Here is a 144,179-nt window from a genome sequence, read left to right as displayed (position 1 = left end):
AAAAGCAAAATTGAGCAAACATGATGCCATATGTGGCCTGATGTTTGTTGCCAAGAGTATTTTCCTTATACCTGGATCATTTGACTTCCAAAAGTCACCTTCAGTCAACTTTAGGGCCCAGTTTTGCTTTTTCTTACCAGGCTGCTTAAATACATGTCAAGTATTCTAAAATACACAGATAATTGTTTTTATTTTTGTAGAAAAGACGTTAAAGGTGGAATTTAAACTTTAAGTTCACTTAATGAAACTTAAATTATTTAATGATCAGCTTTTCATGTGTTAAAGTTAATACTCAGATTTTGGGTGGGCAGACTTATTGAGTTACACTGAGCCAAAAGTTGTAAAACTGCACTGCAGGTTTCCTGCCCTTTTGCTCTGTAAGCAGTAGCTCCAAATGTCACTCCATAACAGTTCTTCCCAACTCTGGGCAAGATTTACCACTCAATAGAAGATAAAGTAATACTAGGGAAGATAATTTTGAGTCAGGTAATCAAAATCTAATGAGTTGATAGAGAAAACTTGAACAAATTCTAGATACTGGAAAACAGTAACTTGAAAGTGGCTTTTATGTTTTCCAAGCTTAACCATTGTAAAATTTAAAAAACAATTTTTAAAATTTCTTGGGGATTTGAAAAGTTGAAGTTTAGATTACCATGGTTACAGGACAGGGTAGGTAGTAATTAGTGTATACCAAAGAAGATAGCATTTTTCCATCTTTCAGTTTGATTTCTATATGTACAAATTACTGTCTTTCCAAATAGTTTTTTTAGTGGTTTTCTTTTTCTGTTTTTTATTTATTGCTACATGAATAGACTTGTATAATAACTTCTGAAAGTGACCAGTTTCCAATTAAACCGGAAGAGGTGACTCATTAAAAAGAAGCTTTAGCGAAGTCAGCTAAAAAAAAACTAGGGGAGCGGAGTGGGTGTGGTCAATTGATAAAGAGCTGACAGCTGATTGGCACTATTTTTTAGAAAGTGAAATTTTCATTTATAAAAAGAAGTGGCCAGAAAATTTGCCCCCTCAATAACTTCAGTTACATTGGCATGGAATTTGTGAAAATTGGTATAGAACTTCAAATGGACCAGCTTTTTCCCCTCTGAAGAGATTAATCTTTTTTGCTTAAGGATACATTTTTTTCATTTTAAGTCTCAACTTCTTTAAGTGTTTCTTTAATGGTACAGGTGCACATAATTCAATCCTTTGTAGACCCTGAAATCATAGGGTAGATTTTGAAATTTTGTAGCACTCCAGAAATAATTGGTTAAATGATCAGTTACTAAGTAAAATGATCTAAGATAAAATTGGTTTTATACATCAAGAAAGCGTTAATAATGAATTGTGACTATTGTAGTTGTGGTATTTCAAAACTTCTGTATTATAAAGCTAAGTATGCTTAACTTCATATTAGCTTTTGAAGGCCTGATTCAAATCTTGATCTGAATAAATATAGTCTTATTTTCTACATGGCAATAGGAAGTTGTGCCATGATTCACTGAAAATCTTCCCAATAATTCAGGAAGTTCTTTTTTAAGAAAATAGACTAACTTGTGTAATATTGGAAGTTATTGGATAAGCTGCCAATGAAACCACTAATTTTGGTGAGCAATAAGGAAGAAGTTAAAATACTTAAAAATCCGTGAAATACCTTTCAGCCTGTGGATCATTTTCAGTTGCCTAATGTCTTTTATATTGCTCCTTAAGCATTATGTTGCTCATTATGTGAAAGGGAATTTTGGTTTTATCTTGACTAGGAACAAAAAAGTGCTTTTAAATTTAATGGCAATGAAAGGAAGAAATGTTTCAGAAATACATTAATAGTGATATATCATCCATTAACGGGGGGGAAATTTGGGGTTTCTGATATTTATCTTCTCTTTTTGCATTATAAGTTTAAATCTAGACTACTGAGAGGTAAGGTCCAGTCATCTTGAAGTTTAAAGAGGTAGAGCGATCGAATGCCTAACCACTCCACCTCACACACAATAGATTATATAATTTTAAGTGGCTTGTACAAGTTTTGAAGTAATATTTACCCTGAAAATGTCCTTCTTGTAGCGGAGCGTGCTTTGGACACCATGAATTTTGATGTTATAAAGGGCAAGCCAGTACGCATCATGTGGTCTCAGCGTGATCCATCACTTCGCAAAAGTGGAGTGGGCAACATATTCATTAAAAATTTGGACAAATCCATTGATAATAAAGCACTGTATGATACGTTTTCTGCTTTTGGTAACATCCTTTCATGTAAGGTAAGCGAAAAGGTGACAGTAAACATATTTATAGTATCTTAGCTATTTGCAGTTTATTTCTTAAAATAGCGATATTGTCTGTTAATAGATATCTTTATGTCCCAAATACCCAGGTTAGGTGGCTGACAAGTTACAGTTGACCCTTGAATAATGCACGTTTGAACTTCATGGGTCCACTTAAAAACAGATTTTTTTTCAATAAGTACCTGTAGTGCTTTTTATCTGTGGCTGGGCGTCCATGGATACAGAGAACTGGTTGTATGCATTTTATGTAGGGACTTAGAGCATCTGTGGATTTTGGTATCCACAGGGGGTCCTGGAGCCAATTCTCCCATGGATACTGAGGGACAACTTAAGGTTTTGGGGAGTCAAAAGTTATACTTAGATTTTTTACTGTGCTGGAGTGGGGGGAGGTCTGCACCCCTAATCCTTGTGTTAGCTGTGTTTCGAACACTGGAAAAATGCTAAATTAATAGTATGCAATGAAAAATCGGTATACATTTTTTCCTAGGTGGTTTGTGATGAAAATGGTTCCAAGGGTTATGGATTTGTACATTTTGAGACACAGGAAGCAGCTGAAAGAGCTATTGAAAAAATGAATGGGATGCTTCTAAATGATCGCAAAGTGTAAGTATAAATATTTAGTTAATCATAGTTCAAGTCTGTTTTTAATAATTCAAATGCGTTCATTTTAGAAGTTAATATATTTCCTCTTAAAAAGATACAGTTAGAGTGAAAATAAACCACATTTCGGTAGATTTTATAATTGTGTTTTCTCTACATTTAATGTAACATACAAATAACTGAATTAATAAAATGGTCAACATTCAAACCAAAAAGGAAAGGGCAGAAAATGAATATACTAGGATATAGAACTTTTTCAAAGTAAGTGCACAGTTGAAAAACTAGGAGTCAAGACAGAAACTTAATCGTAAGTCCTGAGGTAGTAAGTAGTCCATTTTACATTTGAGGAAATGGGCTAAAATAATTTTCATGTATTTACATGGTAGTATGATAGGTTAGGATACAAACCCAGTGGTCTAAATTCAGAGACCAGGGTGGCTCTTACTAGTTATACTGCTGCAGTTTATTGATGAAGTTTAAAGTTAGGGGGTTTTTTTTAACCTTTTGACCCCAAGACTTCTATAAGACTTTCTGCTTCAGGTTGTAAGAATACAGACTTTATGAGCCCAACGAAATGACATATCTTAATTTTTTTTATCCTCAGTGCCAGTGGATTTTGGTTAATTATCTGGGCAGTTTCAGCTGTGAGGTCATATTGTAAATGATCTGTGAGTTCATGTTACTGTGTAATGATGGCATGCAAATTGGGTTTGGTTGTTATAAGTCAATTGCATCACTCTTAAGGTGTGGTTCTCATAAATCAGTGCATCAGGTGGTGTGATCCGGTCTGTACATGAAGGAGTCCTTACGCACATGGTGTTACCTGTTTGAATTCTGTGTCAATTGCATGATTAAGTAAAGACTTTGTAATATATAAAGAAACCCATGTAAGTCTTAGGAAAACCAGCAACTCCTCAACATGAATAATGTTTACAAAGGCTAATTCTTAGAAAGAGTACACCTTTAAATGAGAAATAATTCTGCATTATTAGTATTCACAGATGAAAACAACTTAGAGTTTGCCTGTCAACAACGCTTTAGAGAGGAAAAAAGTATGCCTACCACTGGTGGGGTCTCTAGATTAAATAAAGACTTGATTTATTGCTGTTCTGAGAATAAAATGATAAACAATTTGTGTGCATAAACTTAGGGTCGTTTATATACCCTTTGAACTACCATGATTTTTCTGCGACTGCCCTAAGAACAAGTAATAGTCTCATAAAGTTCCAGCATTATTTACAGAGGCAGAAAGTTATGTCCACAAAGGAATATTATGCTTCCATTGGAACATTTATAAAATTAATAGCTTGGAGAAGCACCACCATATGGATGGGGGGTGTACAAGTAAACAAAATCATAGGTATCTCCTTTAACGTTCTTGAACACAGAAACAAGACACACGAAAAGTCAGTTGTGATTTGAATGGGATTATAGGAGATGGTTTTCTGTTTTGATGTATATTAAATATTTTTTAGTGATCCATGTACTACATTTGTATTAAGGGAAAACTAAAATTTTTAAATGCATTCTGTTGATATTGTTGCAAAGAATATTATGCCCGGCTATTGTGTGTTAAGAGTACAGAATTCAGAAGTTTACATTTTAATTTAGGAGATGGCAAACAAAGTTTAAGGACCACTTGAAAAAGCAGTGATGAAAGCTTTTAGGTCTTTTCATTGGCATGGTGCATGTTTACTCCCACTCATTTGTACTGATAGGTGTGATCTCATTAACCCTGGGTTAGCTGGACAGAAGAGAGACAAGTGTGTATTAAGACACAAAATTGTGATTGTAATTGCAATGTTTGTTCTTATTTTATGCTTTTATTTCTTCAGTTGAGGCCCTGTTCTGTTTTATAGTGTTCTCCATTGGGGGCGCTGAAATTATCAGTAACATTTACAAATCAACCATCAGGCTTAATTAATTTGAATTTCATAAAATAGAACCTAATTTTATAGTCCTTTCATACTTCATTAGATTTGTTGGACGATTTAAGTCTCGTAAAGAACGAGAAGCAGAACTCGGAGCTAGGGCAAAAGAATTCACCAACGTTTACATCAAGAATTTTGGAGAAGACATGGATGATGAGCGCCTTAAGGATCTCTTTGGCAAGTTTGGTAATGTGTCTGAATTAAATTTTTACACTCAAAGTTTTGAATATAATTGCTCAACATTAGTTTTGGCTAATTTTTTATACTACAAAAGTAAATGAAATGAAATTTAACATGGTACTTAAAAATATTTGTAGTTATTTGGATCAAGCTACTGATAGTCTATTATATTTCAAAGTAGTATACAAATAGAATTTTATCCGGTTATAAGAACAATAGCATTGTATTAGCACAGCAAGGTGTGACTGTAATTGGAAAAGATTTTTAAAAGGTTTTTGCACTGTTGAGAAATTGGTGGATTTATGCATTTATAGATCCTATCTCAGAGCATGCATGTGACACAGCCATCTTAGGTTGGAGTGCAGTTTTTATAGGACGGGAAGGCTGGCTAACTTTAGGCTATTTGGCTAGTCTCAGTAGCATCATATTTGAGCAATTTTAAACAATGACATTTACAGACAAAGCCAAAGATCCAGATTTTCCAAGGGTATCTCCTTGGGATGGCCTTCTGAATCCATGGGATCTTAAAATACTCTTTCCTTGTATTTCAAATTAACTTCATTAAACTCCAAATTAATGAAGTGTAACCAGCCTTACTTTAGATAGTTGTGTTAAGTGATCAGATGAACCTTAAATTGTACATTTTTGTAAATGATTTGCTTGCCTCTTACCCTTTGCTTTGCTTTGGTTGACCTTAAATACTTTAAGATGGCTTTTTAAAAGCATTTCAAATAATAAAGAATTAGGAAATCTAATCCTTTTCTATTGCCAAGCTAGCACGCTACATTGAACCCTCTATTCCTTTGAGCAAAAACATTGTCATTATTGCATAAAGATGAATTGTGTAAGACAAAAATATCATGTCTTGCATCTTATTCTACATTTTCTTTGGTGACCAGCTTTTGTATATTTCATCTGTCTTGTTTTTTAATTAGAAGCTATTTCTAAAGTTGGATATTGTTAACTGCTATCCCAAATGAATAATGCTATGTCAGTTTGAACACCAATATGTAAATATGCCAATTATTTGTGGTTTACATTACAGACATTGGAAATAGAGCCTTAGGACTGAGATACATTCAGAAGTAACAGTCTACCTATGCCCATACATTTTGAGTGATTTCTGTAATTTTGCCCCACCTACCTGAGGTAACACCTACCTCACTTAAGTCTCTTTCACTTAAGAGGGTAGAGAGGGGACTTGTGTCTTCAGAAACATGCCATCTCCTCCAGGTGATGTCAAACCCTGTATGGCCTGTTGAAATAATAGACTTAAGAAATTCTTATTTCTTAATTCTGATGTCAAGGAAACCAATTATTGGGTTTTTTTTAAAAAACCTTTTTTTTTCCTAATGTTAAAAATAAAACTTCATTTTTCACAGTTGTCTAAAACATACTTCTATAAATGAAAGTAGGAATGTTTCAGGGAACAGAGTATTTATTTAGCTTAGTAGAAATAAAGGGTCTTTGAAGAGAATATTTAGTGTCTATGGCCAGGTGGATGGGGTTGTTAGAGCATGAATAAATTTCTGAAGGCTTGGAATTTTTTTAACCATTTTTTTCATGGCTTTGTTTTTATATATTGAAGTTTGAAATGTATAAACTAAATGTTGTATAGAATATCTTGAGTCATTAAAAAATTTTGTTTTTAGGACCTGCCTTAAGTGTGAAAGTAATGACTGATGAAAGTGGAAAATCCAAAGGTTTTGGATTTGTAAGCTTCGAAAGGCATGAAGATGCACAGAAAGTAAGAATTAAATATACTAAAGGCAGTGTGGGTTTTCTGTATTTTATAGTAAAGGGGGATATAAAGTTGGGTTGCTCTTGTGTTGAAATTTACATGCACACCAAAGGCTATTTTGTATGTTCATCTTTACATGTATTGTTTTGAATTAGTTGCATTTTATGTATTAGTTTTGACAGTATAAATTGGAAACCTGTGTTTTCCCAAAACCTCAGTTTTATTTTTGTAGTGGGTCTATCTTTAGCTTTCATAATCTAACAAGTTTTCTTTATTGTTAAAGAAATGAACTTTGCAAGTTAGTAATTAAATTTTTTGTGATTTCTCTAAGGCTGTGGATGAGATGAATGGAAAGGAGCTCAATGGAAAACAAATTTACGTTGGTCGAGCTCAGAAAAAAGTGGAACGGCAGACGGAACTTAAGCGCAAATTTGAACAGATGAAGCAAGATAGGATCACCAGATACCAGGTTCATTTTTAATTGAACAAGCAAAATATGACAGGAATGAGGAAATCTATGTTACTTTCATTTCAGTTACTGCCAGGTAACTGGAAGGTTTGAGAGGGGGAAAAGAGAAGAAACATGAGATAAAACAATAGGAAGTGTGATTAAGTACCACCATGGTTTTCTGTTTTCTTTTTCTACAGTTGTGTTTTCTTTTTTTTTTTTCTTAGGGTGTTAACCTTTATGTGAAAAATCTTGATGATGGTATTGATGATGAACGTCTCCGGAAAGAGTTTTCTCCATTTGGTACAATCACTAGTGCAAAGGTAAAGCATATGATGAATTTTTTAAAAAGATTTTGGGAAAATCCATACACATGGATATATGTATATAAATTTTACATTTTGTAAACGAATAGCCAAATAGGATCCCCCTACCCCAAACAAACTTGATTTTTCTGGAAATTGAGTTTTTCATACATTGCTTCAGAAACAATCAAATTTGAAGTGGATGTTGTAGCCCCATAGTTTATTTTCGCAGATGGCAAATTCTGAAATCTTTATGAGGAAGGCTGTAGTTGATGACTGTAGTTACTGATTGGTCCTCAGTGATACGCACTGTTCTATACTCTGCTACGCTAGTTATTTAACTGGTTAAAGAAGGCAGTTTATTAGGGAACTATACTTGTTAACTATCAGGCTAATCTATTCACTTATTCAGTTCATTCTGGGGAGTCAAACTTCAAGTCCCCTAGCAGTAAAGATAGAGATCATATTTTTTTTTACTTGAAATCAGAAATTAAGAAATACAACAGTAGGACTCTATTCTAAATTATGGAATTTTGATTTAAGAAACTGCTCTAGGTGTTTTTTTATGGTGTCCATGGTACACTAATTCCTTTGCACATAAAGTTTTGTGCACATGTATTTTGGAGGGGTGGGAAGAGTGTCTAAAACTTTAGGCAGGTCCTCAAAAGTATAGCAACAATTAAAACTCAGTGCTCTGGAATGACCTCATGACTTACCTTTCTACTCAACTTTTCCTGGCAACCCCATTGGTTATCAAAGTAAGGAAATGTTAGGGGCATGATAGATGAATACAAATAAAAATGCAGGTGATGTGGTTGCCTTGTGTTTCAGCCTGTGCTTTTGTAAGTACCTGGAGTGTGATAGAATATATTCCTGATTGTCTTTATCCTTAGTATGTTCCCTAAAAGCTGTTTAAATTGAATATTTTGCATTAGTTTATTTTGAATGCATGATGCATGCATTTTTTACAAAGGAGAGTATTAAGTCTTTTTTTAAGTCCTTTGTGGATTGGAATGTGCCTGTTGGCAAGGAGGTGAAAAGTTTGGCAAGAATTTATTTTGGAGAAAGAGGTCATTATGTTGATTTAATAATGATTGCTGGAAAACAAATTTATCAAGGTAGAAGGATAAAAAGTGCGGCGACCCTTCCATCTTCTGTTTTCAGCTTCCAAAAAGGAGTTTGAGTGGCCATCCCAGATAATTTTTCACACTTGTCCAGTTTATATATATAGTTTTTAGAAAACAGGATCATACTATACATATTTTGCAATTTGCTGTTTTATTTAGTAGTAGATCTAAATGTATATTTCAATCATTTTTCTCAATTATTTGCTGAATATTCATGGTGTGGATGCACCATTATTTATTTTACTGTAACTATTGATAATCATTTAGGTTGCTTTGCATATTTCCACTGTTAGACCTACCAGTCTAATAAACATTTTTATCCATGCATATCTTGGCACACGTGCCAGTATTTCTGAAGTTCTAGAGTTGAAATTACTGATTAGTGGGTATATGTGTTTAAAATTGGTACAACTGAATTGTCCAAAAGGGCTGAACAAACTTCTACATCTTGTTAATTTAGTAGAAAGTGGTATGCATCTTTTCAAATGGTGACGTGTTTTTCATGTGTTTATTAGTTTTGCCTTTTCTTTGCATATTTTTATATTACATTGTTTTGGTTTTTTTAATGGAGAATTTTATGCCAGCCCTTTTTTTATATATTGCAAATAATTTTCTCCCAGTTTCTCACTTAGGACTTTGGGATCTTGTGTCATCTTAGATTTTCCCTGTATTTTTGCATTTTATGTTCAGATTGAAACTCTTATCTGGCAATTTAATTTTTTAATGTGATACAAGAGATTTAACTTCTTTTCAGTTGTGCCAATGTACCACATACTAAATAAATAGTTAAAAGTCCATTTTTTCCCCCACTATTTAAAAATGTTTAACATACTAAATTCCCATAATTGCATGGGTATGTTTCTGGAGTGTGTTTCTTTTTTTTTTCCATTTAGATTTAATTGACATATGACATTTAATTTCAGGTATACAACATAATTCAATATTTGTATACATTGCAAAGTGATCACCACAATCCATCATCATAATTACAAAATTTTTTTTCTTATAATGAAAACTTTTAAGATCTGCTGTCTTAGCAACCTTCAAATATACAATACAGTATTACTAACTGTAGTCCCCATGCTATACATTACATTCCCAGAATTTATTTTGTAGCTAGGAGTTTTTATGTTTTTAACCCCTTTTCACCCATTTCCCTTCCCACCCTCACCCTCCTGGCACCCACAAGGCTGTTCTCTGTATCCATGAATTTAGGGGTTTTTTGTTGGTTTTGTTTTACTTTTTATTTTTTGGGTTTTTTTTTTTTTTTGGATTCCACATATAAGTGAGATCATTGGACTCTGTCGTATTTGTTCCACGAGCATACTGTTTCTAAAGTTGGATAGCATGCTTATATATATTACAGGACTTGTGAGGAGTTCTTTGCATAACCTTATTGCTCGTTTACATTTAAAAGATCTTTGCAGTCAATGAAGCTTCCTCCTGAATATTGTTATATCCCAATATTTATGGCTCTTGTCTTGAACGTGAAATTTTTATTTTAAAATAATTGGTATTAGAAGATTGAACTGCTCCCTCCCAAACAGTAGTAAAGCATCTCATTAGCTTGAATTTCTAGAAGAGTCAAATTATAATTGTGGACATTTCCGGTGGTGCCAAAGAGTCAAATATAGTACGCCTTGAATCTATTTAAATATTTATACCTTAATATTAAAAACCTTACATCTAAATAACTAAAGTTGCTGTTTTACCTTTACCCCTTCACTTCTTTGGCTTGGCTAGGATAATGTATATGTGTGGTTTGCCCTTAATATGTAGGTATAAGGAAAAATTATTGGGGGATATGGTGAAAGCATTAAGTCTTTAGTTATTTGAGTCAGTAGCTATAATTGACTAAATAGTAATGCTCTCCTTTTTGTGCCTCGTTCTACCATTGCATTAACCTTGTTTAATATTTTTTCTTTTAATAGGTTATGATGGAGGGTGGTCGCAGCAAAGGGTTTGGTTTTGTATGTTTCTCCTCCCCAGAAGAAGCCACTAAAGCAGTTACAGAAATGAATGGTAGAATCGTGGCCACCAAGCCATTGTATGTAGCTTTAGCTCAGCGCAAAGAAGAGCGCCAGGCTCACCTCACTAACCAGTATATGCAGAGAATGGCGAGTGTCAGAGCTGTGCCCAACCCTGTAATCAACCCCTACCAGCCAGCACCTCCTTCAGGTTACTTCATGGCAGCTATTCCACAGGTAGGTTTTAGAAAAACAGCATGAAGGTTTTCATATTTGGTCATTTTTAGTGTTTTGTGCTGAAAATAATAATAAAAGCCTTAAGATGAAAATATTAAGAGACATGTGAATTCTGATTGAATTTGGAAAAAATGCTTAAAGTGTGACGACTTGCTAAATGTTTTGAGAATGTCTAACTAGTTACATTATTTGCTTTTTTCTTGCACTGATGCATTTGCTTGCTTTCTGCAGACTCAGAACCGTGCTGCATACTATCCTCCTAGCCAAATTGCTCAACTAAGACCAAGTCCTCGCTGGACTGCTCAGGGTGCCAGACCTCATCGTAAGCCTTTCATTTTTCTCTTAATTAAGGTGGTGAATTATTTGGAAAAGAAATACAGGAGTTAAATTAGCTGTATATGTCAATGATATATTAACTTGATTTTCATAATTTATGGGTATCTGTTCATTTTGCAAATCCTAGCTTTTTTTTTTAAAGAATTATAAAATGCTTCATAATTCATATCTTAATGACAGTGATTTCTGTGCTGGTTTGATTTTCCTTTATAAGTTTGGGAATGGATCTAACTCTTAATTTTATATTTGGTTAGACAGTAGTTTTAAAAGATGTTGTTCCATGTATGAGGACCAGCGTCCTGGCATTGTCAGCCTTGTCCTGTAGAATAGTGCTATATTGCAGGAGCACTTGGAACGAGGTTCATATATCATGTTCAGATATTAATAAGTCCTTGTTCTTATATGAATGAATGTTTTTATTTAACTGATGATCTGATCTGATAAATCTGTAGAAATGGCAGGTATGAGACTAAGCTTTAAAAAATGGTATTTATATTTGGTCACTTAGCCTTTTGTGCAAACCTCAGCTCTAAAAAAGCACTTTCAGTGAGTCTTTTCAAGTTAATGTGTTTTCATATCTTTAAATGTAGCATTCCAAAATATGCCCGGTGCTATCCGCCCCGCCGCTCCTAGACCGCCATTTAGTACTATGAGACCAGCTTCTTCACAGGTTCCACGAGTCATGTCAACACAGCGTGTTGGTGAGTCTTAACCCTGCCTGTAAAAATTGACCTCCAATTTGAAGTAGCAACATAAAACTAAAAAATATATTTTTAATTTTTTTTAGCTAACACATCAACACAGACAATGGGTCCACGTCCTGCAGCTGCTGCTGCTGCAGCTACTCCTGCTGTCCGCACCGTTCCACAGTATAAATACGCTGCGGGAGTTCGCAATCCTCAGCAACATCTAAATGCACAGCCACAAGTTACCATGCAGCAGGTATGGTGTGAATGATTTCTTTATAAAGATGCCAGCCCTTGGTTGCAGTCAGAGAAATTGAAGACAGCTTTATGATATAGGAGAGCTTAAAATACCTAGGACATCTTGTTAATTGATGGTCCCAGTAGTTGATAGTATGTAAAAATGTCTTATTTGCCTTACACTATCGGAATTAGGCAAACATTCAGCATCCTGAATTTACTTGTGTGGCTTAATAGTTTTGTTTGTCATAGCTATAAGGAAGAAAAGGTAAAGTTTAGTTTGGTTTCTGAGGTTTGGCTTACCCTTTTTTTTGACCCTGAGATCAAAAACTGTCATTGATCATAATAGAAATATAGTTAAGAAGAATATTCCAGGTTAAAAACTGAAATATCCTATGTGGTTATAATTGAGCAGATAAGTATTAATAGCTCCCTTAGGCTATTCTGATTCACTCAGCTTCTCCTATGTATGTTTAGATTGCAGTCTTGATCACTTCAGTGATTTTTCCAGAGATGAGTGTCATTTGTACTTGCCATTAGTTCTGTATTTGAACTTAGGAAATTTCCTATTTTATATCTAGCCTGCCGTTCATGTACAAGGTCAGGAACCTTTGACTGCTTCCATGTTGGCATCTGCCCCTCCTCAAGAGCAAAAGCAAATGTTGGGTAAGTAGCTTTGTCCCACCCAGTTAGTTACAGAGAGACTAGAAAATAGGAAGGCACCTCCTTTTCACCTGATAATAACAACAGGGTGGCAGGATTGATCTGAATTGGCATGAATGATTATGATAGCACAGTTTGTCTGCCTAACTAATTAAAAGCCCAGAAATCTATTAACACGTTGCTTTTGATGAATTACGGTAATAGGGCATTACTTGCCATGTGCCGTACCACATGTTTGGAAGAGGGACTTTGAACCAGATATGCGGAAACAAATTTGACTTTGCCTGAGCACAGATCTAACTTAATATTGTAACATAGCTTAATCTCATTTTTTGGCAAACTCATACTGCCAGTAATTAATTGCCTTGTGGTAGATGTTAATTTCTTTTATTTTAACAATTTTTCCATGAAAATGTATTAAAATGTTGGACTATGGGTTAGCATATATTTGCTATATATATAAGGTTCATAAAACCCCCCTTTTTATGTGGTAAATGCCTTTAAAATTCTTTCAATTGAAAGAGTCTTTGAATGTTTTTGTTTCCAGGTGAACGGCTATTTCCTCTAATTCAAGCCATGCACCCTACTCTTGCTGGTAAAATCACTGGCATGTTGTTGGAGATCGATAATTCAGAACTTCTTCATATGCTTGAGTCTCCAGAGTCTCTCCGTTCTAAAGTAATTTAAATTTATCATTTATCTAACTGCCTCTTAGACCATGTATTTCAGGGCTTTTTGTAAGAACTTAATTTCATAGAACATTTAAAAGTGCTGTATACAAGCCACACACAGTTCTAAGAGCGTTGTAAGTGTTAATTGTAAATTCTCATAATAACAACCTGTGGTGCTATTATTTGCATTTTATAAACAGGGAAACAAACATAGAGAGCTTGGATAATTTGCCCAATGCTCACACAGCTAGTAAATGGCAGAGCTTGGTTTCAAATGGTCAGTTTAACTCTAGAGTCCATGTTCTTTTTAACTGTGCTGCTGCTTTTTTGGAGAAAGATACTTGCTGATACTTCTCAACTTTGGGGGATTTCTGGTGGAAAGAGAGTAAGTGCAAGAGTTCATAATTCTAGAACAGTGGTGGAATGGAACCCAAAAAGATATGTATGGATACAGCTAGAATGTTTTCTTAATAGTTGTTTCTACTTTCATCTTTGATGGACATTTATGTATAGTCAGTTTGAGATTCTTCTAGTTACTCCTTTTCAGAGCCAGTTTGTTCTTTTTTTAGGTTGATGAAGCTGTAGCTGTGCTACAAGCCCACCAAGCTAAAGAGGCTGCCCAGAAAGCAGTTAACAGTGCCACTGGTGTTCCAACTGTTTAAAGTGAGCTTTACTCCGTCTTTGTTTTAACCTTGTTTCCTTAATCTTTTATAACAGTTTGAGCATATTTTGAAACATAGCAAGAAATTTTTTTTTACCATTAACTCAAATGTATTGCTAATTTTCCAAAGAGATGTAGGAATATTAAAATTAAAGAAATTTTACCTGTTACCCTGATAATAAACTTGGGTTTTTAAAATCAAAGCATGTTCAAACATTTTGTATAGTAATTTTTACCAATTGCCTGTAATGAATTGGCCCTGTTGTGTGATTACTCTAGAGGTCTCAATAGCTAATACCTTTTCTTGGGTGGCAGCAATGACAGTTGCCCTTGGGCCTCTACTGTTGCCCTGCTTTACTCCCAAGAAACAGCATAGCCTGGACCAGAGATTGGCAAAGCTTTTTGTAAAGGACCAGATAGGAAATATTTTTGGCTTTGTTGTAGGACTTGTCTTTGTTGCAGTTGCTGTACTCCCACTGTTAAGACTGTGAAAGCAGCCATAGACAATATGCAAACAAATGGGTGTGGCTGTGTTCCAATAAAACTTTACAGAAACAGGCTGCAGACTGAATTTGGCCCAAGGCTTTTAATTTGCTACTGATGAGTACTAGTATTGGTCTTTTTAATTTCCTTGTTTTGTTGGTTTGGGTTTTATTGAAGTATTTGATACATAACTGGCGAATTTAATGCTAGTTAATTTCATACATTGTTATATTGTGATATGATTGCCACGGTAGCAATAAATAGCACCTCTATCACTTTACAGTGGTTGGATAATTAAGATCTAGTCTCATAGCAAATTTGATGATTGTAATAATCTGTTTTTCCCCCTACACTTACAGATTGATCAGGGACCACGAAAAGAAACTCGTGCTTCACCGAAGAAAAATATCTAAACATCGAAAAATTTAAATATTATGGAAAAAAAACATTGCAAAATATAAAATAAATAAAAAAAGGAAAGGAAACTTTGAAGCTTATGTACTGAGCAAATGCCAGGTCTAGCAAACATAATGCTAGTCCTAGATTACTTATTGATTTAAAAACAACAAAAAACACAAAAAAATAGTAAAATATAAAAACAAACTAATATTTTATAGACCATGAGAAAAAGAATTTTCATGTACAAAAATTTAAAGCATTCCTTTCTTTAATTTTGTAATTCTTTACCGTGGAATAGCTCAGAATGTCACTTCTGTTTCAAATAACAGAATTGATAACTGAGCAAGGAAACGTAATTTGGATTATAAAATTCTTGCTTTAATAAAAATTAAACAGTGCACGGTGATGTTATGCTATTTTATTTCTCTTGGCTTGTGTAAATAGGTGATAAGCTGGAATTGGCATAAAAACCTTTCATGACAAAGGTACTGTTAATTAAGTTTCAATAGTGTTTTGGTTTTATGGAAAAGAGGAGAAACAAGATTGTTCCTCTAATTAACGCATTTTATGAATTTAGGCATTCAAGAGAATTCAACAAGGAATATCTGTATTTGTTAAATGATCTTAACATTTTTTGAGATGATGCCAATTTGTGACTTAAGGTTTCTAGGCTGGGACGTAATTAGCTTAAGTCCTCATTTATATGTATAAGACAGTAACAACAGTTAGACTCTATTACCATGTTTCCCCGAAAATAAGACCTCGCCAGACAGTAAGCGCTAATGCGTCTTTTGGAGCAAAAATTAATATAAGACCGGGTCTTACATAATATAAGATACATAATTATTATATAAGTTATATAATTATACATATATATGTGATTATTATATGATATATATTATGTAATTATGTAAGACTGGGTCTTTTAGTAAAATTAGTGAAATGGAAGATGTCTTTAGTACAATTTTTATATTGATATCAAAAAGTTAGGATTCATTTTTAGCCTTTTTTTGAATAATTTGATAGTTGATGATTATGACTTCATCTCAGTATGATATCTTAACATCCAACGTACTTGTGAAAAAGGAAGATAAGGGATCCTATCTCTAGAGAACATATTTTAGAAGATGAGGCTGAACATCTGCATAAAACAAATCCCTGGCAATTTGAATGCACTTTTGAGAATGGTCTGGTTTTAATCTCTGTTCCATTCTCTACATACTACTACTGCCAGTTACTACTACTGCCAGAGTTAGCTTTCAAAGGTGCACATCTGATTATCTCATCACTATGCTAGAATTATGTCAACACCAGCTCTGTTGCCTTTGGGAACAAATAAATAAATCCAAATAAAACCATGCCTGTGACAATGTAAGCCCTCCCTGCATAATGAAGCCTTATAATGCGCTACCTGGAATGCCTTCACTTTGGCTTCCTCTTTTGAAATTAAGATGTACACATAAACCTTATCCTCCTACATGGATAAATCTGTACCCAGTAGGCATTCTAATGATCATTTTGTATTTTGCCTGACTATAGAACTACCGTTTAAGGGGCTGACAGTTCATTGAGATGGAAACAATCTGTCACCATGCAAGTTTTTCAATACTTGAGGGTGCCAAAAAAAATGTATACACATGACTATGAATATCTTTTGTTATCGGTATATATTACAATTTCTATACAGTTTTTTTCTTTCTTAAAATGTGTACACATTCTTTTGGCCCCTTTTGTATATACCATATTTTTTTCAAATTTGAATACGAAGTGGTTCAGGCTTTGAGGTTTTAAAGGAGCAGACTAGTTTGAGACACCTTAGAAGTGTATCTATAATTTACCACAGTTTCAAACTTCTAAAATCTAAAGTTGCAGATAAGAGTACACAGACAGTAGCTTTATACATTGGGTAGTTGGAATTTGGTGTTTCTTGTGTGATACGAAGATAAATCATCTCCATCTGTTCTTTAAATAGCTTCATTTTCTTAGATGTAGCAAACTTTTGTGACTGAGAGGAGCCAACAAAACTAAAGTTTTGTAATCTCAATTTAGGAAAAAGTCGATCATCATTGGAAGATTCTGTATTTGCAAATTCACCTCAAATTTTTGTCTACTCCTATTGGAAGTTTTGAGACTAAATTGATAGGTGACATTCTTCTGTGGGTGCTAGATGTATAAATGGCTAATGGGAAACTGCTTTTTTAGCCTAGAATCTTTTCTCCATTTCAACATTTATACTGAGACTTGCATGGATGGAATCAGCTAAAGTATCTTGTTTACAGTATGCTCTTTGATTATACAAGTCATGAGCTGCTTAACAATGGGGATACGTTCCGAGAAATACATCCTTAGGCAATTAATTTTGTTCTTGTGCGAACACAGTGCACTTATAACACAAACCTAGATGATAACTTTTATACGACTGGCAGCACGGTAGATTTACACCAGTATCACAAACACGAGTAATGCGTTGATTTGTGATGTTATGATGTCTATGATGTCACTAGGTGACAGGAATTTTTCTGCATTATAATCTTTTAGGACCACCATTGTGTATGCAGTCTGTCTGATTGAAATGTTACGCAGTGCATGAGTACTTGCTCTCATCAAACTACAGTCATACATGACTTAACGGACGGGGATACATACTGACATTCTTTAAGCACTTTCGTCACTCTAAACATAGGGTGCACTTAACACAAATCTAGGTGGTGTAGCCTACTACAGACCTAGGCTGTATGGTATAGGCTGTTGCTCCTAGGCTATTGTAACACAGGGTAAGTATCTAAACAGAGAAAGGTACAGTAAAAGTAATATAAAAGATTTAAATAATGGAACACCTGTATATGGCACTAACCATGAATGGACCTTGGCAGGACTGGAAGTTGGTGTGACTGAGCCAGTGAGTGGTGAGTGAATGAAGGCCTAAGACAGTGCACTATTGTAGACTAAACACTACATTTAGACTACACTAAATTTATAAGCTACATTTTCAATAACAGCTTACTGCAACTTTTAAACATTTTAATTTTTTCACTTTAAAAATCTTTTGTAATAACAGCGTGAAGTTACACGTACAGCTGTACAAAAACATCCTTATTCTATATGCTTTTTTTCTACTTAAATTTTTTATTTTTATTTTAAACTTAAAAATGAAGACAAACATATTAGCCCAAACCTACACAGTGTCAGGTCATCAATAACACTTGTCTCCACCTTCACATTTTGTCCCACTGGAAGGTATTCAGGGCTAATAGGTAATAATAGCACTCAGGGAGTTGTGGGATAAAAATGCCTTCTGTAACACTTCCTGAAGGACCGGCTTCAAGCTCTTCCGGAGGCCATGTTATTCTTCAGAAGTGTGTCCATGGTGGTTTGCTTGGTTGGTTTCTTTAGGTTTTCTTGTAAGCAGATAATGCGTCATGTACATTTCTCTGAATAAAAACCTTACGGTGTTGGGGTCCATGTTTTCAAATTTTTTAAGGACCTTGTTGAGGCTATGCAAAAGCATCTACTAACCTGAATTTTCTTGGGGGTTCTTGTTCTGCAGTTTTCCTTTTCCCTCTTCTTCAGCTATTCATTCTTATTCCAGTTCTAATAACTCACTCGTCAGTTACTCAGGAACCACCTTTAGGACACTGTCACCCTCATCCACACCCAGGTTAAAGTGTTTGCCATCTCAATCACAAGCTTCATTTTTGCAACTTCCTTACCTCATCCTTGACAAGTCCTTTGAAGTTAGGGATGAACCTCTTGAGTGTCTTCCAGATGCCATTTTAACACTCCTTGGTGACATCACACTGAATCCAAGCAAGGTTCTTGATAGAATCATAGATGTAATTCCAGAATTTCATCAGTGTCTTCAGTGTCTTCCTCAGTTGCAGCAATAGCTTGAGCAAAACTTGAGCAAAGGTCCTCAGGTGGTAGGCCTTAGAAGCTGCTGTAATTCCCTGATCCAAAGAGGTGGTGTTTGGAGGGGATAAACACCATGTTGACATTGGGATGAAGACCAATAAGGATTTCTGGAAGCATTATCAACAATAAAATCTTGAAAGGTAAGTTATTCTCCAAACTCCATTTTGCTGGCGTAGCAATTCAGGAGGGCATCTTGGAAGAGGAACTGTGTCATCCATATCTTACTGCTTCTGTAGTACACTGGTAGCATGTGCTTATTGATACGCTTCAAGGCCCTGGGTTTCTCACCTTGCCAGATCACGAAGGATTTCAGTTTGTAGTCTGAAACATTGCCCCTATTAGCCTGTCCTTAAAAGCCTTGAAACCTTACGTTAACTTGGCCTTATGGATGAAAGCCCTTTCAGGCATCTATTTCCAGAATAGGGATTTTTCATCCATATTGACTATTTGCTCTGGCAAGTAATTTTTCTCCACAGTCAGCTTATCTAGGCTAGAGTTTCCAAAAATTTTTCAAACTGCCTTCATGAGCCCTGGCAGATTCACCACTCACTTTCACATTATGTAATGAATAACGATTCTTGAATAGTTTAAACCACCCAGAGCTAGCAGTAAATTCAGCATCATAGTTGGGTCCAGCCTTCCCACACTACAAATTTTTTGTTTTGGCCATGATCATGGTTCTGCGAGAGATATGCTTCTGTCTGGTTGTCAATTCAGGTCCACTTCTGATGAAGGCCCTTCTTCAATTTTTCTTAGTGTCATTGCCTTTCGTGAATCAGATCTTTGTATAGTTTCCATCACCTTGTTCTTATTCTTCAAGATGGTAACTATGGTGGAATGGGACATGCCTGACAGGCAAGCAGTAACCATCACTGATTTTTCCACCTTTGTAGTCTGTAATCGCTTGTTTCCAGGTCAATCACTCATGTGGTCTCTTACTGGTAATATTAGTGAATTTTGTATATTCAGGGGCCATGATGAACCAAGCAACAAGAGACTGTCTCATTTTCTCTTGTGCTTGATTTAATCAAAAGACGTGGTAACCTATGAGGCTGCTGCTATCATAACACAGCATACTGTTTTACAGCAAACTTACAAGTAGAAACTGAGTACACTCTAAAATAATCATAAAGAGCATATAAAGTAAATACATAAACCAGTAACACAGTCGTTTATCATCAAGTATTAGGAACTGTATAATTGTATGTGCTATGCTTTTATATGATTGGCAGGGCAGTAGGTTTGTTTACACCAGCATCACCACAAACGTGAGTAATGTGTTGCACTAAGACGATGGCTACGACTCACCAGGCAATAGGAATTTTCAGCTCCATCATAATCTTACGGGACCACCATCATCTATGAGGTCTGTCATTGACCAAAAACATCATTATGTGCTACATGACTGTATTAGGTCATGAGTAATATTTTCGAGGATACTTGGACATTTTCTTATCCTTTGGATGTAAAACCATGGCCTCAGATTATTCGTTTGCATTGAGTAAATGACTGCAGAGGACCTGGAGTACATTCTCCCTATTCATTAGTCCCTGCTTACCTGCAGGCGACGTGTTTCAAGGTCCCCAGTGGATACCTGAAGCCGCAAGATAATACCAAACTTTCATATTTTCTCTTAAAGGAAGCACTTTATGGCTTTTCTTTGGCATACCCAAATTGCCAGCATCCCTACTCTTGTGCTTTGGGGCCATTGTTAAGTAAAATCACATAACTTGAACATAAGGACTGCGATACCATGACAGTCCTAACTGAGATGGCTATTAAGTGCTTCACAGGCGGTAGCATATACAGCGTGGATACACTGGACGAAGGGATGATGCACATCCTGCACTAGATAGGAGATTTCATCACACTACTCAGAACGGCACACAATTCAAAATTTTGTGAATTATCTCTCTCTGGAATTTCCCATTTAATATTCTCAGACTGTGGTTCACCGCAGGTAGAAACCATAGAAAGCAAAACTGCAGGTTTCAAGTTGGAAGCAAAATGGGTGGAATTGGTCAATATACTGGCCAATATCATCAAGCCATGATAGAGTGATACACATTGCTCTGCTAGGAAAGCAAACCATCATGAGGACATCCTGGAGTCCCCCAGTGAGGGTACGCCCGCCTGTGGACAGTGGCAAAGCTCCATTATGAATTTCTATCTTCCTTTTCCTAGACTTCAGAGTGACTCACTCTCTCTTGTAAATAGAGCCTATCTTCAGTTCGACAATCGAATTGGTTAGATATAAGAGTTCTTAGTTACCACTTTGATACTTCTCAGATGCTGCTGTGTCTTGTCAATCATCTAGTTGCAAGTGCTAGGTGTGTACATGGCAGAATTAGGTAACCCAATTTCGAATTTTAGATGTTATCTAATTCAGCTTTTTATGTGTCCATCACAATCATGGCAAATTTGGGTGTGTGTGGGGAGGAGATTGTCTTACCAATAAAGGTAGAAAAGCATGCAATTTACTTATTGACATGGTTACTAATAATATCTCCAGAAAACTTGAAATGACATGGGATATTCATTAGCCTAAACTGACGTTCTGTAGAGAAAAAGGTCTTCACATTGGAAGTGAAGAGTATTTTTTTTGGAAAGATCCCACAAAATACATAATACCCACTGATAAGGTATATATGAGCAGATGGATTTCTGATTGGTGATGGGATTTTGTTTCTATGTATCATCCCTCGTCCCAAGTAAAATAGTGTAGTACTTGGAATATTTTGCACTCATTTTAAAATTGCCAAGTATATGTGCCAGCCTGACATCCAAAATCACTTTATCCCCGAATGTTAATATTTCCCAAACTATTGAAATCAGTCTAAGACGTTTTGACCATTTTTCTAAGTAACAGCATAAAAAGTTGTAATGTAAAATGAGTCTGATGCTAAACTGTGTGCTACACCCATCTTGTCTACTTTTAAACTTAATTGTTGAATAGATTTAATTTTTTAAATAATCACTTATAAATGTTGGTGACTATTATTCACAATACCAATTGTGATGCACTGATAACTGGCGGCACTGTAATTATTATGGCCAACAATGAAAATTTGGAATGAAGTGCCTGAGGAGTGGAGCTCATGGTCACTAGGAAGAAATAGCAGTTGTAAGCACCTGCATAGAGAGCAGTAATTCTTAAGACAGGGGCCTGTGTTGTTGGAAAATCATAGGATCTTTTTTTAACAGTGAAAGAAATGACTGCTTTTGAATCAATAATTGTAAATGCCAAATTGACCATGTGCTACATGTTTACTTATCAAGTGAACCCTTTATGTGCACTATCTCATTTAATTCTTACAACCACCCTACGACGTTGGTCCTGTAATATATTCTCATTTTACAGATAAAGAAACTAAAGCTTCAACAAGTGTAGTGACTTGCCCAAAATCACACAGTAAGTGGTGGTGAAGCTAGGATTTGAATCCAGACTTACAGACTTTACAATTCAGGTTCTTAAGCTTTGTGTAAACTGCCTGTTATCTACTGTAGAAGTAAAGTTCCATAAAATTTCACGTACTTGGGGTAACTTCAGCCCAGGGGGTGGGAGGTGGAATGGACTCAGCACACAATAGCAAGCCAAAACATAAAAAGTACTTTTCTGTTGTAATGTTTTTGGGCAGTCAAAAAACTACGGGAAAGTGAAAATCATTCTTTAGAAGAAAAAGGAGATCTTTAACTAGGTTGACCTCCTTCTGATTTAGAATACTTTCCTTCCTTCTGAAATGCCTAGACTGCCTAGAAATATCAAACATTTCCTTTAGCAACACTGTGATCATTTTTCTGAACTTGTTCTTATTCCCATTCTAGGTGCTCTTGGAGTTGTAAATGAACTTACCAAAACCTTTCAATTATCATAAGAGTTTTTATAAAAACTTGTGGAATTAAACTTCTGACACTGATTGCTCTTCTGTGCCAATTAGAAAGGTTTATATGCTGTATACATTACCTTTTCTCAATAGTTATTAAGAAATATGTTAGATAAAATGCCAATTGCTGTTGCTAAAGAAGAAATTTCCAATAAATTAGGTATGTTTTATTTAAGTAACATATACTGCAAGTGAGAGGCAAAGCCAAATTGAGAACAGGCTCTCTGACTCCAGAGTCTGGGCTATTTTTATTTTGTTTTAGTTTAGCTTTTATTTCTCTTGCTAATCTTTTTCCTGAAAAAATTCAACAGACAAGAATTCCTTTTTTTTCTTTACCAATTCTTCTTTACCAATTATATTAACGGATAATAATTAAAAGGCAGCACTTTTTTCTGTCATTTAAATTTAGCTTTCATTGGTCCCAGATAGAGATGACTGGACGTGACATCATATTCACGGTGGTGTAAGTTATTCCTTTTTCTCTCCCCTTTAATAACAAGTAACTTGACATTCCATAGAGGCACCAAAGAAAGTGTCTTTGCATGTTACACCAACAGACACACCAGTCCACCTATGCACCCCCAACTAAACAAAGAGATCCTCAGCAAGGGCTACAGATCCAAGGGATTTGGAGAACCTGTACCATAGTCATTCACCATGATGGGGGGAGAAAGAGCCTGGAGAGTGCAAAACTGGAGGCAGATACCCATGAGGGAGAGAATTTATGGCAGTGTCCAACCTACAGAGGGAAGATTTCAGCATGCCATCAGAGTAGGATAAAGATGAGTTTGGATGCAGAGGAGAGAGAGGAATTCACCAAGGTGGGCCCTCTCTCTAGGGTAACACTGCAAGGGACTGGGCTTCTGACTCTGGCAGTGGCAACCTCTATGGCAGAGGGAGGTGGGAAGTGGTGACCTCTCCCAAGGAGGAAGTGGAAAAGCAAAAGTGGTGAGAGGAATGCAGGGTTACCACAATAGTGTAGGTTTCACAACAAACCATTTCTCTCCTGAAGCACCCAGATTTCTGACGTGGGACCTCCATGACTGGAAGGAGCAAAGAGAAAGGAAAGCAAGCAGATAAGAATATCAAAGGTCAATTAAAGAAATGCATTTCCTCATGTCTGCTTCAGGACTTGAGCAAGAAGTTCACTCACAAACCTCTGGGGGTTACCACTCGAGGATCCCCTCACCAACATGTGGGGCACCCCCAATGCCCCAAGTGCCAAACCTACACCTCCCTCTACTTGTCTGCCAGCTCCTTGTGTGCACTCCTGAGTGCATCCCATGAGCCCAGCTCCAGTAGACATAGTGGATGTTCAGATAATAGGCCAAGCTCTAGGGCAAGTGAGTAACCACAAACTTAGAGCTATAGTTGCCACAGTCTTGGAATACAAAAGAAAGTTTTTTTTTTATAGCCAGTCTGTTGAATTGTAAGAATCAAAGAGGACAGAAAAACCTTAGTAAGAAAGTGTCTTCTACTTCAAAATTGCGAAAAACAGAAATGCATACCTACAAAACACTGAATAATCAAGGAAATACGGTATCAAAAAAGAAAATAATTCTACAGCAACTGAACGCAAAGGCACAGAATACTGTGATCTAACTGATGAAGAAGTCAAAATAGCTTTTATGAAAAAATTTAATGAGCTTCAAGAAAACTCAGAAAGACAACTCAATGAACATGGGCATAAAATTAATGAATAAAAGCAGTCTTTACCAGAGATTATAAAAAGAACCAAACAGAAATTCTGGAGCTGATGAATTAAATGAGATAAAGAAGGCCATAGAGAACATTGGTAACAAGGTGCACCACATGGAAGAAAGAATAAGTGATTTAAAGAATATGAATACAGAAATTAAATTATTTTTTGGAGAACCAAGGTCTAAAGTAAGTGAAGAAACCCTATGAAAACTATCTGATTTAATCAGAAAGACAAATATAAGAATAATTAGTGTACCGGGAGAAGAGGGTAGGGAGATTATTTAAAGAAATAATAGCTGAGAACTTCCCCAAACTGGGGAAGGACTTGAACATACACATCCATGAAGTTAATAGAACACCCTATTATTTCAGTGCAAAAAGACCTTCTCTAAGAAATATAACGAAACTGTCAAAAATCAAAGATGAAGAATCTTAAAGGCAGCCAACAAGGACAAAAAAAATAACCTACAAAGGAATTCCCATTAGTCTAGCAGTCTGTTTTTCAGCAGACACTCTGCAGAGTAGAGAGAGTAGGAGATAACAGAATGACATATTCAAAGTTCCCAAAGATAAAAGGATAACAGTCAAGAATACTTTATCAGGCAAAGTTATCCTTCAGATATAAGAATAAAAAGCTTTCCGAGACAAAAGCTGGGGGAGTTCACCACCACCAGACCTGCCTTGCAAAAAATGCTGAAAGAAGTTCTTTAAGCTGAATGAAAATGTTAATCAAGACGTGAAAACTTATGAAAGTATAAAATACTCTGGTAAAGGTAAGAAAACAAAGTCAAAAGAAAACTGTAACTCTATATTAGAATGGTGGGTTAACCAGTTAACTACTATAAATGTTAAAGGAAGAGTATTAAAAAAAAATACTGTAGCTATGTATTTAACAAACACACAGCACAAAAAGTGGTAAATTGTGACATCAAAAATACAGAAAGGGAGGAATAAAAGGGTGAAGACTTTATAGGTGAGTGAAGATAAGTTGCTACCAGCATAAAATGGACTGTTTTATCTATGAGATGCTTTAGTTAAGCCTCACGGTAACCACAAAGCAAAAATCTTTGCTTTTATTTTATTTTATTGCATGAAATAAAATAAAGGGGGAGGGGTGGGGAGACAGAACATAGCACCATGAAAAACCATCAATTTACAAAGGTAGGAAGAAACAGAGGAAAAGAGAAATCATGGAGATACAAAACAATGAGAAGTCAAACAACGAGATGGCAGTAGTTAAGTCCTAACATATCAATAATCTCTATCTATGAATTAAATTATCATCGAAAGGCACAAGTGGCTGATGGATTTAAAAAAAAACAAGACCCAAATATATGCTGTTCGAAGGAGACCTATCTCAATTCTGAAGATACACATAGGCTCAAACTGAAGGTTTCCATGCAAGTGGAAGCCAAAACAAAGCAGGGTAAACATACTTATATCAGATAAAATAGACTTTAAGGCAAAAAAAGATAATGAGACAAAGAAGGTTATTATATAATGATAAAGGGTTTGCTCCATCAAGAAGATATAACAATCATAAATATATATGTACCCAACATTGGAGCCCTAAATATATTAAGCAAATACTAACAAATCTGAAGGAGAAATAGACAACAACACAATAATTGTAAGGGACTTCAATACCTGATTGTCAGCAAATGATAGATCATTCAAAAAAAAAATCAACAAAGAAATGTTGGAATTGAACTATACTTTAGACCAAATGGACTTAATAGACATAAGAACATTCCATCCCAAAGTAGCAGAATACACTTTCTTCTCAAGAGTACACAGAATCTTCTTCAGAATGGATATATGATAGGACACAAAACAAAGCTTAGCAATTTTAAAATAATGAAATCACATTAACTATCTTTTGTGACCAAATGGAATGAAACTAGAAGTCAGAAAGAGAAAAGCTGGAAAATAAACAAATATGTGTAAACTAAATAACACACAATGGGTCAAAGAAATATCAAAAGGGAAATAAAAAATTATCTCAAAACAAATGAAATTGGAAACCAACATATCAATTTCTATGGGATTATGCAACTGTTCTCAGAGAAAAGTTTAAAGTAGTAAATACATATATTGAGAAATGAGAAGATCTCCAATAAACAACCTAACTTTATACCTCAAGGAATTAGAAAAAGAACAAGTTAAGCCCAAAGTTAGAAGGAAGGAAATATCAGAGCAAAAATAAATAAAATAGAGACCACAGAAACAATGGAAAAGATCAACAAAACTGAGCTAGTTTTTCAAAAAAGATAAATAAAATTGACAACCATTAATTAGACTAAGAATAAAGAGATAAGACTCAAATAAATAAAATTAAAAATGAAAGAGGAGATAGTACAACTGAAACTACAGAAATACATAGCATCATAAGAGACTACTATGAACAATTATATACCAACAAATTAGATAATCTAGAAGAAATGGATAAATTCCTAAAACACACAATTTACCAAAACTAAATCAAGAAGAACAGAAAATCTTAACAACCAATAATGAGTAAAGAGATTGAATGCATAATAAAACTTCCAAATATAGGAAACCTCGGGACCAGAAATCTTACCTGGTGATTCTATCAAACGTTTAAAGAAGAATTAATGCCAAGTTTTTCAAACTCTTCCAAAACATTGAAGAGGACAGAACATTTCCAAACTCATTCTATGAAGCCACCATTACCCTGATACCAAAACCAGATATGGGCAATATAAGAAAACTATAGCTCCATATCCCTGTTAAGTGTAGATGCAAAAATTCTCAGGAAAATAATAGCAAACCAAACTCCAGAACACATTAAAAGGATTACACAACACGAGCAAGTGGGATTTATCACTGGGATGCAAGAATGGTTCAACATATCCAAATCAATAAATACAATACATCACATTAATAGAATAAAAGATAAAAATCACGTGGTCATCATAATAGATTCAGGAAAGTATTTGACAAAATATGATAAAACCTTCAACAGATTGAGTTTGTCGTGTCCAGCGCAACACAGGCAGTGAGCAAACGAGAAGGGGCGGCGAAGGGCTAAGAAAGAAACAGAAATCAAGAAAGTTATGAAACAGGGGGCCACGGATCTCACAGCCTCAAAGCACTGAGAGCCCCGAATCGGGGCCGCCTTGTGGTTTTTATTGATGCACACACAAGAAAGTAACATTGTTTTCTCCACAGTCTGTGAATTTCACACATTATACTAGGAAACTGATTCGAACTAATTACCATTGCCTCCAGCAGCGGAACCGTCAGTTTCAGGATGTACCCCGCCCAAGGGACAAAACCTTTATGCTGAAACTTACTGATATGAATAGATGGAGAACTGTTATCACATCATTGAATCTCTTCCCAAGCAGGTTGTGGGAAGGATGCAGCTACAAAGGCAGAAGCTCTCCTTAGCTGGAGGATGGTGGGGGTCTATGCCCACCTCTACCAACCCCGTGGGTTCTCTGTTGGTCCCCACGTGGCTGCGCCTGGCTTGGGTTGTTCCCCCTGTGGGGAATCTTACCCATCATTGGCTGACCAGCCATCCCCTGGGCCTAACAGGGAGACATAAGGTGTAAGCCAAGGTGAAGCAAAGTCCCTGAAAGGATTAGTCTCACAGATGCTCCTTTCTTTAGGGGTAGGTACAAGGGGACAGACCGGTAGGCTGCTGTGTGGCAACAAGTATTGAAAGTATACCGCAACATAATAAAGGCCTATATGACAAGGCCACAGCTAACCTCATACTCAGTGGTGAAAAATTGAAAGCTTTTTCTTTAAGATAAGAAACAATAAAGCTGTAGATATAAAATTAACCAACAGAAATTAGTTGTATTTCTATAGACTAATAATGAAACATCTAAAAACAAATAAAACTTCACATTCACAATAGAAACAAAAACAATAAAATACCTGGTACTAAATTTAATCAAGGAAGTGAAAGACTTTACAACAGAAACTAAAAGACTTTTTTTTTTCCAATAAAGATTTATTGGGGTGTGGACAGGACTCACTGGGGAACAGTGTGTGTATTTCCAGGACTCTTAGGTGTTATTGGGAACAGTGTATTTTTCCCAGAACCCATCAGCTCCAAGTCAAGTTGTCCTTTTAGTCTTAGTTGTGGAGGGTGTAGCTCAGCTCCAAGTCCAGTTACCCTTGTTCAATCTTAGCTGCAGGGGCACAGCCCACCATCCCTTGCAGGGAGTCAAATCGACAACCTTGTGGTTGAGAGCATGCGCTCCAACCAACTGAGCTATCCAGCTGCCCGGGAGCTCAGTGGCAGCTCATTGTCTTCATTTTGGTTGTGGAGGGCGCAGCTCGCTGGCCCATGTGGGAATTGAACTGGCAACCCTGTTGCCCAGATCTCGCGCTCTAACCAACTGAGCCACCCATCTGCCCAACTATAAGACTTTTTTTCAAAGAAATCAAAAACACAAATAGAAAGACATCTTGTGTTCATGGATTGGAAGAATTAATTATTAAAATGTTAATACTACCCAAAGCCATCCATAGATTCAACTTAATCCCTATCAAAACTCCATTGGCATTCTTCATAGAAATAGAAAAAAAAATTCTAAACTGTGTATGGAACCACAAAAGACTGAAGAGCCAAAGTAATCTTGAGAAACAAAAATAAATCGGAGGTGTCACACTTCCTGATTTCAAACTACAACTGACTCTAAACAACACAGGGATTAGGGGTATTATTATTTAAATAATAAAAATTCCATGTGTAACTTAAGTCTACCCTCTGCATATGCAAATTCTCAACTGTGAATCAAAAATACAGTTGACTTTTAAAATCCAGGAATATAAGTGGACCCTTGTAATTCAAACCCACATTGTTCAAGGGTCAACTGTATACTACAAAGCTATAGTATGGTCTAAAACAGCATGGTCTTAGCATAAAATAGGACACAGAGATCAATAGAACAGGATAGAGAGCCCAGAATTAAATCCCCACAATCAACTAATATTTAACAAGAGAGCCCCAAAACACCCAATGGAGAAAGACTAATCTCTTCACAAATGATGCTGGGAAAACTGGATAAATACATGTAGAAAAATGAAATTGGGCCTCTATCTTACATCATACACAAAAATTAATTCAAAATTGTTCAGAGACGTAGATATTAAGACCTATTACCATAAAACTCCTAGAAGAAAACATAGGGAAGACCTCCTTAACAATGGTCTTGGCAATGATGTTTGGATGTGACATTAAAACACAAACAACAAAAGCTGAAATCAACAAATAGAACTACATCAAACTTAAAACCTTCTATATAGAAAACAATCAACAAAAAGAAAGGGTAACATGTATTTAATAAGGGGTTAATATCAAAATATATAAGAAACTCACATAACTCAATAAAAAAGCAATCCAATAAAAAATGGGCAGAGGAGCAAAATAGTCATTTCTCCAAAGAGGACATCTAAATAGCCAACAAGTATATGAACAGATGCTCACCATCACTATTCATCAGAGAAATGCAAATCAAACCACAATGAGATATCACTATGCTCTTTTAGAATGTCTATTATTAAATAGACAAGAGGTAACAAGTGTCGGTGAGGATGTGGAGAAAAGGAACCCTTGTAAAACTGTTGGTGGGAAGGAAATTGGTTAAGCAAACTATGGGAAACAATATGGAGGTTCCTCAAAAATTAAAAATATATTTACCATATGATCCAGCAATTCTATTTCTGGGTATATACACAAAGGAAATGAAAACAAGATATTTAAATATATATGCACTCCCATGTTTATTGCAGCATTATTCATAATAACAAAGATATGGAAGCAACGTAAGTGCCCACCAACAGATAAATGGATAAATGTGATTATATACACACAATGGAATATTACTTAGCCATGAGAAAGAAGAACATTCTGCCATTTTGTGATAACATGGATAGACCTTGAGGACATTATGCTAAGTGAGATAAGTTAGAGAAAGATAAACACTGGGTGTTAGCATTTATATGTGTAATTTACAAAAGCCAAACTTGTGGGGTTCAGGTTTAAGATGATGTAGGAAGATCCTGAACTCCCTCCTTCCATGGGCACACCTATCTACATCTACATATGGAACCATTTCCTCTGAAAAAAACAAAAACTAGCTGAGTGACTCCTATACATTTGGCAAATGAAAACCAAAACAAAACAAAACAAAAAACCACCCCATTTCAAAGCAGGTAGCAGGCTGAGACACAATTTCACTACACGAGGTCTGACAATTAAGTTTGCGAGCTCATCCTAGATAAAGCGCTACATACCTCATTGCTGAATATCACTATGGTCACCTCGAAGTACTCCCCTTGGGAACTATGCACTGACTTCAGTGCCTATCCACCCTTCAAAGCAATTTTGGAACTGTTTTTCTGAAATGGCCATCAGAGCTGTCGTTGTATTTCCCTTGATGTCCTGAATGTCATCAAAATGTCTTCCTTTCAATATTTCCTTTATTTTGGGTAAAGAAAGAAGTCATTGGGGACCAGATCAGGTGAGTAGGGAGGGTGTTCCAATACAGTTATTTGGTTAAAAATTCCCTCACAGAGTAGTGCCGTGTGAGCTGGTGCATTGTCGTGATGCAAGAGCCATGAATTGTTGGAGAAAAGTTCAGGTCGTCTAACTTTTTCACGCAGCCTTTTCAGCACTTCCAAATAGTAAACTTGGTTAACTGTTTGTCCAGTTGGTACAAATTCATAATGAATAATCCCTCTGATACAAAAAAAAGTTAGCAACATTGCTTCAACAAGTTTGCAAACTTAATTGTCAGATTCGTAAACCCCACCCCTGATGCTGAATCAGGAGGCAATTCAAAATTCAGAACTCCCTAAGGAGTGAACAGTTTGAACCTCACATCAGGCACCTTCACCTGAGAAATGAACACCCCCCCCACCATCTAGCTTTGACAACCAATGTGGCTTGCATCCACAATAACCACAAGGATATAGTGAACTGAAAATGATTCCTAAAGGTTTCATGTGTTTGGACTCACCCAAACCCAGGGACCAGCACAGAGGCACCTGAACTGAGAGGCACCTAGACTTCCTGTGAAAAAAGGCTTATTTGCATAACTTAAAGCATTAGCCTATGGGGCAGGCATTTAATACACATCTAGGGGCCTGCTGGGGTACTCTTCAGAGACAGAGGCTGGTGGGCACCATCTTTGCACTCTTCCTGCTTCACTCCAGCTTGTTGGTATCTCTGGGAAAGAAGCTTATACTCTCCTCTAATGCTTCAATTTTTGTGGCTTCCACCAGGGGACACCTCCAGAATGTCTGGCTGTGGTGGCCAGTGGGTTTATGCTCAGGAGTTCCACAGGACTGTAAACAGTAGAGAGAGTGTTCTTTTTTTTTTTTTTTTTTTTTTTTTAAAGTTTTTATTGAGGGATATTGGGGAACATACACCTGGAGAACAAGTGTGTTTCTCCAGGGCTCATCAGCTCCAAGTCGTTGTCCTTCAATGTAGTTGTGGAGGGCGCAGCTCACTGGCCATGTGGGAATCAAACCGGCAACCCTGTGTTCAGAGCTCGTGTTCTAACCAACTGAGCCATCCGGCGCCCGAGAGTGTTCTTAAAAGCCTACCATCCCCTGGGCACAACGAGAGAGGCAACAGACCAAGGCATCCAGCCTTACTGTGAAAGAGGCCCATTAGCTTATCTTCGTAGCTGCAGCCTGAGGAACAGGCTTCTAATTAAACACACATGTAAGGGTCCGCTGTAATTCTCTCCAGGCCCCGAAAGGCAGGCACTGTCTTTGCACTCTACCTCTGCTGCTCTCTAGAGTGCCAGTATTTCCAGAGAGGAGCTTGTACATGTGTCTGGTGCCCTGGTTTTGTGACTGCCACCCAGGGGATGCCACTTGATCACCGAGATCTGGTGGCCAGTGAGGCTTACATTCCCAGTCCCATGGGACTGGAATAAATGACAAGACATTTCTTAGCCAGCTACCACCCTGGGGCACTGTGCAGACAGCAGAATAAAATACACCCCTATGCTTTCTGTGAAGAAGGCCTGTTTGCTTGTTCTGGAGCTTCACCCTGAGAGGCAGGCTGCTGATTTGGCACACAGCTAGAAGCCTCCTGAAGTGCACTGCAGGGACGGAGGCCGGTGGTGGTGATCTTTCCACTTTCCCTCCTCCACTTTCCCTCCATCTTGCTCCAAGTGCTGGTATCTTCCAAAAAGGAGGTTGTACGCTTGTCTGGCATCTCAATTTTGTGACTGATGCCCAGAGGACACCTCTAGATCATGTGGCTCTTTCTTATATGGTTCTTGCTATTTGGGTCCTCTGTTAGTACTCAGTAATGCAATGCAACACTTAATATTGTTAAACCCTGTTCTGATTGCTGGAGTCAGGGTGTGGAGGGGCATCAAACAACAAAACCTTAGAGTGAACCCAATTATGACATTTTAATCGAGATATAATTGACATATAACATTATATTAGTTTTAGGTGTATAACATAATGATTCAATATTTATATATATTGTGAAATGATCACCACAATAAGTCTAGTTAACCCATCACCACACAGCATTACAATTTTTTTTATTGTGATTAGAACTTTTAAGATCTACTCTCTTAGCAACTTTCAAATGTATAATGCAGTATTATTCACTATAGTCATGGTGCGGTATATTATATCCCTGGGACTTATGTGTAACTGGAAGTTTGTACCTTTTGACCACCTTCACCCATGGCATGTTTTTTTTTTTAAAGTGTCTTTATTGTTTTGTCCTTTCACTTACTTAAAAAATCATAGTTCCTCTTAAATACCAATTCAGCATAAAGCAGAAAGTGAAAGCCCTTCATTACTAGATGTGGGAGGGATTGGGGATGGGGAATTTTGGATTATGTAAAACTCAGAAATGTCTATTGCACCCTAAAAGAATAATGTTTACATTTCCAAACAAGAGATTTTTGACATGGCCAAATCAAAACAATCATATCCATATCCCCGCCTCCAAATCAAAATATGCTCAGCACGGATAGCTCGATCAAAATGTCCTGCTGTACTGTTAAGCATGCTATTTTTTACATCAAGTTTAACTTTTTACTTTGAAACAATCACAAAGTTATAGAAAAGGTGGAAATACAGTACAAAGAATTTTTTTTCTAAACTGAGAGTAAGTTGCCAACCAGATGCCCCTCAATCTGAATATTTTAGTGTCTATTTTCTATAAAAGACATCTCCTATAAGACCATGACATCACCATCCAAGTCACTGATACATTACTACCGTCTAATCCTCAGACCCCATTTACATTTTTCCGATTGTTTCAAATAATATCCTTTATAGCTAACGACTGTAGTTTAAAAGCATGTTAGTTGTCATGCCTGTTTATCTCCTTCAATTTGGAGCAATTCTTCAGTCTATTCTTGACTTTCATGACCTGGGCACTTGTGAACATTACAGACCAGTTATTCTGTAGAATATTCCTCAGTTTGGATTTGTCTAATGATTCCTTATAAGATTGAGATTGTATGTTTTTGGTGAAAATGTCGTAGAGTTGACGCATCTTTTCTTCTCACCATCCTGTTAGGCAGCCCATGGCTCTCGATTTATCCCATTACTGATGATGTTCATTTTGAACACTTGATTAAGTTGGTATCTGGCACCACAAAGCTGCTATTTTTCCTTTGTAATTGATAAATATTTTGTAGGGAGTTACTATGAAACTATGTAAATACTCATTATCTCAACAAACATTCCATTTACTCATTGATTTTAAAATATCTGTATGGATTCATTGCTTCCTACTTTATTCACTGTTACTATCATTAATTAATTTTAGTGCTCAAATTGTCTATGATGTGACTAGTGGCAGTTCCTTCAAGCTGGAGTCTTTGTCCTTTTCACAAGTTCCCATTATTTTTTGAGCATTTTCTTGCTTTGGGGCACAGGTTGTTCCAGGTTTTCTTTCTGTTTTTTTTTTGTTTGTTTGTTTTTTTAAAATTGGGGGATATTGGGGAACAGTGTGTTTCTCCAGGGCCCATCAGCTCCAACTTATTGTCCTTCTATCTAGTTGTGGAGGGCGCAGCTCAGATGCAAGTCCAGTCGCTGTTTTCAATCTTAGTTGCAGGGGGCGCAGCCCACCATCCCATGCGGGAATTGAACCAGCAACCTTGTTGTTAAGGGCTCACGTTCTAACCAACTGAGCCATCCGGCCGCTCCTCTGGAAGCTCATTTTCTTCAATCTAGTTGTGGAGGGCACACCTCACTGGCCCATGTGGAAATCGAATCGGCAACTCTGTTGTTCAGAGCTTGCACTCTAACCAACTGAGCCATCTGGCCGCCCATCCAAGTTTTCTTATATTTTTCCTGCTCCGGCCCTACAATCATCCAGTTCTCCAAGGAGCCCTGGTTTCTTTTAGTGAAAAATAGCATTTAGAAGCCTAGATCTGAGTGACAGGTGTAGTCGTATATCTTTAGAAGGTTGATGTCCTTAAGCTCTATCAGTGAAAAGTGCTAGGGAATATACTCAAGACCTACTGAATCAGAGTTTGCATATTTAACAGAATCCCCAGGTGGCTCATACGCACATTAAAGTTTGAGAAGCACTGCCCACCTAGAGTAAATGACCTTAGTGTCTAAGCCAGTTGTTAGGGGACCAGCCATTACAACTGCATCTCAGCCATTAGAAAGGACACAAAAACACTCACCTCCCTGTTGAGTCAACTTCCTTTAATCCCAGAAGACTCTCACAACAATTCTGAGAACATCTCATTTCTTAGAACTTCGTCACATGGCTGCATGCAAGGGAGACAAGGAAATCTAGTCTCATTTGGGCCCTTTGCCACCTGGAATAAAATGGGTGTTCTGTTTCTAAGGACGAAAGGGAATGGTAGATATTGGTTAGGGTTCATGAGTCTCTGCCCCCCCTGCTCCTCTATGTCCTCTCAACATTCTGGGAAGTTGTTGGCACAAGCAGCCAGCACTGGGCACAGCTACCAATCACCCAAAGGTGGACAGCAGGGAGGTCACCGTGGTTAACTCAGAGTTGAAGCATAAAGGTAAAATCTTCCTTCCATATATACTCTTGTTACTATCATGCCTGCCCACCCTACCTTCTGCCTGGCCCCAGTCTGGAGCTAGGGCCAAAATTCAGGAGCGACAAGATAGAATAAAGGTGTGGAAGGCGCAGTAGCTCAGCTGGCAGACTCTCGACTCTAGAAAGGGCAGACTCTAGAAACAGACTTCCCAGATTCAAACCCAGCACTATCACTTACCAGGTTTGGGCTTTCAGGACATTATGGCCACTTTAATTAACTTTCAGTAAATTAGCCCATTGATTAAAGGGCTCATTAGGCCTCCATGCCTTTATGTTAAAATGGGGATGAGTATAGAGCTACCTCACAGGTTGTTGTGAAGATGTAATGGAAACAACCCATGAAAAGCTCTTGGAGCACCTGGCCCATAGTAAGCTCTCCATAAACAGTAGTTCTTATTACTGAGCAGAACTACGAGGAGCAAAGACCCAAATTTCCTGGACACGGCTGCCAATCCTGACAGAGGGCTTGGGCCCAGAGATCTGTTTCACAAGAAGTACAGAAACCACCAATTTGGAAATGCTTCAGTTTACTTAATCCTTTCAGGCCAACATTCCCACCAGTTTAGAGACATTGCAACTAGCTCCACTATTATTTAACACCCTTGTGACAAATACTTAGGATTTGTCTGTTTATTATTTTGTGGCACAGTATCTTTTCTTTCCTTGAGTTGGTTTCCCTTCCTAACTACTTGAACTGTTTCCAACACATTTTAAAACAATATTTCAAAAAAGAAAAACAAACCGAAAAACCCAATGTGCTAGATATAGTGTTTGACTTTGACACATCCTCTCCACGATAAAGCCTGCAGCCACCACTGTCCCTTTATAAGTACTTAGCAAACCCTGGCAAGGCCACATCCGTCACTAGATACACAAAAAGCGACACTATCATTTTCTTAGACAAACATCCTGGGCAATTTGGCTTCTTTTACTTTGTCATTAATACAACCGGTTTTGCTGAGTACCTTAGGGGACCTTGAAAGACCAGTTCTTGTTATTTTTAACCTCCTCACTGGCTTATCATTTTGGTTTATAATTCTAACATACTTGCCAATGGTTCCCAGGTACCACTGAAGGAAATGTCTAAGATAAACAAAGAGCATTTTTTCTTCTTAAGATCCATGTCTCCCTGACATGATGGGAAAGATTTAAAGAATGCCAAGGAGCATGTGAGTGTGTGTGTTTTTGTGGGTGTTTATGCAAAAGTAGGACTAGATGTTCCCCGGCTGCCGCAACATTGCTTTAGCTCCTTCTGCCACATCCCAGTTTGGCTGGAACTGTTGGAACTAATCTGTCTGCCCTTTTAACCTCTGATTTAAGCTGGGGCCAAAATGACACCTGGTAGGCCACCTCAGAGACCAGAGAAGTGCATGAGAAGAGTAACAGTGCCCCCTACAGGTGTGTGCCTATGACAGTGAACTTGACAATCTGAGGGGCCGCCTGAGCAGCAGGATCATGTTTCTTGGTATCTGCCCTGATGGCATATGCAAATTGATGATTAGTGGCAAACATAAGCATGCTGCTTATTGCCATCATCTCACGAAGGTCAGAGACTGGACCCTTTGTGTTATCTCTGCAGTGGGCTGTGGGAGCTACAGCTGGGTCTGGTCTGTTCAGCTGATTTTTCCATTTTTCTCTTCCTGGCAATAGTACCCCCTTTCCTTCAGGAAATTTCTCCCCCATTCCAGGTGAATCTAGTAGGTTTGATAAGCTACAGTGCTTGATCCTGCCTATAGGGGTGAAATTATGATCTAACCAGACCAACCTTAGTCCTGTACCCCTTTGGACATTGTTGAGTAAGCTAGAAAGCAGGAGCTCATCCTTGATACCAACCTCTCACTCACCTGCCATATCTGGCTGTCAAGTCCTGCCACTCAGTCTCCTAGATTTCTTTCCTGTCCATTCCTCCTACCAACCTAATCCCAGCTGTTATCATCTCTCTCCTGAACAACTGTACAGCCTCCGACTGGATGTTCCCACATTCATCTGGGCCACCTCCATCCGGTCTATTGCAGCTGGAGTTATTCTTTCAAAGGACAAATATGATTGTGACACCCCACCCATTCCCTATTTCTATCCTGGCTTCTCATGGCCTTAGGATAAAGACAAAAGTCCCTAATGTGGTCCACCAGGCACTTCATGGACTGCTCCCTCCCCATTTCTCCTGTCTCACTTGCACTCCTCTCTGCAGGATATTTCCATTCTGGCTACTTCCGGCTTCTTACAGCCCCAGACCACAGTGTTAATATGCTGCTCTGTACATATTGCTCTTTTCACCCTAACTGCCCTTGCCTTAACTCTTCGCCTAGGTTACTCATCGTTTTGATTTTAGCTCAAAATCATTTATTTACGGAAGCTTTCCCTGACCTCCAAGGTCAAATCCTCTTGTACACTCTCATATCACCATCTATCTCTTTCTCAGTGCACTTGTCACAGTGTAATTTTGCACTTGTTGGCCAATTGATTTATGTTTGTCTCCCGCACAGATTACTGGCTTCATGAAGCTAAATATGGTGTCATTTTAGTTGCAATATTTGTTGAATGACTGACAATGAATTAATTGGTCCAAGTGGTGGGCACCAAGCATAGGTTGGGCCAACTGGAGCCTTTCCCCAGAATTTCCCAAATCAAAGGTGGAAGAATACTGCCCTCTTTTTCTTTGGGCTTATGAGCTACCGGGAGGCAGGTTCTGGGTCATAGATGACAATCTCCCCTGCCTTATAGTGCTTACCTGTCTGCAAAATGAAACCTGGCAAGTGGAGAGGAAGGAGGGTCGTGCTGGAGTGGCATCCCTTGTTCCATTCCCAGGCCCCTGAGCTCAGGAGCCTCAGTTCTCCAAACCCCAAGTCATTCCCAGCTGTGAGAGCCAATAAATCCCCCCAGTTTATGTAAGCTGGTCTGAGTTGGGGTTTTGTCACCTGCAACAGAAAGACCCTTGGCTAAGTCAAGTTAACCCCAGGAGTGAGTCAAAAGATCTAGGAGTCTCGGAGAGACATTGAGTTAGGACTTTAAAAAACAATCAGCCTAAAGGCAAGTTAAGGTTGTATTTGACACGGCAAATTTTGCCTACTACAATTAGACCACACATGTGCCCATTGCCATCTGCTATAGGAAAGGTGGCCCGAACCTGCTATCAAGGACTTGGGGTGTGGTTCCAGTATTTCACTCAAAGGCTGAGTCCATCTCTGCAACAAAAAGCAGCATCCAATCTAACCAGCCACTCATTCCTACAACAAACATATATTATGCAGCTACTATGTGCACCACAGATACCACAGGGAACCCAGAGTGAATACGATCCAGTCCCTCGAGAGGTTTACAGTGGTTTATTAGAGGGTGTGGCATAGGCATAAATAACAAGATAGAAAGTGCTCAGAACTACTCTCAGTTAGCTAACTGCTGAAAGGGGTGGGGCAGCATGCTATTAAGAGCCAGAAAGACCTGGCTGTGAATTTTGGCTCTTCTACTCACTGACACTGAGACTTACTTAGTTTCCTCTGCTGTTAACGGGGATAATAATACCCTTGCAGGTTATTAGAAGGATTAAAACAGATAAAATACATAAAGTGCCAAGCAGAAAGGCTTTCAGTAAACTGGAGTTAATGTTATTATGTGTCCAGATGGTACTTTGAGAGCAACCTGGAAAGAGCCACTGCCCCAATTGTACCCCCCACCCCCAATCAGCCAGAGCACTTGAAATCCCAAGCATTAGGGATTTGGGTTTGGGGGCTATGGTTTAATGGCTAGAAAGTCCCTGTGAAAATGCAGATGTGTTACTTGAAAGTCCTACCACAGTGAGTCATTAGAAGACATAAATACTTATCATGGATGAATTAAATTGATCATCAAAGAGCAGAACAGGACTTGGAGAATAAGGTACATGGTAATGTGACCTGGTTACAATGCCAGGCACTGGGACATAGGCTTTTCATGCCCTATCGACCTCAAGAAGATTGACTAAGCTCTTGGTGGCTCCGTTTCCTCATCTGAGGACCCTAATAATTACAGAATGTTTCTCATAGGATTGTTTTGATAAGTAATTAAAATAATGCAGGAAAATCACATGTCATAGTGCCTGGGAAAGCCAGAATTGGAGCCCAAGCCTATCAGAGTATTTAGGAAGCACTAGGAGTCACAGTCCATCTAATAAGGAGGGAAATAGCAAAAGAAGATGAGGGAGCCCTCAGATTCACCTGCCACCCAGAGCAGTTAAGGTAACAGAGCGGCTGTGGTAACATGACCACAGTGTACTGTTTCACCAACTGATTTTATTACCTTCAGATGTATACCCAGAAGTGGGATAACTACTGGGTCATAAGGTAGTTCTCTTTTTAATTTTTTGAGGAACCTCCATACAGTTTTCCATAATAGCTACACCAATTTACATTCCCATCAACAGTGTGTTAGGATTCCCTTTTCTCTACATCCTCGCCAACATTTGTTACCACCGACTGAAAATGGTCAATGAAAGGATGAGAAACGAATGATGCAGCAGGATCCTTTTATGGTGGCAACACACAAAAGAAAAAGATGTGACCAGATCTCTTACCTTGAGAAAGGCTGTTCCTGAACTTCCACCTGTTCTGCAAATGTCACCTTTTAAAGTGTATTCTCCCATCTTGTACTTTCCAAGGCCTAAGATGTGTTCTGTATCTAATATTCTAAGACAGGTAAACTGACACTAAATTGATGCAGACAGGAAAGAATTGAGGTATTTGGTTAACAGATCAATTGAGATATTTGGTTAACTGACTTCATGGATACAGAGAACAGATTGGTGGTTGCCAGAGGTGTGGGGGTGGAGGGTGGGAGAAATGGTGAAGGGGATAAAAAGTACAAACTTCCAGCTATAAAATAAATAAGTCATGGGGATGTAAGGTACAGCATGGTGACAACAGTCAATAACACTGTACTGTATATTTGAAATTTGCTAAGAGTGTGGATCTTAAAAATTCTCATAAGAAAATTTTTTTTGTAACTATGTATGATAGATATTAACTAGACTTATTGTGGTGATCATTTCACAATATGTACAAATATCAAATCATTATGTTGTATGCCTAAAACTAATCTGACAATTATATCTTAATAAAAATACATATGTTATCTTAAAAAAAAAAGGTCTCTCAGCCTGAGATTTGGAGAGAACAGTGGGGTTGGTGGAGGTTCCGACACTGGAGAACCTGCCAGTTGCCTCTTGATCACTTGGGGAGCTTTAGACACAAGCCCAGTTCTCAAGATCTGTCCTTTGGAGAACCTAATTCCATAGGTCTGGGATAGGAAGTAAGAGAGAGGGGGCAGCAGAGACTTCTTTTTTTTTTCTTTTTGTTAAAGGCTTGGTCAAGATATAATTCACATGTACAAGCCAATGGTTTTTAGTATATTCACAGAGCTATGCAACCATCCCCATGATTGATTTTAGAACATTTTTCATCACCTTGAAAGAAACACTGTGCCCATTAGCTGTTCCTCTCCAATCCCTCCATCACCCCAGCCTCGGGCAACCACTAACATACTTTCTGTCTGTGTAGATTTACCTATTCTGGACAGTTCATATAAATAGAATCATATAGCTTGTGGTCTTTTATGATTGGATTCTTTTACTTAATATAGTGTTTTCAGGGTTCATCTATGTGGTAGTATGTATCAATATTCTATTTTTTATATAGCCAGATAATATTCCATTGTATGGATATACCATATTTTATTTATCAATCCATCATTTGTTGGAAGTTTGGGTTGTTTTCAGTGTTAGGCTATTATGAATATGCTGCTATGAACATTCAGGTACAAATGTTTGTGTGGACAAGACTTATTTTTTAAGTGCTTTCTTATGTCAGTGGTTCTCAAACAGGGTGACTTTGTCCGCTTGCTTCTGACATCAAGTGGACAGACGCCAGGGAGGCTGCTAAACATCCTACGATGGGCAGGGCAGCGACACAACAAAGAATTCTACCATTGAAAATGTCAGTAGTGCACAGGCTGAGAATCCTCTGCCCGAGGTGACTCAGATGTACAGCGAGGAGGCTTGGGAAGCACCGAGGACCCTCATTCTCCCTTCTTGCAATTGAACCACATCTGGACAATTTCAAACGTGTAAAACCCAGCCTTTTCTTCAAAAACTTCTTCAAAGAAAGAGGACCAACATTCCTTTAGAATGGTCCGAGGTTTATTGTTCATATGAGAGGTTCTTAACCTAGGATCTGGGGCTTTGGGGGAATTTAGGAGCCTCCCGAAGCTGTCTGTAAAATTGTGTGTGCATGCCAATTTTTCCAGAGAGAGAGTCTCGGTTCTAAATGGGCCTATGAGCCAGATCCTTTATGTCAATTTTCTCCTGTTCCCTTTTCATAGGCAGGAAATTCTGTTCTCTAAAGTCAGGTCATCAAGACTGAGAGATGAAAGGGAGCCCCTGTGCAGGTCAAAGTGGAGGTTAAGCCGTTTGTCCAAATTGTGGCAGAGACAAGCCTAGACCTTTCCTCTGCGATTCACAGGGAAGGAGCCTTTAATAAAATATCCTAGCTAAGTGGTGAAGAGCCTGGGCCTTGGAGCCAGGTGGCCTGGCCTGGAATTACTGCCCTGCCAACCTCTGGTTGTGTGATCTTAGGAAAGGCACTTAACCTTTTTGTGCTACAACTTCCTTACCTGAAAAATGGGGGTCGTAATAGTAACCAACTCATTGGTGAGAATTAAGTGGATAAAGTGCTTAGAATGATGTCTAGCATGTTGTAAACACTTAGTGTTCATTAGTTACATAGCACTGCTCTATTTTTTTTTTAACATAGGAATACTCAATGTTAAAAATGTAAAACAATCAGCTCTGAAACCATTATAAATGTAATATAATCTCCCTTTGACATGTCAGTGTGAATTTTGTTGCTGACTTTGAAGGCACCTTTTTTTTTTTTTAATGCTTTTTCTTTTCTTTTTTTTTTTTTTAATTTTTTCATTGGGGAGTATTGGGGAACAGTGTGTTTCTCCAGGGCTCATCAGCTCCAACTTGTTGTCCTTCAATCTAGTTGTGGAGAGCACAGCTCAGCTCCAAGTCCAGTAGCAGTTTTCAATCTTTAGTTGCAGGGGGCGCAGCCCACCATCACATGCGGGAATTGAACCAGCAAACCGCACTGTCCACAGCTCGCGCTCTAACCAACTGAGCCATATGACCGCCCCTGAAGGCACTTTTTAAAATATGTCTATAATCTGTTGGATAGTGGTAAGTGCCATGAAGAAAAATGAAGCAAGCCAAGGGAGACAGAAAGTGAAGGGGTTGGAGGAGGGCATGAAGTGTTTTGCATAGGATGGTCAGGGAAGACATCTCTGAGAAGGTGACATAGCAGAAGAAAGCAAGGGATGAGCCATGTGGCCATCTGGGAAAAGAGAACTTCTGGCAGAAGGAACAGCAAGTACAAAGGCCCTAGCACGGGGGTTACTTGGCTCAGCCATGAATCCAGAGTGAGCTAGGGGGAGAGCAGTAGGAGATGAGTCAGAAAAGTAGGAGCAGTGGGAGGGAGTTAGTACCCTAAGGGAGAAAGGAAGCTGCCAGAAGGTTGGAACAGGAATGATAGGATGTGGCTTAGAGGAGAGGATGGGGGTAGAAGCAGTGAAAGATAATGTTGGCTAGACCAGGACGGAAGTAGGAGAAGGTGAGAAGGGATAGCATTCTGAATATATTTTAAAGAAAGAGCCACAGGCTTTGCCAATGGATCAGAAATGGGATGCGAGAGAAAGAGGGAATCAAGGCTATCTCCAAAGTAAACACCAGCTCCTTTTACAACTTAGTTCAAGTTCTGTAAATGTCAAACTCTTTATACATTTCATATATTCAATTTTAAGCATCTCAAATGCTAGACTAACAAGTATAACCTTCCCCAATGCTCAAACAACCTAGAAAATCTAATAAATTTTGACAGTGATTTGCCAGTTATCTTAAACATTATAGTATTGTTAATAAACTTGAATTAATTCTATTATACTTCTCAACTTAAAAAAAATCACAAGGCTAATATGTGGGATACCCTACAATGTCAAGTCCTCTTAAACATAACAGTATTGTAGGTATCAATTGATAAATATTACATAGGCCATTTCTAAATTTAACACAAAAACAGTAATAAGGTCTGACAACTAAGTTTGCGAACTTTCTACTGTCCGCTTACACAGCGGAAAGTTTGTGAACTTAATTGTCTCACCTTTCATTTGTCAATTCCTTGGCTTTTTAGCAGCAGTGTACAATGCAACAAAATACAAAATGCATGTTTGGTGAACATTCGTTCATATCTACAAGATGGCAGCTAAAGATTAGGTTTCAATACTGACATTTAACTATCCTACAAGCAATTAGCATTACATCATAATATGCCATGAAAGCTTTTTTTACACTGAAAAAAATCGAAATAAAAACCGTTATTTGTAAACTTTTATACAAAATATAACTTTTCAAGTGGAAGTAAAAAAAAAATTTTCTACTTACTATTCAATACACATAAGATTTCATTTTTTGTTATACTGAGGGGAAAAAGCACTTTTGTGTTGGGAAAATAAAACTTCAAAAAATAAGAATCAACCATTATCTTATCATCAACTACTGATAATATCATGAAGACAAATTAAACTGAGTTAGGAGATATGAGAGTAGGAGAATAAAAGGCTGGGAAGGAAAGGGAGGATTGTTATTTTAGCTGAGATAGGCAGGTAGTCCAAGGAAGAGACATTTGTGTAGGGACCTGAATGAAGAGAAGGATGGATCAAGTGTCTGGGGATGAGAGAACAGTAAACACACAAACAAACAAATCAAACTACAACAACAACAAAAAACAAGGTCCTGAAGCAGAAGACTGCTGGTCCAGGAATAGGAGGGCTAGAATGCAGAGTGGAGTGAAAGGGGCCAAGGGGAGAAGCGCATTGTACCACTCAGCACATCTGTTTGTGGACTGTGGTCTCCCACCAGACTATGAGTCTCAAGTCTTTGTATCACTAGGTACTATGTCAGGCCACGGAATATGCTCAAAAATATTTATTAAATAAAGGGAAGTGAATTATTAACTATGTATAGCTCGTCCATCAGCAAATTAGAGTATCAGTATTGTCGTTCCATGCAAAACCCAACTGGGAGATGTGACATTTACGGAGCTCTCCTGAGGCTTTGTTTTATAGAAAATACAGTCTGCAGCCCATAAGAAGGAATGTCAGATGGACCACCAATTGGTAAGAACAATGAAAGTCTTTCCTTGGTTCTTACAAGAGCATACTATTCCCTAGAGTGCCATTATTATATACAACTGCTTATATGCAGTCAAGGGTTACCAAAATTAGTGCTTTGCTAGTGTTTCCTAGGGACTGATTTAACATTCAACCAAGGAGCCAGGCTGTCAAACCCTGCTCTGGGGTGTTGCCATCTTCCACTGTGCATGTGCACAGCATTGCCAGAATTCCTGCCAATTTTAGGTGGAAGCTTTGTTATTATTGCATCATCACTGTTGTTTAGAGCGGTTCATGGCTTTCTCTTGCAGTTTTGCTTGCATTTTAATGATAATTTTCTGTTTCTCCTTACCCTTAGCAATCTGGTTTGTTTTGTAAGCCCTGCAGGCTGTGATAGAGAGTGTTTCATCAACATTTTCCCATTGCTTAGGTTTTAAGTTGGTGTGTATTGATTTTTGTGGATTATTGTCATGTTAGTCTGTTCAGCTTCCCTTCCGCTTGCATGTGGTAAGAATACTCCACTTTTACTTTGGGGACCCCTGCCAATTCCTTGTGGCTCTAGTGGGGCGGTGTAACTTGGAGCCTTGCCTCCCTTGCCTCCCTCCTTGCCCCCGTGCAAAGGGTGCTCAGCTCACCAGGCTAGCCAAGAAGAGCACTTTGTGGTGAGCCCTGGGTTCAGGGGTGGGTCCTGACCCATCCCAGCCCATCAGAGTCTCTTCACTATGAGTTAGCAATTCACTGCTCCTTTGGAGGGAGCAGCAGACTACCCTCTTCCTCTAGGACAGTGGTTCTTAAAACTAACACTTTCTTTTTATAAACAATTACTTTTTTATCCCTTTAATATACCAAAAGAGAATTCATAGATAACACGTATGTCATTAAAAAAATCAATATGCTCTCCTAACTCCTAACAAAAGAAATATAAAAATATCTTATAAAAATAATTTAATAAAATAGTTTATAATAAATTAATAATGCATCAATATGTAAATGCATGGGCATGACTACACTTGAAGATATAGTAAGATAATCAGATGTTTGCCCCAGACATGTAGAATAACCATGACTGTGACAATGACAGACGGAGATGTATGCAGGTGAGCTGCATGGTATCTCCAATACCATTAATGACACTATCACTAGTGACGTGTTATCTAATGTCACTAATAGTGAAGAGTCCTTGGTAAAATCTGAAACAAAACAAAGTACAATTTTCTCTCACTTTACACATGGTAGTTAGTATTCATGAATAATTCAGTGTATAGTAAAATTGAGCAACATATCTAAGGTCCTACTGAGGTGCTCTCTGGGGACAAAGGCAGTGAATGCCATCTTTCATTCTCCCTATGCCTTGCTTCAGGTTGTCATAATCTCCTGGAAAGAAGCTTGTACAGTTGTCTGGCCCCCCAATTTTTGTGGCTGCTACCCAGAGGACACCTCTATATCACCTGACTCTGGTGGCCTGTGGGGCTTATGCTTGTGGGCCCCACAGGACTGTAACCAATGGAGAAAGTTCTTCACTGGCCACCACCCGCATGAAGAGTAGAGCAGCAGAGAGGCGACATACTGAGGAGCCCAGCTGTTCTGTGAAAGCGACCTATTAGCTTATCTTCATAGCTACAGTCTGAGGGGAAGGCTTCTAATTAAACACACATCTAAGGCCATCTGTAATGTTCTCCAGAGACCTCAGAGGGTGGATGCTATCTTTGTATTCTCCCTCTGCTATTCTCCAGAGCACTGGTATCTCCTGGAGGGGAGCTTGTACACATGTCTGGTGCCAGTTTTACATCTGGTGTCCTGGTTTTTGTGATTGCCACCCAGGGGACATTCCTTGATCACCTGTTTGGTGGCCAACTAATGGGGCTTGTGTTCACAAGTTCAATGGGATAATAGCAAAGAAAGAAACAGTTCTTACCTGTCTATCACCCCAGGGCTCAGCACAGAGGAAGCAGACAAACACACCCATCTCCTAGTTTTCCTCTAAAAGAGATTATATTTGCGTACTTTAAAAGCTGCTGCCTAGGGGTCTGGTTTCTAATCAGTCTGAATCTAGGTGCTGACTAAGATCTTCCCCTTTGGGACACTGACAGGTCTTGGTACACCATCAACCTGGAAACCACTAAAAATAGACTGCTTGGATAATCATAAAGGTTTGACAAACAAAAGCTAGGGCAGGGTTGAACAATAAGACTCATCTTCAACATAAGACCACTCCTTCAAGATTGGGAGAGGTGGCTGTTTTATCAAACACAGAGAAACCAAAGAAGAAGAGTCAAGGAAAATGAAGAAAAAGAGGACTATGTTCCAAATGAAAGAACAAGATATAAACCTCAGAAAAAGCTCTTAATAAATTGGAGATAAGTGATTTATCTGATCAGGAGTTCAAAATAATGGTCATAAAGATGCTCCCCAAATTCAGGAAAAGAATGGATGAATAAAGTGAGAATTTCAACAAAGAAAGAAAATACATAAGAAAGTACTAAACAGAAGTCACAGAGCTGTAGAACACAGTAATTGGACTGAAAAACACACTACAGGGGTTAAAGAGCAGACCAGATGAAGCAGAAGGATCAATGAACTTGAAGAAAGGCAGTGGTTCTCACCCAATCAAATGCTCATCAGTCTCAGCAATATGTTTTTGAATATGTCTCCTTGGGCAAGGCCAACAAAAGAAAAACAAACAAATGGGACTAGATCAAACTAAAAGCTTCAGCACAGTAAAGGAAACCATCAACAAAACAAAAAGACAACACACTAAATGGGAAAAGATATATATAAATGATATATCTGATAAAAGATTAAAATCCAAAATACATAAGGAACTAATACAACTAACATTAAAAAACAAACAATCCAATTTAAAAATGAGCATTTTCTGAATAGACATTTCTCCAAAGAAGACATAGAGATGGCCAACAGGAGTATGAAAAGATGCTCAACATCACTAATCATCAGGGAAATGCAAATCAAAACCTCAATGAGCAATTACCTCACACCTGTCAGAATGGCAATTATCAAAACGGCAAAAAATAACAAGTGTTGGTGAGGATGTGAAGGGAACCCTTGTGCACTATTGGTGGGAATGTAAATTGGTACAGCCACTATGGAAAACAGAATGGAGGTTCCTCAAAAATTTAAAATAGAACTACCATATGATCCATCAATTCTACTTCTAGGTATTTATCAAAAAAAACCACCAAAACCCAAAACACACTTACTCAAAAAGATATATATACTTACCCCTATGTTAATTTCCACATTATTTATAATTGCCAAGACATAAAAGTAACCTAAGTATCCACTGATAGGTGAATGGATAAAGAAGATAAAGCAGTGGAATATTATTCTGCCATAAAAAGAAGAAAATCTTGCCATTTGTGGCAACATGGATAGAACTTGAGGTCTTAGGCTAAGTAAAATAAGCCAGACAGAGAAAAATAAATACCATATGATTCACTTATATGTGGAATCTTAATTTTTAAAAAAGGAAAAGAAAAAAAGTCTGAGTTCATAGATACAGAGAAAAGAATGATGGTTGTCGGGGGTGGGGGGTATGGACAAAATAGGTGAAGGGGGTCAAAGGGTACAACCTTCCAGCTATAAAATAAATAAGTTAAGGGTGTATAATGTACAGCATGGTGACTATAGTTAATAATACTGTATTGTATACTGGAAAGTTGCTAAGGGAGTAGATCTTAAAAGTTCTCATCACAAGAAATAAAATTTTAACTATGTGTATTGATGGATGTTAACTAGATTTATTGTGATCATTTCACAATGTACTATATATATATATTCATTATGTTGTATACTTGAAACTAATGTTATATGTCAATTATATATTTTTAAAAAGTTCACAAATGAGTTTATGTTTATATATAAAATACGGTTGGTCTAGGCTCAATTATAAATAAGCTTTCCATCTACATGAATGTCCAGTGAGACATTAGAAACTTGTGTGGAACATGAGACAATTCTTCTTTTATAGGACTATCACATTCTTTGCTGGATATAGCACTCAATTTAAGCAGTAGCTCCCCACCATCATTGTGAGAACCCAAACCATCCCACAAATTTTCAAGATGCTCTCTAGGGGGCGCTGCTGCCTCCCTCCCCACGTTGAGAAGCACCGTCTGGGATCATGAGGTCTACACTCCGGCTGCTTGCAGTCATCTCTTCCAGCTTCCTGGAAGCAGTTATCTGTAGAAGACACGAATGAAGCCAATTTGGAGAGAAGGTAGAACTGAGAGACAGCCAGACAGAAAGAGTCCAGAAATATTTGAGCTCCAGGATCCATGTACAGTTCTGATAATAAAGTTCACGAACTTGTTGCAACGATGTTGCTAACCTTTTTGGATATCAGAGGGATTATTTACTATGAATTTGTACCAACTGGACAAACAGTTAACCAAGTTTACTATTTGGAAGTGCTGAAAAGGCTGCGTGACAAAGTTAGACGACCTGAACTTTTCGCCAACAATTCATGGCTCTTGCATCACGACAAAGCACCAGCTCACACAGCACTGTCTGTGAGGGAGTTTTTAGTAAGTAAACAAATAACTGTATAGAAACACCCTCCTTAACTCACCTGATCTGGCCCCCAATGACTTCTTTCTTTACCCGAAGATAAAGGAAATATTTAAAGGAAGACATTTTGATGACATTCAGGACATCAAGGGAAATACAACGACACCTCTGATGGCCATTCCAGAAAAACAGTTCCAGAATTGCTTTGAAGGGTGGCATTGGTGCATAGCTTCCCAAGGGGACTACTTCAAAGGTGATGGTAGTAATATTCAGCAATGAGGTATGTAGCACTTTTCCTACGATTAGTTCGCGAACTTAATTGTCATAACTTTGTATGCCTGAAGTCAGATACTTCCCAGTTTACATGGGTACTAAATTTCCTTTTTGTTTGAGTTACATTGAGTTTGATCTCTGACACGTGCAGCCAAAATTCAGCCTAATACGTGATTCGAAAGACAGTTGTAGATATAATTTTTAAAATTGTTCAATGATATTTCATCATTACTACTGACTTACTTTTTTCCTCTGCGAAGTAGGAGGAGAAAGGGAACGTGAACTCCGGGGTGTTATATCCCAGTAAGTCAGGCCTAGTAAAGTCTATGAGCAAATGATCCTACTTTTTATTTTTCTCATGGTACTAATCTATACCCACACACACAAATGCATACATGTGAGTCCTGGTAGGCATATTCTATGGCTATTTTCTGGGCATAGCTGATGGATCAAATTCTCTTTCCCAGAAATTTCAACCCAGGGTCTAGTGGACTGAATCATTCTCTCTAGGGCTGGAACTGTTATAGATAATATGAAAAGTAGGGTTGGGGAAGGGGAGAGCTATAAGGTGCTATATTCTGTCAGTTGATTTATGGAAACTGATTACCAGATGTGCAGAAAGAAGAAAAGAGAAACCGAGTTTCAGAAATATTCCAATCCCAAGATCCATCCCTTCCCAAGATCCAACTATATCCTGCCCTTGTGTTTTTCAAGAACCTGTGTCTTTAAGTAAATTTTTGCTTTTTGTTTATATCTCCAGTGTGTTTCTCTACTTGCCTCTAAAGAATTCTAAGCTAACACCTTATTTCTACAGGTATTCTTAGTTCTCTTCTCACATCAAATCAGATCACCAGGAATTCACACAGCATGGCCAGGGTAAGGGAGGTGGGTCATCTTCTGCAGAAGCACCTCCAGGGGACGGGGTGTGGGTGTGGGGAGGTAGAGTGTTGTGCTTGGCTTTAATCAGAGGTCAACACAAGAAACGACCATAGGCTTTCATATTCAACTTCAGGCTCAGACCCTCGTCAGCAGTGTCTTTCGGGGTATAAGTTACTAAACTCCTCTCCTCTTTAAACTTGGGACAGTAATAATAACCCACCGCCTAAGGCAGTGAGAGAGCTTTGGAGGCAGAACTTTGACATTTAAATCTTGGCTCTGATATATTTGGCTATGTAACCTTGAGCAAACCCTTTCTGTGCCTCAGTTTCTTATCTCTAAAATGGGCATATTTTTAAAACAACTTAGAAAGTAGGATGACATGGTCAAATGCTGTATGAAAATAACAATGATTATGAGTTCCAGCTATAAAAGCTTGACATATTAGTTGACTTTTCAGAGCTTATTTTTCCTCATTAGCAAAATGGGGCTCCCGTGGCCCTGCCTTGCCTCCCGTTCCTCCACTCCAGTTCAGTGGCTTTATTTCTGTTTCTCCAGGAGAACTTGAGGCTTTCTCAAACTTGCTGATTTTCTGCCTTAAACCCTCCGCTTTCTTCATCTGGCTAATCCCAACTCACTCTTCAGGACTCTCAGTTAAATGTTCCTGGTCCAGATAAGCCTTCCCTGCCCCCCAGACTCAGGATGGCTCCCTTCTCACTTCCAAGCCCTCACAGGCTCCGTGCTCTGCTCTCTAAGCTTGTCCTTTACAGAATGGATCATATTTGAAATGTATTCTAGTTGCTTTCTTTCTTGCTGAATGTCCGGCTTCCCCATGAGAATGCATGAGCATAGGGCAGCTGGCACATCCTCCACGGTACCCACAACCCAGGCACAGAGCCAGTCACACAGCAGATACCCACTAAACACACTCTCCCCTCTTGACTGAATACCAGCCCCCCCTTGCTTGACCAGCTCACTGCTGGAGCCACTAACTCAACCTTATTCCTACACTCCCCTCTGAGAGATGCAGAAAAGCTGGTTGTCCTCAAGTTCATGTTTATTTAACTGAAATCAAAGTCTGATAGCTGAATAGTAAGACAGGCTCAGCAGGCAGGACGAACCCAGGCATGTTATTTACAGTGCGTCCTGGCACGGCTGGTAATACTCTTCCTTTATTCCCAGCCATGGAGCCATGGCTCTCGTTTCTGTTGAAGAAACAAAATCTTCTTTATTTAAACCCTTCAACAATAGGGTTTCAAGGGGCAGGGAGAACCCCACTCTGTTTCAGAGCTGTGGGGCATCACTGTAATTCACACAGTATCCTCACAACTAAGGAAGAGGAAGAGGAGCCAAAAAGAATCAAAATCAGAAACAAAACAATTTTTCTGAAAAGGTATTCCTCAGAAGCCCTGTGCACTCAGAAGAGGGCTGGTTAAGTCGTTTCCAGTTGTACTGTCAAAAAAAGAGCTACTTCTCTTTTTAAACTTTCAAAGATATCACTTACTTAGTGACAATCACATGTTCCTAGTTTACACAGATTTATTTTCAAAAGTAAAAAAACTTTTGAAAAAATAAGGTCAACTGTGCTATGACACTATTGTTGAGACAGAAATTTCTAGTGCTGAACAAATTCATACCTAGAAATGTACTCTAGTCTATGAATAGCTGAAGTGGATGTTGTAAGGGGACTTCAACATGTGGTAAGAGAGTTTAGATGACAAATGATGGCAGTTAAGAGCTTGAGTACTGCAAACACCTGGTACAACTGCCATCTCCCCAGCCCTGCCCATGACAGGCATTGCTAAGTGATCATAGCAGTTTAGCAGGACAGTTGAGAATGCTGCCTCTAGAATCACACTGTCTGGGTTCGAATCCTGGCTCTGCCATTTAACAGCTGCATGACCTTGGGCACTTTACTCAACCATGCTGTGCTTCAGTTAGCTCCTTGATAAAGGAGCAGAGGAGTGCTATCTTATGTTACGACATTGACCAAGCGATCAAATAATTTCATATATATAAAGCACTTAGGAGCATGTTTAGCCCAAAGTAAGTACCTAAAAAATGTTAAGCTGTTAAGCAAGAATGGGCACAAATGTAGTGCCCATCAATAAGTGAATACATAAATTGTGGTATATACACACAATAGAATACTACTCAGCAATGAAAAGGAAAAAACTATTAACATACACAGAAACCTGGATATCTCACAATAAATATGTGGAGTGAAAAAAATAGACCAAAAAAATATATAGGACATGATTCCCTTTACAGAGAACTCTTGAAACTGCAAACTGATCTACAGTGACGGAAAACACGTCAGCAGTTGCTTGGGAACGGGGAGGCAGAGAGGCGGGAAGGATGGATTACAAAGGGGCACGAAGAAACTTTTGTGGATGATGGATATACTTACTATCTTTATTGTGGTGATGGTTTCATGAGGGTACACATATGTCAAAACTTATCAAACTATATAGTTTAAATACATGTGATTTGTTAGATGTCAATTATATCTCAATAAAACTGTTTAACAAAAAAGAAATATTAGCCATTGCCATTACCCCATCTTTGGTTAACCCAGTGCCCCAGGTGGTCATTACTGGGTCAGAGTCAACACTCAGTTCTAGTCTTAATTGGTTTTCCCTGGTTTAGATGAACCTTTTGATTCTCTCACTTACGAGAACTTGTGATTCTGTAACTCACTAGTCCTCACTAGTCCTGATTAGACCTTATAGACCTTAGACAAATCACTGAAACTCTTTGAGCCTCAACGTTTTTTCATCAGTAACATAGAAATTATAATACCTACCTACTTTTCTGGATTGTTGTGAAGGTCGAATGTGGAAATGCTCATCAAAGTGCTCCAAAACAATGTATGGTGTTGGGCAAACATAAGGGGATGACACGTGCTACATGAGTTCGAATATTCTTTGCCAGGACTTGATCTGCTAGCAGAAATTGATACTAAGTACTTCTTAAAGCAGCCCCTTTACAAATATTATTTGGATTTATGATTTTCGTGTGAATACCTTTGTTAGCTCATTTTTATGGTTAATCATCCGGGTCTGTGGAGAGGGCAGACTCAGAGATGTCAGAGTCTGAGGGCGTCAGCCAGGCCACTTGGAAAGGACTGGCCAGTGTTAGAGGGGATTGCTGTATACAGAAACTGCCCAGGTGGAGAGTTTGCCACCTATGGAAGCTTCTTCCTTCTGGCCAGAAGCCCCTACCCTTCAATGAGTTGAAGCCAGGTGCTGGGTGGTGTAGCTGAGCCTGGCTTGATCTCTTGTATAAAAACAATTGTTTATTATCACTCTAGAGAGCCTGCAGGGGTGTTTGCAGGAAACAACATATGTTAAAATGCCTCATTTTGGGGGTGGGAGGAGTTTATACACCCAGAGTAAAAAAGACTAGAAAGATACAAACTAAAATTGTTCCAAATGTGTGCCAAGAGGTACAAACCAAAGCACTAACAGTGGTTACTTTTAGACTTGGGGTTGGGAAGCTTTTCACTTTGTTCTCTTGGCTTATTTCTATTTTCTAAAATAAGTGGATATTGCTTTTACAATAAGAAAACAAAAACAAAATAACAAAAACCCTCAAACCAAAGTATTTCTGGCTTGGAATTGCTACCTTTGTTCAAAAAAGCAAGAAACATTCTTGTTACTTCTAACTAATAAAGATAACCATCACCTGTAAACAAACAGAAAAATAAATAAAATGCCTCAAGCTTATCTATGACCTGCCAGCTCAGGCATCAGTCTGAGATCTGTGCCATGGGGTAGTTTCATGAAGGTCCTGCTATGCCCCTTGACACCCAACTGAAAAAGACAGTGATGTCCCCCAAGGCTCCTTATGTCCCTTATTGCTAGATTTTGCTCTGTAATCCATACATGAATCTAAATTCTTAAATCTAAATTCTTAAATTTTCTGCTTGTACCACTCAGTTTGAAACCAGTTGTATTGTACCATGAATCTCCCCAAGTCTATCAGCCAGTGGGTCCAGAACAGGTCCCACCAAGAGTGATGAAATAGCTGTCACTGGTTCATGGCCCTCCCTGCTCAACTGAGATCTGTACCCACTGCAAAGAACCTCTTAAAAATGTGGTGATCCCCTGCGGCTTCTCATGTGTGCTCACACAAAGTCTCCTCTGGCCATGCCCCACTGTCTCTCTCATGGCTTCTGCAGTGTCCTTGTATCCTACACTGCACTGCAGAGCCCAAATGGTCAAATTTCAAATCCCGGCTGTGGGATTTACTGTCTGTGTAACCTTGGGCGAGATACTTAACTTCTCTGTGTCTCAGTTTCTTTATTAGTAAAACGGGCACAACAGTATCTATTTCATAGGGTTGTGTGAGGGATTAAGTACTCTGAATAGCACCCAGCACATAGGAAGTACATGTTTATTATTGGCCAATGTTTCTGCTCAGCATTTTGGGCATCCACTCACTATTCTTCTGTACGTTTCTAGCAGCACGAGAGACAAATATTCATTGTATATATGGATGAAAAAGACTGAATAAAACCCAGGCAACGTTTCACAGACTTCAATTTTATCCCAGCAAGCTGCTTGGATGAAGTTCTTAATGCAGCTTCCCTGGGAGGCATTTTTCCAAGACTAGACCTCATCCTTTACAGAGGCAGTTGGAGCCAAATCTCAATCTTCAGAATTCTAGGAGCTGTGAGGGGCTCTGACCATAATGGGCTTTATTCACTCTCCAGTGCTTTCACATCTGGGAGTTTTAAAAGCCCGATGCCCAGGCTGTACCCCAAGCCAGTTAAATTGGGATCCCTGAAGCTGGGACCCAGGCATCAGTATTGCTTTAAAAGCTTCCCCGGTGATTCCAATGTGCAATCAAGGCTGACAAGTGCTGCCTAGGTCTAAACCAAATGTCACCATAGTAACGGATCATAGGTGGTGGGTAGTGTATGGTCATATTTAAAGACATAGCAGATGGTAATAAACTGACAAGATTGGGGGCACAAAAGGCTCAGGAACAGAACCTTTAAGATATCAAAGCTCCACGGTATATTCTTTCACCTTTTTGAAAGATGCTTAGTTTGGGGGACCCCAGGTAGTACAGTTTGTGTTCCTGTAGTGCACAGGGTTTTAGGGGAACAGTTCCTTCCTGTTTCATAAAATCTCCCCGTGCTCTCAATTAGAACTCCCTGCATGAGTCCAAAGGCAGGGCTGGGCAGAGGCAAGTCAATGCCGCACACTTCTGAAGTAGCCCTGCTCTGGAGCCATTCGGTGTCTCATTGAGGAGGACTGAGATATAAAGGGGAAATAACCAACCCTGCAGTACGAGGTGAGATGGGAAGCCATACCCTGAAGTGTAGAGAAGGGGGCTGTGGAGAGTATCTGAAGAGGTGGGAAGCAGCCCAGAGGAGGCCACTGCGGAGGGAGGTGAGGTGTGTGTCCTTGGGAAAGATCCTTGACCTCACTGTGCTTCTTTCTCCAGATGTCAAAAGGGGATAATAGTACTTACGTCAGGGTCACTTTGAAGATGTAACGAGTTAGTACAGTGTATTAAAGTGGTGCTTGGCACTGAGTAAACCCGCATAAGGTTAGCTGTGCTTATTAGCATTATTCTGAGTATAATCACTGTGTTTCCCCCAAAATAAGACCTAGCCGGACCATCAGCTCTAATGCATCTTTTGGAGCAAAAATTAATATAAGACCTGGTCTTATTTTACTATAAGCCCAGGTCTTACAATATAATATAATAATATAAGATTATTAAAGGTCTCATTTTCAGGGAAACATGGTAGTTCACGAAATATTCTAAATCTTTTGTTGTCATTTCAATAATCTTCACAGCAACTTGACCAGGAGGAAATTCCATCGCAAGAAACCACTTTCTTTGCTCGTGCATAAGAAATAACTTCTCATCCGTGAAAGTTTTATCATGAGATTGTAGCAATTTTGTCATAAGTTCAGGCTCCACTTCTAATTCTAGTTCTTTTGCTGTTTCAGTCACATCTCCACTTGCTTCCTCCACTGAAGTCTTGAATTCCTCAAAGTCATCCATGAGGGTTCTTCAACTTCTTCCAAACTCCTGTTAATATTTTGACCTCTTCCCATGAATCACAAATATTCTTAATGGCATCTAGAATGGTGAATCCTTTCCAGAGGTTTTCAATTTACTTTACCCAGATGCATCAGAGGAATCACTATTTATGGTAGCTATAGCCTTACAAAATGTGTTTCTTAAATAATAAGACTTGAAAGTCAAAATTACTCATCGGTCCATGGACTGCTGTTAGCGGGCATGAACACAACATTAACTATGGGGTGGCCGGTTAGCTCATTTGGTTGGAGCACGGTGCTCTTAACAACAAGGTTACTGGTTCGATCCCGCATGGGTCACTGTGAGCTGCGCCCTCCACAACTAGATTGAAACAACTACTTAACTTGGAGCTGATGGGTCCTGGAAAAACATACTTAAATAAAAGTTGAAAAACAACATTAACCTCATTGTGCATCTCCATTAGAACTCTTGGGTGAGCAGTTGCATTGTCAATGAGCAATAATATTTTGAAAGGAATCCTTTTTGCTAAGCAGTAGGTCTCAACAGTGGACTTAAAATACTCAGTAAATCATATTGTAAACAGATGTACCATAATCAAGGCTTTGTTGTTCCATTTATAGAGCACAGGCAGAGTCTATTTAGCATAATTCTTAAGGACCCTAGGCTTTTTTGAGCAGTAAATGAAAATTGGCTTCAACTTAAAGTTACCAGCCAAATTAGCCCCTAACACGAGAGTCAGCCTATCCTTTGAAGCTTTGAAAGCAGGCATTGACATCTCTTCTCTAGCTATTGTGTTCCCCTGAAAATAAGACCTAACCGGAAAATAAGCCCTAGCATGATTTTTCAGGATGACATCCCCTGAACATAAGCCCTAATGCGTCTTTTGGAGCAAAATTAATATAAGACGTGGTCTTATTTTCGGGGAAACATGGTATGAAAGTCCTAGACGGCATCTTCTTCCAATACAAGGCTGTTTTCATCTTCATTGAAAATCTGTTGTTTAGTAGCTACCATTAATGATCTTAGCTAGATCTTCTGGGTAACTTGCTGCAGCTTCTATGTGAGCAGTTGCTGCCTCACCTTGCACTTTTATGTTATGGAAGTGGCTTCTTTCCTTAAACATCATGAATGAACCTCTGCTAACTTCAAACTTTCCTTCTGCAGCTTTCTCATCTCTTTCAGCCTTCATAGAATTGAAAAGAGGTAGGACTTTGCTCTGGATTGGCTTTTGCTTAAGGGAATCTTGTGGCTGGCTTGTTCTACCCAGGCCACTAAAACTTCATATCAGCAATAAGTCTCTTGCTTTCTTATTCATATTTTTATTGGAGTTATACTTTTAATTTCCTTCAATAACTTTTTCTTTGTATTCACAATTTCACTGTTTTGCACAAGAAGCCTAATTTTCAGCCTATCTTGACTTTCAACATGCCTACCTCACTAAGCTTAATCATTTCTAGCTTTTGATTTAAAGTGAGAGATGTGAGACTTTGTTTCACTTAGAGGCCATTGAAGCATTATTACTTGGTCTAGTTTCAGTGTTGTTGTATCAGGGAATAGGGAGGGCTTGCAAAGCAACTTAATAGAGCAGGGCTGTAGATGCAGACTGCCTGTTTCATATCACAACTCTACAAATTCTGCCATTTAGACCAAGTTTCTTAATTTCTCTTTGCCTCAGTTTCCCCATTTGTATATGAGGATAATATAAGTACCTACTTCAGGTGGTTGTTGTGACAATAAAATGAGTTCATCCATGTAAAGAGTTTAGAACAAAACCTGGCAGATTGTAAGTTCTCAAAAAGTATTAGCTGTTATTATTATACTTATCTCTTGGGCATGTTTGAGCACTGTACCTTGCACAGTACAGGGTACACAGGAGGAGCTCAATAATGTTCATCGATAATTTGTAACATTAATAACTAAAATGTGAGGGGGAAGAAATAAAAGTATAAAATTTCTGTGTTCTTGAAGTTATCAGCTTACAATAGCATGTTTTAAGTACATTTTATGACAGCCTCATGGTAACCACAAAGAAAAAACCTTTAGTAGATATACAAAAGATTATGATAAAGGAATCAAAGCATACCACCAAAAAAAAATCATTAAATCACAAAGGAAGGCAGCTTGAGAGGAAGAAAGGGAACAAAGAACTAAAAAACAGTCAAACAACCAAATGGCAATAGTGAGTCCTTACTTATCCATAATTACTGTGACTATAAAAAAATTAAATTCTCTCATCAAAAGACACAGAATGGCCAAATGAATTAAAAAAACAAAAGATCCAGTGGTATTCTGCTGACAAGAGACTGACTTTAGCTTGAAGGACACACAGTGAAGGGGTAGAAAAAGCTGAAAGTGAAGGGGTAGAAAAAGATATTCCAAGCAAATGATAACCGAGGGAGCAGGGTAGTTTTACTTATCCCACACACACACACAAAAAAAAAACTTTCACCTGAAAATATCACAAGAGACAAAGAAGGTTGTTATATAATATAAAAAGGTGAAGTCATCAAGAAGGTATAACAATTGTAAATATTTAGCAACTAACATTGGAGCACTGAAATATATAGCATACATACTAAGGGAATTAAAAGAGAAATAAATATCAATACAATAATAGTAGGGGACTTTAATACCCCTGCTCTCAACTATGGATAGATCATCCAGACAAAGAACCAATAAGGAAACAGTGAATTTAAACAACACCATAGATAAAAAGGAACCTAACAGATATACAGATATATTCCAGCCAACAACAGCAGAGTATATATTCTTCTCAAGTGCAAACAGTCTCAAAAAATTTAAGATAGAAATTATATCAAGCATCTTTCCTGAGACAATAGTATGAAACTAGAAATCTATAACAGTGGGGAAATTGGAAAATTCACAAATACATGAAAATTAAACAACACACTCCTGAACAACCGATGGATCAAAGAAGAGATCAAATGGGAGATCAAAAGATATCTTAACACAAATGGAAATGGAAACACAGCATACCAAAACTTAAAGGATGCAGCAAAAGTAGTTCTAGAGGAAAGTTTATAGCTATAAACACCCACATTAAGAAAAAAGAAAGTTCTCAAATAACCTAACATTGTAACTCAAGGAACGAGAAAAAGAAAAAGAAACTAAGCCCAAAATTAGCTGAAGGAAGGAAATAATAAAGATTAGAATAATAAATGTAATAAAGAATGAAAAGACTAGACAAGATTAACAAAACTAAAAATTTGTTCCCTAAAAAGATAAATTTGTCAAACCTCTAGCTAGACACACTAAGAAAAAAAGAGAGGACCTAGAAGAAATTAATAAATTCATAGAAACATATAACCTATCAAGACCAAATAATGAAAAAATAGAAAATATGAACAGACCGTTTATCACTAAGGAGATTGGATCAGTAATGAAAAACATCCCAACAAACAAAAGTCCAAGACCAGACAGCTTCACTGGTGAATTATACCAAACATTTAAAGAAGAATAAATACTAATCCTTCTCAAACTCTTCCAAAAATATAGAAGAGGGAACACTTCCAAATATTTTATGAGGCCACCATTGCCCTGCTACCAAAACCAAACAAAAACACAAGAAAGAAAAAAAAAAGGAAATTACTGGCCAATATCCCTGATGAACAAAGATGCAAATACCCTCAACAAAAATATTAGCAAACTAAATTAAACAATACATTAAAAGGAACATACACCATGACCAAGTGGGATTTATTCCAGGGATGCAAGGATGGTTCAATATCCACAAAAATCAATGTGATGTACCACATCAATAAAATACAGGATGAAAATCATGATCATCTTAATAGTTGCAGAAAAAGCATTTGACAAAATTCAACATCCATTTATGATGAAAACTGTCAACAAAGTGGGTATAGAGGGAACATACCTCAACATAATAAATTCCATATATGACAAGCCCAAGGCCAACATCATACTCAATGGTGAAACGCTGAAAGCTTCTCCTCTAAGATAAGTAACAAACCAAGGATGCCCACTCTCCCCATTTTTATTCAACATAATTGAAGTCCTAGCGAGAGAAATTGGGCAAGAAAAGGAATAAAAGACATCTAAATCAGAAAGAAAGAAATAAAACTGTCACTATTTGCAAGTGACATGATACGTGATATTATATACAGAAAATCCTAAAGACTCCACCAAAAAAACCCCACAAAACAACAAACTGTTAGAATTAACAAACACAGTCAGTTAAGTTGCAGGATACAAAATCAAAATACAAAAATTTGTTGCATTTCTGTTACATTATTCACTAATAATGAACTATGAAAAAGATAAATTAACAATATCATTTATAATTACATCAAAAAGAATAATATACTTAGGAATAAATTTAACCAAAGAAGTAAAAGACCTTTATACTGAAAACTATCAGACATTGATGAAAGAAATTAAAGACACAAATAAATGGAAAGATATTCTGTGCTCATGAATTGAAAGAATATTGTTAAAATGTCCATACTACCCACAACAATCTATAGATTCAATACAATCCCTATCAAAATTTTAATGGCATTTTTCACAGAAATAGGACAATCCTAAAATTTGCATGAAACTAAAAAAGACCCTGAAAAGCCAAAGCAATCTTGAGAAAGCAAAACAAAGCTGAAGGCATTACAGTCCCTGCTTTCAAAGTATATTACAAAGACAGTATCAAAATAATATGATACTGGCATAAAAACAGACATATAGATCAATGGACCAGAATAGAGAGCCCACAAATAAACCCACTCATATATGATCAATTAATTTATGACAAAGGAACCAAGAATATAAAATGGAGAAAGGGCAACCTCTTTAATAAATGCTACCAGAAAAATTGGACTGCCACATGCAAAAGAATGACATTGGATCAATATCTTATACCATACTCCAAAACCAGTGCAAAATGGATTTTAATCCATTTTGAACATAAGACCTGAACATAAGACCTGATTTGAACATAAGACCTGAAACCATAAAACTCCTAGAAGAAAACACAGGTGGTAAGCTCCTTGACATTGGTCTTGGTGATGATATTTTGGATGTGACACTGAAAGCAAAGGCAATAAAAGCAAAAATAAACAAGGAGGACTACATCAAACTGAAAAGGTACTGCACATCAAAAGAAACAATCAAGAAAATAAAAGCCAATTTTTGAAATGGGAGAAAATATTTGCAAATCATATATCTGATAAGGGGTTAATATCCAAAATATATAAAGAACTCACATAACTCTATAAAAAATATGATTGAAAAATGGACAGAGGATCTGAATAGACATTTTTCCAAAGAAGTTAAACAATTGCCACTAAGTACAAGAAAATGTGCTTAATATCACTAATCATCAGGAAAATGCAAATCAAAACCATAATGAGATATCACCTCACGCCTGTTAGAATGAATATTATATAAAAGACAAGAAATAACAAGTGTTAGCAAGGATGTGGATAAAAGGATGTGCACTTTTGGTGCAAATGTAAATTGGTGCAGCCACTATGGTAAACAGTATGGATGGAAGTTCCTCAAAAAATTAAAAATAGAAATACCATATGATCCAGCAATTCCACTTCTGAGTATTTATTCAAAGGAAATGAAAACACTAACTCCAAAAGATAAACAAGGTGTGATCAAACAATACTGTGAATGTTTAAATAAAAATTAAAAAAAATTTTTTTACAGTAAAAGACACATTGCCATTAATCCCCCTCAAAATACCCGCCCCACCCTCCCAGCTTCAAACACACTTATCCCATCATTGCCACTTTCTGAAGCAGTTCTTAAGTCCTCTTTCATGGGTCTCTTTAGTTGCACTGTTGTGGCTACCTTGATGTTCTAAATCGATTCAAAACATTTACCTTTCATGGTGAGTTTGACTTTGGGGAAGAACCAGAAGTTACATGGTGCCAGATCCAGTGACTAAGGTGGATGAGGACACACTGTAATGTTTTTATTTGGCAGAAATTGACATATTAGAAATGAGGTGAGACATGGAGACTTGCCTTTTTCCATTGTGATCAAAAACTACGGTGAATGCTGCTGCCGAGTGCCATCCAACAGAAAGGCAGGGATCTTCAATATGGCAAGCGGTGTGTTGTACCTTAGTAGTAACAGTGTGTGACAAGTTTCAACTTCTTTGGTGCAGTCAGTTGGGTGCGAGCTATGATTGAGAGAAGGTGTGTTTTAAAGTGTGCCTTAAATCATGGATCATGAACAGTACATTAACATGAAATGGGCAAACGATTTCATCCTCCATCATGACAACGCTCCATGTCACACATCACTTCTGGTACGGCAATTTTTGTCAAATAAAACATTAAAGTGTGTCCTGATCCACCTTATTCACTGGATCTGGCACTGTGCGACTTCTGGCTCTTCTCCAAAGTCAAAATCACCATGAGTATTTTGAATCAATTCAGGAAATCGAGGCAGCCATGACAGCTCAACTAAAGACACTCATGAATGAGGACTTCCAGAACTGCTTCAGGAAGTGGCAAGAATGGTAGGTAAGTGTGTTTGAAGCAAGGGGGAGTACTTTGAGAAGGATTAATGGCAATGTGTCTTTTATTGTAATAAAATATTTTTAAATTTAAACATTCACTGTATGTTTCGATCACACCTCATGTGTAACCCCATGTTCACTACAGCACTATTTACAGTAGCCAATACATGGAAGCACACTTAATGTGCATCAATGGGTGAATGGATAAAGAAAATGTGAGTGATATATATATATGGAATAATGTTCAGCCATTAAAAAAGAAGGAAATCTTTCCATTTGCAACAACATGGGTGTACCTTGAGGGTATTATGCTGAGTGAAATAAGTCAGACAGAGAAAGACAATTACCATATGATCTGACTTATACGTGGAATCTAAAAAACAAAACAACCAAACTCATAGATACAGAGAACAAATTGGTGGTTGGCAGAGGCAGAGGCAGAGGGAGGTGGGTAAAATGGGTAAAGGCTGTCAAAAGATACAGACTTCCAGTTATAAAATAAATAAGTCTCAGGGATGCAATGTGCATCATGGTGATTATAATTAAAAATACTACATTTCATTACTAAGAGAGTAAATCTTAAAAATTCTCATCACAAGATAAAACATTTTGTAACTATATGTATGGTGATGGATGTTAACTACACTATTGTGGTGACCGTTTTGCAATACATACAAATATTGAATCACGTTGCATATCTGAAACTAAAATGTGAATTATACCTCAATTTTTAAAAATGGGCAAAAACTTGAATAAGTATTTTCCCAAAGAAGACATACAAATGGCCAACAGGTACATGAAAAGGTGCTCAACATCACTAATGATCAAAGAAATACAACTTTAAAGCACAGAGATATTACTTCATACTATTAGAATAACTGCTTTCAAAAACAAAAGATATAATAAGTGTTGGTGAGGATGTAGAGAAAAAAGAACTCTTGTGCACTGTTTGCCCAAATGTAAACTGGTACAGCCACTATGAAAAATAGTATGCAGATTCCTTAAAAAACTGCCATATGATCCAGCAATCCCATTTTTGGATATCTAACCAAAGAAAAAGAAATCATATCTCAAAGAGATATTTACACCCCTATGTTCACTGCAGCATTATTTACAATAGATAAGACATGGAAATAACCTAGGTGTCCATGAACAGATGACTGGATAGAGAAAATGTGGTATGTATATATACAATGGAATATTATTCAGCCATAAAAAGGAAATCCTACCTTTTGCAGCAATATGGATGAACCTTGAGGACATTACGCTAAGTAAAGTCAGAGAAAGAAAAATGCTATGTGATATTACTTACCATGTTTCCCTGAAAATAAGACCTAACCAGAAAATAAGCCCTAGCATGATTTTTCAGGATGACATCCCCTGAACATAAGTCCTAATGTGTCTTTTGGAGCTAAAATTAATATAAGAACCAGCCTTATATTAAGACAGTATATGAGGAATTAAAAAAAAAACAAACTCATAGAAACAGGGAGTAGATAGGTGGTTGCTACAGGCTGGGGGTGAAGGAATGGGTGATGGTAAATAAAGTGTACAAACTTTCAGTTTTGAAATGAATCAGTTCTGGGGATCTAAGGTACAGCATGGTGACTTTTGTTAACCATACTATATTTTATACTTGAAAGTGCTAAGAGAGTAGATCTTAAATGTTCTCACTACAAAAAAAAAAAAAACCACAGTAACTATATGAGGTGATCAATGTGTTAACTAATCTTATAATGGGAATCATTTTGCAATATATACATGTATCAAATTACCACATTGTACGCCGTAAACTTACACAAAATTATGTCAATTATACCTCAATAAAGTTGGAAAAAATAAAACACAAAATAATCTGGCCAAAAAAGGTCACTGACTGCATGAGTGAATAAGAGATGACTAGGAGGGACAGACGTCAGAGATGGAGGACGACAGGGGCTTGCAGAGGCTGGTCCTGTTCCAGTTCAGTTTCAGTGCTGGCATCAGTGAAAGAGAGGAAATGGCCTGTTTGGACAACACTATAGGGTTGAACTAGCTCAAATAGGCAGAAGAAAGTTCCCAGGAGGACAGGCCTGACCAGGATGCTCTGCTTTGCTGCCCTGAAGACTGGCCAGATCGCAGAGCCTACCTGGCCAGCCTCTGCCCCAGGGGACACTCAGAGACACCCACACCCCTGGCCCTGGTTTAGGGTGGCTCCCCAGATCAGAGATGGTCCACAGGCAGAGGAAAAGCCCTAAGGCCCATCTACCCTGGACTGGAAATCCTCTTGAGGTGAGTACAGCTATTAACACAATTTCATAGAGGAAAAAAGTGCAGTTTAAGAGTCTACTATCTTGCCCAAAGCGTCTCAGCTAAATGACACCAAGCTGGGATATAAATTCCTGTTGCCATTTTTTTAGTCACTACATTGCATTGCCTCCCTACCTTAAATCTCCAAGTCTCAATACCCTTTTCTGTAAAACCAGAACTGTCAATGGTTCCTGGCTGTTACTGAGGAAATTCAACGGCATCATGTACTTCAGAGCCTGGCACACAGTAAGCATGCAGGAAATAAGGGATGCTCAGCAGGTGTTGGTTCTTCTTCACTAGTCTCATATTTCCATTTCAGGCACTCAGCTCTCACCCAGTAGTGACATGCATTTTAAGGGACTTTCTTCAATGATTCTGATTAAATCCCGGAATAAACTACTCATGCATATGATAAAATGATCTGTGGTCTTGGAAAAGTTACTCCACTCTCTGGTCCTGTTCTGTCACTGTTCATGTTTACCTGGGAGAGTAATGGGAGGATTGAAGGACAGGAGGAAGCAGGGAGACAGCCCAGTGCCTACCGTGTGACAGACACACGTGTGGCTGCTGCTCTCCTCTACCTTCCTTCAATCCCAGTGGCCACAGCAAGGTGGGAGGAACTCTATCCTGATTTAACTAAAATAAGAGAATTAGGAGGATTACTTTCCACAGCAACTAAAAATGAGAGACTGTTGAAAGAACTTGGGATGCTTAGTCCAGATAACAAAGGGTTTATATGAATATAATTAACTGAATGCTGGCATCTATTTGAAACCAGAGCTTCTTGAGAAATCAAGAGAGGCTCAAGCCACTTCCATTTAATGAGGTTTCTGGTATATTAATTAAAAAAAGAAACACACATATTTTTTAAAAGGAAAAATATTGGGCCAGCCCCGGTGGCTGAGGTGTTGGAGCGCCATGTCCCTAGAGCCGAGGTCGCTGGTTCAATTCCCACATGGGCCAGTGAGTTGCGCCCTCTACAACTAAGATTGTGAAAAACGGCTCTCTCTGGAGCTGGGCTGCAGTGAGCAGCTGGAGGTCTGCGTGAGCTGGCGTGAGGTGGCATGGGCTGCCACGGGCTGCTGTGTGCTGCGGTGGGCTACCGTGTGCTGTCGTGAGCAGGCAGCAGCCCACAAAAGCTGCTGTGAGCGGCCCACTGAGGACTGGCAACTGACTGCCTCAGACTGGGGGTGGGGGTGGTGTGGGGGGTGGGGGTGCAGCCCAAGGCTCCTAACACCAGCATGGCCCAGGGAACTGTGTCCTACACAACTGGACTGAGAAACATCGGCTTGAACCGGAGGGGAAGGGAGAGGCAGAAGAAGGGGAAAAAAAAGGAAAAATATTTAGTAGTTAAAAAACAAGAAAGCAGGGTTACAAATACAATTAACTGTTGAACAGCGTGGGCCCAGCCCACCACACCCCAGTTGAAAATCCAGGTATAATTTAAGTTGGCCCTTTGAATACTCAGATTCCTGACCTCACATTTAAAATACAGTTGACCCTTGAACAAGGTGGGTTTGAATTGCACTGGTCCATTTACACGAAGATTTTAAAAATCCTTAAGTGTTACATTTAACGAATATTAACACAAAAAAACCTGAACCTAATATAATCGCACTAGTCAGAGTAATTACTAGATTTATGTATTTTTTTTTAAATATTAATTCATAGTGCACTGCAGGCAGTGTTGGCAGGTAATGGGACACAAACTTTTTTCAATCCTGTCAAGCCACCTACTTAAAGACACTGACAACATTGGGAGTTTGACACTGGGGTCTGAATGGGATCTGTCTCTGTCTTTCACCATAGACCTGTTGTGAGGGAGATTGGACATTCAGCAAGCCACAGAGATCAGAACGGGCCCTGGAGTGGACACATGGAGAAGCCTGGTTTCTCCTTGGCTGTGCACCCGCGGCCTCCTACCGCCTATCCTCCAGCACACAGCCCGACCCTGAGATGTTGGAGCGGGGTGGAAAGTAGCTTGTGAATTACTAGTTTAGCTCGAGTGCAGGACATTTATGCGGCCCGAGCAACGATTTTTAACTTTTGGGGGTGCAGGGAACCCTCTGAAAATCTGATAAAAACTCTGGACCTTCTCCCCGGAAGAATTATATCTCCCCAGTCACTCACCCACGCACAGTTTTTTCCCCCAAGAGGCCCCCAGGAGTCCATGGACTCCAGGGTGAAACCCCTGGACGGAGGCCGGCTCTCGCACTCTCTAGGGTCGCTCTCTATTCTGAATTCTGCCCCAGGCCCCGCCTGGCACCTGGGAGCCCTGCCTCGGGTGTAAACTGGCCGTGGGCGGTGGGCGGTGCCCAGCCCTTGGCCATAGACGCGCTCCATTCTCTGCTGGTCCCGGGACTCTAGCTGCACAGCCACAGCGGACCGGGGACCAGGGGGCTGCGCAGCCCGGCCCCCGACCCCACCTGCGGACTCCGAGGGCAAAGGGGAAGCCGCAGCCGGGCCCCGCCCCGGACGGCGTGGCCCGCTATGCTGAGCCCACCGCTCTAGGGGCTCAGAGCCGAATGCTGCGTCGCCTCAAGTCCGGCTCCTCGAGTGTTGGCGGAGCCCCGACTCGCGGACCGCGCCAGCGCCACAGGTCAGGCTTCTCCGCTGCAACTCCAACCCGGACTCGCGGACCCTGCCTCCGCCACCACCCGAGCCATGAAGATGCACTTCTGTATTCCAGTGTCCCAGCAGCAGCCGGACGCGCTGGGGGGACGCTACACGGTGCGCCTGGGACCGGGGTCCGACTGGGCAGGGAGGTGGCGGTGACATGGTTGGGGCTCAGCAGATCGCTGGGCTAATCCGGGATGGGACGTCTCTGTGTTTGCAGCTGTACTCCGTGTACCTGGACGGGTTCCTATTCTGCAGGGTGCGCTACAGCCAGCTGCATCGTTGGAACGAACAGGTGAGCTGGTTCGAGGCAAGTACCAGCTGATTCACCTGAGGCAAGTGAGGAAAAGTACGCCCAGTGGGGTCTAAGCGCGTGACTGTGGCAAGATACTGGGTCTTTTGAGGGCTTCAGGATCCTTCCTAATCTGCGATACAGGGTTATGGTAAGGATTAATTGTGAGTTGCTTGGCAGACAACTCAGTGAATACATGTTGTTTCTCCTAATCATCTACAGCTAGGAGATGAGGGAACAGGGCACAGGTGATTCTCCCAACCAACCGTTTCAGCCCAACGATCCCCACCAGCTCCACCTAGCAGGGTGCTGGGCCATGGTGGGCTCCAATTCACTGCCAGCTGTTCCCCAGGACAATGTCCCCATTCAAAATGAGCAAACCAAATCTAGACCAAGGCGTAGTCTTAGAAATCTTGTACGTGGTATTTAATCTCCTTCCTCTGAGAGTTCTTAAGCTTACCCCCTTTTAAAAAGGTGTGTCTTTATTTTTCTTTTCAAACCACTGCTTTCGTAGGCTTCAAGTACTGGCAGGCTTGGAAACCTATTGTTAGTATTATAACAATAATATCAAGACAGGAGGCCATTTCCCACTGTAGTTTCTCACTCTGATGTCCTGATAGCATTTTCTCTGGGACGAAGACTGATTTATTAGCGTGCTCTAATGGGTTTTATTATCCTAGTAAAGAAGTATTGCAATCTTCAGAATGGGGGTTAGAGGAGTAAAGTTTGGAAATAAATTTCACCCTCTCCCCCACTCCCCATGCACAGATTTTTCTTTTTATTTATTTATTGTTTAGATTTTGTATCACGATGATAAGGGGGGGGGAGAGAGAGAGAGAGAGAGAGAGAGAGAGAAAAGAAAAGAGAGAGAGAGAAAGAAAGAAAGAAAAAAAAGAAAGAAAAGGGAGTGTGGGGACAGAGCCAGGAGTGCAGTTTCCAGGCTCTCGGCCTCACGTGGAAAGGTGCTCACTCTGGTAGTAAATGGCCATCAACTCTGATTGGATGGCCATCAGCTGTAACCAGTGAGCCATTGGCCACTAATATAACTGCCGTGGCTACACTAGCAAAAAATGGGAGCTAGCAAGAAGATGGTGGCTGAGCTAGCAAGCACGGAGTGCAGTTAGCATGGCGGATTGCAGCTAACAAGTGAGATTGGTTGCCAGAGAGAAGTAGACGGGCAGGTTGCGGATAGTGTGGCTCCCGCTTCCTGTGTCTCCAACCCAGCTGCCAGCAAGACTATAGCAGTATGACTCCCATCTATGGCTCTGTGGGTGTTCCTTTTTGGCCTCACCATATCCTGCGTTCTTATGTGGGGAGCGGGACCAGAGACTCCGCATGACACCCTGCATGACAGTGAGGGAGTGAGGAAGGAATCTTGCCTAGGCAATAGCTATTAACATTTTGGGGAGAGTCCTTTCAGACAGTCTCTGGGATTCTAGTAAGTAGACACACTATGTTTTCTTTAAACATCTGTTGATGGACCACTCAGTTTCATTTTTTCTATGAAAAACTTCACTGCAGTGAGCCCTCTTGCTCATACATACAAAAAGCCACTGTACTGTAGTTGTGTATTTGTGTGGTGTCTTTGAATTGCTAGCACATGGTACAGTGCCTGTGCACTAGTGGATCCTCAGCAATGATTGTCAGATGACTGGATGAGGAAGGGCATGGGTTCAGACTTCTGAAAGATGAGAAGCTACTTGTGACCAAAACGTGTTAGGAATGTTGGGAAGACTGCAGAAGCAAGTAGATGGGGATGTCAAAGGAAGAGAAAGGATGTGTTTTAGGCGTTTGGATGAGGAAGTTGAGGTATCATCTCCCACCCTCATCTGCTTTCCTGCAATGTGAGGTAGGATTGGGGAGGTAGACCTCACAAGGTGAAAAGCAGGAGGTAACAGAGAAAAGCAGGAGGACGGTGGAATTGGCTAACCATTTCCTGGCTGGTCACCTCACTTCTTTTCTGGCCTTCAATTTTCTCATCAGAAATAATAAGCAAATAGGTGGTTATGGATGTCAATGTCACAGAGTACTTGTGAGGATTAGGGACCAGTTTCTCATATAGCTTGGTACATAATATATGCTCAGTAAACACTGACCTAAAGGCTTGAAGAATTCCTGAATCTGGCCCATTTTAACCAACAGACTCAGGAGAATGCTTGTTTTCAGAAAAACTTGGACCTATCAAATCCTAGCAGGTCCAGAAGCAGAGACATAAACTGAGTTAACTTTTGATCTTCTGTTTTGGAAGTCATGAACAAGAAGCTGTTTGTGATTCACTGCAGTGGACTCTTAAATATTGAATTGCCACAACCCAGTGCCTTCTGTAGGGTATACAACAGATGCTAATGAATACTTCATATTTGTCCTAGATTTTTCAAGATCCTAAAGTGGAGATCTCTTTATCTGGTTCCCAAATACCTTACACCTTGAAATTATCATTGTTTCGCTTTTCTGTAGGAAAAATACCCATTTTAAAGAAACTAGTTAAATCTTAGGTGGCTATTGGTATTTATTATTAATTTAAAACAAAAACTAACAATTAAGCAATTACTGTGTGCTAAGTTTGGTGCCAAGAGCTTTATATGTAATAGCATGTTTAATTTTTACAACAGTTCTATAAGCTAGGCTTATAGTTAGTCCCATTTAACAGATGAGGAAACTGAGGCACAATTTGCCCAAAGTCATACTGCTCGTAAGGGTTGGAACCAAGATTTGATCTCCAGAACCTGTTCTGATGCATTATGTTTTGTGGTTTCTTACCAAAGTTGACAAAATAAATTGTATCAGTACAACAATTGAGTCAAATGATTGAGTTCAAACTTTTAGGTTGGTGCAAAAGTAGTAATGGTGGCTTTTGCAATTATTTTTAATCTTTAAAACCGCAATTATTTTTGTACCAACATAATATTCTTTTGCTTTATTTTGGAATATCATAAAATTTCCCAATTTTAGGTGTTTAGAGTGATGCAGTAAATGTATACAATTACCACCACCATAATCAAGATAGAGAACAGTTCCCACATTCTACAAGATCCCTTGTCTCCTTTGCCCTTGATCCCCTCACTCTCGCCCCAAGCAACCAAGATCTGCTTTCTGTCATCAGAGTTCCAGGCACAGGATTTAATTCCAGCTGCCCAGCAAGCGCCTGTACTGCAATCGTCATCACTCCCGTTTTATAGACAGAGTCTGAGTAAGGTTGCCAGATATAGCAAATAAAAATACAGGACCCCCAGTGAATTTCCAATAAACAACAAACATTTTTTTTTAAAGTGACTACATCCTGAGCAATATTTGGGACAGGATGACTACATCCTGAGCAATATTTGGGACATACTTCACTGGAAATCCTGTATTTTATCTAGCAACACTAAGTCTGAGGCAAACACTGGGTGACCTCTCCCAGCCACTTTCATCTGGATTTTATTCTTCCTATTCCATAGAAGATGTGAAATGACTCAGAATTCTAAATCTGATTTACACTATAAAAAAGGAAACAATATAAAGGCTCTATTTGTGTGTGTGTGTGTGTGTTGAGTATATAAGTGTATTTCCAATTGATTTTCTGAGAATTTCTGCATCCTGATAGAATAAAAATTTCATCTTATAGAATTAACTGACTTACTCATTTACTAAAGAAAAATTTACTAAGTTCCTATTAGATGCCATGCACTATGTTAAATCAGGTGAAGACTATGAATTGAGCACATGTGAGTTTTGGCTTTAAGATCTGGATTTCTATTTTGTATGTCATATATTGTTTTATATTGCTTGTGTATTAGAACTCTAAGATTAAGGAGGAGCCCCTGGCCTAGGTGAGATGGTCCCTGCTCCTTCTCAGCCAAGCTATATGGAAGCTAATGCATATAAGACCAAACCTGGGCGCAGTTGGTTATATTTCCAAGAGGTCAGTTGTCTGAAGTCATTGCCTGCAGTCCTGTCCCCTGGTGAGGCTCCCTCCAGGTGTGGCAGCTTGCCTCCACTGCTGCTGAATGCTCCCCATCTCTCCACCATGTGAACTGCCTGACCTGACTTCTTTCTGTGCCTTTAGATGAATAAAACCAGTTTGATTTATGTCCCTGCCCTTACCTGCTCCATCTCCCTCAAATGGATTCAAATAAATCTGTGAAGGTAGCATTTAACTGGCTCATTTTGGCCAAGTATTAAAATGAGGCCATCTGTTATGGAAGGCAGTGTGGAGGTTCCTCAAAAAATTACGAATAGACTTACCATATGACCCAGCAATCCCTCTCCTGGGTATCTACCCAAAAAATCTGAAGACATTTATACATAAGGACATGTGTGCTCCAATGTTCATTGCAGCTTTGTTTACGGTGGCCAAGACATGGAAATAATCAAAATGACCTTCGATAGATGAATGGCTAAAGAAGTTGTGGTATATATACGCAATGGAATACTATTCGGTGGTAAGAAAAGATGATATAGGAACATTTGTGACAACATGGATGGATCTTGAGAGTATAATGCTAAGCGAAATAAGTCAGACAGAAAAAGTAGAGAACCATATGATTTCACTGACATGTGGTATATAAACCAAAAACAACAAAAGAACAAGACAAACAAATGAGAAACAAAAACTCACAGACACAGACAATAGTTTAGTGGTTACCAGAGGGTAAGGGGGGTGGGGGGTGGGAGACGAGGGTAAGGGGGATCAAATATATGGTGATGGAAGGAGAACTGACTCTGGGTGGTGAACACAATGGGATTTATAGATGATGTAATACAGAATTGTACACCTGAAATCTATGTAATTTTACTAACAATTGTTACCCCAATAAATTTAAAAAAAAAATGAGGCCATCTGTGTAAGTGATAACTAGACTCTATGAAAAGATGCTTTCCTCTTTGCAAATGTTCTGCCAGCATCAGACATGGCAGTGGGGATCCTTCACTGGGAGAGGAGGGTTGTGTGAGACCATGTGCACTGGTCCAGGCTTTCTTCCTGCCCAGGGCAGACCCAGGTTGGCTCCTTCCCCTCTTTCACCTGATCTTCCCTCTTCCCCAGTCAAACTCGCTGTTGTATCAGGCTGGCCTATTCATTGCCTCTGCCTGGCTCATGTCCCCCTCCTGGAAAGACTCCAGCTTTCTGGCCAACTGGTCAGGGACCAGCCTTTTCTCCAGGCCCCCCTCAAGCCTCACCTCCTCTGGGAAGTTCCCCCTTGATGGCATGAGATGCCTGTTTCTGATTCCTGTGCAGGACCTTGCCATGTTTCTGGTTTTGTTTGTATATTTTGTCTGCCCTGATTACTTAGTTGCAAAAACCAAATAGTAAATAAAGGAATGAAGGCTGTAGGCATGCATACCCAGAATTTTAAAGAATCCTGCTTTAGTACACACTCAATAGAGATTTGGTAAAAGAGGAGGAAGAGGAGGGAAGGGGGAGGAAAATGAGAGGGAGAAGAGGGAAAAAGTAGTGAAGAAACTATGTCCAAGTTCTGCCACTCATCAGCTTGTAGGATCTTGGTTTAAGTCATTTCTCTCCCTAAGCTTTAGGTTACGCTTCTTGTTAAGTAATCTTGTCAAGGTGAAAGGATGTTGTCAGGTACCCTCATTGTCAAGGTGGGAGGATGGCAATGTGAATGGCGGTGATGATCATCTGCCTCACAGTGTTGTTTTGAGGAACAAATGGGATTATGTATAAGCTGCAGGCTGATGTTCTTTGGTACCAGCTGCCACAGCCCAGATTGCTGTGAGTTATGGCTCTTCATCTGAAGAATCTGGGATTTTGACTACAAGGGGCCTTAAAGAGGTGGGATGAGTGAGTCAACATTACAGAAGGAGACTGCAGAAAGGCCATTGTGTCTGTAATTCCATTTGTCTCCGGTCAGCCTGTGAGTGCATAGCCCAGAAGGAGGTAATATTTTCAATTGACCGGTAAAGCCTTCTTCATGTTAAAATGCAGAATTGCACGATGGAAAAATCACAGTAGGAGATTGTGCTGGGATTAAAAAATTATATTATCTGAACATGGTCTTTCCAAAAAAAAGACCAAACAAACTAAAACACCTCACAACAAAGGGACAGAAGTTTGTTATCCTTTTGGTCTCTTGAAACAATTTTTTGAAAGAGTGGGCTGCACTGTAATACCAGAAAATTCTCAGCATGCTCCTGGCTTTAATACCTAAACCATGTGCTGTCTGAGCCCAATAGAAAAAGCTGTATTTTGATAGAGTTGAAGAACTTGTGAGTTGATGAGTGACTTTTGGCAGACTTGACTGCAGTTTACTGTATGTTTATCTTCCCCCTTCCACCAATATTAGAGAAGGGAGGGGAAAGATTGTTTGAGAAGTGAGCTCAGGTTGTAAAACCTGCTGGGAGAGTTTTTGCTCTGTGATGCGTATTAGAACCTTAATCCTTGTTGACTTTCCCCCCTTCAGACCTTGGCCTTAGGGAAGGGGCTTCTGAAAGCTGCTCTCCTACAGATGGATAACCCAGGCAGCCCTGCTGGTTCAAGTCTTCTGTGATTCAAACTAATTTGGGAACATCTGTGACATTTATGAACACACGCCAATGAAGACAATTGCCTTTTAAAGATCACTTAATCAAAAAAGAATTGCATGCGAAGAAGGATTTTGCTTCCATTTAATGGAATTAGCAGAGATGGCGTACAGAAATTCCAGGATATTTGAACAGGCCTGCCGGGGATGATGCTCCATCCTGGTTGCCTTTGGAAAGTCTCTGGCATGGCAGGAAAATATCCTTGAAATTAAATAAAACAGAATTGTTGTTATTTTATACTACTAGATTTAGAAGAAAGTTTGCAAACTTAAATGGCTACGGGGTCAGGCAGGTAATTTAAACGAAAGGTCTGGATCAGGTGAGAGGCAATGAGGAGTGGTGGGAGCTGCTTAGGTCTCTAAAGGCGATGGTTGCCTGAGAGAATGGGAACCCAGTTATTCCACACCTTCTGATTTTTCAAGAGAAGACAGAATATCAGTTCTTTTTAAATAAACTTTAATTCTGTAGACCAGTTTTAGATTTACAGAAAAATTGCAGAGATAGTACAGAGTTCCAATTTTCCCTATTGTTTTCCATTAATATGGTACATTTATTACAGTTAATGAACCAGTATTGATACAATATTATTAAGTATAGTCCATAATTTATTTAGACTTTACCTAATGTCCTTAGTGTTCACCTAATGTCCTATTTCTGTTCCAGGAGCCCATCTAGAATACCACATTACATTTAGTTGTCATATCTCTTTAGGCTCCTCTTGGCTGTGACAGTTTCTCAGACTTTCCTTGTTTTTAATGACTCATTGTCTTGAGGAGTACTGGTCATATATTTTGTGGAACGTCCCTCTCTTGGAATCTCATGTTTTCACATGACCAGACTGGGGTGATGTGTTTTGGGAAGGGAGACCACAAAGGTCAAATGCCATTCTAATTACATCATGTCAAGGGCACCTGCTAGCAACGTGACTTATTACTGTTGATGTTGACCTCGATCACCTTACTGAGGCAGTGTTTGTCAGGTATCTGTAACTCTTCTTCCTCCCCTTCCATAGTGTACTCTTTGGAAGGAAGTCACTATGCACAGCCCATACTTAAAGAGTGGGAAGTTATACTCTATCTCCTTGTGGGATGAGTGTCTACGTAAATTATTTGGGATTCTTCTGTACAGGAGATTTGTCTATTCGCTCCTGTTTATTTGTTCAATAATTTATATCTGTATATGGACTCCTGGATATTTATACTTTGGGTTATACTTCAATACAACTTCATTTTGTTGCTCAAATTATTCTAGCTTTGGCCTGTGGGAGCACTTTCAGTTTGCTCCTATGTCTCTTTCATATACCCCTATTGTTGATTTTTTTGTTTTTGTTGCTGTTGTTGTTTTGAGCACTTCCTTGTTTTCTGGTGCTACAAAGTGCTCCAGACTTCTCTTGCATCTTTACTGCCTCAGTCCTAGATTCAGCCATTTCTCCATGGAGCCCTGGAAGCTTTTATTGGAGAATAGTATTAGAAACCAAGATCTGGGCGCTAGGTGTGTTCCTTGCTGCTGCACTGTTGTTGCTTCCAGTTCCTCTCAGCTGACAGAGTAAGGAATATATATGTGTGTATACACATATCTGTAAATAGTTCTATATGTAGCCATCAGTATCTACAAGATGTCATCAAACAATATGGTAAATGTTTAAATTAAAAAAATATTACAGTAAAAGACACATTGCCATTAATCCTCCTCAAAATACTTCCTCTTGCTTTGAACATACTTATTCCATCATTCTTGCCACTTTCTGAAGCAGTTCTGGAAGTCCTCTTTCGTGAGTGTCTTTAGCTGAATCATTTTGACTTTGGGGAAGAGCCAGAAGTCGCATGGTGCCAGATCTGGAGAATAAAGTGGATGAGGACATACTGTAATATTTTTATTTGACAGAAATTGTCATATACCAGAAGCAACGTGTGACATGGAGTGTTATCATGATGGAGGATGATTTACGGCACACTTTAAAACACACTTTCTCTCAAACGTAGCTCACACCTGACTGACTGCACTGAACAAGTTGAAACTTGTTACATACTCTTACTAAGGTTCAATGTGCCCGCTTCCTGTATCGAAGATCCCTGCGTTTCCATTGGATGGCACTAGGTAGCAGCATTCACTGTATGTTTTGATCACAGTGGAAAGGCTCTGTGTCACACATCGCTTCTGGTACAGCAGTTTCTGTCAAATAAAAACATTACAGTGTGTCCTCATCCACCTTATTCACCAGATCTGGCACCGTGCGACTTCTGGATCTTCCCTAAAGTCAAAATGACCATAAAAGGTAAACATTTTGAATCGATTCAGGACATCAAGGCAACCACAACAGTGCAACTAAAGACAATCATGAAAGAGGACTTCCAGAACTGCTTCAGAAAGTAGCAAGAATGTGGGATAAGTATGTTCAAAGTGAGGGGAAGTATTTTGAGGAGGATTAATGGCAATGTGTCTTTTACTGTAATAATTTTTTTTTTAAATTTAAACATTCACGGTAAATTTTTTAAAAGATGTTACGGGGGAAGGGGAGCAGGAATTTGTTGGGGAACAGTGTGTATTTCCAGGACTTTATTGGGGAACAGTATGTTTTTCCCAGGAACCATCAGCTCCAAGTCAAGTTGTTGTACTTTCAGTCTTAGTTGTGGAGGGTGCAGCTCAGCTCCAAGTACAGTTGCCCTTGTTGAATCTTAGTTGCAGGGGGCACAGCGCGCCATCCCTTGTGGGAGTTGAACCGGCAACCTTGTGGTTGAGAGCACATGATCCAACCATCTGGCAGCCCAGGAGCTCAGCAGCAGCTCAGCTCAAGGGTGTTCAATCTTAGTTGCAGGGGGCACAGCCCACCATCCCTTGCAGGGGTCGAACTGGCAACCTTGTGTTTGAGAGCACACACTCCAACCAACTGAGCCATCCAGTCACCCAGGAGCTCAGTGGCAGCTCAGCAGCAGCTTGTTGTCTTCACTCTAGTTGCGGAGGGTGCAGCCCGCTGACCTATGTGGGAATCGAACCGGTAACCCTGTTGCCTAGAGCTCACGCTCTAACCAACTGAGCCACCTGTCCTCCTCACGGTAGTTTTTATTACACCTGGTATGTTAAGCTAAACATGAGTTTATACCAATATCCCCAACTATAATCCATTACCAATGGATCTTTCTAGCCGACTCCCCTTACTTATCTGTAAACTCCCACTCCAACAGTGAGAAACCTGATTCCTACTTCCTGCTGTCTGTGTATTTACTTAATTGTTTGATTCTGTACGCACACATAGCAATATTTGAGTTGTTAAGCTGTACCTACATAGGAAACAACTTTATCAACTAGAACACAGTTCTTATGTACAGCTTCTTTTGTCTTTAGTTTTACAGACTCCACTGATCACTCCACTTGTTTCCCTTCATTGCTAAGTTTCAGACATTTGTAATATGGTTAATTTCTTTTGTCATATTCTGCATTCCATCCTGGGTTTTCCCCTACCTTTTAAATGATTTTTAAAATATTTTCATGTTAAGGTTGTGTTGTAAAGTTTAATAGGTTTGACAACAACATAGCATCATGTATCCACAATGACAGTATAATACAGAATAATTTCACTACCCTAAAAAATTGCTTCACCAATTCAATGCCCCCCATGCCAACCTCCTGGGGACCATTGATCTTTTTGTTATCTCTATAATTTTGCTTTCTCCAAAATGTCATATAATTGAAATCATGCAGTATACAGCTTTTCCAGACTGTCTTCTTTCACTTATCAGTATGCTTTTAAGTTTCCTCCATGTCTTTTCATGGCTTGACAGCTCATTTCTTTTTATTGCTGGATAATATTCCACTGTATGGATGTACCACAGTATGTTTTTCCATTCACATATCAAAGAACATCGTGGTTGCTTCTAGTTTTGGACAGTTATGAATAAAGCAGCTACAAACATTCACATGCATGTTTTTGTGGACATAGTTTTCAAATTTAGCATACATATCTGGGAGTATGATTACTGGATATTACATAGTAAATATTATAGAGTGTTGTATGGTAAAGCTACATTAGCTTGTAAGAAATTGTCAGACTATCTTCCAAAGTGGCTATCCCATTCTATATTCCCTCCAGGACATGAGTTTAAAATTTTTTAAATCACAAAAATAAATGTTGGGGTCAAATTCAAATTCTCTAAAAATCAAACAACAACCTAGCAGACTAAACAAAACACATCAGGATGCTCTATCTGTCCTATAGGCAGGCAATTAACATCTAGAAAGTTATCAACTGTCTAGATGTTAGGCAAACACTGTCTAATAGCATTTTCTGTGCTATGGAAATGCTCCTTATTGGCTTCATCCGATTCAGTAGGAACTTGCCATGTTTCGAGTGACTATTGAGTATTTGAAATGTTGCTAGTATGACTGGAGAACTGAATTTTAATTTCATTTAATTAAGTTTAAATTTAAGTAGTCACAGGTAGCTAATGGACGTCATATTGGATGGCACAGTTCTAGACCATTTTAAGGATATTTGTCTTTATTTGAGTGAGATGGGAAACCATGAAGGATTTGAGCAAGGCAGTAGAATGATCTAACCTACATTTTAAAGTATCATCTTAGATTCAGAATTAGGAATAAACTGAAGGGAGTCAAGGGCATAAACAGCGAGATCTCTTAGAAGTACAATAATCTGAAAAAGAGACAGTGGTTTGGATTGGGCTGACAGCAGTGGGGGTGGAGAGAAGTGGTGAGGTTCTCCATGCATTTTGAAGTTAGAACCTGTGCAAGGTAAATATTTGCCAAATGCACACTGTATTTGTGACAAAGGCCATGGAATTAAAATTCTTACCTGTTTGCAGTCTCATTTCTGTCAGCTCTGCTTTCATTTTCTTTAAGCCATTGTATTTGTTTTGTTTTTAATTTTTATTGGAGAATATTGGGGAATAGTGTGTTTCTCGAGGGCCCATCAGTTCCAAGTCGTTGTCCTTCAATCTAGTTGTGGAGGGCGCAGCTCAGCTCCAAATCCAGTCACCGTTTTCAATCTTTAGTTGCGGAGGGCGCAGCCCACCATCCCATGCGGGAATTTGAACTGGCAACTTGTTGTTGAGAGCTCTCTCTCTAACCAACTAAGCTATCTGGCCACCCTAGCCATTGGTTTTGATCATAGAATTTTAGCCCTCCTGCTCCAGAGGTGCCATGTTAAAACCTGACTGGGTTTCTGATTGGTTTCTTTTCTCCTATTTTAAAGAGAATGATGCTGTGCCTTATCTTCAAGCCACAGCTGTAAGTGTAGGACTGGAATGAAGAAGATGCACTTTGCTTATCTTAATTTAAAAATTATTTTTAATGCACCCACTATTAACTTGCATAAATATAAGTGCCATGGTCTTGGGTCATATGTGGATGGGTAGGAGGGAAGGAAGGGTCTGACTGAATTTCTAGTGGGATTGCATGTCAGCCTTATAGGAATTCTATAAACTGGCACTGTCCAAAAGAAATATAAGCCCCATATGTAATTTAAAATTTTCTGGTAACCTGATTAAAAAGCATAAAAAGAAACAAGTTGAAATAGTTTTAATATATTTCACTTAATTCAATATATTCAAAATATTACCATTTCAACATATAATCAATATAAAAAAATTATTAGATCTTTCACATTCTCTTTTCTAAGCAACTACGTCTTCATAATCTGCATTGTGTTCTGACACTTCCGGCACATCTCAACTTAGACGAGCCCCATTTCCAGTGATTTTTAGCCACAGGTGGATTAGTGGCTGCCATATTAGCACAGCTGTAAGCATCTGTTATGTTCAGATTTGGTGGAGGTGGGGTGGGGAATTAAATTCCTAACCATTGTCATTGATATCACAGATACTATTTTGATATAAATTAAAGAAATTGTATGATGTGAGTAGTGAGTGGGCAGTCTTGTAAAAACAAATGAAAAATCAAAATGTACCCCAAACCTACCAAACTTAGACTGAAGTTGTTACTCTGTGATATGTCTAATAATATCTCTAGAAACCTATACTGAAATAAATTCCTCCTTAAGCCACAGTATCCCTCCTTTTCGCCACTAGGAAGAGTTAATTTTAAATAAAGTGCTGGAGTGAGGTGTGCCCTAAGCGGAGGCTTTGATGTCTCACTAACCTTGAATTAGAGACTCTTGGCCATAAATGTGTGTTTTCTGGATCTTTCAGCTGAGACGGGTCTTTGGAAATTGCCTGCCTCCTTTTCCACCAAAGTACTATCTTGCGATGACCACATCTATGGCGGATGAGAGGAGGGACCAGTTGGAACAATATTTGCAAAATGGTAAGTATTTGGATTTTTTCATTACAGATTCATTGAGATTTAGGTTACACACCATAAAATTCATTCATTTCGATCTACAACTCAGTGGTTATTAGTATATTTACAGGATTGTACAATCATCACCATGATCTAATTTGAGAACATTTTCATCTCTCCAGAAAGAAACCTCATACCTATTATCAGTCACTCCCTCGTCCTCTCCTCCACCGGCCCTGTCACTCACTACACTAATTTCCGTCTTTATAGAGTTGCCTGTTCTGGACATTTCAGATACATGGAATCATGCAATACGTGGCCTTTGTATTTGGTTTTAGAAATACTTTTTATTTTCTCTAGCTTACTTTATTGTAAGAATATAGTATATAATACATATAACACAAAAAATGTGTGTTAATCAACTGTTTAAGTTATCGCTAATGTTTCCAGTCAACAAAAGTCTATTAGTCGTTAAGTTTTGGGGGAGTCAGAAGTTATACTCAGATTTTTGACTGCATGGAGATCAGCATCCCTAACCCCCATGATGTTCAAGTGTCAAATGTATACAATAAAAGGTACATTCCCTTCCACCCCAAACCCCCAGGCTTCTAGAAATAAACACTATTACAGGTGTCTTATGTATTCCTCCGAAACTATCTGAGGATAGTGTATAGTAGTGTGTATTATATCCCTGTTTGTTCAACACTAATTGAAATTAAAACTTTTTTAAATTAGATTTATTGGGGTGACATTGGGTGAGTAAAATTATATAGGTTTCAAGTGTACAAGTCTGTAATACACCATCTATAAATCCCATTGTGTGTTCACCACCCAGAGTCACTTCTCCTACCATCACCATATATTTGACCCCCTTCACCCCATTCTATCACCCCCCATTCCTTACCCTCTGGTAACCACTAAACTGTTGTCTGTCTATAATGTTTGTTTGTTTGTCTTGTTCATTTGATGCTTTCAGTTTTATATCCCGCATATGAGTGAAATCATACGGTTCTTGACTTTTTGTCTGACTTATTTTGCTTAGCATGGTAATCTCAAGATTCATCCATGTTGTCGCAAATGTCAGTATTTCATCTTTTCTTATGGCCGAGTAATATTCCACTGTATATATGAATTACATCTTTTTTATACAATCATCTATCGAAGGACACTTTGGTTGTTTCCCTGTCTTGACTACCGTGAATAATGCTGCAATGAACATAGGGGTACACATATCTTTATGGATAAATGTTTTCAGATTTTTTTTGGTAGATAACCCAGAAGGGGGATTGCTGGGTCATATGGTAATTCTATTCTTAATTTTTTGAGGAACTTCCATGCTGTTGTCCATAGTGACTATACCAACTTACATTCCCACCAGCAGTGTATGAGGGTTCCTTTTTCTCCACAACCTCTCCAACACCTGTTATTACTTGTCTTGTTGATAACAGCCATTCTAACATGTGTGAGGTGGTAGCTCATTGTGGTTTTGATTTGCATTTTCCTAATAGCATTTTCCTTGAGCATTTTTCAGATATCTGTTGGCCATTTGTTTGAGAAGTGGCTGTTCAGGTCCTCTGCCCATTTTTTAATTGGATTGTTTGTTTGTTTTTTGTTGAGTTGTATGAATTCTTTATATATTTTGGATATTAGCTCCTTATTGGAGGTATTGTTTGTGAATATCTTCTCCCATTCAGTTGGTTGCTTCTTTGCTTTGTTGATGATTTCTTTTGCTTTGCAGAGGTTTTTTAGTTTGATATAGTCCCATTCATTTATTTTTACTTTTACTTCCATTGCCTTTGAGATCAAATTCATAAAATAGAAAAAAAAATCAGATTTGTATGGAATCACAAAAGACCCTGAATAGCCAAAACAATCCAAAGAAAAAAGAACAAGGCCGGTGGTATCACATTCGCTGACTTCAATTTATACTTCAAAGTGATAGTAATCAAAACAGCATGGTATTGGCAGAAAAACAGACACACAGACCAATGGAATAGAATTGAGAATGCAGAAATAAACACACATATATATGGGCAGATAATTTTCAACAAAGGAGCCAAAAACATACAATGGAGAAAAGAAATAAGAAGAGGGAATGTTTGAAAGCCATGTGCAAAAGAATGAAACTAGACTGCTGTCACCATATACCAAAATTAACTCAAAATGGATCAAAGACCTAAACATAAAACTTGAAACAATAAATTGCATAGAAGAAAGCATAGGTACTAAACTTATGGACCTTGGGTTCAGAGAAGATTTTATGATTTAACACTCATTGAAATTTACATACTTTATCTGATTTTTAAAAACTTTTTATTCTGAAAGAATCTCTAACTTACAGAAAAGTTGCAAAAAAACCCACAAAAATTTCTGTATACTCTTCATTCAGATTTCTCAAATGTTAACATTTTACATTTGTTTCCTGTGTGTTTGTGTTATGATGTGTGTGTATGTATGTGTATGTATACATATAAATATAATTTTTGAAACACTTGCGTTGCACACACAATCCACATCACCCTTAAATACTTCTGTATTTCCTAAGATCAAGGACATTCCCTTCTATAACCACAAGATGATTATCAAAATCAGGCAATTACAGTGATATTATAATGTTTTCTAATCTAGAGACCTTATTCAAACTTCACCAACAATTCCACAGATGTCCTTCGTAGCAAAAGAAAGAAAAATTCTTTTGTATGTTGATTTTTTTCCTCTTAAAATATATATCTGACAGATAATTCTAGATCAGCAATTATAGATTTATCCTCGTTATTTCTCATGGCTGCACATTTTCTTTTAAAATACAGTAAATGAAAATTTTAGAAGTGATCTATTTCCCATTCATCTTTTGTAATGGAGAATATACCTCCTTCAGACCTGTTAAATAAGCCCTTCCCAGCTCAAAATGTAATGTTTTTAAAATTTTTGTTCTCTCTTGGTTTATTTTCTCACATCTTAAAAAAACCTCCTTTAACAACTGGCCTTTCACAAATGATCACGGTGCTTAAGGGTCACTTTCCCAGGCATGGCCTTTATCCATGTCATCAGGCTGTCTCATGCATCCACTTTGGTAAGATGGTATGGAGTGATTTGGGTATGCATGAATAAAGGGAGATTCCTGGAAACTGTCACGTGGCATTGGTGTGAGGGGTTCATGTTGTCAGGGCTGCCTGGAGGAGGCAAGCGCTACAGATTTTCATGTATCTGAGAGGTCACAAGGTCCACTGTCTTCGAGGAGGCAGCAGCGCGCTGGCAAGGCCTGGAGGGTTCCCTGGAAGACAGAGCATTTTAATAGAGAAGTCAACCCAGCCCCGTGCTAACCTAGCTTTCTGTCCATGTTTTTCAGTAACCGTGGACCCAAACATGTTGAGAAGTGATGTCTTCGTTGATTTTTTAAAACGGGTACAGCTGGTAAGATTGCTCTTTTTTACTAAAGTCATATTTCGATGCAGAACATGTCCCTTGGTTAACCATGTGTGCTTTCCAGCCGTCAGCCCCCACAGACGCTTACCTCAACTGGTATCAGTGTTGCATGTCAAACAGAACATTGGAGACTTGACACAGGATGGGTGTGTGTCTGGGGGCTGTGGTGGAAGGCACCTTGGTCAGGAGCCTTTCTAAAGAAAATGACATCTAAGCTCGTATTGGTAGATTTCTGGGGTGGGTAGGGAGATAAGATTTTACTCTAGCTTTTATTCCCATTAGAGGAAAAACTAACAAAGCTGTAATATCTGGTGGTCCGGGAGACTCATGACCGATATTAGGAAAAGGGAAGCAGTCACCACTTCTTATGGGGGGTGGACCTTCTCCAGCTGCCAGTAGACCCTTCCCCTGACCCCTTCTAGGACCAGAGTGATTTACCAGCAGCAAAAAGGATTGATCCTGCAGGGCTGGTGGGAGCTGTGAGGGCAGGAATGACCAGTGGTGATACATGGATGTGCCAGACCATGGAAGGAGCCCAACGAGAGGGATGAGGCAGTTTCCTCACCTCAGTATTGTACAGACCCCACCTGGATATTTTCACTGCATCTCATATGTTTTTGGCCTGCAGTTTCCAAGTGGTTATTGCTAAATAATCACAGGCTCACAGACCTGGCTCTCCAGGGCTGAGCAAGTACAAGAACATCTTCCCGTCTCTGGGCAAGGACGCACAACATAAGAAACATGAATACATGTGACCTTCCAGGAGTCCAAGGGAAGCCTTTACCAATGATGGCCAAAGGCAAGCTGCAAAAATAAGAGGGGTTTGCTTCTACAGGGACATTTAATCTGGGCTAGGCCCGTGCTTTAGGTGCAGTATCTAATTTCTCCCTTCCAACTTGTTAGAAGAGGTGATATTAGTGTCTGTTTTTCAGGTTTCAGGTTAAGTAACTTGTCCAAGGACCCCTGTCTTGTAAGTGGAAGAGATAGGATCTGAACCCAGGAAGCCTGGATCCAGAGGCCTTGCTCCATTGAGGTTGTGAGGTGTTTCTACAGTGGTTGTGGCCTACCTAGCCCTGCCTCCCACTGGGTCCCCCTTGTCTTGTGTGTCTAGACTCACTTGACTTACTATTTTCTGTGATCGATCACCTTCGAGATGAAGATAATTTTTTTTTTAATGTAAGTGTATACCTTTATTGGAAGTACTATAAATTCTATTGTATACAATATCCAAAAACAAAAGAGGAACTAATATATCTTTATCACCTATTAGATGCTAAGTTCTAAGCTATTTTCAATTACACATCCTTTAATCCTCATAAGAACTCCTAGGCAGTTTCATTAGACAGGGATACTGAGGCTCAGAGTTTTATAAATTTTTCCAAGGTAAAATTGTTAGAAGAAACTTGCAGAGCTGAGACTTGAATCCTCTTACTTGAGAGTACACTGCCATTCCACCACAACACATTTCCAAGTATTGCAGGCAATACACAGGTAAATAAGATACAGCCTCTAGGAGTTTGGAAAGTAAGACGTATATTGATAAATGATAATATTTGAATTTTATTGTTAAAAAGATCCAGTATAGCCATCTTAGATGTAGATGAAGGGACTTTTGAAGAGGCAAAACTGAAGTCTTTAGATTAAAGACCTTTTTATGTTCTTGGTTCTTAAACTGTCATGTTCTATGTCCTCGTGTGAACAACATATTTGAGAGAAAAAGGCTGAAAAGGTATTTGGAGTGGCTTTTGTGTGCCTGGGAAGTTAGGGTAACTTATGTATTTGGGAAGTTTTGCCCATCGTGGCTATGTTTCGAGGATATATTTCCTCATTTGCCTCATTTCCTCTTAAGGATGCTTCCTTTGTAGCTAAATGATTAGGGCCCATTATTAAAGGTGGTGGAAATTTAGAGCTTGGTGAGTCCAAGTATGGATTTTCTTGGATAAGAAAACTCAGGAATAAGCACCATGGCTATCAGACATTCCTCTACCTCGGAGAGAATCAATAAAGCACTCTGATTGATCTTTGGGAAATTAACAAATTTCTCAGGTTATTAAATTTGATGAAAGGAATTATTAGCACATGGTTTAAAGTGTGTTCAGGCAGTCCGTGGTATGGGAGAATTTCAGTGTTTCTTAAAGATAAATGTGTTCAATTTTCTAGTGTGAATTGTTCATTTTGTTTCTTGATCCACCTTAGATCAGGATGACAGCTTACTTAAGGTTTTGTTTTTCTGCATTCCAAATCTACCAAGTTGGCTTTTTTCCTCTAATTGTATTTTGTGTGTTGCTTTTACATTTTACTAATTATACACATTCTAATAAAATTCAGATATCACAAAGAGAGGCAAACTTTTCCTTGATCACAATGCGAATCCTAGAATATTTTACCTGTTGCACACTGGCTTTTATCTTGTAATATAAAGGTTTTTCGATGCCATAATTTATCCTCTTTACCATATTGTTCAAAAAAAAATTTTTCCAAAGCAAAATGTGCTCATATTTTAAAAAGTAAAATAGCGCTAAAAAGGATTATAGCATAACCATCTCCTGCTCTCCAGAGGCAATAGCTTTCAAATCTTTTAGCTTTTTCTTCAGAGATTTAAAAATCTGGAGGTTAATGACATACATCTCTAACTTTCTCTTGTTCTTCAATTTGTAGACATAATCTACTGACTGCCGGTTACGGGGGATGAGGATTTCAGCTATATTTTTTCTTCCAGCTTTCTAGTATCACCTTCTTCCATTCTCCTCTTCTCCCCAATTTTGTTATGTAGCAATTAAAAAAAAAAATAAATCCTTAGTATTTTGATCACCTTAATACATATGTAACTATTTCTTACTGCTAAATAAATAATGTTTATAATTACCTTTACTTTTTAAAACAACTTTTGTTATTCCTGGAGTTAAAAAGGCATCATTTAAAAGAAAAATGTATGTTTAGTTGTCTTTAAACATATGACTCTTTCCATACCTATCGCAATGCTGAAAACAGAATTTTCCCCACAGTCTATCCAGTCAGATTCTTTTCTTGGAGAGGATTCACGCAGAGTCTCTGTTAAAGCTGAGACTTGAGTGAGTTTTCCTGCTAGTAGGAAATAGCCAGTAGAAAAAGAGAGCTGGAGACTGGAGTGGGCGGGATTGGTCTTGATAAGCAATGGCGCCAAGTACTTGAGGAAGGAGGACTGAACATGAATTGGGATCGAGTGGAGGAAGGATGCCTTTTAAACCAAGTGTGAGACAAAGAGAAAGACCAAGATAGGGCTAGGCAACGCTCATGGTCCAAGATTTATGAGTATAAGTAGAGTGAGTCCCTTCTTGATGTTTCTTTTGTAGTTATAGGAGGCGAGGCCACCTGGTGGGTTGAGGAATGTGGTTGGTGGTTCAGGGAAAGTGAAGAAGGTTGAAATAGAGTGTGAGTCAGAACTCTATTGACTGAAGTAACGTGTAGGACATGCCAGAGAGAAGGAAGGAGACTGAGGGCCAATTGCTAGCCAATGTGTCTCATTCCAACCAATGGCAAAGAATTGGGTGATCCTTGAACCTTTTGCCTGCCTTAATGTAGAGGTTACCCACTGAGAGAAAGTTATCTCAACTGAAACCATTGTTGCTGTGTTAAACAGAACATTGGAGACTTTAATATTAATGTTCTCTTCTAAAATACCAGTAGTGTAAATATGCAGTGATGGACTAGCGAGGGAGGTAATGTGTATAAACAATCAATGTTTAAATGTTCCATTTTAGATGACACCATCCTAGTTTTGTTTTAGCTTCTCACTTAGATTATTTTGAGAAATATGGCACCAAGATTTTTCAAATACCTATTTGTGCAGGCACTGTTCAAAATGAATTTATTGCATAATCCCTGCTCTGAAGGAGTTTATCATCTAAGCAGCCATCTAATCCAGCTGTAAACAAATTATGTATAAAAAAGCCAAGAACATTCAACAAATAAACACTTAGAGTGGATAAGGTAGATTTCAGCTACTTTCTTATTAGTCAGACCTTTTTCAGTTGCAAGGACTAAACTCACAAATGCAAAAAGTATTCATTTAAATGAAAAGTCGAAGTTTGACTGGCACTCTTTTCCCACTCTCCAAGCTCTGCTTTTTCTCTTTGTTGACTTCATTCTCACATAGCGTCTCTCCATTCTGAAAAAATGGCCATTTGTTTCAAAATTAGCAGCCCCAGCTGAAGGAGAATACCCTCAACTTCCATCCTCTTTCTTTCTAATGGAACCAGAACTCCATTGGGGGAGGCAACCTGCAGGTACCGTGTTTCCCTGAAAATAAGACCCAGCCGTCCGGGTCTTATTAAATCAGCTCTAATGAGCCATTTGGAGCCAAAATTAATATAAAACCAGGTCTTACTTTAATATGAGACTGGGTCTTTAATATAATATATAATATAATATAATACTGTGTCTTATATTATCTTATTTTAATATAAGAGCAGTCTTATATAATATAATGTAATACAAGACCAGGTCTGGCTAGGTCTTATTTTCGGGGAAACATGATAATTGCTAGAGAGAAGGAGGAAGGAAAGTTAAGGGGCGGTTGCCAACTGACTTGTCTCAACCTGACCAATGGCAAAAGGCTGAGTGTCTGTGACTGAATCAGAAATATATATTTGGTCTCTGAACTGGGTTTCTGACACAGAGTTCCAAACACCCTTGTAATTTCCTGAGTGATGGGGTGCTAGGCTGTCTTGCACAGCGCCTCTAAGACTCATATATAGACGTGGAGTTATATAATGTTGCACACCTGAAACTTATATAATGTTATAAACCAATGTTACTGCAGTTTTTTAAAAAAAACAGTGTATTTTTGTATGCTAATGACATTACTAGTGACTGGGGGCCCCTAGGTAGCTTCGAGATGGGGTCTGGTCAAAGGCATAATTACAGGGGTGGAACTTTTAGCCCCAACTTCCAGCCCCCGGGGGAGGGGTGAGAGATTGAGTTAATAGTTGGTCACGCCTACGTGAGGAAGCCTCCATAAAAATCCCTGAACTACAGGGTTTGGAGAGCTTCAGGGCTGGGGAACGTGCAGAGGTGCTGGGAGGTGGTGTACGTGGAGAGGGCATGGAAGCTCTGCGCCCCTCCCCACTTACCTTGCCTCTTCCATCTGGCTCTTCCTGACTTGTATCCTTTATAATAAATGGGTAATTGTAAGTAAAGAGCTTTCCTGAGTTCTGTGAGCTGTTCTAGAAAATTATCAAACTTGAGGAGGGTATCATGGGAACCCCCGATTTAGAGCTGGTTGGCCTGAAGTATGAGAGGCCTGCACTTGCGATTGGTGTCTGAAGTTGGGGAGGGGCAGCCTTGTGGGACTGAGCCCTGAACCTTTGGGGTCTGTGCTAACTCCAGGTACTTAGTGTCAGAAGTATTGGTGTGAGTAGAGGAAAACAGTGCTTTTCTCTTTAGTGTCCAATGAGCAATGTAAGAACATTGGAGGATTTTAAGCAAGAGGATATTCTTAGGTTTGCATTAAAAAATATTTCTCTCCTGTGTTTTGAGTCCCAGCGGACATGCCAAGGACTTTGGGGGCTTCAATCACCTCCCCCACACTACCTCAAATAAATGTCCTTAAGTTGGGGAAAAAAAACCCCAAAACAGTATATATGTAAAATCTGGCTGCTGTGTGGAGAGTGCTTTGTAGGAGGGAAAGCATGGAATGGAGGCAGGGAGACCAATAAGGAGGCCATGGTAGGCATCTAGGAGAGAGGATATGTCTGTTGGGTCTAAGCTTCTGGAGATGAAAACGGGATGGATTCAAGAGATAGTTTAAGATGTAAAATGTACAGGACTCTGAACTTGATTAGATATGAGTATTGAAAACATCTTCCTGAATCTTTCCTTGATTCCTTTTATCTGTTGCCACTAATTCAAATCAAAGATATAACTTCCTCCTCATTCCCAACACTAACAAAACAATAAAGCTGCCATTGCAGTGACTGTAATGAGTGCCGTTCCAGGTTCCACATGTTACCTCCTTGAATCCTCACCAGAGCCCTATGAGGTGGGCGCTATTACCATCCTTATTTTAGAGCTGAAGGAATGAGGTATAAAAAGGGAAAGGAACCTTTCAGGTCTATACAAGGTCACATACCGTGAGTGGGAAAGGTAGGCGGCTCACCTACGCGGTCTGCTCTGTGGATTGTGTGCTTCTTAACCATGCACGTGGTCTGGCCCGGTCTCTTAGCACCTTACCCACGGATTACTGCAACCAACCTATCCTGAGTCTCCCCCATCTTCCAGACTCTAGTCCATTTGCACCACACTTCCAGACAAATCCTTCTATAACTCTATTTCTATCCTTCCATTTCCCTGATCCAGAATCACCATGGCTTCCTTTTGCCTTTTTAATAAAATTCTCAAGCGTCTGATTTCTGTGCCATCTATAATCTGACTTGCTCTACCAGTCCAATCTGCGTCTTCACTTTTCTTTCGCAGAAGAATTTAATAAAGACATGCATTTATATTGTTTCGATATTTTACTGGTCTGTAATATGGTTTGAATTGGCAGTTGCATTGAGGTAACCTAAGTTAATGGTAGGCTTTCCTTTAGAATCATCAACAAACACTGACATTCTTTCCATTGATTTTGTGAGTGGTTTTCCCCTGAGGCAACAGATATCTGTGATTATAGGCCAAAAACCTGTAAGAATCCAAGACCTGAGCAAAGGTGTACCTAGAAAAGGACTATTTGCAACAGTTGCTCTGGGGAATCCCTTATCGCTGATTACCTGTGTATCAGCTAAGTATGGGGTCTTGGGGGGTCCTGGTGTGGTTCATAATCAATCAGCTATGACTGCAGGGAACTAGGGAAACCTTCCAAAATTCCCCTGGAAAAGTAGAAGTGAACAAAGTATGGCCTGAGGTTGTATGGGGATTGCTCAGAGCCTATGTCGTGGAGGAGGCAAACCGGTGGCCCTGACATTTTGTGGAAGGGCTTGGAGTGATTCTCAAAGGATTCTGGGAAATGAGTTGTCCCAGCACTGGACGCTTGGAGGGAAAACCTGATAGGCGGTTCTGCATTTGCTGATTCCAAGGCCAGTTCTGACCCCAGTCCAGAAGCCACAGGACTGTTTGAAAACTGACACAGTGATCAGTAAGTGGCAAATTCTTATGTAGCCGGAAACTTATTTTATGTGGAGGGAAACAGCATAACATAGTACCTTACGCTGGTATTATGGTGGTAACCTGGTGGCTATAGAACTTAATCCAAACAGACACTTTGGGGAGTGAAAGGAGTGCTATAGTTATTACACTTGTGTGAGACCACTTTGGTTGCCATAACAAAGTACAGACTGGGTAGCTTAAGTAACAGAAATTCCTAGACCTATGAGAAATAAATTAGCTTTTTGTGCATGCATGGAGCAAGAGCAAGCTCTTTCGTCTGTCTTCTTATAAGGGCACTGATCCCATCATGAGATACATGACCTCACCTAACACTGATCCTCTCCCAAAGGCCCCTTCTCCAAATACCATCATACTGGAGGTTAGGGCCTCCACATATGAATGCGGGGTGGGGTGGGGGGCGAGAGCGTGGCCAGGAGACAAAAACGTTCAGTCCATAGCAATGCTGGATGCCAGGCTCATACTAGAACCTTCCTGGACCAGCTGGGGGATGTGTCCACTCTATGTAGGGCCCAGGCCCTAGAGTCATGTGGAGCTGGCCTTGCCTCCTGCCTCTGCCACCATCTGGTGTGTCCTCAGGCAACTTATTTAACCTTTGTGAACTATTACTTCACCTGAAAAAAAAGAGATTAATAAGTATGTATACCTCATGGAGTTGTTCTGAGAATTAAATGAGCTACTGTGTGTGAAGCAGTTAGCACACAGCACAGTGATCAGTATCAGGACCTAACAGTATATTTGTATATAACAAATTAGATGTATTTATTCATAAATAATATACTATTTATACAGTTGCCTATATGTATAGACATAATACATTCATAAACATATGTTGTTTTTTTGGAGCAGCCTTTTGAATTTGGAAAACAGCAGATTTTCTCTTCTAAAGTGCTTAGGTTCAGAATCATAGAAACTTAGTAATTATAAGTATGAGGGAGAAGGGGAGTTAAAATTTAAAGTCAAAGCTTGCCTTTTGATAGCAAAATTAGGCAAAATAAGCCTGACACTAATGTGATTGGCCTTTTGAGTTAACTGGACAATGTGGTTGAGTTGTTGGATCCCTCTGGTTTCCTATAAAACCTAATGCCTAATCTGTTGTCTGGGAATGGTGGAGGGGTCGTGGCTGGGTGGGGGTGTGTTCAGGAAGACTAAGGAAAAGGGAGGTGTTGCCTGTTAAGGTAGAAGGGTTTCACCTGGTCAGCTTACCTGAGCCCCAAGTTTGCAATGTCCAATCTTCAGGTTGACCATTTGGATCTCTTCTCCCCAACCTGATACCAGAAAGGATACTTGGGCTGGATAAAAAGTTGTAGTCACTAAAAACAGATCACACCTCACTCCCCACCCCCGCCTCCGCCTTCTGTATTACTAATATTCTGGCTTATATAGTAGGCTTAGAACACAGAAAACGATTTGAGTGACTCTCAGTTCTCCCAGAGATGACCCATAGCTGGTACCATTCTAAATGCCTAGGAGAGAAATGAACTTAGTACATACAGTGGATGATGGGACATTAGGAATTAATCCTATTGTAGATCCCGCGATGAGAAAGGCTGTGACCTGAATCAGCCTTCTGGACATGAGGCAGCTCTGTGAACTGACAGGATCCCATTTGGGAGGTGCTAGAAACAGCCTACCCCCAGTTGCAGCTACCCTGTGAGGCCTGTCTGGGCACCACTGGCCATGCCCCTCCTGGGGGTCCTTCTCTCTATGGTGACTGAGCACTGTCCTCAGCTTTGCACTTTCCAAAACTCTGACAGCCTTCCAGTGTCTAGCATGTCCTTGACATTCTAGAGCTCCCCACCCAGGAACCTCACAGGTCCCCAGATTTGCACTCACCACTAGCACACATACGTCCCCTCACAGAATACATAAGCACAAGCAGAGCTTCACTGAGCTGGGGGTGTTTGCACTCAGCCGGGCACCCACGCGCAGACAGTGACTTGCTGCCCCAGACCTCAGAGTTTGCACACTTGAGATTTTTGCTATAGCAGAATCATAAATTACTGCACATTATGGACTTTTAGGGAAGCCTGGAAATATTCAAAATGAGAATTAAAATCTGAGACCAGTAAGGGTCACGCGGATGATTCTTTCCTAAAGTGGATGCCTTGTGGTTTATTTAGAAATCATTCAAGCTGCATGTTATGCTTTGGTTTGGCCTCTCTCCATATCCCTTCTAATCCCCACCCTGCACCCCCCAAAGTCCATCCTCCAAATCTCTGCTCTCGTGTGCTTCTGGGTACTGTGTACCCCCAGGGCCCTGGGAGAGGACACTGCTGTCATCGAAGGGTCCCACTGAGGCTGTGTGGGCTTACTGTGCTTTCCCTTTGCTCACAGGACACGTTTAGCATCACTACCAAGAAAGCCTCTCTGGACATATTTCTGCCTGACGGAAGGAGCATTCAAGCTGAAATTCTAACATCAGACACTGTCGAAAGAGTCCTAGAGGTAAACTCCACCAGCCCCAAAATTAAACTTAGGAAGTATTCTATTTGAAGGCAGGGACTAGGATACGGTTATCTTCCACAAGCTTCCTGCCTATCATTTTATTCTGGATGACTTATCTGTAGAGATGCTGGGATTTTCTGGAAGACTGATCAAGGAATCAGAGCTACAGCCATTCCCCTCGCCCCTTTGGTTTTACTTTCCCTGTGGGCATCAATTTTCCGGAGACCTCTTAGGGCGTTCTTAAGGCTGTTGTCAGTTTCCTGGAACTCAGCCAGGGATATATCCTGGAAATATGAAAAGTGCTTTATTATGGGGTGCCCCATTGTTGGGAGCAGGAAGGAGGGTGGAGCCCAGATGAGTATGAAACAGGCTGCATCCAGGTGGACAGGTGACAGATTCTAGGAGAGAGTGATAGTGATAGTGGATTTCTCAAAAGCTGAAAGACATGTCCCTCCTACCCCACAGAGAAAGCCCCTGAAATCCACACCCCCGTGGGTCTAATTCTGTACCATTCCCGGTTTTAGTCAGTTTTCTGAGAACTCCAAGGACGACCCAGAAAGCATCCTCCCCTTCTTCAATGTGGTCGTTACCAGCTCTGCCCCTGGGCCTATCCTCCTTCTGAGCTGGGCTGCTGCGGGGACACATCTTTTCACATCCACACACTGCTCCCAGGCCCCTTTCCTTCAGAGGGTTTTAGTTCTAATCCTCCAGAGACACATACCTAGGAGCATAAAAAGTTATAAACAGGAGGAAGTGGGGAAGTTTCTAGGACCGTGCCAAGGACAGAAAGTTCTCGTGCTAGGGTCCTGGTATCTGATGCCTTCTGAGCCGGAAATGAACAGAAATGTTGCCTATTGGGCTCCCAGCTCTCAAACTGTCTTTACCTAAGACAATGGGAGTGGGTGGCTCCTCCCTGCATTGTGGCTCTTCTTTCTAGCTTGGAGATTCAGGTTCAAGCCCACCTGTACCCTCCTGGCCTCAGAAGAGCAGTTTGTGTCCCCAGATTAGGAAACACCCCTTCTCTAGGTCTTGGCCCTGTCTGAGCATGATTGTTTTGGACCTTCTTGCTAAAGTCACTGCACACACCCGACCTCAACCTTTTCATGGCTCCTGTATTGCTGACCTGGTTGAATGGTATCAGCTGACTGGTTGCTGAGGCCATCCAATGGGAAGTTCGGGCTCCTCCCTGTCCCCCGAGTCCTCCGGCCACTGTATCCCAAGTCTCTTTCCTCACTCCTCCTATTTCGAGCCATCATCATTCTCAGCTAGATTTCTATAGCAGCCCTGAAATTAGTCTCCCAGCTTCCAGTCTTGCTAATCTTTTATGCTGATTTCCGGAATGATCTTTCTAAAAAGCATCAAACGCCCTTGATGCTTAATGTTTTAGGGGATTTATCCCCCCAAAAACCCCAAATCAGAGTTCCCTCAATTGCCTTCCTGGGACCTACAAAATGAGAGACAGACACATGAGTGAAGGAGGAGGACAGTAATAGTGAGGCCACACACTCGGATACCTCTGGGGCCAGCAGGTAACTCAGGTACAGCTGCGGAATGTAAGGTAATTTGGAAATGGTTGGGCCTGTGGAGCACTGGAGAGTACCCGCCCTGCCCGATGACATCATTATTGACATGTTTTCAACACACTGGGTTCACTGGCCAACTTAGACATACCTGCAGCTGAAATTGCCTGCTAGTTTGGGGTCTCCTATCTGCTGCGGCTAGGACAAGTCCTGGATTCAAATAACAATGCTGCTGTGGGGACAGAGCCCCAGAGAGCAGTTTCCCGGCTCTCGGCCTCACGTGGAGGGGTGCTGGCTCGGGTAGTCGATGGCCGTCAGCTCTGGCTAGCTGGCCGTCAGCTGTAACCATTGAGCCGTTGGCTACTAGTATAACTGCCGCGGCTGCGCTGGGGAGTGGAGTCGAGGAGAGTAGAGGAGAGTCGGTCGGTTGTCAGAAAAGCGGACAACAGTTCACATGTCGTGTGCATCCAGCCTCCAGTGAGCCTATAGTGGTGTGACTCCCCTACCTATGGATCCGTGGGTGTTCCTTTTTGGCCTAGCCATATCCTACGTTCTTATGTGGGGAGCAGGAGCAGAGACCCCGCAGGCCGCCCTGCATGACAGCTGCCATGTCGTAGCTGTGTGAGTTTGGGTAAGCTACTTAACTTTTCAAGACAGTGTCTAAGGAATTATAGAAATAGTTCATGTTCCTTCAACAGTGGGTTCTGGTTACTGACCATAATTGGTATTGGTATTGATAGCAGAGGGACTGCTAGATAAGTATTGAGTAGGGCAGTAGGCTAGGGTTCTAGTACCATCTGTTTTGTCCTGTTCACCTTGTAGCTAATAGCTTACATTTACTTAGGCACATCTATGATCTCAGAAAAATGTGCTTTCTCTCTTCCAATCACATTGCTTGTGAGAAATTCCAACCCATGACACTGACGTCATTAGCATCAGGTAAGTTTAACTGGAGGTTCTACCTTCAAGGTGGTGGGGTTTCTATAAAAGGTAAAGTGAGCACTTGGTCAAGCAGAAGTGTGGGTTCTCTACCAGGGCCTGGGAAATTCTATAGCTAGCATAAAACTAATTTAAATTTTTTAATTAAAAATCATGGTCTGTATCTTCTCAAGCACACTTGCTGTTGTTACTCTCACTTTGCTGTTACTGATGACTTCACCCCCATCTTGCTGGACTCTTTAAAGACTAACAGCATACTAAAAATCCTTTTTTCTTTTTTTATGATTTGTGCTAATGTGGTTTTATTGCTGGCGTTTGTGTTTTGAAGAACTGTTAATATTTGCAAAGAAGGAAATATTATTGTGTCTCTACGTACATGCTTACTCCTCTCAAAAGAAGGTACTTGTATTTATGTCTATGTAAATTATATAAAAGCTTCTCCATTCTCCTTTTCCCACCCCTTTATCTGCCTTGCGGTCTTCACGGAATGAGTCAGAGAAGAGAGAAATCTAATAATTTCTCTAATAAATATTTATTTATTTTTATTTTAGGGTCATATTTATTTTAGGACAAGATGTCTTTACAATGTTACCTACCAGCGCACACTCACCCAGGCACACAGAGCCCTGTGTTGTGGTTTGGGTTTTTTTGTTTATTTGTTTGTTTGTTTTACAGAGGTGTGGGGAAGAGAATGAGGTAGAAAGGAGAATGGGGTTAAGAGCTGAGTAAACTTATAAAAAGTTGCCAGGCTCTTCTTTATTTGCAAAGCTGTCCTAAGGACACCCTCTCATACCATCCACCTAATAAGACTGCCTCACGAGGTAATTTTCAGGTCTCTGACAAGAAAAGGTCCCTCCTTTGAGCCTGGTATTAGGACAACTTCCACCAGGAGAACTTGGAGTCATGGTTGAAGCATCAGCTCACACACAGTGCTGTAAAGGCGAGTCCGTGGGTATTAGAGATTACCTAGAGAATTCAGGTGAGGCATGCAAAGAAATCACTCAGGAGCCCAGTCTTAAAGAGGGATTGGGCTGGCTCGGTGGAAAGGGAGAGAGTCTGGGGTAGCATGGACGGTCCTGCTAAGAGCAGGTGAATGTTACAGCCTTGTGACTCGTTGGTAAAAACGAACCCATTGGTGTTGAAATGAAAGCCTTTTGATGGGAAGGTCAAAAAGAAATATGAAATCAGAGCAGCCCCAGCCTGGATCTGAGAATTTCACTGCAAAAATGCCGTATAAATTAGACTTGAACATCACAGGAGATGTGAGAGAGAAGCAGGCCTGGAGTGTCAAAGGCAGATAATAGCTGGTATACTTTTATATGACAGCCAAGCGGTGGGGGGAACATCCTTTTTCCCAGTCTGGCAATCCAGCCCCTAGGAAGGCAAACGGATGTGCAGGGGGCACTCTTAGAGAAGTATAGACATTCATGGAGAATGACTGCTGCCCCCCAGTGGACAATAAAGTCCAAAATGATCCTGAGACCACATCTGGGAGGGGGCAACCAGCCTCAGCTGAGGCCAGTTCAGGCCCATTGTGGTAAGACAGATTTTCTTCTTCACTCTAACTTTTTTGAATATCTAAATTTTCTCAAATGAGTATGTACCATTTTTAGATTTAGAAAACATTTAATGTCTGCTAGCCCATTAAAGCTCTTTTATAGATGTTTACAGGCAATTTCAACTTCTTTCTGCACATTACGATAAGCATGGTGGATACTCCTAACTCTCCTCCCCACCCCTTTTTCTTGTCTTTGGTTAAAGGTGGTGTCACACAAAATTGGACTATGTCGGGAGCTCTTGGGCTACTTCGGCCTATTTCTCATTCGGTTTTACAAGGAGGGCAAGCTGTCTGGTAAGGAGAGAAGGAATACAGGGTGGGCAGGTATGGGCAGGCACTCTGCCCAGGGGGTGCAGAAGTCACAGCTGAGAGGCCGGTTATCCCCCAAGGGAACTCCCCAGTGTGTGTGGTCTCTACTGCTTTTCTTAGCCCCTGGATCAAAAATTTAGGGGTGGGAGGTTGTGTCTGTATTCAGGATGAGCTGGGGATGAGCAGCTCCAGAGAGGTGGCACAGATAGGAGCAAGATGTCAGGGTTTTCCAGTAACCGCACTTCCTCTCCTGTCTGCCCCGGTCCCCAATGATGTCCGTGTCACCTTCACCAATGTGCCCTGGCTGCTGACCACCAGTCACACCGCAATTCCCTTGTGGATGGAGTGCTAAATTCCAGGCGTCAGGCATCCCCCATCGCCATCATTTCTCCTTGTTAAGGAATATTTGCTAGAAAATGCAGATGACATAAATAAGTTCTTAGATTCTTAAAAAAGATGTAATGAGATAGTGAAAGATGACAGTATGATTCATATAGCTTTTACTTTTCTCTACAGTGCATTTCTAGATATTGCAAATTTTTCAGTTGTGAAATGCTATCAGTTATCTCCAAGTAGTTTACACATGTCTTCATGAAACTGTGGGGAGGTGGTTCTGAGTTGGAAGTTAAGGGATTTGGGTGTGGCCACTGGGATCTGTGGTGTGCTGGTGAAGGCACCGGATCTTTCTGAACCTGTTTCTTCATCTGTAAGAAGAAGTGTATCACAGTGTAAAATCTCTCTCTCTCTCTCTCTCTCAAGGTGTTGGTATTTTATGAGAATAAAATGTTATTTATTTTTCTGAAAAAAATTTAGAAAGTTAAAAATTACATACATGTGTAAGAGAATATTATTATTGTATTTTATTCTTTCCAACATAGTGCTTTGTGTTCTCATTTTAAAGCCACTGTATGTAAACTATTTGTGCTGTTTCAACCCGTAAGACGCCCTCTCCCCTTTCTCTAGTCATGAAAAAATTGGCAGACTTTGAACTCCCTTATGTGAGTCTTCGAAGTTCTGAAGTGGAAAACTGCAAGGTTGGACTCAGGAAGTGGTGAGTAAGCATTGTGACAGTAGCATTTGAGGCTGTCTTACCATTGCTGATCAGAATTTGTCAGTCTCACAGCCCAACAGCTCACGACAGAGCAGGAACTTCGGGAAGGTGAAGAGGAAAGCAGTGAAGAAGAGAGAGGGGGGGAATGAACAAGGATATTTGTCCGAAAGGATAGGATGTTGAGGATGATTTTCACTGGTCTCAAGGAAATACTTGAGGGGTGGTATCTTGAGGGTGGCAGCCGTGAAGATACGGCTTGAAAAACAAGGGCTGTTGGGGCGGGATTGAAGCAGGTAATGGTGAAGAACTGTGGGCTATGGACTTGTTTGGGAATGGGTTACTGACTATTAATTGAAGGAACTTGTTGATGGTTACAAGCAGGTCTGATTCATCTGTTGAACCGTGGTGTTCCCTGAAGGCAAAAGGTGGACTCAGCCAACTCGTAGTGCACGTGAACTGTAAACAGTCGGCTTACATTCCTAAAGGATTCCAACAATAAATGCATCTATACCAGGGCTAGCTATATTCCCAGATTGATAGGACACTTTGCAGAAAATACTATCATTCCCCCCAGAAACACAGGGCCCTATGGAGAGCAAACAAACAGAAAATAACAAGTAGGACACTCCCCAGCTAACCCCCACACACATCGTATAACCTGTAGTTCACAGTGTTTATTCCCATGGCTGTATTGGATTGCTTCTTTGGTTTACCTTCTCCCAGTGCAGTTATTCTGTAATCTGAGCACAGAAGCTTGAAAGAAAAGCATTTTGAAATCTAGGAATAATAGTTATCTTGACTTTGTGATGCCCTGCTAGACCTCCGGTCTGCAGTTTTGAATTTTGGAAGAATATTCCCAGCAAGGCCAGAAGTTCATTTACTGTTATTCAAAAGTATTTCTGAGAAATGGTCAAAATCTGTGAAACCCTGAGAAGGGAAAAGGAAAAACCTCTAGCAATTCCATCTAAGCGTTTATAGAGTAGCTGTTATGGAAGCTGCTTAGTATAGCAAGAGGCTGAACTCAGTTATTCCTGGGATCAAAGTATATGAATCTAAGTCCCAACCCTCATAGGATTTAGCTGAATAACCTTAGCCAAGTTATTCAACAAGCTCTCTAAGCCTCAGTTTCTCTATCTGTAAAATGGGAATAATAACAATAGCGTATACCTCATAGAATTATTGTGAGGGTTAAATAAAGTTATCTATATGGGGTCATATACTCAATAACTTTTGGTATGGTTTGTTATTGTTATATTGAGGATAATAATGCTGATAACAGTAGCAACAACAACAAAAATCCTCGGGGCTTAGACTTTTTTGCTCATGAGCTCTCCAGAGAACTTGAGATACAGGACAGATGAGGATTCTGTGCCTCACCTTGAAGCTCGAATTAGAAATTGGGCTTTGCCTGTGTCTTTATTAAATAGGTAAATTCTAGATCATAAGTGAAGTGCATGATAAAATGTCTACTGCATAACAAGCCAGCATCTTGTATCCAGGCAGATTGCCTTTGCTCATGGGAACTGGGATGAAAAGAGGTCCACTTCACCTGTTAGAGGTGAGAATCAGATCACTGGAATGTGAGAACCTGGCATAGCATCCCACAGGTGCCTGGTCCGCTTTCCAGAGTGCGGTCTTACTGGCTGGGAGCAGGGAGGCTAACTCGACTGCCACGAGCTGTGGGATTCCCAGCAGGTGAGACCTTGCAGTGAAGCCTAGTTGGAGTCTTAGGGATTTTTCTCTGTTCATAAATTCCCTGGTGCATCTCTCCAATGATGATATAGTTCCTTCCAGACCAGAGGGTGCCTGCTCTGGCCTCTGAGAGCCCCAGTCTGGGATGGGTCTGGGGGCTCTAGTTCTCTGATGCAACAGTTCCTATTCTCTGCCACAGGGGGCCCCTGGGATAAAATCTGCCACAGGGGTAAAATCGCTAAATGGAATATAAGTAGGAATAGGAATACTTCAGTTGCATCTCTGCACGTCCAAGGATGAAGTTGATCTTTAACATTTTCATCCTTTTCCTTGTCTAGGCCAATGCCATCGGTTTATTCACCCTACACGTCGGAGTGCAGTGATTCTGCTTCCTCTTCCTTCAGATTTGTTATGGACCAGCCATAGCTCACCCTTTATTGACAGTTTCTGTCAATTCTTAGCATGATACTGTGCTTGTACAGTAACTGTTATTTCATCTCATCCTGGTGATTCTGCTTCCATTAGACAGACATGGAGCCCTGCTATTTGCAAGTCACTTTGCCAAGGGAGCAACTCTGAATAGGACCCAGCCCTTAAGCTCAGGGGTCTTCACACCTAGTGTCAAGATGAACTTGATCAGAGCAGTGATCAGGATAAACTCAGGTGCTGAGGAAGCACAGAGTGGGCTCCTAACACAGCCTTGCAGAGTAGGGATCAGAGGAGGGGCCATGAAAATATGGCTTGTGGGAGGGGCAGATAAGCCAGGGAAGGAAGTCGGTGAGGGGAGTGGTCTTCCAGGCAGAGGGAGAAGGGAGAAAATATGGTTGGAATGTAGAGTGTGGGGGAGGGGAGGATAGGGGAGTAAGAGATGAAATTGGAAATGAAAGCTGGGGAATACTGTGAAGGGACTTAGAAGTGAGCAGGATAAATAATCTAACTTCTGGGACTATGAGAATTGAAAGGTTACTCAGGAAAGACCACTCCAGTTGGAATGTGGACCGTGAGATTGAGGGAACACGACTGAGGCAGAAAGCCTGGTGAGGAGGTTACTGGAGCCGCTCAGGCAAGAGACAAAGGTCACCTAGGTACAGGATGGTGAAATGAATGTGGGCACGGGCAGATGAGAATGCCAGGTATTATGGGTGGGGAAAACGCATACAGGACGTGGTGACTCAAGTGGGGTGAGTGTGAACAGGGATACAGAGCATTCCCCTAAAGCTTTTATCATCATCATTATTATTATTATTTTGCATCTTTGCTTTCAGTGCCCACCAGGCAAGAGCTTACAGTATAGATAAAGGAAACAGAAGAGATGGGGGGACAAATTGAAGGTTAGGCAAGTAGATGGGTGGAGCTTGGTTAGAAAAGGGGGTCTAGGTTCAACGTGTAGAAGGCACCACTTCAGAGCCCATGAGCTCCCAGGTGTACCCATTAGGCATGTTAAATTAATTAACCTAATACTCCTTAATTATGCAGGTACATGGACCCATCCCTCGATTCCATGCTAATGGACTGCAGAGCAGCGGTAAAGTTGATCTATATGCAGGTGAGGATAACCAAGAACTATCAAAACACCACATATTATAAGTCATTTGGGTTTGAAGCCATTAGAAAAAATTATACTCGTTAAGAATTTTATCTCCATATCTAGAGCAGGCAAATTCATACAGACAGAAGTAGAATAGAGGTTACCAGAGGCTGGGGGAGGGGAGAAGTTATTGTTTCATAGAGAAAGAATTTATGCTAGGGATGATAGCTGGAAAAAAGAGGGTTTGTAGAAAGCATATTGAATTGCAGTTTCAAAGATGAATCTGTCCCTTGCTCTGCCACTGGCTCTTTCTCCATGTGGCCTTGGCCCAGACACTTCTTCCTCCTGGAACTAGAACTACAACTCCGTTTTAAGCAGTGAGGTGGAACTAACAGGCCCTAAGTTTTCTCACAGCTTCAGTAGACTGTTATTCAAACCTTAGCTCTTTGCCTGGCAAAGTCTTCAAAAAGTTGGAGGTGATGTCATAATAACCTGTGCCATTATCATTGTCGTCATTAGTATTCCCTGAATCTGAGTGGAGGTTCTGAGACATCAAAAGAGGCCCAAGGTCAGCGGGAGGGAGAGACCCCAAATCGCTGCCTCCTTTGGGAAGCCTTCCTTGGCTCCTCCCAAAAGAAAATGCCTCCCTCCTCTGCTTTCATGTTTTTGGTTTAAACCCCTTATTCTGATGCTTCTCACCCAGCATTGTAAATACTGGTTCACATATGTATCTCCCTAGCTAGACTCTGAATTGCCAAGGGCAGAGGCTGTGTCCGGGGTGCCTGGGATATGTGAAGGAGTGAGGAACAATCATCCCTTTAAAGAGTTAATGCAAAAGTTCTTATGAGTACTGATAAATAACGGTGCCATCATAAATGACTATTAAGGCATACTCTTCTGATTTCTCTAAAGCAGATGTGTCCAGTGACGTCCAGGATCAAGTGAATTCCCACAATGTGTTTCCTTTCTTCTTCTTTTTAAAAATTTTACTGACATTAACAAAATGCAAGATTGCATATAAAATTATAAATTTTGGGGTTTTCTCAAAAATACTGAAGGCTTGGTCCATTCTGGGCCTGCATTTCAGCAGGGCCCGTATGGTAACTTTGTGCAAGTTTGAAAAAAGTGCCCCTTCCTCCAGGCAGGGCCTGTGGCTTGGTGAGGGGACTGTGGGCTGCCCGTTAGCCTCCTAATACCCCCGTGGCCCGGTGCCCTCGTACACGGCCCACCAGGCTGATCACACATCCCTGGCCTTGCTCAGCCATGCCTCAACCAGCTGGAGCCAAGTGGCTGATGCCTTCTTTAAAGAGGCACATGTTTTCTATTTCTCACTATTGTACCCTCTGCAGAGAGCACTAGCGTACGTGTGATTGAAGCTCATGAAAACCATGACTTATGTAATTTCACATGGTTTGAAAAATTAGGTTCTGTGTGAGTCTCCATCAGCTGGTCTTTGGGGAACCACATAACTAAGTGGAGACATTTGTCTAAACTTGATTTCCTCATCTGGAGTGAGGTACTGTATATAATGCATTTGAGTGATGACTTGTGAACTCATATTGAAGGCTTGGTCAATTCTGGGTCTACGTTTCATCAGGGTAAAATATTTTCAAACGTAGTGAAAGAAAAACAGTTATGTTTCCTTCCTGCAGGACATTTAAATATCTGTTTGAGTCCCAGGTGCCCTAATGATTATTGATGTGTCTTAGGTTAGGACTTACTGCCATGATTGCTGTTTACCTTCTTTATTTAGCTAGGCTTTCTCTCAGGCATTGTTGCCCTGAGCTAACAGCCCTTACAGGACTCTGACCACAAGTAGAATTCAGGACAGAAAATGGTGTTTAATTTTTCACACCCGTGCTGAATCCATTCTAGTGTGGTGTCAAGGTTCAGTTTTGAGAACAGTTGGCAACAAGAAGAAAGTCTTGGGTTGGGTAGCTCTTATGTGGCAAGAATTCAGTGGCTTGGGAAGGGATAGGAGGGCTTGGTGTAGTGCTCAGATCTGGGTTTTAATCCAACTTTGCCACAACTTGCTGGGTCATCTTGAAAGTCCTAAACTCTCTAGATCTTAATTTACCCACGTATAAAATGGGAAAATTTTCCTACCTTACATAATAGTTTGGAAAAAGTAACTGAGAAATCCTATCTAAAACAGCTTCTCAGTAAATACAGTTATTTTTCTTCCCTCTAAACTCATCTCATTTTCTCTCTAAACAGCAATGTCACAAATTTATTCAGCTTTTCATTCTTCTCGTAGACATAAGGTAAAACCTGCCAATATCACTGAGGGATGAAATGTATAGATTTATGTTCAGACTAAGGTGTGAGTAAGCACCTGATAATTGGCAAAGAATTATTGCATGTTGCTGTGTGTAAGACATTGGACAAGTCACACTGAGGTGAAGGACACAGGGTCTTCCCTGGAGGGGTCAACAGTCTAGTTGAGGACCAATGGAAAACCCTTTCAAAGCATGATAAATAAAAGCAGGGCAGGCTAATTGTACCAATTTAAATTGTACCAATTCTATATGAAGCTTCCTGTTTCCAACCCTGAATATTATATATTTTTTAGTCTCTGCCAAGTTGAGAGGGGAAAAAAGGTTATTTGATTGCGAGTGAAGTTAAATATATACGCATATTTGTCACTTGGAATTCATTTTTGTCAACTGCCAATACATATTCTCTGTCCATTTTTCTATTAGGGATGTTTTCTATTAGGACATTTTTCCTATTTCTTTATGGAAATAATATTAACTCTTTGCCACATAGGATACAGTCATTTTCCCTGGTTTGCCATTTACTTTTTAGTTTTGTTCTTAGTGGTTTTTATGTGCAGATGTTTTATATTTCATGTATTATATATTCCTTCATTGTGACATTTTGTATTTTTATCTTAAAAAGATATTACCTATCTATCACAAGATCAGATAAAAATATTCACCTTTATTTTCTTCTGGATCTTTTATGGTGTTTTTTACACTTAGATCTTTAATGTATCTGAAATTATTTGATTGGGTGGTGTGGGAAAAGAGCTAACTTTATTTTCTTTCTCAAGTGCTGCCAGCTGTCCCCAAGCCATTGAACAATCTTTCTATACCCACTAATTTAAAAAGTAACTTTTATGACATACTAGGTCCTCTTGGGTCTATTTTTTTATAGCCTTTCATATACGAGTATGTTTTTGTCAGAGTAATCCATTTCTGTTAGGTTGCTAATTTTACAACTTATGTTGTTTTAAGGCAATACAGGACATTGAAAAAGAATGGGCCAAACCGACCCAGTTGCAGCGGCAGAAATTAGAGGCTCTCCAGAAAGAAGACAACCAAACAAAGGTGAATCAAATATTGCACCCAAAGAAATCCCTTGGAAGGGAGTTAAACATATTGGAATTGAGCTGTTGGTAATTTATAAGCCCATCAAGCACTAAACATGGGACTCTTTTAAAGGAACGAGAATACTTTCATTGATTTTTCTGATTATAAAATTAATAAAGATTTTTTTGTTTAAAGAATCTAAAAAATGCAATATATTGTGAATCCTTTATCAAGTTAATTAATATAGACCCTCAACATTTTTAATGACCACAGAGTATTCCATTTTATGTTTTCTTATCATTTAGCTAATCAGTTTCCTGAGATTGAAAGTCAGGTTGTTTCTAGCTGTTGCTGCTATAAATCACTTTGGCAGCGAACGCCACGAGGCTCAGGACTGTGTCTAATAATGTATACGTCCCTGTGTTTTCCCAACACCTGGTATGGTTCCTGGCTGAAGGTCCCTACACACTGCAGCTGAATCCTCGGTCTTTGAGTACACATTCGATTATTCTTTAGAATATATTTCTAAACAGCCATTTTAAAAACTTTGTGAAGATGGTGCCAACTCACACACCCCTGCCCCCAAGAAATACATGCAAGTCTGACAAACAAGGCATATTCTAACAGAAGAAATGGCCTCTGTTTCATTGTGTTGTCTTTTTTTATTCTTTAAGACTTTGCCATTATTCACCACTAAAGCATTGATTTTGAACAAACGTTAGAGAATTCATTTATACTTAGCTTGATATAGAATAATTCTTCAAAGTCCGTGATATTTTGAGAATTTTACTGATGAGCCTGGGGGAAGAAAAGGAAAAAGCATATACTGCCATGATTTAGTATATTCTCCTCCTTGGTCATAGCTTTGTCACAGAAGTTTTGGAATTCAATTTCTCTGCGTGTTTGTAAACTTTTACAATTACAGCTTCTTCTTTTTTTTTTTTTTTTTTTTTTTATGGAGGGCGCAGTTCCCAGTGGCCCATGTGGGGATTGAACCGGCAACGTTGGTGTTATTAGCACCACGCGCTACCCAACTAAGCTAAACGGCCATCCCTACAGCTTCTATTTTGATGGCTAGAATATTGCTGCTACTTTGGATACAGTTACCACTTCTAAGGACATTTATGCTCTATAAACTTTTTCATTTAGTAAGAATATTGGTTTTAACCATGCTGCTATGCTCTAACAAAATTTGTATTTTTGCCACAAAACAAATTTTATTTTCCATGATGACTATTTCATCTGATTTTATTAATCTATTTTTAAAATTTTTATTCTTTTAAATAATTTTTTATTTTTCGATTACAATTGACATACAATATTATATTATTTTCAAGTATACAACATAGTGATTAGACATTTATATAACTTACAAAGTAATCACCTTGATAAGTCTAGTACCCATCTGATACAATAGATAGTTATTACAGTATTATTGACTATATTCCCTATGCTGTACTTTACATCCCAATGACTGTTTATAACTGGCATTTTGTACATCTTAATCCCGTCTCCATTTTCACCCATCCCCCCACATCCCCTCCCATCTGGCAGCCATCAAAATGTTCTCTGTATCTAATGAGTCTGTTTCTGTTTTATTTGCTCACTTATTTTGTTTTTTAGATTCCACATTTAAGGGCAATCATATGGTTTTTGTCTTTCTCTGTCTGACTTATTTCGCTTAGCACAATACCCTGTAGGTTCATCCATGTTGTTGTAGATGGCAAGATTTCGTCCCTTTTTATGGCTGAGTAATATTCCTATATATATATATATGTATGTATATATATATATATACATACATATATATATATGTATATATATATCACCTCCTCTTTATACATTCAACCATCGACAGACAGCCAGGCTGCCTCTACATCTTGGCCATTGTAAACAATGCTGCAATAAACATACAGGTGCACGTGTCTCCCTTGAAGTAGCATTTTGGGTTTCTTCGGATAAATACACAAAGAAGTGGAATTATTGGGTCCTTCTTTGTCTCTTGTTATATAGCCTTTGTTTTAAAGTCTATATTGTCTGGTATAAGTATTGCTACCCCAGATTTTTTTGTTTGTTTGTTTCCATTTTCATGAAATATCATTGTCCCATCCCTTTACTCTCAGTCTGTGTGTCTTTTGATCTGAAGTGAGTCTCTTGTAGGCAACATATGTAAAGGTTTTGTTTTCTTTTTTTTAATGTTAATTATATTCTTTTTGTTTATTAGTTCCAAGTGTACGAAAACAACATACTGATTAGACATTTACACACCTCACGCAGTGATAACCCCACAAGTCCACTACCCATCTGACACCATACTTAGCTGTTACAATACCATTGACTATATTCCCTATGCTGTAGTTTAAATTCCATGACTACATATTTTTAAATTATAGTTGACATTCAGTATTATTTTATATTAGTTTCAGGTGTACAGCTTAGTGGTTAGGCATTTATATAATTTATGAAGGGATACTCCCAATAAGTATAGTACTCATCTGACACTATACATACATAGTTTTTACAATATTAGTGACTATATTTCCCAATCTGTATTTCATATCCCCATGAGTATTTTGTAACTACCAATTTGTACTTTATAATTGCTTCATCTCTCTCATCCAGCCCTCAACCTCTTTCCCTTCTAGCAACCATCAGTTTATTCTCTGTGTCCATGAGTCTGTTTCTGTTTTGTTTGCTTGTTTATTCTGTTCTTGAGATTTCACATATAAGTGAGATCATTTGGTCTTTCTAACTTTGACTTATCTTAGCATAATACTCTTAAGATCCATCCATATTGTTGCAAATGGTAAGATTTCATTCTTTTTTATGGCAGAAAAATACTCCATATATACATATACCACAATTTCTTTATCCAATCGCCTATTGATGGGCATTTGGGTTGTTTCCATATCTTGACTATTGTGAATAGTGCTGCAGCAAACACAGGGGTGCATATGCCTTTTCAAATTAGTGTTTTGGATTTCTTTGGTAGATACCCAGGAGTGGAATTGCTGGGTCATAAAGTAGTTCTATTTTTAATTTTTTGAGGAACCTTCATACTGTTTTCCATAGTGGCTGCACTAATTTGCAGTACCACCAACAGTGCATGAGGGTTCCCTTTTCTCCGTATACTCACCAACACTTGATGTTTGTTGATGTATTGACGATAGCCATTTTGACAGGTATCTCATTGTGGTTCTAATTTGCTTTTCTCTGTTGATTAGTGATGTTGAGTATATTTTCATGTCTATTGGCCCTGTGTATGTCTTCTTTGGAGAAATGTCTATTTAGGCTCTCTGCCCATTTTTAAATTGGATTGTTGGTTATTTTGGTGTCAAGTTGTATAATCTTTTTATAAATTTTGCTTATTAACCCCTTATTGGATGTATCATTGGCAAATATCTTCTCCCATTCACCAGGTTGCCCTTTCGCTTTGTTAATGGTTTCCTTTGCTGTGCAAAAAGCTTTTTAGTTTGTTGTAGTCCTACTTTTTTTTTCTTTTGATTCCCTTGCCCAAGGAGAGATATCAGAAAAAACATTGCTAACAGCAGTGTCAAGAGAGTTGACTGCCTGTGTTTTCTGCTAGTTTTATGGTTTCAGGTCTTACATTTAAGTGTTTCATTCATTTTGAGTGTATTTTCTGTATGGTGTAAGAAGGTGGTCCAGTTTCATTTTTCTGCATGTATCGGTCCAGTTTTCCCAACACCATTTATTGAATGGATTGTCTTTACTCCATTGTATATTATTGCCTCCTTTGTCATAGATTAAATGACCGTATAGGTATGGGCATATTTCTGAGCTCTATCATCTGTCCCTTTGATCTGTGTGTCTGTTTTTATGCCAGTACCATGCTGTTTTGATCATTATAGCGTTGTAGTATAGTTTGATATCAGGTAATGTGATACCTCCAACTTTGTTCTTCTTTCTCAAGATTACTGGGTCTATTCAGGGTCTTTTGGGTTCCATGTAAATTTTAGGATTATTTGTTCCAGTTCTGTGAAAAATGCCATTGGTATTTTGATAGGGATGCCTTGATTCTATACATTGCTTTGGGTACTATAGACATTTTAATGATGTTAAATCTTTCCATCTATAAGCAGAGTATGTGCTTCCATTTATTTGTATCTTCATTAATTTCTCTCTTCAATGTCTTATAATTTTCCAAATACAGATCTTTTGCCTCCTTCGTTAAATTTATTCCTAGGTATTTTCTTGGTGCAATTATAAATGATATTGTTTTATTAATTTCTCTTTCTGATATTCATTATTGTTGTATAAAAACAAAACCGATTTCTGAATATTAATTTTGTATCCTGCTACATTACTGAATTCATTTATCAGTTCTAATGGATTTTTTTTTTTTAGTGGAATCTTTAGGGTCCTCTCTATATATAGTTTCAGGTCATCTGCAAATAATGGGTTTTGCTATTTATTTCCTATCTAATTTGGATGCCTTTTATTCCTTTCTCTTGTCAGATTGCTGTGGCTAGGACTTCCAATACTATGTTGAATAAAAGTGGTGAAAGTGGTTTGTTCCTGATCTTAAGGAAAATGCTTTCTTTCAGTTTTTCACCATTGAATATGATGTTAGCTGTGGGTTTTTCATATAAGGCCTTTATTATGTTGAAGTACGTTCCCTCTATTCCCACTTTGCTGAGAGTTTTTATTATAAATGGATGCTGGATTTTGTCAAAGGCTTTTTCTGCATCTATTGATATGACTATATGATTTTTCTTTTTCTTTATGTGGTGTATCACATTGATTTGCAGATATCGAACCAACCTTTCATACTAGGAATGAATCCTACTTGTTTGTGATGTATGATCCTTTTAATGTATTGCTGAAATCAGTGTGCTAACATTTTGTTGAGGACTTTTGCATCTCTGTTCATTAGGGATATTGGGCTATAATTTTCTTTCCTTTTTTTTTTTTTGTAATGTCTTTGTCTGGTTTTGGAATCAGGGAATGGTGGCCTCATAAAGTGAATTTGGGAGCCTTCCCTTCTCTTCAATTTTTTGGACTAGTTTGAGAAGAATAGGTGTTAACTTTTTTTTTTTTTTTTTGAATGTTTGGAAAAATTCACCTATGAAGCTCTCTGGTCCTGGACTTTTGTTTTTTGGGAGCTTATTGATTACTAATTCAATTCCATTAGTAGTAATTGGTTGGTTCAGATTTTCTGTTTCTTCTTGATTCACCTTTGGAAGATTGTCTGATCCTAGGAATTTATCCATTTCTTCCAGATTGTCCAATTTTTTGGTGTATAGTTGCTCATAAAATTTTCTTAAATTTTTTTTTTACATTTCTGTGGTGTCCATTTCACTTCTCAGCTTTCATTTTTTATTTTATTTATTTGGGTCCTCTCTCTTTTTTTCTTGATGAGTCTGGTTAAAGATTTATTGATTTTGTTTATCTTTTCAAAAAACCAGCTCTGAAAATTGATCTTTTCTATTGTTGTGTAAGCTTCTACTTCATTATTCCTGCTCTGATCATTATTATTTCCTTCCTTGTACTCACTTAGGCTTTGTTCGCTGTTCTTTTTCCGGTTCCATTAGGTGTAAAGTTAGATTGTTTATTTGAGATTTTTTTTGTTTTCTTGAGGTAGGCCTGCATTGCTATGAATTTCCCTCTTAGGACTGCTTTCGCTGTGTCCCATAGATTTCGTGTCATTGTGTTTTCATTTTTATTTATCTCAAGGGATCTTTTGATTTCTTCCTTGTTCTTGTTGACCCATTCATTATTTAGTAGCATGTTATTTAACCTCCACGTGTTTGTGTTTTTTCAGTTTTTTTCTTGTAATTGATTTCTAGTTTCATACTGTTGTGGTCTTTTCTTATTGAGATTTATTTTGTGGCCTTAAATATGATCTGTCTTAGAAAATGTTCCATGTGCACTTGAAAAGAATGTATATTCTGCTGCTTTGGGGTAAAATGTTCTAAAAATATACATTAAATTAATGTGGTCTACTGTGTCGTGTAAGGCCACTGTTTCCTTGATGATTTTCTGTCTGGAAGATCTGTCCATTGGTGTCAATGGGGGTTTTAAAGTACTCTACTATGATTGTGTTACTGTCGATCTCTGCCTTTATGTCATTCAGTACCTGTTTTATATATTTAGGTGCTCCTATGTTGGGTGCATAGATGTTTACTAGGATTAGGTGCTCTTGTTGGATTGATCCTCTTATCATTATGTAATGTCCTCCTTTGTTTCTTATCGTAGCCTTAGTTTCAAAGTCTATTTTGTCAGATATAAGTATTGCTAATCCAGCTTTTTACTCATTTCCATTTGTGTGAAATATCTTTTTCCATCTCTTTACTTTCAGTCTATGAGTATCTTTAGATCTGAGGTGGGTCTGTTGTTGTCAGCATATGCATGGGTCTTGTTTTCTTATCCATTTAGCTACCCTATGTCTTTTGATTGGAGCACTTAATATATTTACATTTAAAGTGATTATGGATAGAGACATAGTCATTGCCAATTTTTTTTCATACTTTTGATCTTCTTTGATTTGTTTGTTTTCTCCCTTCTTCTTAAAGAAGTCCTTTTAACATTTCTTGTAATACTGGCTTGGTGGTAATGAATCCCTTTAGCTTTTTCTTGTCTGTGAAGCTCTTTATCTCTCCTTCAATTTTAAATGATAGCCCTGCAGGGTATTACAATCTTTGTTGTAGGTCCCTTGCTTTTTATTACTTTGAATATTTCATGCCAATCCTTCTGGCCTGCAACGTTTCTGTTGAGAAATCAGCTGACAGTCTTATGGGAACTCCCTTTAGGTAACTAACTGCTTTTCTCTTGCTGCTTTTAAGATTTTCTCTTTGTCTTTAACCTTTGGTATTTTAATTATGTGTCTTGGTATCAGCCTCTTTGGGTTCATCTTTTTTGGGACTCTGCACTTCCTGGGCTTGTATGTTTATTTCCTTCACCAGTTTAGGGAAGTTTTCCATCATTATTTCTTCAAATAGGTTTTAAATTTCTTGCTCTCCCTTTTATTCTTCTGGTACCCCTATGCTGTTTCACTTGATGTGGTCTCAGAGGCCCCTTAAACTGTCCTCATTTTTTTGTATTCTTTTTTCTTTTTGCTGTTCTGATTAGGTGATTTTTGCTTTCTTGTCTTCAAAATCACTGATTTAAGCCTCTGCTTCATCTAATCTACTATTGACTCCCTCTAATGTATTCTTCATCTCAATTATTGTGTTTTTCATTTCTGACTGGTTATTTTTTATGTTTTTTATCTCCATTTTTATGTTTCCTATCTCATGGTTGAAGTTTTCATTGAGTTCATCTACTCTTCCCCTAAGTTCATTGATCATCCTTATAACCAGTGTTTTGAACTCTGCAACTAGTAGATTGCTTGTATCTATTTTGTTTCATTGTTTTTCTAGAGTTTTTGTTCTGCTCTTTCATTTGGGACATGCTTCTTTGTCTCCCCATTTTGACTGATTCTCTGCATTTGTTTCTATGTATTAGGCAAATCGGCTACATCTCCTCGTCTTGGTAGAATGGACTTATTTGATAGGTGTCCTGAGTGGGCCAGTGGCATAGTCTCCCTAGACACCCGAGCCAGGTGCTCCAGGTGTGTCCCTTGTGTAGTTTGTGTGTGCCCTCCAATTGTAGTTGAGCATTGATTGCTGTTGGCATGTTAGTGGGAGGAATTAACTCTCTGGATATTTGGTTGTGAGGAATGGCTGTGACTAGAGCAGAGGAGCTGTTGTGCAGGGGCTGACCCCACAGATCAGGATTCACTTTAGTGGGACAGTGGTGCCTGCCTACTTTGCCCTTTGGGTGTGTCGTTTGTGGAGGTGGTAGGGTGGTTGTCTGGTGTGGTCTGAAGCTGGCCACTGAGTGTGTTGGTTTCTGAGGAGTCTTGGTAGGGGCTCTGGTACAGGCCAAGGTCAGCCACTGCCTGTGCCCAGTCTGGTGCCATTTGGTATGAGCTACAAAGTGATCTGTAGATGGTTGCCACTTGTGCCAGGTGCTTGAAGGCACCTGGAAGAGCTAAGCTGAGAACTAAGAGGCTGGCTGCCACTGGTGCTGAGCTTGGGACCACTTACCAAGTGGTATAGGCATTCCTAGGCCAGCTCCTGCTTGTTTGGGGGTTGTGAATGTTTGAGAAATGTTAGAAAGTCCACGGAATGAGCCAAGTCAGGCTATTTGTATGGAAAAACTGCTGGAAGAGGCTTGGGTGGTCCCACAAGTTGGATAAGACAGTGTTTCAGGGAATCACCAGGGCTGAGTGAATGGTGTTAGCCAGGTTTGATGGAGACTCAGATTTGGTGCCTACCTGCACCTGCAGGCCCTGTAGTGGGAGGACTCAACCAAGGAACAATGGCATCTGCCAGCACTTCTGTCTGAAAGAAAGCTGCCTTTCCAGCCCTCACTCTGAAACCAGACAATTCAGTTCCTCGCTGTATTTCCTCAATGCCCTTTGAGCTCCTGTCCCAGTGCTGGAGTGAGTGAATCCCTCAGCAAGTAAGTCCATGTATGGGCCCTTTAAGAGGAATGCCTGGATCTCCAGCATCCCTTTGTCTCACTCAGCCACAATTCCCACTGGTTTTCACAGGCAGAAGTCATGAGGACTTCTTTTCCTGGCCCTGGAACCCTGGGCTGGGGAGCCAGTGTGGGACTGGTACCCCTTACTTCTCAGGGGGGACTTCTGCAGCTGATATATCCCTCCCAATTTTTAACCCTCACATGTGATGTGGGACCAGCCCATTTTGCACCTTCACTCTTCCTACCAGTCTTGTGGCTTCTTCTTTATATCCTTAATTGTAGGATTTCTGTTCAGCTAGCCTTCAGGCGGTTCTTCATGATGGTTGTTCTGTAGTTTAGTTGTAATTTACCTACTCCTCCATCTTGACCAGAAGTCTTTATGATACTATTTTTATGGTGGTCTTTTAAAAACTTCACATGCATGAATTTGTCTTCTAAATTCAGTCCTCTAAGTTTTCTTCGCATTTTGTTCAAAATCAATACTTTAGTGGTGAACATTGACTAAGTGTAAAGAATAAAAAAAGACAACACAATGAAGCGGAGTCCATTTCTTCTGTTAAAATATGGCTTGTTTGACTCATACACACTGCTTGGGGACAGGGTGTGTGTGAGTGTTTTACTATCTGAAAAAAATTTGAATCATTATTCAAATTAAGTGATTTTCTCTTGAAGCATCTAAGGATACTGCTATAACACCAGCATTATTTAAATGTTTGTGAAATTCTTCTTCTGCTAATGGAGCCAACACATTAGCAACTATTGCTTTACTTTATGTACATATACAAAAAAACTCAGAACTGAAAATGAGTGAAATTCATTTAAAGAAGCAGTCATTTTATCTAAATCAAATAGGCTAACTATGGTGTATGGGCAACTGTTTTTATAAATAAAATTTTATTGGCACACAGCTATGCTCGTTCACTTGTGTATTGTCCGATGCTACTTTTGTGCTAGAGCTACAGAGGTGAGTAGTTGCAATAGAAACCATATGCCTGCAAAATGGAAAATATTTACTATGTGGCTCTGCAGAAACATTTGGAAACCCCTGATCTAAATGAAAATATATAAACATACCTTCTGCAGTTACACATGTTAAATTATCTTTTCCAGGTACAGTCTTTTTTTTTTTTTTTTTTTGGAGTTTTAAAAAGAGGATAGTATAGTAAAAGTAAAGGGTCAAGGCTCCCGAATGGAGGTGCCCCACAGTCTTCTTAAGAGAACTATTTTCGAGTAGATAATCCTTGCAGATTTCTGTCTTCTGGTTTTCATGCAATCAGTGATATTACTGCACCCTCTTGCTGAATGGCAAATGCCAGCAAGTATTTTAAACAAGTTACTTATTCATCACCAAATTTCTTGTGAAATGCAGTTTAATATTTAATTAAACAAAAAGTCTTCATCTCTTTTAGAGCATTGCAGCTAAGAGTTTATTACAATTTTTAAAGTGTTATTAAACAATTAAAGATTTATACCATATAATAAATAAGAAACTTTTGTAGGAAGAACATGAAACTATATGCTTTGTGTGGCAGGATTAGTCAGCCCCTGGCTCCATCCCTGCACAGGTAGCATCTACTCACAACCTGTCATTTCTGACCCAAAAGGAGGCCCGGCAGCTTAATGCATCTCCTAAGTGGAATGCCTGGGCTACAGCACAATGAGTTGGCACAACAGGTGGCTGGGAGGGAGAGGAGCCTCAAATACTTCTCCCGCCTTTTACCAAAGGTACTACATGTGTCAGCACATTTTTTAGAGAGTGCTTCATGTAGTACTTGAAAGGGAGGCGTAAGTTACCTTGCTTCAGGAAAGGAACCGGAAAGAGCCAGGTTGTCACTGGGTGGTTTTTCTAATTTATGTGTTAAAGTTGTTAAAGTAAGAACTCCCCTCTGTGCACACACATCTCACATACTAGCAGGCAGGACCATGGTGAAAGCTGGAAGAACAAGGTGAAGGTCACCAAGCTGATAGCAGTTTACTTAAATGCAACCATCAATAAACACTTTGTTAAAAAGAATGAAAAGTCCTCAGTAGACATAAAAAGGATAGGATGCTGGGACCACAATTGTGAACTGCAGCTACCCTCTGTTCTTAAGTCATGTCAGAAGCAGAGGGAAAATCTAAACTTCAAAACAGCACATAAAAGTGTTCCCTTGACACTTGGGGCTGTCTGAAACTCTATTAAGAAAGCAGACTCTTGCTCTCATTTCATGTCTATTTCCAATATCTGTTTCTTTGACAATTATACCACCCTCACATAATGAACTACTATAAAAATGAACTACTTTCCTCCTACATAGACTTCAGCTTCTTTTTTTAAGAGACAGCATTTTAAATGTATACTTTTTGTTTATTTTGCTGTTATAATCTGCTGAGATGAATCCTATCTGCTCATTCATTTATTCCCTCTCCTCATGTCATTTGTCATTCGCGCATCCAATATTTTCATTCCCTCTATGTACCAAGCACTGCAACAGGAGTAGAGACGTAATGCCATGAGGCAGAAATGGTCTGTGCCCTGTTAGAACCCAACACGAACTACCCCAGGCCTTATTGTCAGAGAGCACAGGGCGCATTGTCTTCATTCATTGTCCAGAAGAAAAAGGTGCATTCACTGTAACTTAATACCATGTGTCCTGCTAGAATGGCAGTAGCTTCTGACGTGAGGTTTTCATCAAATCGTCTTTTGTTTCCTCCTACCTCCCACACCCTCTTTTGGAGCAGTTTTTGGAGCTGTCCCAGGAGGTACAGCATTATGGATACATGCAGCTGGATCCTTGTACCTGCGACTACCCGGAACCGGGCTGTGGGGCCGTTCTTTCTGTGGGCAATAACGAGATCAGCTGCTGCATAACCCTGCCTAATAACCAGACCCAGGACATCATTTTCCAGATGAACAGAGTGAAGTGCTGGCAGGTCACTTTCCTTGTGAGTATCTTGGCACTGCCTAACTCATGATTTAAAATCCTATTGTTTTGGGGTGACAATGTTGACACTAGGGTGACAAAGTTGCCATTTGAATCAGTACCTTGAGTGAACTAACAACTAAGCCACGGTAAGTGTCACCCACTGGTAAAACTTATCTACTGTTTGATGTAAGTTTCCCACCCACAGCAGTAGCGACAGCCATCTTTCTACCTTCCAACAATAGGCTTCTCTATTGCCTGAAGGGTGGCTATAGTAATAACAGCATACAGAAATAACAGCTATCATGTATAGAACACTTAATATGTACTTAGTACTGACAAGATCTCTACCCTTAGAAACTGATGCTGACCAGCCAGTTATACTTAAAGACCACTGGCATCATACCTACATTGTCATCTTCCTAAAGAACCCTTTATGATTGGATTTGTTGATACATGCTTTGTACCAGGTGCTGCGTGGAGCACTGCCACATCTATTATTTAATTCTTATAATAACTCAGTGAACTAAATGGGAATATCCACTTTACACAGGAAACTGAGGTTAGCTAGTAGAGGACAAATACGACTACAGCAACTGTACTACCAGCTGTTAAATCCACAGAATCCATGGGAATTTTTTATCTGGAAGAGTACTAGATGTTTCCCTCTCCTTCCTCCCCTTTTTGTGGGCCACGTCTCCCTTTGACAATTCCAAAAATGCTGGTTTCTTGGGGTTCTATTTCTAGCATCTTTCCTCTACGTATTCTCTGAAATCAATTACCCAGACCCCTCTCAAAAGGCCCAGTGTTTCCTGCTGCCTTCTGGACATCTTCACCAGGTGTCTCATGGACATCTCAAACTCAACCTTTCCCGAAACCAGACTCATCCTTTCTCTCTCGTGCCCATCCTAGGGTTCTTCCTCTTGTGTTCCCAATTTTGGTCAATGGGACTTCTATTACCACCCCCTAATTACCAAACAGGTAACGTTGAAATTATCTCTGACTTTTCTCTCTCTCTTACCTTACATGTTTAATTGCTGGTGGAGACATATGCGTTCTATAACCTTGTTATTTTTTAGAATTCTCCCTTTTTCTCCACCCTCATCACTTGGTCTCAATATTTCCTGCCTGGATGGATCCAACAGCCTCCTAACCCTTTTTCCTGCTTCACTCTTTCTCTCTTGGGGTCAGAGAAAATACATCATATGCTTTGAGTCCTTTTAAACTTATGGGAATTTGTTTTGAGGCCCAAAATTTGATCTATCTTAGTAAATGTTCCATGTGCATCTGAAAAGAATGTATTTTGTTGCTACTGGGTGGATTATTCTATAAATGTCAATTATGTCAATCAGTTGATAGTGTTCAAATCTCTTATATCCTTCTACATTTTCTCTCTACTTGTTCTATCAGTTACTGAAGGAGTGTTAAGATTTTCAAATATAATTGTGGATCTGTCTATTCCTTTTGCATTTTATCAGTGTTTTCCTGTCTTATTTTATGAATCCACTTGTTTGTACCATTGGCTTTTTAAATTTGCTATACCTTTTTTATTTATGTATGATTATTTAAGAGTTTTTAATATACATCTTTAACTTATTTTAGTCTACTTTCAAATATACCACTTCACAAGAAGTGTAAAAACATGACAACCATGTACTTCTATTTGCCCCTTCTGTCCTTTATGATAGTGGTTGCCAAACTTTATCTCTACATATATTATTAGCCTCATGCCACATTACAATTAGTTTCGCTTTAAACAGTTCATTAATTTTAGTTAAACTTTTACTTTTGATACAATTGTAGATTCACATGCAGTTGTAAGAAATGGTACGGCAATCCTGTGTACTCTTTACCAATTTTTCTCAATTATTACATCTTGCAAAACTATAGTACAATATCACCACCCAGGATATTGATGTTGATACAATCAAGAGTCAGAACATTTCCATCACCACCTTCATGTTGGCCTTTTATAGCTATGTCCATTTCTATAGTTATGCCCACTTTCTCCCACCGCTACTCCTCCTTAACTCCTCAACCACTATCTGTCTGCCATTTCCATAGTGCACCATTTCAAGAATATTATATGAAACTTTTGGAGGTGATAGACATATTTATTACATTGATTGTGGTCATGGTTTCATGGATGTATGCGTATGTCTAAACTCATAAAATTGTATACATTAAATATGTGCAGTTTATTGTATATCAACCATACCTCAATAAAACCATTTAAAAATAAAACAGAAACACACATAAAATGAGGTTATGTATTGGTCAGTTGATGAAAATGTTGTGACCAGAGGTTCACAGGACATAAACCTGTATTTCCCCTTGGGCTGTCATTCAGTATTCAGTAATTCAGTGTTTACAGTGACTTTATAGAACATGACTACTATGAATTATAACAATTGACTGTTCTTAGAAGGTAGAAATATAAATAAAAGCAAAGAATTGATTACCTTAAGAAAAATAAAAGAATGTTACATGAATGGAATCCTATAGTATGTAGCCTTTTACTCAGCATAATTCTTTGGAAATTCATCCAGGTTGTGGTGTATATCAGTAGTTGGTTTCTTTTCTTTGCTGAGCAGTATTCCATGGTATGGACTGACCAATATTTGTGTAACCATTCACCCAATGAAAGATACCTGGTTGTATCCAGTTTTAGCTATTATGAGTAAAGCTCCTATAAATATTCATGTATAGTTTTTTTTGTCTGAACACAGATCATCATTTCTCTGGGATAAATGCCCAGGAGTGCATTGCTGGGTCATATAGAAGTTGCATGTTTAGTTTTTAAGAAACCGCCAAATTGTTTTCAGCGGTGGCTATTCCAACCTATATTCCCATCAGCAATCTATGAGTAATCCAGTTTTTCTGCATCCTTATCAGCATTTGGTATAGTCACTATTTTTTATTTTAGTCATTCTGTTAAGTGTGTAATGGTATTTCATTGTGATTTTAATTTGCATTTCCCTCATGACTAATGGAAGAGACTTTGTCTCTTCATGTGGTTATTTACCATCTGTCTATCTTCTTTGGTGAAATGTCTTTTCATATCTTTTGCCCATTTTCTAATTAGATTGTTAGTTTACTTTTGAGTTTTGAGAGCACTTAGTACATTCTAGATACTAGTCCTTTGTTGGATATGTGGTTTGCAAATAGTTTCTCTCTCTATGGTTTTTTGTCCTCTTAACAGGCATTTTATGGAACAAAAGTTTTACATTTCGATGAAGTCTAATTCATCAGTTTATTACTTTCATGGATTGCATTTTTGGTATCAAGTCTTTGCCAAACCCTAAATCCTGAAGTTCTTTTCCTAGGTTTTTTCCTAAAAGTTTTATAGTTATAGGTTATACATTTATGTCTATGATCCATTTTGAGTTAATTTTTGTATAGGGTGTGAAACTTAGAACAAGGTTCCTTTATTGCCTATGGCAGTCCAGTTGTTCCAGCACTGTTTGTTACAAAGGCTATCTTTCCTCAATTGAATTGCTTCTCTATGTTTGTCAAAAAACAGTTGGGCATATTTGTGTGCATCTATTTCTAGATTCTTTATTCCGTTCCACTGACCTATGTTTCTATCCCTCCACCAGTACCACACAATCATTCCCTTCCTTTGTAATAGCTTTATCAAGATATAATTTACATACCATCCAATTCACCCATATAAAGCCTCGCATACATAGATGTGCATGCACATCTGTACATCCCCACACGTACACTGATCATTATTCAACTAAAGATCTGAAAGGAGCTCTCTAGAGCTCTCTCTCTGTATACAGCCCTTGTCTTTGGTCTTCTGTCCCACAAATTCTACCCTGAACTTCTTCAAACTTCTATCTCTTTCTTCTCAACTCAGCAAGACCTCGGGGCTCTATTTGGGTCCCCCATCCCTGCTCTGAATCCTGGAGACTCCTCCAGGCAGTAAACTGAAAGTGTAGGACTCACCTCATTTTTTTTCTCCCTGAGTTAATAGTCATGTATTGTCTGTTGTTCAGTGTCAAAGCAGTTGTTTCCCATTTCATTTCTTACATTGATGGCATCAGACCAATATTTCTAAAATATAAATCTAATTGTGTTATTATCCAGCTTTTAAAATCTTTTAATACATGCCTGTTGCCCTCAAAATAGAGTCCAGACTCCTTAACTTAGCTTGTAAAATCTGTAAGAGTTAGAGCCCTTTGGTGGCAAGCAATAGAAAAACTAACAATTGTGGCTCTAGTGAAAAATGGAATTTATTGGAAGGATATGGGGTAACCCACTGATTTAAAGGAAGGGCTGAAGCAGAGATTTAGGAAAATCAGGAGCGAAAGAAGCTCAAATCTTCTAGGAATTTTTTTTTATCAAGACCTGCTCCTTGAGTCTCTCTGCTATGGAATCAGATGAGGAGCACAGAGAATATTTGTTCAATTGGCATGAACTTGGATCAGGTGCCACCCAGGAGGGCAGTGTTCCCTGATACCCCTACCTAGAAAGCCACAGTGGAAGAGGGAAGGTTTTCCCAAGGGAATATGGGACTCTCTTACTAGGAGAAAATGGAAGAGATGCTGTAGACCAAAAATCCCAGGTGCTTTCTTCCATGCTTTCAGGAATCTGGCCCTAGGCTCCCTCCCTAAACTTCTCTCACCACTCACATGCCTTGCAGCCTGTGCTTCAGCCACACTTAATCCCTTGCCATGTCTCTAATGTGCCAAGTTCTCTCACACCTCAGTGAATTTGCGCTTATTTCTTCTGCGAGGAACCATTTGTTCCCCCAAGCCCCCCAAAAAACCCCACACATGACAAACTTAGTTTCTATTTCTGCTCATATCCCCCAACTCTGAGAAGCCTACCTTTACCCTCCTGGTCTGGATTAGATGCCCATCCTATTTACTTCCATAGACCTGTGTTTACTTCTCTTACAACACTTATTATATCCAACTGTAGTGATGATTTACTCTCATGGTTTCTCATAGACTGACAGCTTTTTGGTTATAAGGGCAGTCTCACTTGTTTTGATATTTTGCCAACACATAAGAGACACTTAAATTTCTACTGAATATCAAATAATATCTTTTTCTCTGTAGGGGACTCTGTTGGATATGGATGGGCCCCAGCGAACTCTGAACCAGAACTTAGAGCTCAGATTTCAGTATAGCGAGAATAGTCGCTGGCAGTGGTTTGTTATTTACACCAAACAGGTGAGTTCTCAGGACAGAGCGTGAAAACCACCTATGCTGAAATGCTCTCTTGCTTGTGGGGGTGGACAAAGTATATTACCAACTGGAGCAGAGCACTAGAATATGCTACACAATCTCTTTTTGACCTAATATAATTTGTTTGCTTTTTGTTTTGTTTTATTTTACTAGTCACCACAGCCTTATATCAATTAAAAAGGAATTTTGTTACTATATAACAGAAGACTCAACTAACAGTGGCCTAAATCAGGGGTCAGTAGTCTTTTTCTCAAAGGGCCAGATAGTAAATATTTCAGATTTTGAGGTTTATATGGTCTCTGTTGCAAATACGTAACTCTGTTGTTGTAGCACAGAAGCAGCCACAGACAGTATGTAAACAAGTGGGTACAGCAATGTTCCAATAAAACTTTATTTATAAAAATAGATTGGGGGCTGAATTTGTTTGCTGACCCCTGGTTTAGACAATATAGATTTTTATCATCTCAATAAGAATACCACAGGTAGATGACTAGTATCCCTATAATTCTCTTGATCTTTTCCAAGCAGATAAATGCTATCTCTTTTATCTGGAAAGCAAAAGCTTTAACCCAGAAGCCCCCAGTAGGCTTTCCATTATGTCTCATTGGCTAGAACTGGGTTGCATGACCACTACTAGCTGCAAGGGAGTCTAGAAATCAAGCATGTAGCAAAGAGGAACAGGATTCATAATCAGCTCAGAATAAGCATGAGTCATTGCCTGGAGCCGAGCACTTGTCACTCCAAACAAAATCTGTTGTAACAGTGTTCTGTTAGAAGGGAAAGGGGCTGTTGGATAGCAAACTGTCCATGTCTGCCACAGGCTTATAACTAAAATTGGAATAGAAATTCTAAAAACAAGATCTAGTTTTCTAAACACCAAATTCAATATAAAACTTTCTTGTACTGAACTAACTTAAGTAATTTCAATTTGGAGTCAAAACTACAAATGTTCTAAAACGAAACAAAAATAACAAAGTAACCCTTTTGTCAACATTATACTCAACTTGAGTCCTTGGTGGTCACACTAAGTTCCATGGAGCATTCTGATTTTAGGTAACCAAAGGTCTGTTCAACTCTCTACTTGTAGTACAGTTGTGATCATGAGATAATAGATATCAAAATCCTCTGAAAAACATGAAGTGCTAAACCAAAATCCTAGGTAAAAGAAATGGGTCCTCAGGTTTACCTTTAATATGAAACATTCTTAGGGAAATTGCAGGATGTTTGCTAAGGCAAGATTTGCAGTTACTTGGAGAGATAGATTTTAGTAGTGAAACCACCCTCCCTCCCCCAGAATGCTAAGTGCAATAGTTAAATTTTATTATGGTCTTTTAATCTAGTCTGTAGCAAATGAGTTTAAACCACTATAGAGAGGTATAATAAACATTCTTTTAAATGATTCCTAGTAAGGTCTTATTTCCTTTGGAGTGTGGGTTTATTGATATGTACCCAGGGGCTACTTCTGCAAAAGGCAGAAATGTGGCTGTGTGCCTTGCAAATACATACAACTGAGGACTTGGGCCCAAATCTTTATTCAACCCTTTAAACAAAAGCTCAGTACTTTTATATTTAATAAACATTACCTGGTTTATAGCAGAGTCCTAACCTACATATTTATGTACATTGTATAATAATACAAATCAGTCCATACCTGTGGGACACCATTAAACATCCTTCCTAGCTGCATCAGCTCAGGGGTAGTCGTTTAACTATTTCATACCCTGGTTTTATGTAGGTTACATATATACACAGATAAGCAGGGTTAGTTCTTATCAAAACCAAGAAGTCAACATTTGTTGTTGTTGTATATAAACCCTGCATATGAGTATGTTACTTTTCTTTATTAGTGGCAGTGTCTTTCTTCTCTCTTCCCACCATTCTGTCCCCTTAAAATAAAATGAATTCCTATCATGTTCTATAGTTCTGCAAGACTTTGAGATGTTCTCTCTATTAGCCCACTCTCCCTCTAATTATTTCTATGAACTATCCTCCAAGAGTTTTCTACATGGGCTACCACTACAATCTGAGTTTTCTCTCTCTTTCCTCCTTTCCATCATCTCTGCCCCACCCAACTCCCATGGCAGTGACCATCAGTGAGCACAAACTCAGGCTATACTAAGGTCACATAGCCTCAAACTTTGGGCATCAGTTGTCTCAAACCTTGGTAGCACTGAAAGGGAACAGAGAGCAAGGCAAGAACTGAGAGCAAAACAAGAAAGAAAAAGAATTAATGGGAAAGGAACAAATGGGAAAATTATAGGGTACCTTAAATTTGGCACATAGGGGTAAAGATCCTGGAACAAGGAAGCCCCAGCTTTTGTGTAGCAAGATGCATAACATGTCTTGGACTAACCATGGTGAACGAACAGTAAAGCCACAGGTGATATTGGGGGCAACTGTCAGACTTGAAAGTGAATGATTAAAGATACCAGAAAAATAAGAAAGTGAAGAAAAACAACTAATTTCTTTTAGTTCAGTAAAAGCCGTAAGGTGCTTAATATAGTCTTTCAAGCAGACAGGGTACTATTAATGCCTCATAATAGGTCTCTCAGTTATTATGCATACAATTAAATATAAGATTGAACAGCATCAGCTTATTTGGTTAAAATAGTAAGCAGTTTTTATTATTTGTTGCTTGTAAAACATGAGCTGCTTACAAAGTAATAGAAAAAAATGGGATGTGAGGGGTAAGTTTTAAAAGGGAAAAAGAGAAATAATGAGATCCATGCCATTTCTCACCTGTCTTTTAAAAATTTACTGTAAATCTATCTACATGATTGAGAAAATTTATCATTACTTGCTAATTGCACCTTACACAAGGTGTAAGTAGAGCTTAAAGTTATGGAAGTTGAAGAAATCCAAACTCATACTATTGGAGGGCAGAACTCAAAATCTGCTTCATGGTGTGAGGAGGGAAAGAAGAGAATGAAGATCTCTTCAGTTGAGAGACTTCTTTTTTTCTGGATTTTTTAGGCTTTTTTGCTGAGTAGCTGCTTGAAAAAGATGATCTCAGAAAAGATGGTAAAGCAAGCAGCAGAGAATCCAGAAATGGTAAGTGCTCTTATTTGTGTATATGTTTCACTTTAAGTTCCCACTAAACTATCCTGATCAGCAAGTCTAGGCCTCAAGGAAGGAATCCACTGGCCCACCTCTGCCCCTTGGGAGCTCAGTCTTTAACATTCAAGCCTTTTTTCCAAGAAGAAGTCATTCTTACATTGCTAAGCACTCTCTAACCCTTTACTCTGCATCTTTGTGTTTCTGCCTCCCCGCAAATGGAGGATTCTGGATTTACCATAAAAGCTACATCATAAAGTCGGGATCTTGAGGGGTCTTGAACACAACAGTAGTTATCATAAACTCTACAATTTTGTCTCTAGAAAGAACCCCCAGCCTCATGATACTTCCACTGTGCCATGTTAAAATGCCTTTATCATTGGATAGTTGGGAGAAGCCATTGAGTAAAAGAAGCTCCTGTGCCTATAATTTTTTCTCAATGTGAAAGTGAACTTTGTTACTTTCTTTGTTACTTTCTGAAAGTTACTTTGTTATTTTGTTACTTGTTTTTCTAGTCTACATCTCTTTAATAAGAACCTAATAAATCATTGAAAGTGTTGGTGGCAGGCTGTGAAAAGAGTTACTGAGGTTTTAAACTGTTCTACTTGCTTTGTTACAAGATAATAAAAGCATGTCCCCAATAAGACAGTACAGTTTGCTTTTTAAAACATGGTTATAAATACTAATGCTTGGTTGACATTTATAAATGTAATTCAGAATATTTCACTGATCTTTAAAAATACAACAGAAAATATTTGGAAACATTCTCTAATGTTTTCATTTAAATTTAGTCCTTTATAAGAGGATGGATGACATCTTTAGTTTAACATTGCTCTTTCTTGACTTTGCAGCTTTTTTCTAAGCAAATAGTTGTATATTATCTCTTTCTTCCAGAATTGAAAATATTTCTCCAAGGAAAATAAAATGTACTGCCTCTTGGTATTTAAACAATTCAAAATGTACTAGAGTAGCAAATCAAAGCAATAAAAAAATCAAGGACGCTCTTTTTAAAAGAGTAATAAAATCTAACCTCTTAGGCAGGATGGATCCCTTTAGGCTCCAGTTATTATATACATAAAAAGGAGAAAGAGAAAAGTAATTAACTGAAATAGCCCCATTAAAAGAGAGAAGTGCCCTCAAATGTGGTTGAATAAAATGTAAGCTAGTTGGTGCAGGAAGTACTTCTACCATGAAGAGCTAAAGAGTTTGCTCAATAATAATAATAAAAAAGTAGTGATCTATTTATAAAGTTTTCAAGAAAAATAACCACACTAACTACATTCCTTAGATCTATCTGCACACAAAATGAAATCTATAGTTTATCCCTGGTTGCAAAATCAGCGTATCAGTCAATACTTGTATTGCTTTATCCAAATTCTCAAGTTTTATTTCCACAAACTTTTTATTTTATTTCTTATTTTGGCTCTTGAAAAGACAAGTTAATATCCTTCCTCTTGAAAATTGGGTTTTCAAGAGGATATTGTAGGGATAGGCCACATTTCAATCTGGAATTTCATCTACAAACTCCTGTGTAGAATGGGACTCTGGCAGGGAAAGAGAGCAGACAGATCAGCTGTTTGGATTTCAACGGTTTCTGGGACTTGCATCAAAGTACAGTTGATGAGAACAACTGTAGAGCTTAAAGTAGCCACATACATGTGTGACTGTGACATTCACTTGTTTGCTAGGTAAACACATAAAGTCTGAACTGACGCATATCACTTATAGAGGGCTTGTATGGACTAGGAAACTGAGGTCTCTATTTTGCAAGGCAGCATAGATTTCAAGATTTTAATACTCATGAAAAATATGGGGAAGGGGAGAGAAATTGAAGAAACTGTAACCAAATGAGCCCCATAAATATAGCGGATGGTCCCTAGAAGCAGATTAAATAGTACTGTTTTATCCTAGTAAGAAGGAAAGAATAAAAGAAGAAAATTAGTGCCAACTTAATTAGCTTAGTTAGCTTTAGGCAATATTTTCAAAGGTAAGTTTTGAAATGTTTATAAAGAGATCATTAAACTCTGATGTCAAACAAATGCACTAAAGAAAAATGTAAATGCTCAGCAGTAAAAAAAAAAATGTTAAATTTTTAAAAGCAGTATGAACTGCAAACCAGGAGAAATAAAAAATGCTCCTACAGAAAAACCTAAATAAGTTTTGTTAATATGTGCTACTTTTAACCACTACAGAATTACAAGGATTATTTTATTTGAAAATAAATTGTACTAGTTAGAAATAGATGAGTGTCTTCAGCAAAAGAAAAGTTTGTTTCTCTCTCATCTAAGAGAAGCTCAGAGATAGGGAGTTGAGGGCAGGGATGGTAGCTCCATGGTGTCATCAGAGAGCTTTTCGCTCTGCCATCTTCAGTGACTTTTACCTCATGCTCAGTATGGCTGCTTGAGATCCAGTCATTATATCCACATTCTAGGCAACAAGTATGAGGAAAGTATGAAGAAGGGCTCCCTTTTTTTTTAAGAAGCTGTCTCAAGTCCCACACAAAATTTTTGCTTACAGCTCATTGGCCAAGAGTTAGTTACATCACAGGCCCACACCTAACTGCAAGGGAGCTGGTAAGTGTAGTCTTTTTGAAGGGTATGTTGTTGTCTCTCCAAATAAATTCAGATGTTATTACTGTCAACAAAGTCACTGCCACTAATCTTATGCCAACAGGAGTCCCCAGTCTGGGATGCAGAAAGAGGAGACACTTTATTCAGATGAACAGTTGGCAAACCAGTGAGAGGCAGCCTCTAGTGGAAACGGAAAGTGCTCTCCACTGAGTCAAAGCGGAGGCCTACATATATAAAGTGCCTACCTTGTACCTCATTGAACTATTTTTATGCAAATAAGAAATCCAGATTTGCACAAGGTGATTTGTCCAAATAGTACTGTCCTGATTGGTCAGAACCACAAGTCTGAAATGGCCATTATGGAGCCACTCTGATTGGTTGGTAAAGATGCAGATGAGGGACAGCCAGATGTCTCAGTTGGTTAGAGCACGAGCTCTGAAAAGCAGGGTTGCTGGTTCAATTCCCGCATGCGATGGTGGGCTGCACACCCTGCAACTAAAGATTGAAAACGACAACTGGACTTGGAGCTGAGCTGCAGACTCCCCAACTAGATTGAAGGACAGCGACTTGAAGCAAATGGGCCCTGGAGAAACACACTGTTCCCCAATATTCCCCAATAAAAATTTTAAAAAGAAAAAAAAAGATGCGAATAAGTATATAGTTGCACAGCTCCAATTGGATAGGACAGGTCTCAGCGCATTGGTTGAAATATAATTCCAGGAACTCCATTATAAGATTCAGCTCAGCCAGCAATACAAAGTGCAGGAGGCTTGGCAGCTCAGTTTGTGGTTGTTCCTTAATATGCAGCGTGCATGAGAGGCCTCTAAACAATGGTTGTTAGACTCTGATTATGAATTTAGGCCCAGTTAATCAGAAGGAGTCCTTCTTGGCAGATGTATGTGTTCTTGAGGCCCACATAACTAAGAAAGAAGGGCAGAATGAATAATGGAGTAGGCTATCAGCAATCTCTGCCATGTAATGAAATATAAGACACAAACAACAAAAAGCAGATGTATTTTATGCAGTAGATGTACTCCTAGGGAGTTTCTGGAAGTGCATCGTTGCTGTTATTATTTTGTATATTGAACCATAATCGAAATACATGAGAAGTATCAGGATGATGCTGGTGAATAATATTCTGAATTGTAAAACATTTCATATTTTTAATAATCTATACCTAGCCTAATTGTTTTATTTGTATATTTTTTCCTTAGGTCCACTTAAAAGTGGGTCTGAATCTCTACATAGCTTTTCTGAAAAGTGGCAGACAACAAGATGAACTTCTGCTTCCCGCTTGCCTCATACCTCTCCTTCCCCTCCCCAACTACTATCACCATACATATTTTTCTCTCTTACTTACTTTTCATTTTGGGTAAGGTCACACTATGCAAAACGCCACTGGGCTCAGAGATGGGTGCTTTGAAGTGTGTTCCTGTGCTGTGGTAAGGAGGGGGCACACCAAGGGCGGTACTATCTGATGCCCCAGGAATGTTGGCTTTTGAATAGCTCATTCAGTTCAAAAATATTTTGAATAGCTCATGCAGACATGTTACAGCCATCACGAAAATGGCTTGAGCATAGCAGGAAGACAAAGTTTTAGAGAGCCGGGGGAAATTGCTACGAAGGAATAAGTGGTTAGATTATCATCAGAAACTATCGATGAAGGAGAGAGTTCAGGAATACTGTGTTATGAAAAACGGTTACGATTTCCCCCCAACTTTATTTCCCCTAATAAAGCCTTATTGAAATAAGTCAAGGAAACAGATTATATCAGAAATTACTTAGCATTTTATTTATTTTTTTACAGGGAGGGGAAGGGAGAGGATGAGGTGACTAGAAGAAAGAAAAATTCCAAGAGTTTTCCCCTAATTCTGTATTTCACTGCCCAAGACTATTTATACACTATAATGTAATACTGTAAAATAATAATAATAATAACAATATAGCAAAACACATAAAACATCAGAAGTTTTCCTTAGTGAGATTTAATAAGTGACTTTTTTTTTTAAGTACTGAGATAGGCCTCAAATATAAGAACTTTTCTATTAATAATACTAACCTAAAGGAAGTCCTATGTGTACTTCAAAACAATACATTTTACAACAAAATTAAGTTAACCATAGTTAAAAGATAATGCTCTTTTGCAGTGTCATATTATTTACCCCATTTATTTGGAAATGTCCCGCTCTATATGCTCATGAATAATAAGCAATAATAAACAACTTAATAATTCACTCCTAATTCTATCATTTATGAATGCCCCTTTTTTTTTTTTACCATGCATTGGTTAAAGACTAAGCATGAAGGAGCTTATTTGTTGGAGGAGAAAGTTGATTAATAAAGAGACACAGTGAGTGAGAGAGTGATAAGACATGTGCATAATGTATAGTTGTTTAACAGTAGTTCTTTTCCTGTAAGAAGAGTCTAAGAACTCTTTCCCCAAAACCCTGGCTAGGTCACGTGTATTGGCTGTACCAGACCCTCTTTTTGCCCCTCTAGATTCACTTTCTACTCTCTTCCACTTTCTCTGTAACCTGGAGACTGACCTTCGTGTGCTGTGACCTTGCCCTCTGACCTCCAACCAGGCTCACCAATGGGGAAACCTAGCGAGATTGGAGAGTGAAAGAAAAGCGAGAGTGGGTATTTATTTCTCCCACTCTGTGCCTTCTGGATCTCTGCAGTTGGCACAGCACTCTACCGAGGGCTGTGCTCCAGTAGGTGGCCTCTCCTCCCGGCAGCTATAGCTACTCGCCTTCCAGCCCCAGCTGCTCTCCTTGCCCTTTCAGGCCCAGAGGTGCTAAGAATTACCCCCCTTATTGCTAACCCCTGGTGGCTCCAGCATCCTTTCTTTAATTCCCTTTAAATCCTGTCCATACCTCCATTAAATAGTTCCTTTTTAAAACTCTCCTCAGTCACCCCAGGAGAGCGCCATCTGTTTTCTGCTGGGACCCTGACTGTTATATTAAGTTTACCTTATGTACATGAGGTAGATTCAAGCTTAAACTTCAGTTTGATTCTTCCCTTTTGATTAATGGTGCCTTTTGATTAATCAAAGCCCCATTTGGCTTTGATTCAGCATATGGATTGGAGTTCTGTGGATTATTTCAGGATTTAGAAGTTCATTTCATGTGAAGTCCTTTTAGAATCTGCATTAAATCACAATATCCATAGGCAACCACCAAGATTAAACATTAAGCTTCACTTAACTTCTGGCGACTCGATTACTGTACCATTTAGACACTTGAAAATGAAGAGAGACTATGCAGATGACAAGCGGGTGTGCCTGCTGACTGGGCCATTATGAGGATTATTGTGGAAGGGGAAATGTGCTAGTTAAATAAGTTATTTGCATGCTTGCTTCTCAGAGCTGTACTGACTGACATTTTACTAATCTGTTTAGCAGATTGAAGTTCCGGAACAAGGCAAAAGTAAAAAATACCACATTCAACAAAGTCAACAAAGTCAGTCGGTGAGTAAAATTATGTAATTAGTACATTATAATTTTGATAAATCTGCCCTTTTTCCCCCCACTAAGTAACCAGTGTCATTCTACTTTCAAGAGTAAGCCAGAATTCTCTTTTTCAGAAGCTCTTCCAGGTAAGTTAGGTCAATTGGAGGGCCATCAGAGACATATAGTATGTTTATTGTAGCCGCCCCCAATAAACAAAATATAGTATGTTTATTGTAGGGCTGGGAGATATGCTTTTCTGAGTTTTTAAATAAAATTTTTGAAAGAAGAACACAAAATTCTTTAGTGATTACCTTCTATACCCCATGCATTTTTTGGAAAATTCTCTTTCTAGTTTATATATTTTAGTTTCATGGATTTTCTACAGTGTACTCTCTATAAAACAACTTTTAAGTTTATAAAATACTTTTTGAGAATTTAGATCTGCTGTGCCAATAACAGTAACGTAAAAATCATAATAGAAAGCATTAATAGGCTCTCATTATTCCCAGGCACTGTTCTGAGCACTTTTATCCTCACTACTGTCCTGTAAATCAGTTGAGGAAACTGAGGCACAAGAGGTTAAGTGACTTGCCCCAGGTTGCACAGTAATCAATGGTGGAAGGAAGCAGGCAATATGACTCCAGAGCCGTGTCCTTTGCCAACTCCTCCTTTATAGGTGCAAATCTTAGTGTAGATGGATGAAATAAAGGTGGCCTCTAAGCAGTATTTGAATGGAATTTATTATTGGTCTAGCTCTTGTCACAGGCTCTGCTGTATATATAAAAATACTTAGTATATGGGGATAGTATTTATAAATATATAAGTATGTAAGGTCCTTTCTTAAGTCAATAACCTCAGAAAAAATTTTAAAACAGATTAAAATATAAAGCTTTCTCTCTTTCGTAATAATATATCTGGCTACTTAAATCAGAGACAGGACATGAGAACTCTGCCACTTACTGGCTCTGTTTTTTCAGGTAATAAAGTAAATGTGTATAAGGGACTCCTGAGGTACTTATTAAAATGTGCCTCCTGGGCCGCACCCCAAAAGACTGATGCAGTAGATCTGAGGTAGAGGCCCTGAATCAGAATGTATAACCAGCACCTCAGTGGGAAACACCACACCGAGCCTCAGTTTTTTTTAATTTGTAAAATGTAGGTGGCAATCACTCCATCATTTAAATGCATCCATTTCGGCAGCAGAGAGACGATGTAGAGTTGTGGTTCTCAGCTTTGGCTGCATACTGGAATCACCTAGAGACATCTAAAAACTAGTGATGGCTGGGGACTGGTAACAGAGTTTTTAAAAGCTCCCAAGTGATTTAATGTACAGCCAGGATTGGAACCATTATTCTAGAACAGTGGTTCTCAAAGTGTGGTCCCTAGATCAGCAGTATCAGCATCCCTTGGGAAGTTACTAGAAATTTGATTTCTCAGGCCCAATACCTACTGGATCAGAAACTCTGGGGGTGATGGCCAGCAAGCTGTGTTCAGCATATCCTCCCACTGAGTCTGATGCAATGTTCAAATTTGAGAGCCACTGTCCTAGAACAATAGGCAACGCAACTCACAGCACAACTGTGGTCAGCATTGATGCTAATTCAGTTATCCTCTTAGAGGAGCAGCAATGCCAAACAGGGAAACTTCCTTAATGCTCTGAGCAGGACCAGCGTGTCAGAAGCGGACCTGGTATCCATCCCACCATATTGAATTCCAACTTATTTTAGCAAATCTTTCTTTTTTTGTTTCTTCATTTTGATTATTTATTTATTTTTAATTTTTTAATGAAAGTATAGTTGGCATTCAATAGTATATTAGTTTCAGGCATACAACATAGTGATTTGATATTTATATACCTTATAGCAAACCTTTCTATAGAGCTTTCCCTGAGCCAGGCACTGTCATGATTACTTTCCATGTATAATTCATTTAGTCCTCATAACACCCCACGTACTATTATTATCCTCGGTTTATAGCCGAGAGAACTGAAAACACACAGAAAGGTTAAGTAACTTGCCCAAGGTCACACAGCTAGTAAATGGCAGAGCCAGTGTCCAAATCAAGTAGCTTTTATTTGCGGTTTAACAAATAAAGTTTGTTTGTTTCTTTAACCACTCTGCCATGGGATCTCTCTATCAAGACAAATCCCTCATAGAAAAAAAAATTTTTCTTTAGCTGATCTGCCGTTGACGTGTCCTACATTTATTTAACCAATGCCAAAGCATAGTCTCCGTGGTCCTGTCTTTGAGATTTCATAAGTACTGAAGGCTGACTACTCAGTCACTGGAGGTTTGTAGCCACCATAACCTCTTAAAATGTTTTAAAATAACTATTATATTTTTTAAATGTGTATTTGTGTGGGATGTGCACTAAAGATTTGGGGTGAAGTTAAAAATTGAAAGTCACATGGCTGTAAGAAAGGGTAAAAAGACAGGAGAAGCAGAGTTCAAGTGTTACCTGTAGACATTCCAGTGTTTGGAAAGGTACTCTGGACAGAGCTACCTGGGCATACCAGCAAGGGGCGCTCTCAGCCCTAACAGATGTACACCTAACCCAAACTATATCTTCTACAGGATAAAACCATTTATAATAGCTATTGCTTAAACAAATGTTAACTTTCTGTTGCCTTTTAAATATTAACATCCTTGACTTTTTTTATTGTTATTGTTGGTATGGAAGTTATTTCCTCCCATGTACATATCTGACCTCTCTGTTTACTTTACAGCAGAAAAATTATTCTAGTTTTCGACCAAGAAAAAGCAAGATTAAGATAGCTGAAGTTGACTGTGTTTTGGGGACCATAAAGGAAGAAGGTCTTTGAAGAGAAAGTCTCACATTTTAAAATGTCCTCTATGGCTGTCTTGACAGTGAAAGAGACTGTAAAGGAGTAAAGTGTGCTTCCTACCATCAATGAAAGAAATTTGACACCTTCACAATTTTTGTGTGACATTAAGATGGACCATATTCATCAAGACTCCTGCAGAACTTTGCTAATCTCAAGAAGAAAAAGATATATGAGCCAAAGTTGTACAGCTTGTTTTTGATGACTCATAAATGACAAGTGGAAAATCTGAATCAATTAATATGAAGCTTGTTCTTCCCCACGCCCACTCCAATAGATGTTTACCTGGCTTCATGAAATCTTTTATATGTTCTGATAGCACATGAATGAAAGGCTCAGTATAAAACACTGTAAGGGCATTTGGAGTTGAGTTCTGAAGACATGACTCATCAGCTGAGGAAAATGTGACTCTAAGAAATGGAATAATTGAAAATGAAATCTGGGCTTCACTGATCCATCCACAGCACCAGAACAAGAAGGGAATGAAGTACTGATTAGTTTCCTTGCATAATTCTGGGCCTACCAATATGCATATACTCAAGGTAATAGGCTGCCCAGGTCTCTGCTTCTCCACTGTTGTAATTGTATTCTGTCCTCAGGATACTGAATTCAGTTCAATAATCATCATGCTATGTGTATTTTGAATATTTTTGTTTTGAAAAGCTACGGGGCCCTGCACTTGATATCAGATACCTTACACATCTCTTAGCTTTAAAAATATGTATGTTTTTTCGCTAGATTTTCCTTATCCAAATTCAGTTTATCATGATAATTAACTATATGTAGAATTAAGACTGGAGTAAGGGAGAAGGGCAGAAGAATGTATGTAATGTAATATAATTAGATAAAGTGCAATATTCTAATGTTCTTTTCTATAGGTTGTTAACTAATTATGTAATGAATACAAAATATACTCTAGTGAATATAGAATTTACTGATGAAAATTCTATGAATGATCTTTTTGAAGTGTAGAATCTATTAAAGCCCCATAGTATTTATAAAGCAATGCCTCTAGCCATAACTTGTAGTGCCATAAAGTTTTATATTTATATCTTAGGCTATAGTAGGAAATTTTGGCAGGAGGGATCATAAATATCCTAAATAATCCATGGTGAGTATATTAATTTATTAGATGAAAATAGAAGCTTATCTACTGTTTTGCCAACTTAAGAATAGTCGAGGTCTATTTCTTTTTAATAGCAAACACCTACACTGTGTAAGGGACTATTGTAGACACTAGGAAAGCAAACAGAATTTGTATTTGGAGAAGATGCATATATTAGGTTGAACTATATGCAAGTGCTATTATATAGGTCAGAAATAGTTGAATGTTGTCAGTTTGACATGTTTCAACTTGATACATAAGAGTGAGTAATCCCAGACAGCAGGTACTAGGTGTCCAATGTATAGTGTGGACCTGTGTGTCAAAGGAAGTTGGGGGGCAGGAAAGAAGTCCCAAGGGGAAGAGGGACTTTGAAGAAAAAGTAGAGCCAAGTAGATGCAGAGATGGGGGCACACACGTAAAAGGAAAGGATAAACACCTACGGGAGGATGAGTACAGTGTTTGGGCAATGATCAGCAAATCTGTTTCATGCTATCAAAGTTTTAGGTTAAGGAAGTAGTTAGGAGACAGTGCTAAGAGTACATATGTATACACAAGTGTAGCATCCCTATAAGATAAGTAGAGCAGTTTATCCCTTGTTGGAGAATGGCAAAAACAGAAGCATTGTATTTGTTAGTTTTTTTAAGACATTGAGATTATCATCAATATATATCAGAATATGAGAAGAAAAATACAAGTGATGAATGCATTCATAGTATATTCTGTGAAGAATAAAGGAAATGGCACAGCATAAAACAAAATGCAAAATTTACTTTGTAAAATGACACATTCCTTAGCAATTCTGTGAGAGAAGAAGGGGCTATTAGCCCCTTTGGGGATTAGTGGGCCTAGCTTTATCTAGGAGGAGTTTGGGGGTTTGAATCACTTCTGGATCAAAACATATCATTATCAGATTAAAAAGTCTGAACTCCAACTGCCAGAGTGGCCTTCCCTGCTGCAGCCCCTGAGAGAAGGCCCCCATCACTCCTGGGGGTAATGACCTCACTCTTTGGGTGGTGTGCTGGAATGACCTTCCCAACAACGCAGCCATCCAGCACAGGAAAGGCATCAGCCAGCTCCTGACCTTTATAAGGTAAGCAATTCTTGAAATCATTCAAGTAACTCCTAAGGGCTGTCGCATGTCTTTGGAAATTACCAGCATACGTTTTAGTCTATAGATTCTCTCCTCATATACCTGCAAAATGGTCCTCAGTCAGCCAGATATTCTCCTGATACGTCTACATTCACTAACATCACTTCTCTCATCATGGCAGACATGCATCTTTGTCTCTATGGCTGTTCATACTCCTAAAATAACTGGCATAAGCTCTCTGCCCATAGCAAACAAACTTGAGTTTGAAAATTTCACAAAAATCATACCGAGAATAAAGGGCAGAGCTGATTAAATTGTCGTTAGGCCCCGCGGCCCTTGAGTCCTATGGTAGGAAACATGTGCAGGCTTTGTTTGAAGAGCTCACGTGCTCGCCAGAGCCAGGTGTCAGTCAAGGTCAGCATGTAGTAGTGAGTGTACGGCTTGCATGCATCCCCATGTGGACAATTGGGAAGCAAATTTTCTGTTAAGTGTATAAGTCCGAAATTACTTGAAGTTCACCCCCAAAGTGAATTTGAGAATCACCAAGTGGTCTTAGTTTGTGGAAAATCAAATAGGTTCTAAGCCTCAGTGAGAAAATAGTGGCCAAAGTGAACCTAAAATACAAAACAAAAGAAAACTCAGCAATGGAGACTACACTACTTCTCCAGATGCTTCCTGTTCGTACCTCCTCCTGCAGTGTGTGGACAGTGGTCCACTGGGCCAGTGAGGGAGGGCCAGTGTGCACTCAAGGTGGTGGGAGATAGAGTAGAAAGGACCTCTCTCCTTCATTAGGGTGATCTCAATCCTGTCATCAGTGATCCTAGAAAACAAAGTCAAGAAGAAGTTAAATGTATTTTGCTTGCTCTTATCACCCAAAAATAAGATGTGCTGAGTTAACTTAGAAAAAGCATGACTAACCAATAATCTCTTATAAGATGGCTTTTAATTCTTATATTTGTACTTTCTCCCCCACTTTATATTTGTACTTTGCATGTAAGTTGCTTTATGATAATTATTTGTTGTATTCTTAAGAGATAAGTCGTTTGTACAGCAATTTTCCAGAAAAGAAAAATTAGATAGAACTTTAGGAAAAGTACACGGTGAGCTTGCGTCTTTGGTCTAGCCCTAACCATGTATTTTCCTGTAGGGCAAAGTCTTTAGCTAACCATATGGGCTTTGCTTGTGTAATATCTTGGAAGGGGTTAGACATTCACTTGATTTAAAGGCACTGACCCTAGTGCTTTTGCATTGTTTGTGCGCCGAATGTGGTTTCTCTCCCGGAAATGTGGGAACACAGAGTTGGCTGTACTTCCTAATGAGTTTTCCATCTCTCCTCATGAGCACATGTTTGATGGGTTCTGTGGTGCAGCAGTTGTCTGGGGTGGAGGTGCTCTGAGCATCAGGCTGAAACTGGCACGTGTGTGTTGGCTTTGCTGTGCATATGGGTGCTCTCATTTGCACTGGAAACTGGTCCCTACAGAACTTCTAAGGAGCTCCAATCCTTTGTAATAGAGTCTAGTGTGCAGAGGAGGAGATGATGTAAACATAGTTCTGGGTCCCAATCAAGGGAAGTTCAGAACTTGATTTTCAGCAGTACAAAAATGATGAGTAAAACAAGTGAAATGGCAGTTATTAAACATAGATGTGGAAAAGTCAACCATTTGGAGACAAGTTCTATTTAAAAATCAATTCACTATAGAGTTGATTTCCAGATTTTGCTTCACAATAGCTGGTGGAACAGTAGTGTCTTTCCAGAGACACTAAACCAATAAGTATCCCTGCTAATGCACAAAGGGAAAGCATCCACTTCCCAGCATGTGTATGGCACCATGTTAAGGAAGACAGTAGGAAGATTGCATATCAGAGTTTATTTTCATGTATCGAGTGAATATGCATCACAGTGGTTAAACCTAAGATTCTTACAGGTAACTGGATTTATGTCAATTAGGTTATAATTAGGTTATAATTTATGTCATTTAGGTTACAATTTATGTCATTAGTTACAATTTTGCAATTAGCTATGGGTTGTTTTTCTCTTTTTCTCTCCTTTTTTCTCTTTTCATTTGTCAAAATTAAAGCAGGTGACATGCAGTCTCGGGATCACAGTAAAGATAGGCTGAGATCTTAGAGTGTGAATTCACTATAGAAAAATTTTACAATCTTACTGCCCTTTACGTGGGACTTAAAAATATAGTCTGCTGGATGATTGACAAAACAAACACAAAAAGCAACTACTTCCACTTTTTTTTTTTTAGTGTGCCTTGTAAGGTTGGAAGATAGACATATAAAACACATTTTTCAGGTTTTTTAAAAAATAAAAATCATTTGTAAGTCTTTTCTCATTCTGTTTGCCTTAAAACAACTGCATAGACTAAGAACAATTTGCATTACTTGTTCACTTTTTTCCCCCTATAAAAATGTCAAAAGTTTTCTTACTTGTTGGTCAGGAGTGTTGGGTTCCAAAGTTGTATTAGTCCAGTTGTATTTGCAGAAAATGGTTGTTAGAGTGGAATAGCCTTGGGCTTTGTCCTGATTTAGGCATCACAGTTTTGTAAAGGTGGAAATGAAACCACAGGATCAGAGTTTTGAGAGGAGAGCAGAATTGAGGCAAATTCTGATAAAGTTCACTTCCTGGTGTATATTTCAAGACTGAGATGGAGATATGCTTTGCTTCTGTCTGAATGATCGCCAGTAGTTTGTTTTGATATGGGCGTTAAGATCCCTCTAAGCCTAAAATTTCAACTCAGTTTGAGCCCCTGGGATGAGCTAAGTGCCGTTCTAGGGTTGAAGCAAACACTTGAACGACACAGATTGCTGGAATTGTCCAAGCTGCTCATTATTTGGACCAAGCAGACATCCCAGGGCCGTTTGGGATCAGCATAAGCCCTTCTTTAGCTTCTCCTTTGCCCAGACTTAACAAACCCTGAACTAGCAGAGGCTCTCAGGAGTGGGGATATTAAAGGGTTAGACAGGAAACTTATGTCCAGAAAGGAATTTTAAAAAGGCAAGGCTAGCCTAGGCTATGAGCTTTCCCCATATTATCTCCTATTGCCTTTCCTTGCATCTGAGAAAATTTATAAACATATTGACTTCTCAAGTTTCTGGTAGTTGTTTTGAAGTACAAAATAAATGATCACATATGTGAACATCGTCATTTCCTATGCACTCTGGAGAATTTTTTTGACTTTTTCAATGATATGCAGCAGTGTTCTTTGGGAGCTCATTTCTTCAGTGCTTTGGAACCCAAGTTCTCACATAGTCCTCCATCCTAAGTAAGATATTACTTCTACATGCTTAATAGCTTCTATCTCATTAACTCAGTGATTGTGACATCTGGTGGTCACAGGCATAGCTTCTCACCAAAGATCCCTGTAATCCAAGTGCCCAGAGATTATGGAATGAAGATAGTCTGATTTATGTGTAGTGATGGTATGTAGGCCGCTCATAGACTCTTAGCCTAGGAAGGGAACACAGAAGTGAGGCATGAAATTTTCCTGCAATTTTCTTGAAATACTTAGAGCATATAGTTCCACAGAGGATGAGAGGAATGATAGCGGAGTGGAAGATGACCCTTCTGACTTGAATTCTGAGCTTGCTTCTGCTTCAAGTTAGCAATGTGAGTATCAGCAACTTACCATGTTTCCCCGAAAATAAGATCAGGTCTTATATTAAGTTTTGCTCCAAAAGATGCATTAGGGCTTATGTTCAGGGGACGTCATCCTGAAAAATCATGCTAGGCCTTATTTTCCAGTTAAGTACTTATTTTTGGGGAAACACAGTACCTAACTATATGGCCCTTAGTTTTCTCATCTGTAAAATTAGTTGTAAGAGCCTATATGTGTACTGGATTATTATTATTTTTTTTAACAACTTGGTTAAGTTGGAACTATGTTTACCAGAGTCCCCTCACCTGTATGGTTCCAGTTTAGAATTAGCCCAAAGAGAACCTTGCATGAGAACTGGGGAACAGCACGGGAATGGCATTATCTTCTGAAGGTCTTTTCACAATCAGATATAGTAGCTTGCAAATGCAAGGTGCCCACAGTTTTCAGGTTGTCCTTGCCCCTCTGAACTCCATTTCAGCTCTTCTTCTTGCCTGCTGGCCCTACTGACCGACAGAGCCCTGGGCCCACCACCAGATGCTTGGTATGGGACTCACAGACGCAGTAGCTACACAGAGGGAACAGCTTACATAGACCTCTCCACCAGCTCTTCCTTAGTGGTCCCACTTCAGTGACCCCCCAAGCGATGCTTGGCTTCCCAGAATCCTCAGGCAGACTAGTTTGTGACTTTCTATCTTTCTCCAACACCCCCTTCCAAACCTTCACTTTCTGGACTCCTCTTGCAATTGTGTGAGGTTGAATGCCTATAATAAATCCGCTGTTCTGTAACGCAGTAGTTCTGTTTCCTTGACTGAACCCAGCCTCTCACTACTCACCTTTAAAGGCTTTGAAAAAGCAATATATTTGCTTAAACCTTGGCAAAAATGATTCCCATACAATGATCAGTTACTTAACTTTTGGAAGGGCGAGGCACTACATATGTACCCATTAGACATGCATTATTTTGTCTAATATATGTGTAAAAATTTGTATGGTTCTGGCAGGTGTGGACAACTGCAAAGAAAAACAAGTGGGTATTGCAGTGAAGAGCCAAACTCTTCTTTCCAGGGGTCCAGCTGTTACCTTCATAACTCCAGAAATTCAAGGAGATCTAAGATGTTTACTTTGCAATTAACAAAGAGAGAAAGATCCTTTTCTGAAAGTTTTGCTTGAATACTTAATTTTAAGTTGTTCTGGTTGCTGAAGGAAAATATTATCTCCCTAGTCTTCAAATTTTTTCCTTAGTTTTGCAAATACAATGCCTGGCACACATATACGCTTCATTCTTTTTTCCCTGGTGATTTAAATGTTTAAACTGTTGGAGAATAGAAATGAATCTAATTCTGGTGTAGATAGATATATGCTACTTGTCTCATACCCTGTGACTTATTCATAATTATGCCTTGAGAACCCAGAGTTTTTTTAACAACACCTGATTCACGCTAGTCTGATGTGAGGTAGGACACCTGTGGAAAACACTTTCAGGAGCATGTCTCCCTCTGATGGTCATTTGTTAGGACTACAACAAATCAAAGTGCCTTCTGGACTATAACTAGAGCTCAAAAACAAGAAACGCCTCTTCCCTTGTAGGTGCAGTGTGCTTTTTAAACACCTTGTTATTTGAACAAATTTCTTTTCTGCAGAGACAACTGGTTACATTGGGATCGTTGCTAGATCACTTTGAGTCTTTTCTGATAAGCTTTCAATTACGTTTTTGAAAGTCTTTTCTGCATTTTCTTAGACAATATATAATCAATGTAGACAAAGCCCTTCTTTTCAAGAAAACTTCCTAAAATAAAATCCTACCCCAAGCGAATGTGTTCTTCATCCATTCATCCATTCACTCATTTAGTTGTGTCTAATACAGTGGTTCCCAACCCTGGCTGCACACTAGAATTCCCTCGGCAGCTTTGAAAAATGCAAATACTGGGCCTTGGTGTTAATATTTTTAAGCTCCTGTGTTGATTGTAATGTGCTGTCAGGGTTGAGAATTACTAAGCTAATATTTCTAAGCACCTAGTATGTGCTGTTCATTGTAGTAGTGCTAAGGATTTAATGGAAGGGATACAACTTGGCTGCACTGGCCTTCTGACATCACCATTCCCAGGCCACACACACCATCCTCTATGACACTTCACTTATTCATTGCATAATTAACTTCTCATCCTTTGTGTCTCGGATTAAATATCCCTTATTCAAAGACATCACTGCCCTTCCATTTAAATTAGGTCACGTATTTTGGGGCATTGTTTTCCCTCACAGCATCTCTCCTCTTTTGTAACACTTGTCCCAGTTGTAATTACAGGTATTCCTTCCCATCAGAAGTCTCATAATCAGAACCCAGGACCAAATCGATTTTGGTGATGAGGAAGAGGAGGCAGATTTATCTGAAGGGAATGGAGTTTAAGTTTCAGGGTTCTTGGGGTGGTTTGAATAATGCCCCCTCAAAGATGTCCATATATCCTAATCCCCAGAACCTATGACAATGTTACCTTGCACAGTAAAAAGTACTTTGCAGATGTGATTAAGTTAAAGACCTTGAGAGGGAGAGAATATTCTGGGTTATCCCTCCTTATAATCCAAGGGTCCTTTAAGGAGGCAGGAAGGTCAAAAGTAGAAAGAGACGATGCAAGGATAGAAGCAGAGGTCAGAGAGAAGAAAAGATGCTATACTGTTGGTTTTCAAGATGGAAAAAGGGTCAAAAGCCGAGGAAAATGGGCAGCCTCTAGAAGCTGGAGAAGGCAAGGAAATGGATTCTCCATAGAGCCTCTAGAAGGAATGCAGCCCTGCCTACACTTTGATTTTTAGCCCAGTGAAACTGATTTTGGACTTCTGACCTCCTGAACTATAAGAGAATTAGTGTTGTTTTAAGTCTAAGTGGTTTTTTTTTGTTGTTGTTGTTTTTAAAGAAACTGTGGTACTTTTTTTTTTTTTAAGATTTTATTGGGGAAGGGGAACAGGACTTTATTGGGGAACAAGTGTGTCCTTTCGGTCTTAGTTGTGGAGGGCGCAGCTCAGCTCCAAGTCCAGTTGCCGTTTTCTAGTTGCAGGGGTAGCAGCCCGCCATCCCTTGTGGGAGTCCAACTGGCAACCTTGTGGTTGAGAGGATGCGCTCCAACCATCTGAGCCATCTGGGAGCTCAGCAGCAGCTCAGCTCAAGGTGCTGTGTTCAAATCTTAGTTGCAGGGGGCGCTGCCCACCATTCCTTGCGGGACTCGAGGAATCGAACTGGCAACCTTGTGGTTGAGAGCCCACTAGCCCATGTGGAAATCAAACTGGCAGCCTTTGGAGTTAGGAGCATGGAGCTCTAACCGCCTGAGCCACCTGGCCGGCCCATAAGTCTAAGTTTGCAGTAGTTTGTTACAGTGGCAATAGGGAACTATTACAGCCTCCCCTTGTACGGTCTTGGAAGGGGCTCTGGATGTATGTTTACATGGTCAAATGTTTTTGTAAAGCTTGCAAATTTAAAATATTTTCAATACAATTAAGGCTGCTGTTTCTTTGCACTCAGACTTCTCAATGCTCTCTTCTCTGAGTAGCATGGAGTGGCTACAGACATTTTGGGCTCTGGCTAGGCAGAAATGCAGTTAGGGATACTTTAGTTTACATTTAGTGGGATAAGTTCCTGTGGTTCACTTCCATACAGCATTAAGTTATTGCTGGAGTATGGGAGTGGCCTCCATGAATACTCCTTATGCCCATTGTGCTAACATCCCCAGGTGAGGTAATATAAAGGAGTTACAGAATATGTGTAGCATGCAATTCATTCCTTTAATCTCACCAGAGAAAAAAGGTGTCCACATAGTCCCTATATTTTTCAGATCAAATAAAAGCAGTAATTCATGAAGATGGAGAGATACATTTGAATACAAGTAATGAATAGGCTCTCAGATTATTTAATAAACCAATTAATGAAGAAGAGTGAATTGTATGAACACACTGGAAAAAGGTTGAAATTCTTTGCTGATTTGACATAATTTACAGGTATAATTGAAAATATCATAAACTCAATACACAACCACAAGAAGGACATCCATGACAAATTGGTTAATAAATGCCATTTGTTTGAAGAGTATT

The 144,179-nt window shown here is 39.1% G+C and overlaps 2 protein-coding genes across 5 annotated transcripts in view; both read left to right on the top strand.

Moving 5' to 3' along the window:
- Positions 1–15,016, top strand: part of PABPC1 (poly(A) binding protein cytoplasmic 1) — a 16,803-nt gene extending 1,787 nt beyond the window's left edge. The window contains exons 2-15 of the mRNA XM_033126476.1: positions 2,059–2,252; positions 2,764–2,879; positions 4,854–4,993; positions 6,640–6,734; positions 7,060–7,197; positions 7,404–7,499; positions 10,540–10,812; positions 11,044–11,134; positions 11,739–11,849; positions 11,936–12,090; positions 12,653–12,737; positions 13,282–13,412; positions 13,975–14,068; positions 14,909–15,016. Of these exons, the coding sequence (XP_032982367.1) occupies positions 2,059–2,252; positions 2,764–2,879; positions 4,854–4,993; positions 6,640–6,734; positions 7,060–7,197; positions 7,404–7,499; positions 10,540–10,812; positions 11,044–11,134; positions 11,739–11,849; positions 11,936–12,090; positions 12,653–12,737; positions 13,282–13,412; positions 13,975–14,067 (1,718 nt within the window). The 3' untranslated portion in view covers position 14,068; positions 14,909–15,016. The remainder of the gene's footprint in view (positions 1–2,058; positions 2,253–2,763; positions 2,880–4,853; positions 4,994–6,639; positions 6,735–7,059; positions 7,198–7,403; positions 7,500–10,539; positions 10,813–11,043; positions 11,135–11,738; positions 11,850–11,935; positions 12,091–12,652; positions 12,738–13,281; positions 13,413–13,974; positions 14,069–14,908) is intronic.
- Positions 15,017–67,548: 52,532 nt separating this feature from the next.
- SNX31 (sorting nexin 31) lies at positions 67,549–135,140 on the top strand. 4 transcript variants are annotated; one of them, XM_033126462.1, is made up of 14 exons: positions 67,549–67,923; positions 68,030–68,104; positions 80,782–80,896; positions 84,222–84,286; positions 93,776–93,886; positions 98,107–98,197; positions 99,176–99,263; positions 102,432–102,501; positions 105,723–105,815; positions 117,006–117,209; positions 122,260–122,373; positions 125,362–125,439; positions 131,416–131,481; positions 134,189–135,140. In XM_033126462.1, exons 1-14 carry the CDS (start codon positions 67,858–67,860, stop codon positions 134,282–134,284), a joined length of 1,332 nt encoding a protein of 443 aa, XP_032982353.1. In that variant the 5' UTR covers positions 67,549–67,857; the 3' UTR covers positions 134,285–135,140. The 4 variants fall into 4 exon arrangements, with proteins under 4 accessions (XP_032982353.1, XP_032982352.1, XP_032982351.1 ...); XM_033126461.1 differs by having other exon boundaries at positions 131,413–131,481; positions 134,192–135,140; XM_033126460.1 differs by having other exon boundaries at positions 131,413–131,481.
- The last annotated feature ends 9,039 nt before the right edge of the window (positions 135,141–144,179 follow it).

The sequence above is a fragment of the Rhinolophus ferrumequinum genome, chromosome 14 (genome assembly GCF_004115265.2).
Source record: "Rhinolophus ferrumequinum isolate MPI-CBG mRhiFer1 chromosome 14, mRhiFer1_v1.p, whole genome shotgun sequence".
In the NCBI taxonomy this organism is placed as follows: domain Eukaryota; kingdom Metazoa; phylum Chordata; class Mammalia; order Chiroptera; family Rhinolophidae; genus Rhinolophus; species Rhinolophus ferrumequinum.
Note: the sequence above shows the minus strand (reverse complement) of the source record. Positions and strands in the feature narration are given on the sequence as shown.

Coding starts and splice junctions, on each gene's coding strand:
- SNX31 (XM_033126460.1), top strand. CDS start 67,858: ATGAAGATGCACTTCTGTATTCCAGTGTCCCAGCAGCAGCCGGACGCG. Junction 68,105..80,781: donor TGCATCGTTGGAACGAACAG/GTGAGCTGGTTC, acceptor TGGATCTTTCAG/CTGAGACGGGTCTTTGGAAA. Junction 105,816..117,005: donor AAGAAGACAACCAAACAAAG/GTGAATCAAATA, acceptor CTTTTGGAGCAG/TTTTTGGAGCTGTCCCAGGA.